This window comes from Pleurodeles waltl, chromosome 12 (assembly GCF_031143425.1).
Source record: "Pleurodeles waltl isolate 20211129_DDA chromosome 12, aPleWal1.hap1.20221129, whole genome shotgun sequence".
NCBI classification, from domain to species: Eukaryota; Metazoa; Chordata; class Amphibia; order Caudata; family Salamandridae; genus Pleurodeles; species Pleurodeles waltl.
This window is the reverse complement of record NC_090451.1, coordinates 26,373,383-26,504,548: the sequence shown is the minus strand read 5'-3', so window position 1 is coordinate 26,504,548 and position 131,166 is coordinate 26,373,383. Positions and strand designations below refer to the sequence as shown.

Genomic DNA, 131,166 nt, shown 5'->3' with positions numbered 1-131,166 from the left:
GATATGGCAAGGGGAAAGGACCCCCCAACTTCCTCGTAGGCAGGAAGACCTTCCCCGGTCTCCCCGCGTAGAACACAGGTCTTGTGCAGCTGCCCACGGACCTACGGTGCGGCTGCGTCCTGGGGGGCGGCTTGGCTTCCTCCGAGCTACCGGCCTCCAGAGGTGGCGCTGCTTGACTCGATGCAGCGTGGGTCAGGCGAGAGCCTACAGCTGGCTCCTTCTTCTTCTGTGGGGAAATGAACACAAGCAGCCACCCAGGTCCACATGGCGCGGCTGCAGCCTTTACCCAAGGGCCACCTCCTGTCCCTGGGGGCAGTCCGGGCCTGGGAAAACCTCCCCGTGTCGTTGGCCGCGCAATCAGCTACTCGGCTGGCTTGGTCCGGGTCGCAGCAGTGTATTATAACCAGTAAGTGCCTGCCTGTATCCTGTGGGCATACAGGGAGAGCGTTTTGCCACGCAAGGAAAACGGGCTCTTCTCGAAGGGGGTGGGGGTCCACAGCCACGGGGACTGCAGGGGCGGTGACTATGCGCTCCCTGCGGGCAGACACAGAGCTTCCACAGAACAGTGCGATACAGCGCTCTAGCAGGAATGGGGTGGTGGAGTCCCGGAGCACTGCCGGAGGACGATCCATCACCTACAATCTACCCCTGTACCTCAGACAAAGCCTATCACTCACCATCTTCAGGAAGACCTCAAGATGTGGCTTTTCGGATGAGGCTCCACTCTTTCGCCCTCTCCTCCCTACTCAGCCCAACCTCCCTCTCCCCTCCACCAGCGCCTTGAGACCCTCACAGGCGAGTAGCCACACTTCACAAAAACTGATTGATTTTTTGAGTGCTTCAAAACTCAGATCCTCGCCACAATCCTTCTAGCGCAGGAGGCCTGAGTGAGCAGGGGTATTCAGGAAGCCCCTGGGGAACACTCACAGTTGGGACAAAACAGGCAGGATTAAAGGCCACAGGGAAGCTCATGAGGGTCCTTGAGGCAAGCGCAAGGCAGCAGGCCACAAGTCATCCCAGCAGCATGTTAGTCCTGATGGTGGTTCCTAGCCAGTCCTTTCACTAATATCTGGCACCAAATCCATTCAGTGTCTAAAATTGTGGGGGACAACCCCCTGTATTCATACTCCTTTTGCACAGCTTCTACAAAGAAAGAGAGGGGGTCCCAACCAGTACTGACCGGTTCCAGGAATGTTTTCATTCTCCTCCAGCACTGTCTCCAGACACCAGTAGGGAGTAAAAGAGCCCTTTGTGTGAGGCCAGGGCACAGCCTTTACAGATGCAGGTGTACCATGCCTCTACCTCTCTCAGCCCAGGAAGACCATTCAGTATGCAGATGTACTCTTGTTACACCTCCACCCTCTCTGTACAGGGTGTCTGAAGGATATGCACAAAGCCCAGCTGTCACTCTACCCCAGATGTGGATTAGAGTCAAGCTGCAAAACTCAAGAGTCATAGCACAGAGAAAAGTCCACTTTCTAGAAGTGGCATTTCTACAATGGTAATAAAAAAATCCACTTACACCAGTAAGCAGCATTTCTCACTACCATTCCAACCATACCAAACATGCCTGTGCCACTGCTCATATATTAGACAATGCCACTTAGACATATGTCAGGGCATTTCCAATGCAATCCCATGAGAGGAGCAGCATTCACAGTAGTGAGAAACCAAATAGGCTGTTTATCACTACTAGGACCCCAGCGGGAGGCGATAATGTGGCGGTAGTACCGCCAACAGGCTGGGGGTACTTACTGCCACATTATGACAGTGGTGGACCTGTGACGGTAATAAGGCCAATACCGCCCGGCTCCTGCCAGCCTGCAGCCTGGCAGTTGTAATCCGCCAGGGCAGCGATGCCCAACCGCCAGCCTCTCCATGGCGGTAAACACCGTAAAACAGTCTGGCGGTATGGGAGACTCAGGGGGGCCCCCTCCAGTGCCCATGCATTTGGCATGGGCACTGCAGGGAGCCCCATGCCAGCACTGGCGGTATGTTGGCGTCCGCAGCTTTGGCGGTCTTCCGACGAAGTCGTAATGAGGGCCACAGTACATAAAGACATATGTCCTACCTTTTACATACACAGCACCCTACCCGTAGGGCTAGCTAGGGCCTACCTTAAGGGTAGCATATGTAGTAAAAGGGGAGTTCCAGGCCTGGCAAGTACATTTAGATGCCAGGTCCCTGTGGCAGTAAACTGCGCATGCAGGCTCTGCAGTGGTAGGCCTGAGACAGGTTTGAAAGGCTACTTCAGTGGGTGGTGCAAGCTGTGCTGCAGGTCGACTAGTAGCATTTATTTTACAGGCCCTGGGTATAGAGATACCACTGTACAAGGGACTTACAGGTAGATTAAATGTGCAAATTAGGTGTAAGCCAATCATACCAAGTTTAGAAGGGATGGCACATGCACTTTAGCACTGATCAGCAGTGGTAAAGTGGTCAGAGTCCTAACGTCAACAAAAAGGGGTCCGAAAAAATAGGAGGAGGCACGCAAACAGTTTGGGGATGACCCTGTAAAAAGGGCCAGGTCCAACACAACCTGTGATTTTATAGTTTTCAACAAGTTTGCTGGCTTCTTTTTCTTTCAGGAAGGTCCTTGTGGGAATCACAATTGTTCCTTGGAAGTTTATCCCTTCAAGGGATGTACTTGTAGGATGGAGGTTTCAGGTTCCGACTGGCAACTTGGAAAAGTGGCAGGGTGGTGGGGGGGGGGGGGGAACGGCCGGCCAAACATACGTGCACACAGAGGGGAGTGCTCTGTGCACTCCCCTCACTGCACGTCACCCCCATGGCCCACTCCCTTTAAAAATAAAACAATAATAAACATAGTTTATTTATCATTTTATATTGAAAGGTTTGCAGCTGCTGGCTGGGAGGCGACGCGCCTCCACTCCCGGTAGAGCCGCCCCTGGAGGTTTCTATTGTTGGATGGGATGGGAGGACGCTTTTCACCTGGCTAGTGAGAGGGGTGAGTACCTAACCGCAGGAGGTAGATTCTCAATGTTCTCCGTTTAGCACTGGAACAGAGTACATCTGGGGTGGGGGAGTAGGACTCAGGGAGAGTAGCTTGTGATGGCCTTTCGTGTTTTGCGTTGTGTCTACAGCTATAGATTTTAATGATATCTGTGGGGACCCCGAGGGTTGTGTCAGGGTAGAGAGATATCAGGAGTCTGGTGAAAGAGGGTGAATGGGGGTGAGGATGGGAGCTTTGGTAAAGGAGGTGGTGAGGGGATGAGGCAGTTTAAGTGGGGAGCAGTAGGGACAGAGCGGAGGACTGGTGGGTGGGTAGTTAACGGGGAGTGGTGGTGAGTTTGAGGTGGGCTGGAGCAAGGGATCATTGTCCCATTCCACTGCAGTCTTTGATAAACACAGTCAGTGTTGTGCTTCACTAAACTGCAATTAGGAACATGACTACCGATGTTCGTCTGCGCAACACTAATTGCATCTAACAACGCCCCATGTAATTGTTTTTAATAGAAGCCCTATATAGATACCTTGGATATTATTTAGAGGGCATTGGGAGTTGGTCTGTCAGGTTAGGGGAGAGGGAGGCCACATTCTTGGCCAGTGCTGTGAGCCAGTCCTGTGGCATGCAGCCCAGCAGCAACAGGTTCACTGCTGCATGAGCAGATCATGTGTCATCTCACCCAACCCTTCCCACACACAACCTACCACACTCACCAGGATGCAAAGAGGCTTTGGGGATACAACTACTAAAGGTTAGGGGTAGAACATCCACTCCCTTGGAAGTAGTTTGTTCTAAAAGAAGTAGCCACTGGATGGAGACAAGCACCAGCAAGAATCTCTGCTGTGGAATTTTAGACCATTGAGGCCAGTAGAGCTGGGTGGAGGCTAGAAGGGCTGGGTCAAGAGCGACACCTTGGGACTGCTGATCCTCTGGCGAAAAGGCTCATTTTCCAAGAGGGTTTCTTAGAGTTTCAGCCCATTGAGCAAGAGACATTAATGGTTTTTGCTGGTTCATTCATGGAACTAGTGCACAAAGATGACCCACTAACCCTTCACAAAAAAGATGTCCTTGCTTTTTAAACAGCCCCTGAATTAGGGAGCAGGCAGGACCCAGGTAATAATTCTTTATTCCAGTATTTCACCTTCGCACTTTGCCATACCTTTCTCCCAAGTGTCATTTTGCTTCCCCCCCATCAACGCGTTTCTCTCTGCTATTTCCATCCTCACTTCCTCACACTGCACTACACTCTTCTCTCCTCCACTGCCCTTACTGCCTCATCGTCTTCCTCTGGGTCTGCTTTCTTCATCACTGTCCCCTTCTCCCTTTATTCAGATCTTTTCAGGTGCACTCCTGGGGTCTGACACCAGACCTCCTCTCTCTGCGTCCATCGCCTTCTCCCATCATCTCCACACTCCTAGGGTCTGACACCAGACCTCCTCCCTCCACGTCCATCGCCTTCTCCCCTCACCTCCACACTCGTACGGTCTGACACCAGACCTCCTCCCTCCACGTCCATCGCCTTCTCCCCTCATCTCCACACTCGTACGGTCCGACACCAGACCACCTCCCTCCGTGTCCATCGCCTTCTCCCCTCATCTCCACACTAATACGGTCTGACACCGGAACTCCTCTCTCCGCGTCCATCGCCTTCTCCCATCATCTCCACACTCCTAGGGTCTGACACCAGACCACCTCTCTCCGTGTCCATCGCCTTCTCCCATCATCTTCACACTCCTAGGGTCTGACACCAGACCTCCTCTCTCCGCGTCCATCGCCTTCTCCCATCATCTCCACACTCCTAGGGTCTGACACCAGACCTCCTCTCTCCGTGCCCATCGCTATCTACCCTCATCTCATGCTGCTCTGTGTAACCTCTGTCTTGCTTTACTACTGTGCCTCAAATGGATACAAGTGGCCTCCCCAGCCCTTTGTGCACTGCCCTTCTGCTGTAAGCTGAGACCTCCACCCAGCGATCTCTGGCTCTGATTAACCATGGAGCTCTCCCTGCTGTTAGAGCTGAATCACTCCACCTCTACAACTCAGTTTAATATAAAGTGCAACAACATCTCTTGGCAAAGTGTGCTATAGAAATGTAAAGCACCACACACCGAGCAGCAATACAGGCTTTTGTGGGGAATCTGGGGGGAGACCAGGGCCGGACTATTTACTGGGCCTTTCTGCAACAAGCAAAAATATATGGCTTTAAAGCAAATCTTGAAACCAGCTGTTTGCATAGTTTACAAGCACCGCCAGGTCCTTAGCAATATACGTGCCCCCCCCACCCTGTCAGCCCACTGAAACGCCAGGTAGCCAGCACAGGCCCGAGGGAGACCTGCCTCAAGTGGAACAAATTTCCAAGGCACATGAGCAGCAATCCCAACTCCCTGATACACACCGGATTAGTAACCCCTTGTTAGGTTTCCCAGCCTTGGTTTCCAATGGTAGTTACCTCATCAACGGAGGAGGCCTTTTGGTGCTAACGATGGAAGGTGAGAAGGAAGGGCAGGATCACCCGTTGGGTTCGACAAGGGTTCTCAAGCTTCTTGTCTGGAAGATATCAAGCAATCACACAGATAAAGTTGAGGCTGCAGAACCCTTTGGGGAGTCTTGGGCACTGGAAAGAAACTGTAGATATAGGGTGCACAGAAGAGATGTTTTTTTTGATGTGCGGAAAAGTATTTGGATCCCACACAGGCACCTGTTACAGAAGGAGCAAACATTCTGCTGGAGCTACCTGAGAAGGTATGAGTTTGTAGTGTTCACTATGTTCTCATTAATTATAAAATGTTGATTTTATTCAATAGCCTGTTTACTCTGTAAATTCTCGTGGGTGTGTTGTAAAAGCTCTTGGATGGAACAGGGAAGCGCAATGAGAGCGAGCGGAACCGAGAGGGTTGTGGAGCCTAAGTGCGCGGGGGTGATTGGATTACAACAAACTTAATTCTAAACGTTTGGCTCACTTTATGTGGGAATGAGATGAATCACCCCAGGTGCGAACCCATTTGGAAGGAACAATCGTTTCTACAGAGAGAAAAATCTCAAGACGGATGGACCAGATGGAGGGAACGGTCATGTTGCACGAAACAAGTGAAGCGTGTCAGGTAGTTGTGCTTGCTGATTCAACCAGCAGATATTGTATTGTCTACCTGTTTTCTGCCAGTATATTCGGTGGATGTACATAGTTTTGTTGAAAAAAGAAAAGAAAAAAAAAAACTTTCAGGCCATAACGATGACGATGCCAAAAGAAGATCGTTAGCACGTTTTGTGGTTGCCATCTTCAAAGATCGAAGAAGTCAGGTTTTTTTAACAGCCTATTCTTAGTAACAATCTGACTGAAAATAATTGGAAATTAAGCATGGATAGTCTATTTTTAAAATAACTATGTTCGAAACATTCAATTGCTATATCTTTTTATTACATAAAGTCATCTAATCTATACGGTTTCTACGGGTGGCACTGTGGGATAGTTATTTATTCTAAGTATATTTATCATAGGAAATTGTTGTATATCAAAAATGATTATACAGAAATGCAATAGGTCAATCCCCCATCACCGTTCTTACAAGCACCAGGAGAGCCAGCTATACCTTGGAAGCAATCGCTTCATGCATTTGTGACGTATGCTGGACCTATTGGAGAATCAAGATTCAGACCTGAAAGGAATTTTTTTTTATTGTTGCATTCGTTGGGATTTGAAGGAAGATCAACTTTTAAGCACTTACCGGAGGTTCATCTGGAGTATGGGGAAGAGTTGGATGAATATGAAGAAGCATTAAAAAAATGTGATCACCAGATTTGATACTTCACCAAGTCTGGTAGTAGCAAGACATACATTTTTTAGAAGAGAACAGAAAACTGGCGAAGATGTGAATACATACATATCAGTTTAAGGAAAAGGATCAGAATGTAATTTTGAAACATTTGGAGACCAGTTAATACGTGATCAGTTTATTTGTCACTGTTCTGATAAATCAATTAAACAGAAGTTATAATTCATTGGAGATCTATCATTAAGTGACACCATTCAAGTTGTTAGGAGTATTGAAACAGCAATTAAATCAGCAAAAGAAGAGGAAGACAAACATGATGAATAAGTCAATGTTGTTATGCAGAGGGAAGATAAACATAAAATGACTAAAACTACACCTAGTAACTTGGAACAAAACAAACAAAGTCATTTTTCAGACAAACAAATATGTGTTTCAGATGCAGTTACTTCCCACATCAGAAAGGAGGTAAAACATGGCGTGCAAAGAGTGTCCAATGTAGATTCTGTGGCAAAGTACGTCATTTTGCCAAAGTAGTAAGCGTAAAAACACTAATGTGACAGCAGTGCTGGATGAGCGTGAAGATAAGTTTGATGATTTGTTGTGTGAGATGCAAGAAATGGTGTTGGTTGTTGAGGGTGTAGGTATAAAAAGTCTAAGGGGGTCATTCCGACTCTGGCGGTCATGGACCGCCAGGGCCGGGGACGGAGGAAGCACCGCCAACAGGCTGGCGGTGCTTCAGGGGCAATTCTGACCGCGGCGGTAAAGCCGCGGTCAGAAAAGGTAAACCGGCGGTTTCCCGCCGGTTTTCCCCTGCCCCAGGGAATCCTCCACGGCGGCGCTGCAAGCAGCGCCACCATGGGGATTCCGACCCCCTTCCCGCCAGCCTGTTCCTGGCGGTGTAAGCTGGTGGGAACGGGTGTCGTGGGACCCCTGGGGGCCCCTGCAGTGCCCATGCCACTGGCATGGGCACTGCAGGGGCCCCCTAACAGGGCCCCATTATGATTTTCAGTGTCTGCAAAGCAGACACTGAAAATCGCGACGGGTGCCACTGCACCCGTCGCACACCAGCAACTCCGCCGGCTCCATTCGGAGCCGGCTTCATCGTTGCTGGGGCTTTCCCGCTGGGCGGGCGGGCGGCCTTTTGGCGGTCGCCCGCCTGCTCAGCGGGAAAGTCAAAATGACCGCCGCGGTCATTTGACCGCGGTACGGTCTTTTGGCGGTCTCCGGCCGGCGGGCGGCGCCCGCCGCCCGCCGGGGTCGGAATGACCCCCTAAGTCTTGAACAATGTGTGGATCCATATGTATGTGTACAAACTGGGGAAAAAACAAATAAGGTTGTTAGTTGATTCTGGGGCCAGAATCACCATGATAACTCTGGAGGTGTTCCAACAAAATTGGGTGCACGTAAACTAACTCCTCCCGATAGATCACCTGTTTCCTATGAGGGAAGGAGGATTGATCTCCAAGGTTTTTGTGAGGATATTCTGGTGTTCAAAGGGCAAAGAATGTATGGGAAAATGTATGTGTAGGAGGCTGGCCTGGCTTGTAGTGGGTACCAGAGGTACTTACACCTTGTGCCAGGTCCAGTTATCCCTTATTAGTGTAGAAGAGGTGTTTCTAGCAGCTTAGGCTGATAGAAGGTAGCTATGGCAAAGCAGCTTAGGCTGAACTAGGAGACATGTAAAGCTCCTACTATACCACTTATATCATATGCACAATGTCATAAGAAAACACAATACACAGAATTACTAAAAATAAAGATACTTTGGCGGTGATTCTAACCGCGGCGGGCGGCGGTCGCCGCCCGCCATGCGGTTACCGCCAAATGACCGCCCATTCTGGCTTTCCCGCTGTGCTGGCGGGTGACCGCCAAAAGGCCGCCCGCCAGCACAGCGGGAAAGACCCAGCAACGATGAAGCCGGCTCCGAATGGAGCCGGCGGAGTTGCTGGAGTGCGACGGGTGCAGTAGCACCCGTCGTGAATTTCAGTGTCTGCTTGGCAGACACTGAAATTCTTTTTGGGGCCCTCTTACGGGGGCCCCTGCAGTGCCCATGCAGTGCCCACCCCCGGTAGGGGGTGCCCCAGGGGCCCCGCGGCACCCCCTACCGCCATCCTGTTCCTGGCGGGAGACCCACCAGGAACAGGATGGCGGTAGGGGGTGTCAGAATCCCCATGGCGGCGGAGGATTCTGTAGGGCAGCGGAAAACCGGCGGGAGACTGCCGGTTTTCCTAGTCTGACCGCGGCCGAACCGCCGCGGTCAGAATGCCCTGCGGGGCACCGCTGGTCTGTCGGCGGTGCTCCCGCCGACCCTGGCCCCGGCGGTCTGAGACCGCCGGGGTCAGAATGACCCCCTTTATTTTTATGACAATAAGAAGGTAATATATATACACAAGTTATATGTACATAAACCAAAATTAGGTAAGTAATAGCAGGAAACGTAATGCAAACAGTGTAGAATCACAATAGGTTGCAATAGGAGCACATAGGTATAGGGGCAACACAAACCATATACTCCAAAAGTGGAATGCAAACCACAAATGGACCCCAGACCTATGTGAGTTTGTAGAGGGTCGCTGGGACTGTAAGAAAACAGTGAGGGTTGGAAAAATACCCTACCCCAAGACAATGAGAAGTAGGAGTAAAGTGCACCTACTACCCCCGAGAGCACAGAAGTCGTGATAGGGGGATTCTGCAGGAAGAACACACACCAGCAGTGCACTGACAACGGATTTCCAGACCTGAGTACCTGTAAGACAAGGGGACCAAGTCCAATAGTCGCGACAGTGTCGAGAGGGGGCAGGAGCCCAGGAAATGCCAGCTGAAGGTGCAAGGAAGCTGCCACCGGCTGGAAGAAGCTTGGAGTTCTGCAAGAAAGAAGAGGACAAGGAACTTCTCCTTTGGAAGACGGGTGTCCCACGTCGCAATGAAGCTTGCAGAGGTGTTCCCACGCAGAAAGACCGCAAACAAGCCTTGCTAGCTGCAAGGGTCGTGGTAGAGGTTTTTGGGTGCTGCAGGGGCCCAGGATGGACCAGGATGTCGCCTTTTGGCAACTCGGAGAGCCCTCACAGAAGCAGGCAGCACCCGCAGAAGTACCCCAACAGGCACTTGGAAGTAAAGTGAACCGGAGTCCATGCAAAGTCACAAAAGGGAGTCCCACGACGCCGGAGGACAACTCAGAAGGTTGTGAACTGCAGGACAGAGTGCTGGGGACACAGGCTTGGATGTGCACAAAGGAAATCCTGGAAGAGTGCACAGGAGCCGGAGCAGCTGCAAATCACGAAGTACACAGCTTTGCAGTCTAGCGTGGGGAGGCAAGGACTTACCTCCAACAAACTTGGACTGAAGAGTCACTGGACTGTGGGAGTCACTTGGACAGAGCTGCTGTGTTCCAGGGACCATGCTCGTCAGGATGAGAGGGGGCCCAGAGGACCAGTGTTGCAGTCTTTAGGTGCCTGCGTTAGCAGGGGGAAGATTCTGTCGACCCTCAGGAGATTTCTTCGGAACTTCTGGTGCAGGGTGAAGGGAGGCTACCCCCAGAGCATGCACCACCTGGAAATAGTCGAGAAAGCCGGCAGGATTAGGCACTACAATGTTGCTGGTAGTCGTCTTGCTACTTTGTTGCGGTTTTGCAGGCGTCCTAGAGCAGTCAGCGGTCGATCCTTTGGTAGCAGGTGAAGAGGGAGATGCAGAGGAACTCTGGTGAGCTCTTGCATTCATTATCTAAAGAATTCCCCAAAGCAGAGACCCTAAATAGCCAGAAAAGGAGGTTTGGCTACCAAGGAAGGAGGATTGGCTACCAAGAGAGGTAAGAGCCTATCAGAAGGAGCCTCTGACGTCACCTGCTGGCACTGGCCACTCAGAACAGTCCAGTGTGCCCTGAACTCCTCTGTTTCCAAGATGGCAGAGGTCTGGGACACACTGGAGGAGCTCTGGGCACCTCCCCTGGGAGGTACTGGTCAGGGGAGTGGTCACTCCCCTTTCCTTTGTCCAGTTTCGCGCCAGAGCAGGGCTGGGGGATCCCTGAACCGGTGTAGACTGGCTTATGCAGAGATGGGCACCATCTGTGCCCATCAAAGCATTTCCAGAGGCTGGGGGAGGCTACTCATCACCAGCCCTTCACACCTATTTCCAAAGGGAGAGGGTGTAACACCCTCTCTCAGAGGAAATCCTTTGTTCTGCCATCCTGGGCCAGGGCTGCCTGGACCCCAGGAGGGCAGAAACCTGTCTGAGGGTTTGGCAGCAGCAGCAGCTACAGTGGAGACCCCGGAAAGGCAGTTTGGCAGAACCCGGGTTATGTGCTAGAGACCCGGGGGATCATGGAATTGTCCCCCCAATACCAGAATGGTATTGGGTTGACAATTCCATGATCTTAGACATGTTACATGGCCATGTTCGGAGTTACCATTGTGACGCTATACATAGGTAGTGACAGATGTATAGTGCATGCGTGTAATGGTGTCCCCGCACTGACAAAGTCCCGGGAATTTGCCCTGAACGATGTGGGGGCACCTTGGCTAGTGCCAGGGTGCCCACACAGTAACCTTGCACCCAACCTTCACCAGGTGAAGGTTAGACATATAGGTGACTTATAAGTTACTTAAGTGCAGTGGTAAATGGCTGTGAAATAACGTGGACGTTATTTCACGCAGGCTGCAGTGGCAGGCCTGTGTAAGAATTGTCAGAGCTCCCTATGGGTGGCAAAAGAAATGCTGCAGCCCATAGGGATCTCCTGGAACCCCAATACCCTGGGTAACTTAGTACTATATACAAGGGAATTATATGGGTGTACCAGTATGCCAATGTGAATTGGTAAATTTAGTCACTAGCCTGTCAGTGACAAATTTGGAAAGCAGGGAGAGCATAACCACTGAGGTTCTGGTTAGCAGAGCCTCAGTGAGACAGTTAGTCATCACACAGGGAACACATACAGGGCACATACTTATGAGGACTGGGGCCCTGCCTGGCAGGGTCCCAGTGACACATAGACTAAAACAACATATAAACAGTGAAATATGGGGGTAACATCCCAGGCAAGATGGTACTTTCCTACAGTATGTAGCAGACAAGGGATTGAATATATTAGGATGGTTACACCAAGGTTTGTTTGGGATGGTCCTTCGTCCGGGGACAAGTGAGCAAGTGTCAGTAATAAGAGATGCTGCAAACACTGAGAATTTGATTAATGATTTCCTGAAGGTTTTTTCAGGTACATTGGGAAAAGTAAAGGGTTTCAAACATAAAATAAAAATTAAAGACAATGCGACTCCTATCAAACACAAATTGAAAGGGGTACCTTTCAGTGTCAGGGATGAGTTCGAAAAAGAGCTGGAGAGCCTGCGCATGAAAGGCATAATTGAACCTGTTAAATCCTCGCTCTGGGTTTCTCCATTAGTCGTAGCAACAAAAAAAAAAATGTGAACTAAGGGTGTGTGTGGATTATTATAAAATAAGTTTGTGTTTTTCAGGATGATGTGTTGATTCATGAGGGTGACCGTCACGAACATGAAGTGAATCTACGTCAAGTACTGAAAATCTTTGATGATGCTGGTGTTGTACTAAAAAGGGAGAAATGTCAGTTTTTAGAGCAATCTGTTGAGTATCTCGGTCACATTATTTCAGCAGAGGGTGTACACTCTAAGCAAGAGTTAGTGGAGACAATTCAGAGTGCACCTTCTCGTCAGGATAAAATAGGGGTCAAATCTTTTCTCGGACTATGTGAGATCTACTCAAGGTTTATTCAAAATTTTGCAACTCTGGCTAGACCAATCTCCAATTTATTGAAAAACATAAATTAATTCTTGTGGAGTTCTGAATGCGAGAATCTTATGACCCTAATCTTAAATGTTGTTTGCCTGTTGTGCTAGCAAATTTCGGGTGGGACCAGTAATAACGCAAGTTAGTAGTGACTATGAACACACTATGGGTTTTTCTTCAAGAGTGCTTAGAATAATGAGTTACATTTTTCTGTGATAGAAAAAGAACTTTTGGCATGCTGGCGGGCCATTGAAAAATTCAAATGCTATCTCTGGGGCAGACACTTTATTTTGCCAACTGACAATAAACCACTTGTGTCTATTCTCAGTGGTACCAATGTTAGGAGTTGCACTCCAAGAATTGCAAGGTTTGTGGCCAGACTGTTACAGTTCGATTTTACAGTGCTTCACATATCAGGTGGGAAGAATGTGAGGGCTGATTACCTATCCAGATATCCTGCAATAAAGAAAGACGAGGAAGATGACAATCTCGAAGATGAGAATTGGTTGATTGCAGCTGTTGAGTTTGGGCAGATTAGTTCGTTCTCAGAAACAGAATGGAAGGAGGCTTCACAGGATGATGCCCTGTTGTGTGATGTCATGACTCATGTTAAGGAGGGGTGGCCTCACGAAAAAGTTTTAGACTTACATTTTCAACCATTTTTTAAGGTTTCTGATGAATTAACAACTCAAGATGGAGTACTAATAAGTGATACATTTGTACCCCGCTGGTCATTAGGTACGCTAATTGCAAAAGTCCACATGAAGGACATTTGGGTTCCACTCTCACCAAAAGGAATGGTAAGGGAATACTATTGGTGGCCACAAATGGATACGAATATTGATTCGGTAGTCAGGGTTTGCCCAATCTGTACCACGAGTGAAAACATGCACGCCTCCACTTACACCAATAGAATGTCTCTTGCATCCATGGGAAATGGTTGGTATTGATCTTATTGGTCTGTTTCAATTGATGCCGCAAAAGTTAAGATACGCTTATGTTCTAATGCAGTGGTTCCCAACCTGTGGTCCGGGGACCCCTGGGGGTCAGCGAAGCCTTCTCAGGGGGTCCGCGAGAGCCTAGAAAATTAAGAAATATTAACAAATACTGACAAATTAGGTCCCCAGCTTCCAGTAATGACTCAGGCGGGGGTCCCCGGATTCCCATGATGATTCCGTGGGGGTCCCTGGGTTCCATTAATGTTAAAGTGGGGGTCCACAGAAACCAAAAGGTTGGGAACCACTGTTCTAATGGACTATTAATCCAAATGCCACTTGTGAAGTTTAGCAGTGAACCTCCTTCAAAAACTGTAGTGTCTTTTCTCAAAGATGTTTTCTTGTACGAAGGTTTGCCAAAGGATCAGATTTCACACAATGGGGTACAATTTGTTTTCACTGAAGTAGAAATCTTCTGAGGATAAATGCAATTAGACATTTGAGGAGTTCTCTATACCGACCACAAACAAATAGACTAGTTGAACGCTTCAATCTTGTTTTAGGAGAATGTATACAGTGGGCTTTAGCTAAAGAGTCTGTAATTGAGATGGCAGTACCAAGCATGCTGTGGTTCTACAGAACAACACCCCATTCAAGCATGGATATATCTCAGTTAGAAGCTCTAGAAGGAAGGAAACCGGCCACTGTATATAGGCCCACGTGGATGTCCAAATATTTGAAAAACCCAGCACTTAGGAAATATATTGATTTGTGTGTTTGATCTAATATCAAGAAAGTTCAATACAGACAAAAGACATATGATGTGAACTGAAAGGTTAAGGATATTCAGTTTGCAGTGGGTGACTGAGTGCGCATAAAAAAGGCCAAAAAGGTCAAGAAAGGCGATTGAAATATGCTGATCCAGTAAAGGTTGATAAGGTGTATGGCAATATTTTACGGATGAATGGAAGAAACTGGTGGAATGTAGGGAAAGTAGCCAAGATCTCAGCAGAAAATAATGATGTACATGTTGGCGATCAACACGCAGCCAAGAAACAGTACGTACTTGTGCCAGATCCCAGTAATATTCAAATGCCCATTGAGCTTCAGGGAGAAATAAATGAGGGTGCTGGTTCTGCTCCGTATGAAACTGCAGTTACAACAAGTGTCAGACCCTATAAGCTACCGTTGAGATACTGGTAGTGTGTATTCAAGTGCGAGATATATATACTTAAGGTGAAACTAGTCTCAGTACCTATCTCTGTTTATTTTGGATATTTTTATTTGCAAATTTTATTTGGTTTCTTGTTTTAAAAATAAAAAAAGGAAAACTAAATGTAATTTTCCCTATGTTCTCATTAATTGTAAAATGTTGATTTTATTTGATAGTCTGTTTACCCTGTAAATTCTCGTGGGTATGTTGTAAAAGTTCTTGGATGGAACAGGGAAGTGCAATGAGGTCGAGCGGAACTGTAACGGTTATAGACCCCGAGTGCACTGGGGTGATTGGATTACAACTAACTTAATTATAAATAAAGACCATTTACCTGAGCGTGTGCCTATGTTTAGTTCACTTTGGAGTTACAGAACAGTGAAAGTCCAGGGCAGGACACTCTGTGCTTCTCAGGGAAAGATACTGTGATACATGAGGTCACAAAGCAGTTTATATTGGGAGGTCGTTTAAACCCAGATAAAGAATTTCGTAAAGGTTTGGTGTCTCATCTTATTTTAGGACTGGCCAATGAAAAGATTTCAAGGATTCACTAACCTGAGCAGGACAATGGCTATGTTGTTACATTTAATATCTTTAAGAAGAATTTTAGATGATAAGGGTCTGGAGTTTCGTAATAGATTCTGTTATCCGGCAGTTCTTCATTTTGAGGTTTGGATGAGAACCCAGATTGAGGGCCTGATTCAGAACACAACGGGCGGGTTACTCCGTCCCAACGGTGGCGGATATCCTGTCCACCAGAATCTAATTCCAATAGAATATAATGGTACTTAGATTTCAGCGGACAGGAAATCCATCACGGAGTAACCCATTGCAGGACGTTGGCTCTATATATACTATCTTAAAGTGAGAGATAGTGTGCACAGAGTCCAAGGGTTCCCCTTAGAGGTTGATAATGGCAAAAGTAGATAATTCTAATGCTCTATTTTGTGGTAGTGTGGTCGAGCAGTAGGCTTATCAGAGGGTAGTGTTAAGCATTTGTTGTACACACACAGGCAATAAATGAGGAACACAAGCTCAAAGACTTAACTCCAGGCCAATAGTTTTTATATATCTTAATTTATTTTAGAACCACAAGATTCAAGATTTGAAGTAAATACATAAAATGCAAGGTACTCTACACAGGTAAGTAAGGAACTTTGAATTAGAGCAGTAACATATACAGTTTTAGTTAAAATGGCAATAAGCTATTTTGAAAGTGGACACAGTGCAAAAATCAACAGTTCCTGGGGGAGGTAAGTAAGGTTAAGTTTCTGAGGTAAGTAAAGCACTTACAAGTTCAGTTTCCTGGGCATAAGCAGCCTACCGTTGGGGGTTCAAGGCAACCCCAAAGTCACTGCACCAGCATCACAGGGCCGGTCAGGTGCAGAGGTCAAAGGAGGGCCCAAAACACAAAGGTGCCTATGGAGAACAGGGGTGCTCCGGTTCCAGTCTGCCAACAGGTAAGTACCTGTGTCTTCGGAGGGCAGACCAGGGGGGTTTTGTAGAGCACTGGGGGGGGGGGGGGGGGCACAAGTAGGCACACAAAACACACCTTCGGCGGCAAAGGGGCGGCCGGGTGCAGTTTGCTTAGCAGGCGGCAGGTTTTCAATAGGAATCAATGGAGGGACCTGAGGGTCACTCTAGCGGTGCAGGCAGGGCACAGGGGGACTTCTCAGGCCAGCCACCGACTGGGCTAGGCAGAGGGCCGCCTGATGGTCACTCCTGCACTGGAGTTCGGTTCCTTCTGGTCCTGGGTGCAGTGCTTGGTCCGGGCGCCGGGTTCTTTGTTCCAGGCAGTCATGGTCAGGGGGAGCCTCTGGATCCTCTCTGCATGCATCGCTGTGGGGGTGCAGGGGGGTCGTCTCGGGTTACTCACGAGGTCACAGATGCCTGGGAGTCCTCTCTGCAGTTTTGGTTCTCTAGAGCTCCAGCCGGGGGCATCGGGTGCAGAGTGAGAAGTCTCACGCTTCCGGCGGGAAGAGAGAGTTCTTTCAAAGTTGTAAGAAAGTTGCAAAGTTGTTGCTGTTTTTGAACAGTGCCGCTGTTCTCTGGAGTTTCTTGGTCCTTCGGTTCAAGGCAGTCCTCTGAGGCTTCAGAGGTCGCTGGTCCCTGTCAGATGCGTTGCTGTGCAGGTTCTATGAGTCTGGAGACAGGCCGGTAGGGCTGGGGCCAAGTCAGCTGTCGTCTCAGTCGTCTCTGCAGGGCTTTCAGGTCAGCAGTCCTTCTTCTTTGTGTAGGTTGCAGGAATCTGATTTCCTGGGTTCTGGGTTGCCCCTAAATACTGAATTTAGGGGTTTGTTTAGGTCAGGAGGGCAGCAGCCAATGGCTACTGTCCTGCAGGGTGGCTACACCCTCTTTGTGCCTCCTCCCTGAGGGAAGGGGGGCACATTCCTAATCCTATTGTGGGAATCCTCCAAAACCAAGATGGAGGATTTCTAAAGGCAGGGGTCACCTCAGCTCAGGGCACCTTAGGGGCTGTCCTGACTGGTGGGTGACTCCTCCTTGTTTTTCTCGTTATCCTATCCTGCCTAGCCGCCAAAAGTGGGGGCAGTGGCCGGCGGAGGGGCGGGCATCTCCACCCCTGGGGTGCTGTAACAAAAGGCATGAGCCTTTGAGGCTCACTGCCAGGTGTTAACAGTTCCTGCAGGGGAGGTGAGAAGCACCTCCACCCAGTGCAGGCTTTGTTTCTGTCCTCAGAGAGCACAAAGGCACTCTCCCCAAGGGGGCAGAAACTCGTCTCAGTGGCAGGCGGGCACAGACCAGTCAGTCCTGCACTGAAGGATTGGGTAAAATACAGGGGGCATCTTCTAAAATGCCCTCTGTGTGCATTTTGTAATAAATCTAACACTGGCATCAGTGTGGGTTTATTATTCCGAGAAGTTTGATACCAAACCTTCCAGTATTCAGTGTAGCCATTATGGAGCTGTGGAGTTCGTTTTGACAAACTCCCAGACCATATATTCAATATGGCCACACTGTACTTACAATGTCTAAGAATAGACTCAGACACTGTAGGGGCATATTGCTCATGCAGCTATTCCCTCACCTGTGGTGCAGTGCACCATGCCTTAGGGCTGTAAGACCTGCTAGGGGGGTGACTTACCTATGCCACAGGCAGTATTTTGTGAGCATGGCATCCTGAGAGGTATGCCATGTCGACTTTGCCTTTTTTTCTCCACCAAAACACACAATCTGCAATGGCAGTGTGCATGTGTTAGGTGAGGGGTCATTTAGGGTGGCACAACACATGCTGCAGCCCTTAGGGACCTTCCCTGGTCACCGGGCCCTTGGTACCACTGGTACCGTTTACAAGGGACTTATCTGTGCACCAGAGGTGTGCCAATTGTGGAAACAATGGTACATTTTTAGTGAAAGAACACTGGTGCTGGGGCCTGGTTAGCAGGTTCCCAGCACACTTCTCTGTCAAGTCAGCATCAATATCAGGCAAAAAGTGTGGGGTAACTGCAACAGGGAACCCTTTTCCTACACCCATCTGCTGAGTTCTAAATCAGACACTCAGTCTGATTCTGTTTATCCCTGAGATTTGAGAACTATTCACACGTTTGTGTAATGGCCTGGGGCTCAGATGATGGAGCGGAGGAGTTTTTGATTTCTCATGTGTAGGAAAGTAGCCTCTTTCTAGCTTTGTTACCCCTACTTGTGGCCTGTTTGTCAGTGTGTTTGACTGTGTCTACAGGATCCTGCTAATCAGGACCCCAGTAGTTATGCTCTCTCCATTAAACTATGGTTATTGCATACTGGTAATCCGGTATGTCACCCACAATTGGCATATTGGACCCCCCCTTATAAGTCCCTAGTATATGGTACCTAGGTACCAAGAGCATTGGGGCTCTAGGGCATCCCTATGGGCTGCAGCATTTCTTTTGCCACCCATAGGGAGCCCATGCCAAGGCTTCTGCAGGGCTGCCATTGCAGCCTACGTGAAAGGGTGCATGCACCATTTCACTCCCATTTACACTGCAGCAGGTCACTAATAAGTCACCCCTATATCAGGCACTCCAGCCCTGAGGGCAGGGTGCAGAATACCTGTATGTGAGGGCACCCCTGCACTAGCAGAGGTGCCCCCACGACCTCCAGGACCATTTTCCCGGTCTTCATAAATTCCGGGGACACCATTTTACGTGTGTACTGGACATAGGTCACTAGCTATGTCCAGCTATATAATGGTAACTCCGAACATAGGCAGGTTTGGTATCAAACATGTTGGAATCATACCTGAATGCTTTTGCGAGCATTGGTTGCATGATTTCATGCACTCTGGGGGCTCCTTAGAGGACCCCCAGTATTGAAATTACAGCCTTCTGAGGTTTTCCAGACAGTTCCAGCTGCTGCAACCTCTGACAGGTTTCTGCCCTCCTGTTGATTGAGCAGCTCAAGCCCAGGAAGGCAGAACAAAGATTTTCCTTTGAAAGAGGGGTGTTACACTCTCTCCCTTTAGAAATAGGTGTTACAGGCTTGGTAGGGTTAGCCTCCCCAAGCCACTGGACATGCTTTGAAGGGCAAATTTGGTGCCCTCCTTGCATATTCCAGTCTACACCGGTTCAGGGACCCCCAGTCCCTGCTCTGGCGCAAAACTGAACAAAGGAAAGGGGAGTGACCACTCCCATGTCCATCACCACCCCAGGTGTGGTGCTCAGAGCTCCTCCAGAGGGTCCCTGGCGTTAGCCATCGTGGATTCCAAGTTGGCAGGGAACTCTGGGAGCATCTGAGTGGCCAGTGCCAGCAGGTGATGTCAGAGCCCTCCCCTGATAGGTGCTTACCTGTGTAGCTGACAATCCTCTGCATCCTTTACTTCACCTTCTTACTGAAAAAACTGCATGTGGACCCGCCAGGACCTCTACAAACTGCAACAAAGAAGCAAAGACGACTTCTGCAACATTGTATCTTCAGCTCCTGCCAGCAACTGCAACTTTTTCCCGGTCCTGCATCCTCAGAGGACTGCCTGTCTTCAGCCAGCACCAGAAGAATGAAGGAATCTCCCTTGGAGTGAAGAAGTCACTCCCCTGCTTCAGCAGGCACCTCTCTGCAACGACGACCGGTGACGTGGGTCCCCTCTCCTGATGAGTTGTGTGTATCCAGCAACACGGGGGGTGGACTGAAGTGGTCCTGTTGCTCCTGACGTCCTATTGTCCAACGCTGGTGGAGGTGAGAGCTTGCCTCCCCGCGCAAGACAGTACCCCGTGCATTGCGTGTTTTGTAGTTGCCAAGGCTTGTTGACATCCTTCCGTGAAGATCTTCGTGCACCATGCAGCTCCGGCCATCAGCACTATATTCTGAGACACAGAGTCTTCTGCGTGGTTCTCTGGTGGTGTGGGACCCTTTGTTGTAGAGCTGCGTGGGCCTCCTTTCGCACCTTCTTTGTCCCCGTGCTGTGGGACTCCTGTGTGCGCCGCCTGGTCTGCTGTGGGTTCTCTAAGTTGCTGAGAGCCCCCTCTGCCTCCCTCTCCTGGGTAGAGTCCACCAGGTCCCTCCTGGTCCCAGGCAGCACAATTTTCAGCTAACCGCGAGCTTTGTGTGTGCCAAGGCTTGTTGGCGGAATTCAGCGACGCAAACTAGACTGCAATCATCTATCCGGCGTGGGACATCTGCACCAACCAGGAACCCGCATCCGTCTTCTTGGGTGCAGTACTGACTGTTCTTCACCGGTGGTTCTTCTTTTGCACCTTCATCCAGGTTAGCAGAGGCTCCTGTTCTTCCTGGACTCTTCATTGCTTCCTGGGCTTGGTCCCCTTCTTCCACAGGTCTTCAGGTCCAGGAATCCATCGTTGGTGTCTTGCAGTCTCTTCTAGTTCTTTCAATATCTTATTTCTCGTGTTCTTGTGAGTTCTAGGAAAGTTACTGTGATTTAGTCCTGCTTTCCTGGGTTCAGGGGTGGTTTTTTTTTTTTTTTTTTTACTTACCTTTGGTGTTTTCTAATACTCCCAGCTCCCCTCTACACACTACACTTGCCTAGGTGGGAAACCAACTTTCGCATTCCACTTTCTTAGTATATGGATTGTGTTCCCCCCCTAGGCCCATTTCTAACTATTGTGATTTTCACTATTTACACTGTTTTCTAACTGTTGTGTGACTACAGTGGTATAGCATGGGCTTTGCATGCCTCCTAGATAAGCCTTGGCTGCTCATCCACAGCTCCCTCTAGAGAGCCTGGCTTCTAGACACTGTCTACATTTCACTGAGAGGAGATACCTGGACCTGGTATAAGGTGATAACACCCATAGGTATTCACCACACACCAGGCCAGCTTTCTACATTATGCGAAACCATACCAAAGGATTTCTTTGTCCAGCAATTCTAGATGGGTGACGACTCCTACGTCTGATGCACACGAGGACCTCTCTAGGTTCAAGGCTGGTTCGATAAGAGGTGCAATGGCAAGCAAGACAGTTCAATCTGGAGGAAGGCTGTAGAGGGTCTGAAAGCTGCAAGGATCAGGTGGAGGGCTGAAAGAGATTGTGAAAGTCACAGGGATCTCATGGAAGGGAGACAGAGATTCTTATAACTGCAGGGATCTGGTAGAAGGACGGAAGAGAGTCTGAAAGCTGCAGGGATCTGGTAGAAGGCTGAAAGAGATTCTGGAAGTCACAGGGATCTCATGGAAGGGTGAAAGAGATTCTCATAACTGCAGGGATCTGGTAGGACGGAAGAGAGTCTGAAAGCTGCCAGGATCTGGTAGAAGGGTGGAGGAGAGTCTGAAAGCTGCGGGGATCTGGTGGAAGATTGGAATAGATTCCGAAAGCTGCAGGGATCTGGAAGAAAGATGGAAAAGATTCTGTAAGGCACAAGGATCTGGAGGACGACTCATGTTCTCAAAGTTGCAGGGATCTGGTGGAAGGAAGAAAGAGTCTGAAAGCTGCAGAGATCTGGTGGAAGGGTGGGGGTGATTCTGAAAGCTGCATGGATCTGGTGAAGGATGGAAGTGATTCTGAAAGCTGCAGGTATCTGGTGAAGGATGGAAGAGTCTGAAAGCTTCAGGGATCTGGTGAAAGGATGGGAGTGATTCTGAAAGCTGCAGGGATATGGTGAAGGATGGAGGAGTCTGAAAGCTGCAGGGATATGGTGGAAGGATGGGAGTGATTCTGAAAGCTGCATGGATCTGGTGAAGGATGGAAGTGATTCTGAAAGCTGCAGGGATCTGGTGAAGGATGGAAGTGATTCTGAAAGGTGCAGGGATCTGGTAGAAGAACGGAAGAGAGTCTGAAAGCTGTAGGGATCTGGTAGAAGGGTGGAAGACTCTGAAAGATGCAACGATCTGGAGGAAGGTTGGAAGGGATTCTGAAAGCTGCAGAGATCTGGTGGAAGGATGAAGTGATTTTAAAACTGCAGGGATCTGGTGGAAGATTGGAAGTGATTCTGAAAGCTGCAGGGATCTGGTGGAAGGCTGGAGGAGTCTGAAAGCTGCAGGGATCTGACGGGAGGGTTGAGGAGTCTAAAAGCTGCAGGGATCTGGTGAAGGATGGGAGTGATTCTGAAAGGTGCAGGGATCTGGTGGAAGGATGGAAGTGATTCTAAAAGCTGCAGAGATCTGGTGGAAGGATGGAAGTGATTTTGAAAACTGCAGGGATCTGGTGGAAGATTGGAAGTGATTCTGAAAGCTGCAGGGATCTGGTGGAAGGCTGGAGGAGTCTGAAATGTGCAGGGATCTGACAGGAGGGTTGAGGAGTCTGAAAGCTGCAGGGATCTGGCGAAGGATGGGAGTGATTCTGAAAGCTACAGGGATATGGTAGAAGGACAGAAGAGAGTCTGAAAGCCGCAGGGATCTGGTGAAGGATGGGAGTGATTTTGAAAGCTGCAGGGATGTGGTGAAGGATGGGAGTGATTCTGAAAGCTGCAGGGATCTGGTGGAAGGATGGGAGTGATTCTGAAAGCTGCATGGATCTGGTGAAGGATGGAAGTGATTCTGAAAGCTGCAGGGATCTGGTGAAGGATGGAAGTGATTCTGAAAGCTGCAGGGATCTGGTGAAGGATGGAGGAGTCTGAAAGCTACTGGTATCTGGTGGAAGGGTGGGAGTGATTCTGAAAGCTGCAGGGATCTGGTGGAAGGATGGAGGAGTCTGAAAGCTGCAGGGATCTGGTGGAAGGACAGCTGTGATTCTGAAAGCTGCAGGGATCTGTTAAAAGTACAGAAGAGAGTCTAAAAGCTGCAGGTATCTGGTGGAAGGGTGGAAGTGATTCTGAAATCTGCAGGGATCTGGTGAAGGATGGGAGTGATTCTGAAAGGTGCAGGGATCTGGTGGGAGGGTGGAGGAGTCTGAAACCTGCAGGGATCTGGTGAAGGTTGGAAGTGATTCCGAAAGCTGCATGGATCTGGTGAAGGATAGGAGTGATTCTCAAAGCTGCAGGGATCTGGTACAAAGATGGAAGTGATTCTGAAAACTGTAGGGATCTGGTGGAAGGCTGGAAGAGAGTCTCAAAGCTGCGGGGATCTGGTGGAAGGATGGGAGTGGTCCTGAAAGCTGCAGGGATCTGGTGGAAGGATGGGAGTGATTCTGAAAGCTGCAGGGGTCTGGTGAAGGATAGGAGTGATTCTGAAAGTTGCAGGGATCTGATGGGAGTGATTCTGGAAGTTACAGGGATCTGGTGAAGGATGGGAGTGATTCTGAAAGCTGCAGGGATCTTCTAGAAGGACAGAAGAGAGTCTGAAAGCTGCAGGGATCTTTTAGAAGGGTGGAAGAGAGTCTGAAAGATGCAGCGATCTGGAGGAAGGTTGGAAGGGATTCTGAAAGCTGCAAAGATCTGGTGGAAGGATGGAAGTGATTCTAAAAGCTGCAGGGATTTGGTGGAAGGATGGAATGGATTCTGGAAACTGTAGGGATCTGGTGGAAGGCTGGAAGAGAGTCTCAAAGCTGCAGGGATCTGGTGGAAGGATGGGAGCGGTCCTGAAAGCTGCAGGGATCTGGTGGAAGGATGAGAGTGATTCTGAAAGCTGCAGGGATCTGGTGAAGGATAGGGGTGATTTTGAGAGTTACAGGGATCTGGTGAAGGATGGGAGTGATTCTGAAAGCTGCAGGGATCTTGTAGAAGGACGGAAGAGAGTCTGATACTGCAGGGATCTGGTAGAAGGGTGGAAGAGAGTCTGAAAGATGCAGCGATCTGGAGGAAGGTTGGAAGGGATTCTGAAAGCTGCAAAGATCTGGTGGAAGGATGGAAGTGATTCTAAAAGCTGCAGGGATCTGGTGGAAGGATGGAAGTGATTTTGAAAACTGCAGGGATCTGGTGGAAGATTGGAAGTGATTCTGAAAGCTGCAGGGATCTGGTGGAAGGCTGGAGGAGTCTGAAAGCTGCAGGGATCTGACAGAAGGGTTGAGGAGTCTGAAAGCTGCAGGGATCTGGTGAAGGATGGGAGTGATTCTGAAAGCTGCAGGGATCTGGTAGGAGGACAGAAGAGAGTCTGAAAGCTGCAGGGATGTGGTGAAGGATGGGAGTAATTCTGAAAGCTGCGTGGTTCTGGTGAAGGATGGAAGTGATTCTGAAAGCTGCAGGGATCTGGTGAAGAATGGGGGATCTGGTGAAGAATGGGGGAGTCTGAAAGCTGCAGGGATCTGGTGGAAGGATGGGAGTGATTCTGAAAGCTGCAGGGATCTGGTGGAAGGATGGAGGAGTCTGAAAGCTGCAGGGATCTGGCAGAGGGACAGGAGTGATTCTGAAAGCTGCAGGGATCTGGTAGAAGGATGGAAAGAGTCTGAAAGCTGCAGGGATCTGGTGAAAGGGTGGAAGTGACTGAAAGCTGCAGGGATCTGGTGAAGGATGGGAGTGATTCTGAAAGGTGCAGGGATCTGGTGGGAGGGTGGATGAGTCTGAAAGATGCAGGGATCTGGTGGGAGGGTGGAGGAGTCTGAAAGCTACAGGGATCTTGTAGAAGGGCGGTGGAGTCTGAAAGCTGCAGGGATCTGGTAGAAGGGTGGTGGAGTCTGAAAGCTGCAGGGATCTGGTGAAGGATGGAAGAGTCTGAAAGCTGCAGGGATCTGGTGGACGGATGGGAGTGATTCTGAAAGCTGCAGGGATCTGGTAGAAGGACGGAAGAGAGTGAAAGCTGCAGGGATCTTGTGGAAGGGTGGAAGTGATTCTGAAAGCTGCAGGGATCTGGTGAAGGATGGGAGTGATTCTGAAAGGTGCAGGGATCTGGCAGAAGGGTGGAGGAGTCTGAAAGCTGCAGGGATCTGGTAGAAAGGTGGAGGTGTCTGAAAGCTGCAGGGATCTGGTGAAGGATGGAAGAGTCTGAAAGCTGCAGGGATCTGGTGGACCGATGGGAGTGATTCTGAAAGCTGCAGGGATTTGGTGAAGGATGGGAGTGATTCTGAAAGCTGCAGGGATTTGGTGAAGGATGGGAGTGATTCTGAAAGCTGCAGGGATCTGGTAGGAGGGTGAAAGTGATTCTGAAAGCTGCGGGGATCTGGTGGAAGGCTGGCGGAGTCTGAAAGCTGCAGGGATCTGGTAGAAGGATGGAGGAGTCTGAAAGCTGCAGGGATCTGGTGGGAGGGTGGAGGAGTCTGAAAGCTGCAGGGATCTGGTAGAAGGGTGGTGGAGTCTGAAAGCTGCAGGGATATGGTGAAGGATGGAAGAGTCTGAAAGCTGCAGGGATCTGGTGGACGGATGGGAGTGATTCTGAAACCTGCAGGGATCTGGTAGAAGGACGGAAGAGAGTGAAAGCTGCAGGGATCTTGTGGAAGGGTGGAAGTGATTCTGAAAGCTGCAGGGATCTGGTGAAGGATGGGAGTGATTCTGAAAGGTGCAGGGATCTGGTAGAAGGGTGGAGGAGTCTGAAAGCTGCAGGGATCTGGTAGAAAGGTGGAGGAGTCTGAAAGCTGCAGGGATCTGATGAAGGGTTGAGGAGTCTGAAAGCTGCAGGGATTTGGTGAAGGATGGGAGTGATTCTGAAAGCTGCAGGGATCTGGTGGGAGGGTGGAAGTGATTCTGAAAGCTGCGGGGATCTGGTGGGAGGGTGGAAGTGATTCTGAAAGCTGCAAGGATCCGGTGATGTGTAGTTGCTGTGTTATTCCGATCCTGGGTGAGAGGGATTGGTTATACACATGCTTTAAGGTGCGCAGAAAGGACGCATTGAGAGCTGGGTGTGTGTAATATCAGTCTCTGTGTGTGTAATAAAACCTACCTTCCCTGGACGTGCCCTTTCGAGAAGCTCGCTCTGTCCTGGTGTTGCACTTTTCCTACCCGGTGGACTCGGCCACGGCCCCTCGCACCGACGCCCTGCTCCACCCCCTCCACCAGCCACCTGCCCACAGCCCCTCCCCCGGCCCCAGGGGGCTGATCGATCGGCAGCTTCGATTCCGATGGGGGGTGGGGGGGTCGGATGGTCGGATGTGAGTCCAGGCTGCAGTGAGAGCGGAGGACGGTCCGGGGAGGACGGTGGATGGAGCAGGGCGCACTGACCCCCGCGACCTCGGCGTCTGGACTCCAACCAGCCACCGACACCTGGGCTAACACCAGCCACCGACACCTGGGCTAACACCAGCCACCGACAACCGCACCAGAGACATCGGAATTCACGCCGGTCCCAGGCACCAGGGTTAACACCAGCCACCGACGCCTGGGCTAACACCAGCCACCCACAGCCAGAGACCTCTGGACAGGAGCCCGGAACCGATGCCACCTCTGCGCCACAAGGCGACCAGTGAGATCTGAAAACCGGAGACATCCTGAGGCTAACACAGGCACCGACAGCTGCTCCTGAGGATGACCGGCTGCACGTTAGGAAAGTGCTGAGGGCGAAACCCTTCAGAAGCCACCACTACCTCCAGAGCCAGGAAGCGCCTAGAGGAGTCGAGTTTTCATTCATTCACGGCTTAAGCCCTGCTCGAGGGTGACAGGTCGAACTCAGGAACAAAAGGCTTTTTCTAAAGTAGCAGTGGCCGCTGAGTATCTTCATTCATTCATTCATTCCAGAAGGCCAGCTCGAGGGTGACAGATCGGACTCTAGGAAGAAGAGGCTTCTATCTGCCACATCTATCTTCATCCATCCATCCATCGAGCAGTGCTAGCCTCATCACAGCGGTACCCAGGGAGGATGGCACCCCGGCCCGGCCCCCACGATGCGGGCAGGAGGCAGTAGGGCCCCCTTGGCCCCAGGAAGGAGCGGCATGGAGCTGGCGCAGAAGGTGCCGGCCCCGGTGGTGTCCAGTGACTGCAAGCGGCGCTAGGCTCGTGGATCATCTCTCTAGCGTCTAGGCGCTAGCCCGGCCATGGGCAGGCGCGGCGGCTCAGGACCCCACGGATGGGTCTCCTCATACCTGCTCCTCGCCTTGGCCCTGGGAGCGGCGGCCAGCTACCCCCACCTGGAGGGGGACGTGCGCTGGCGGTGGCTTTACTCCTCCACTCACTACTTCCTGCACCTCGACGGCGACGGAGGAGTGCGGGGGCGCCGGTGGGGCCACGCTGGTCAGAGTGAGTACCTGGGAGCACGGGGGGCAGTACTCAGTGAGTAACACCACTGAGTACCTGGGAACACCGGCAGTAGTACTCAATGAGTACCTCGGAACACAGGGAGTAGTACTCAGCAACTAACACGAGTAGTACTCAGTGAGTATCTGGGAACACGGGGAGTAGAACTCAGTGAGTACCTAGGAACACGGGGAGAAGTACTCAGTGAGTATCTGGGAACACAGGCAGTAGTACTCAGTGAGTACCTAGGAACACAGGGAGTAGTACTCAGTGATATCTGGGTATACGGGCAGTAGTACTCAGTGAGTACCTCAGAACAGAGGGAGCAGTACTCAGTAAATAAAATGAGTAGTACTCAGTGAGTAACACGGAACCTGGGGAGTAGTAATAAGTATCTCAGAACACAGGGAGTAGTAATCAGTGAGCATCTGGGAACACAGGCAGTAGTACTCAGTGAGTTCCTCGGAACACAGGGAGAAGTATTCAGTAACTAACACGAGTAGTACTCGGTGAGTAACAGGGAACCGGGGAGTAGTACTCAATGAGTATCTGGGAACACAGGGAGTAGTACTCAGTGAGTACCTAGGAACATGGGGAGTAGTACTCAGTGAGTATCTGGGAACACGGGGAGTAGTACTCAGTGAGTACCTGGGAACGCAGGGAGTAGTACTCAGTAAATAACACGAGTAGTACTCAATGAGTAACACAGAACCTGGGGAGTAGTAATCAGTGAGTACCTCGGAACACAGAGAGTAATACTCAGTAACTAACACGAGTAGTTCTTGTGAGTAACACAGAACCTGGGGAGTGGTACTCAGTGAGTATCTGGGAACACGGGGAGTAGTACTCAGTGAGTATTTGGGAACACTGGGAGTAGTACTCCGTGAGTACCTAGGAACATGGGGAATAGTACTCAGTGATTACTACTGAAAGTACTCAGTGAATACCTCAGAACACAGGGAGTAGTACTCAGTAACTAACACAAGTAGTACTCGGTGAGTAGCAGGGAACCCGGGGAGTAGTACTCAGTGAGTACCAAGGAACACAGGGAGTAGTACTTATTGATTAACACAGGAAGTACTCAGTGAGTACCTGGGAACACGGGGAGGAGTAGTCAGTGATTAATATGGGAAGTACTCAGTGAGCACCTCAGAACACAGGGAGTAGTAGCCAGTAAGTAACACGAGTAGTACGCAGTAACACAGACCTTGGGTAGTAGTACTCAGTGAGTATCTGGGAACACGGGCAGTAGTACTCAGTGAGTGAGTAAAGTGCTATTTTCCTTGTATCTATCAGATTTACCCGCACATTTAACTCAATGTGAGGGCTTTGCCCCTAAATTAGGAGGTGGATCACTATGCTGCCTACTTTATGCAGATGACAATCATTTGAGATCGCACCCCAAAGGGCCTTAATAACCGATTACAAGCCCTCGAACGATACACGGAAGCTCACTTTAAAAAAAAAAAATCCCAAAAAGCAAAATTCTGTGCTTTCACTGGAATAAAAGACTCAAGTACAGCAACTTTTGCTGGTCCTTGGGAGCTCAACCCCTTGAAAGAGTTACCGCTTACACATTTTGGGGTAAAATTGTATGTGGGAATCTTAAAGATACAGAACATATTGAGCATAGCCAAAGGAAGGCCCAGTCTCAAGCTAACGGTCTGAATGCCTTATATAGGGCAACAGGCAGAAGGCATTTTAAACATCTCTTAGAGGTTTATCGGGCGAAGATACCTCCATCTCTATTGTATGGTATAGAGCATATTGCGGTATCAAAGTGGATCTTTCTCGATAAACTCGAGGGACGTGTCTTAAGGAACATTTTAACTGTAAATTCTGCCTTTTCAGCACCATTATTAAGACTTGAGTTGGGACTGCGCAGCTCTTTTATTCAAGGCCTGGCCGCAGTAATTCGCTGGATGTTTAATCTGATGACGTGTAGCAGCGACTCTTTGTGGTCACTGCCTAAAAAATAAATGTTAGCCGGTCATAAAGTAAAATATACCGTCTGCAGGACTTTTTTATATGCCATGGATCATCCACAATTAGATCCTTCTGAAATTTGTATTCTCTCTCCAGCACAGCTTAAATCCACACTTGGGAAAGCAACCTGGGCGGTGAGTTTCTGCCAGGACAGCCTGGCCTGCGCACATAGACAGAGTTTTCATATAATACCTGATTCCTTAAGGCCAAGGGTCACACAGCCCTACCTTATTTGGAACCTGCCTCGTGGGGTGAGAAGATTCTGGCTCCTGCAGCAACAGGGGCAGCTCCCCCTAAACACTTGGCTCCTCCGCCATTTGTAATCTGTGCCGTAACGGCGTTCAAGACTTGAAACATGTTGTTTTAATCTGCCGGGCCCTGTTGCCCTATCGCCTTGGTGGCTGCGCACTATTTGTCTTTCCTTTTATTTTGGTACTGCTTCTAACCTATTACAAGCCTTACTCATTCCGCCTAATGAAATGTTCTGTGCTAGAGATTTTAACTATTTTAAGTGTTTTTTTAACTTTGTATTACCTTAATCAACTTGTTTTTCAAAGTTTAATTAATTTACTATCTTTGTTTCTTCTTTTAATACAATTATGTACTATTTTATGTGGACCTCCGTCAGAGCTCCGTAACATAATAAACTTGACTTGACTACTCAGTGAGTAACGCAGAACCTGGGGAGTAGTAATCAGTGAGTACCTCGGAACACAGGGAGTAGTACTCAGTAACTAACATGAGTAGTACTCGGTGAGTAACATGGAACACGGGGAGTAGTACTGTGATTAACACGGGAAATACTCAGTGAGTATCTGGGAACACGGGGAGTAGTACTCAGTGAGCAGCACCACAAAGCGCCACAATGGCGTAAAAATGTTGAAACTAACGACAGCCACAGTGCGCGGTATTGTACATACAGCACAACCGTGGTGTGGTGCGGGGCTGAGGCTCCACTGTCTTGTAAATGTGCCCCCTAATGCGCGCGGCTACACAGGGAGTAACACCAGTACTACACACTGAGTAGGGCCACTGAGTAGCTGTGCAAGGGATAGTGCTTAAACATAAGGTGCACAGGCACGAGGTGTAGTATACAGAGAGTAACACCAGTACTACAATGTGAGTAGTGCCACTGAGTACCTGCGCGCCAGATGCGCGCCTACACAAGAGGTAGTGCTTAAATATAAGGCGCAAAAGTAGCATACAGAGAGTAACACCAGTACTACACACTGAGTACTGCCACTGAGCACCTGCGTGCCAGATGCGCACCTACGCAAGGGTTAGTGCTTAAACATAAGGTGCGCAAGGAGTATTATACAGAGAGTACCACCAGTACTACGCACTTAGTGCCACTGAGTACCTGCGCTCCAGATGCGTGCCTGCGCACGGGAGTAGCGCTTAGACATAAGGTGCGCGAGCACTAGGAGTAGTATACAGAGAGTAACACCAGTACTACACACTGAGTACTGCCACTGAGTACCTGCGCGGCCAGCTGCGCGCCTGCACAAGTAACACTGCAGTTTGTTTGCGCCCGTTCACAACTGAGTACCATCACAGAATGCTGTGAACATGTGTGCACAGGGAGTGAGTTATGTGCACACTCGCCCACGCGCCTGGAGCGAGTCCTCTCAGCGCGTGCCTTGCAAGAGCATAAGTGACAGCAGACAGGCTAGCGCTGTGGGGTAATGCACGTGTACCCCCCAGATAATAATGTACCCCCCCCCCCCTCCCCCCCCCCCCACCGAGAGCGGGGCTGGCCCCACCACCTCCGTCTGCTGCCGGACACTGGCCACACCCCCTGCGCCCCCCAACACTCTGTAAGGGGGCAGCGTGCACCCCCCTTACACTGCACTCCGTGCAGCTCCGCACCCGAAACTCTTAGTATCTCTTCTAATGAACCCTGTCTCACTTCAAAGCGCCCCAACACCATTGGGGAACGTGGGCGCTAGATACGAATAAATACATCCATGTTGGGAAAGGAAGGGGCGGGCTTGAAACGCCCCAGCGCTATTTCACGCGTTCATCCTCTCAGCTTGATAAGATCTGCTCCATTTGATATTAAAATTAAAATAATGACTACGCAGGCTAGTGTTTCAAAAGCGCAAATACTAGGGCGACATTCAGCAATTATCGCTGTGGTTAGACGGGCTGGGCAGGACTCACATTCCTCTGGCAGTGCTCACAGCGCTTCAGGGGTGCAGCGCTATACTCATCATGCGTGTAAAGAACACGCACGGGTGCAGGTAGTTTAGTGTGTTATAGGAGCTTACCATACAATTGCATTTATATAGCGCTTACTACCCCTAACTAGGCTTTGAAGCGCTTTTCAGCAGTTAGCACGCTCCTCCGGAACCCAGAGGGTTAGTGGTGGATTAGTGGAGGGAAATCTAAGTTGTTACCTCGAGCAGTGGACACGGGAATCTGTTACTTGGCTTGAAAGGGAATCAGGAGGGAAGAGTCTAGAAAGGGTTATTTGGGAGATCAGAGTAGTAGAGCGAGGGTTGTAGCGACTCATAGCAAGGACTGAGGAGAGGAGAGTCTAGAACAGGATATTTCGGAGATCAGAGTAGCAGAACGAGCCGTGGAATGACTCAATGAGGCTTGGAATGACTCAAAGGAAGGACGGAGGAGGGAAGAGGCTAGAAAGGGTTATTTCGGAGATTAGATAATCAGAACGAGGCCTGGAATGACTCAAAGGAGGGACAGAGGAGCAAAGAGTCTAGAAAGGGTTATTTTAGAGATCAGAGTAGCAGAACGAGGCTTGGAGTGACTCAATGAGGCTTGGAATGATTCAGAGGAAGGACAGAGGGAAGAGTCTAGAAAGGGTTATTTCAGAGATCAGAGTAGCAGAACGAGGCTTGGAGTGACTCAGAGGCTTGGAATGATTCAGAGGAAGGACAGAGGAGGGAAGAGTCTAGAAAGGGTGTTTTTAGAGATCAGAGTAGCAGAACGAGGCTTGGAGTGACTCAGAGGCTTGGAATGACTTCAAGGAAGGACGGAGGATGAAAGAGTCTAGAAAGGGTTATTTCAGAGATCAGAGTAGTAGAGCAAGGGTTGTAGTGACTCATAGCAAGGACGGAGGAGAGAAGAGTCTAGAAAGGGTTATTTCGGAGATCAGCTTATCAGAACGAGGCCTGGAGTGACTCAGCGAATCTTGGAATGACTCGAAGGAAGGACAGAGGAGGGACGAGTCTAGAAAGGGTGTTTTTAGAGATCAGAGTAGTAGAACGAGGCTTGGAGTGACTTCAAGGAAGGACGGAGGATGAAAGAGTCTAGAAAGGGTTATTTCGGAGATCAGCTTATCAGAACAAGGCCTGGAGTGACTCAGCGAATCTTGGAATGACTCGAAAGAAGGACAGAGGAGGGACGAGTCTAGAAAGTGTTATTTCGGAGATCAGAATAATAGACGAGGCTTGGAGTGACTCAATGAGGCTTGGAGTGACTCACAGCAAGGACAGAGGAGGGAAGAGTCTAGAAAGGGTTATTTCGGAGATAAGAGTAATAGACGAGGCTTGGAGTGACTCAATGAGGCTTGGAGTGACTCAAAGAGGCTTAGAGTGACTCACAGCAAGGACAGAGGAGGGAAGAGTCTAGAAAGGGTTATTTCGGAGATCAGAGTAATAGACGAGGCTTGGAGTGACTCAATGAGGCTTGGAGTGACTCACAGCAAGGCCAGAGGAGGGGAGCGTCTAGAAAGGGTTATTTCGGAGATCAGAGTAATAGACGAGGCTTGGAGTGACTCAATGAGGCTTGGAGTGACTCAATGAGGCTTGGAGTGACTCACAGCAAGGACAGAGGAGGGGAGCGTCTAGAAAGGGTTATTTCGGAGATCAGAGTAATAGACGAGGCTTGGAGTGACTCAATGAGGCTTGGAGTGACTCACAGCAAGGACAGAGGAGGGAAGAGTCTAGAAAGGGTTATATCGGAGATCAGAGTAATAGACGAGGCTTGGAGTGACTCAATGAGGCTTGGAGTGACTCACAGCAAGGACAGAGGAGGGAAGAGTCTAGAAAGGGTTATTTCGGAGATCAGAGTAATAGACGAGGCTTGGAGTGACTCAATGAGGCTTGGAGTGACTCAATGAGGCTTGGAGTAACTCACAGCAAGGACAGAGGAGGGGAGCGTCTAGAAAGTGTTATTTCGGAGATCAGAATAATAGACGAGGCTTGGAGTGACTCAATGAGGCTTGGAGTGACTCACAGCAAGGACAGAGGAGGGAAGAGTCTAGAAAGGGTTATTTCGGAGATCAGAGTAATAGACGAGGCTTGGAGTGACTCAATGAGGCTTGGAGTGACTCACAGCAAGGACAGAGGAGGGGAGCGTCTAGAAAGGGTTATTTCGGAGATCAGAGTAGCAGTACAAGGTTTGGAGTGACTCAAGGGAGGGACAGCGGAGGGAAGAGTCTAGAAAGAGTTATTTCGGAGATCAGAGTAGCAGTACAAGGTTTGGAGTGACTCAAGGGAGGGACAGAGGAGGGAAGAGTCTAGAAAGAGTTATTTCGGAGGTCACAGACACTGCGAGTGCTGTGTATGGGGCGGGGAATCCTACAATGATACCACCTGTGTTTCATGTGAGGAGAGTGTGCACTGCCAATGCTTGACACATCCCCCGTACTGGCTAAAAGTGTGTGCCTGTTCTCTGCAGGACACTAGCTTGTGCTTCAGTTCCACTGGTTTGAGGGACTCCGTCACTACTCCTGTTTGAGGGAAGCTTGCAAACCCAGAGACAGACTAGACATCCAGGAGAGAGAGCTATTTTCCACGAGTGAGCTTGTGCTCGGAGGTTTAAAGCTCACTCCCAATGAGTGAGACTGTCCTCCAAGGTGTAAAACCAACTCCCAATGAGTGAGACTGTCCTCCAAGATGTGAATCTCACTCTCAATGAGTGAGACTGCCCTCCAAGGTGTGAAACCCACTCCCAATGAGTGAGACTGTCCTCCAAGATGTGAATCTCACTCTCAATGAGTGAGACTGCCCTCCAAGGTGTGAAACCCACTCCCAATGAGTGAGACTGTCCTCCAAGATGTGAATCTCACTCTCAATGAGTGAGACTGCCCTCCAAGGTGTGAAACCCACTCCCAATGAGTGAGACTGTCCTCCAAGATGTGAATCTCACTCTCAATGAGTGAGACTGCCCTCCAAGGTGTGAAACCCACTCCCAATGAGTGAGACTGTCCTCCAAGATGTGAATCTCACTCTCAATGAGTGAGACTGCCCTCCAAGGTGTGAAACCCACTCCCAATGAGTGAGACTGTCCTCCAAGATGTGAATCTCACTCTCAATGAGTGAGACTGCCCTCCAAGGTGTGAAACCCACTCCCAATGAGTGAGACTGTCCTCCAAGATGTGAATCTCACTCTCAATGAGTGAGACTGTCCTCCAAGGTGTAAAACCCACTCCCAATGAGTGAGACTGCCCTCCAAGATGTGAATCTCACTCTCAATGAGTGAGACTGCCCTCCAAGGTGTGAATCTCACTCTAAATGAGTGAGACTGTCCTCCAAGGTGTGAATCTCACTCTCAATGAGTGAGACTGTCCTCAAAGTGTAAACCCACTCCCAATGAGTGAGACTGTCCTCCAAGGTGTGAATCTCACTCCCAGTGAGTGAGAATGTCCTCCGAAGTGTAAAAGTCCCTCCCAATGAGGGTGGCTGTGCTTGAGGGTGTGAGACCCAAACCCTGGTTTACTTTCACCCAATATGTGAGGGTAGAGAGGGAGAATGATGTTGCTCCAAGATGTGAGGCTCACCCTGTGGGTGAGACTATAGTCTCAGCAGTTTCAACACTTATGGTAGAAAGAGGCACCAGGTAAGGAGTGTTTTATCGCCTGTGTTTCACGTTTAGTACAAAGCGGTTTGATGGAGGATTAAAAAGTAAATCTCATTCCTGAGTGGATCATTTTCAACTGTGGCAAATCTAATTTTAAGGCCCAGGGGCTCTTTTGGTGTATGCCTTACCCTCCTTTCACCTATGTATTCATGTAAATGGAAGGATCCAAACCCTTCCTCAGGGCAGCAGAGCTGACGTGTGTCGCACACTGATGACATCACTGAGCCGGAGACCGCAGCACAGAAGTGCTGGGGGAGGCCTGGACAGACTCCAGGAGGTCCAGTACTCCCGGGTCTCTCCTGTTAGGAGTTTTTTCTTCGGATAGGCAGAAAATACACCAATATTCCACCTACTGCATAACTGACAAGTAACCTGGTGTAATTGCATTCTGGGACATGTAGTTCCATGCCTCCCATTATAACTATGGGCACAAGGGTGGTTTAAAATCCAGGACTGACTAAAATGGATACTAGAACATGGGTCCTTTCGACAGCTTCGACCCATCTGAAAGGGCCTTTGAAGTTTTAACCCCACGTGTGCCTCTCTCCGCAGGTGTCCTGGAGATCCGCTCGGTGAACGTGGGAGTTGTGGTCATCAAGTCCGTGCACAATGGACACTACTTGGCAATGAACAAGAAGGGGAGGCTATATGGGACGGTAAGTCACCTTCCACCCATCCTCCCACCGTCCTGTGGTTGTCCTGCAAAATGCTCTTACTGTGCGATTACTGTATTTTCACCAGGAGTATTAGTACCAAACTGTACCACTGCACACAGAGTGATGTATCAGTTTCCATTTCTGTTGTTACCACCCACTGCCCTGTGTCGAGTTTGTTTGTACTCCAGTAGCAGTGAAGGTCCCACACTGATGAAGTCTCACTTCACCTCTAAAGTGGCAGGTGAAGGACTGACCGACAAGTTGTTAGATCAGCTCACACTTTGTTGATGGACCAGTTCTCAGGTCTCTCAGTTGACAGGTCTGTCAGTTGGCAGGTGTATCTCTCAATTGTAAGGTCTCTCAGTCAGGTGTGTCTCTCAGTCGTCAGGTGTGTCTCTCAGTCAGCAGTGTGTCTCTCAGTTGGCAGGTGTGTCTCAGTCAGCAGGTGTGTCTCTCAGTCAGCAGGTGTGTCTCTCAGTCAGCAGGTGTGTCTCTCAGTCAGAAGGTGTGTCTCTCAGTCATCAGGTGTGTCTCTCAGTCAGCAGGTGTGTCTCTCAGTCAGCAGGTGCGTCTCTCAGTCAGCAGGTGTGTCTCTGTGTCTCTCAGTTAGCAGGTGTGTCTCAGTTGGCAGGTGTGTCTCTCAGTCAGCAGGTGTGTCTCAGTTAGCAGGTGTGTCTCTCAGTTGGCAGGTGTGTCTCAGTCAGCAGGTGTGTCTCAGTCAGCAGGTGTGTCTCAGTCAGCAGGTGTGCTCTCAGTTAGCAGGTGTGTCTCAGTCAGCAGGTGTGTCTCAGTCAGCAGGTGTGTCGCAGGTGTGTCTCTCAGTCGGCAGGTGTGTCTCTCAGTCAGCTGGTGTGTCTCTCAGTCAGCAGGTGTGTCTCTCAGTCGGCTGGTGTGTCTCTCAGTCGGCAGGTGTGTCTCAGTCGGCAGGTGTGTCTCTCAGTCGGCAGGTGTGTCTCAGTCGGCAGGTGTGTCTCTCAGTCGGCAGGTGTGTCTCTCAGTCGGCAGGTGTGTCTCTCAGTCGGCAGGTGTGTCTCTCAGTCGGCAGGTGTGTCTCAGTCGGCAGGTGTGTCTCAGTCGGCAGGTGTGTCTCAGTCAGCAGGTGTATCTCAGTCAGCAGGTGTGTCTCAGTCAGCAGGTGTGTCTCTCAGTTAGCAGGTGTCTCTCAGTCTGCAGGTGTGTCTCAGTCGGCAGGTGTGTCTCTCAGTCGGCAGGTGTGTCTCTCAGTCGGCAGGTGTGTCTCTCAGTCGGCAGGTGTGACGCTCAGTCGGCAGGTGTGTCTCAGTCGGCAGGTGTGTCTCAGTCGGCAGGTGTGTCTCTCAGTTGGCAGGTGTGTCTCTCAGTTGGCAGGTGTCTCACAGTCGGCAGGTGTGTCTCAGTCGGTAGGTGTGTCTCTCAGTCGGCAGGTGTGTCTCTCAGTCAGCAGGTGTGTCTCAGTCGGCAGGTGTGTCTCTCAGTCGGCAGGTGTGTCTCTCAGTCGGCAGGTGTGTCTCTCAGTTGGCAGGTGTGTCTCTCAGCAGGTGTGTCTCAGTCGGCAGGTGTGTCTCTCAGTTGGCAGGTGTGTCTCAGTTGGCAGGTGTCTCTCTCAGCTGGCAGGTGTGTCTCAGTCAGCAGGTGTGTCTCAGTTAGGAGGTGTGTCTCTCAGTTGGCAGGTGTGTCTCAGTCAGCAGGTGTGTCTCAGTCAGCAGGTGTGTCTCAGTCAGCAGGTGTGCTCTCAGTTAGCAGGTGTGCTCTCAGTTAGCAGGTGTGTCTCAGTCAGCAGGTGTGTCTCTCAGTCGGCAGGTGTGTCTCTTAGTCGGCAGGTGTGTCTCTGTCGGCAGGTGTGTCTCTCAGTCAGCTGGTGTTTCTCTCAGTCAGCTGGTGTGTCTCTCAGTCAGCAGGTGTGTCTCTCAGTCAGCTGGTGTGTCTCTCAGTCAGCAGGTGTGTCTCTCAGTCGGCAGGTGTGTCTCTCAGTCGGCAGGTGTGTCTCAGTCGGCAGGTGTGTCTCTCAGTCGGCAGGTGTGTCTCTCAGTCGGCAGGTGTGTCTCTCAGTCGGCAGGTGTGTCTCTCAGTCGGCAGGTGTGTCTCAGTCGGCAGGTGTGTCTCAGTCAGCAGGTGTGTCTCAGTCGGCAGGTGTGTCTCAGTCGGCAGGTGTGTCTTAGTCGGCAGGTGTGTCTCTCAGTCGGCAGGTGTGTCTCTCAGTCGGCAGGTGTGTCTCTCAGTCGGCAGGTGTGTCTCTCAGTCGGCAGGTGTGTCTCTCAGTTGGCAGGTGTGTCTCAGTCGGCAGGTGTGTCTCTCAGTTGGCAGGTGTGTCTCTCAGTTGGCAGGTGTGTCTCAGTTGGCAGGTGTGTCTCTCAGCTGGCAGGTGTGTCTCTCAGCTGGCAGGTGTGTCTCAGTTAGCAGGTGTGTCTCAGTTAGCAGGTGTGTCTCAGTTAGCAGGTGTCTCTCTCAGTTGGCAGGTGTGTCTCACAGTTGACAGATCTCTCAGTTGACAGGTCTCTCCTCTCAGTCGATGCATTGAGACATCAGCTGAAGGATTGATGGGTCAGTTGAAAGTTTGTGACCTTAGTTTTTGGAGTGATTGGCAGGCCTAATATGGTGGATGACAACTCATTTGACTGGTGGATTCACAGATCCCTTGTGGGTGGAATGACAGCTTTCTGACAGGTGGATTCCCTACTCAGTGATTGGCTGGACTGATAAATTAATTGTTGGATGTAAGGTCAGGCCCCCTAATGAATGGATTGATGAGTGATTAGTAAATTGGAATGACAGGTCTCGTGATGTCCCGGCTGATGGACTGACATATTGGATGATTGACAGGTCTAGTTTTTAAGAATCAGCAGTGTCGTACGTAGGTATATAAATGAGTAAGATGACATATGGTGTGAGACACCAGTTGATAGATGGATTCACAGCTCAGCTAATGGATGGACTGACATCAGCTGATGGATGGATTCACAGCTCAGCTGATGCATGGACTGACATCAGCTGATGGATGGATTCACAGCTCAGCTGATGCATGGACTGACATCAGCTGATGGATGGATTCACAGCAGATGGATTCACAGCTCAGCTGATCCATGGACTGACATCAGTTGATGGATGCTGATGCATGGACTGACATCAGTTGATGGATGGATTCACAGCTCAGCTGACTCATGGACTGACATCAGTTGATGGATGGATTCACAGTTCAGCTGACGTATGGACTGACGCATCAGTTGATGGATAGATGGATGGATGGATGGATGGATTCACAGCTCAGCTGATGCATGGATTGACACATCAGCTCATGGATGGATTCAGAGCTCAGCTGATGCATGGAGTAACACATCATTTGATGGATGGATTCAGAGCTCAGTTGATGCATGGATGTACACATCAGTGGATGGATAGATTCACAATTCAGCTGATGCATGGACTGACATGAGTTGATAGATGGATTCACAGCTCAGCTGATGCATGGATTGACACATTAGTTGATGGATAGATTCACAGTTCTGCCGATGCATGGACTGACATCAATTGATGGATGGATTCACAGCTCAGCTGATGCATGGACTGACATCAATTGATGGATGGATTCACAGCTCAGCTGATGCATGGACTGACATCAGCTGATGGATGGATTCTCTGTTCACCTGATGCATGGACTGACATCAGTTGGTGGATGGATTCACAGCTCAGCTGATGCATGGACTGACATCAGTTGATGGATGGATTCACAGCTCAGCTGACTCATGGACTGACATCAGTTGATGGATGGATTCACAGTTCAGCTGACGTATGGACTGACGCATCAGTTGATGGATGGATGGATGGATGGATTCACAGCTCAGCTGATGCATGGATTGACACATCAGCTCATGGATGGATTCAGAGCTCAGCTGATGCATGGAGTAACACATCATTTGATGGATGGATTCGGAGCTCAGCTGATGCATGGATGTACACATCAGTTGATGGATAGATTCACAATTCAGCTGATGCATGGACTGACATGAGTTGATAGATGGATTCACAGCTCAGCTGATGCATGGATTGACACATTAGTTGATGGATAGATTCACAGCTCTGCTGATGCATGGACTGACATCAATTGATGGATGGATTCACAGTTCAGCTGATGCATGGACTGACATCAGCTGATAGATGGATTCACAGCTCAGCTGGTGCATGGACTGACATCAGTTGATGGATGGATTCACAGCTCAGCTGACGCATGGACTGACATCAGTTGATGGATGGATTCACAGTTCAGCTGACGCATGGACTGACACATTAGTTGATGGATAGATTCACAGCTCAGCTGATGAATGGATTGACACATCATCTGATGGATGGATTCAGAGCTCAGCTGATGCATGGAGTGATACATCAGTTGATGGATGGATTCACAGCTCAGCTGAAGCATGGACTGACACCAGTTGATGGATGGATTCACAGCTCAGCTGATGCATGAGTGACACATCAGTTGATGGATAGATTCACAGCTCAGCTGATGAATGGATTGACCCATCATCTGATGGATGGATTCAGAGCTCAGCTGATGCATGGAGTGATACATCAGTTGATGGATGGATTCACAGCTCAGCTGAAGCATGGACTGACACCAGTTGATGGATGGATTCACAGCTCAGCTGATGCATGGAGTGACACATCAGTTGATGGATGGATTCACAGCTCTGCTGATGCATGGACTGACATCAGTTGATGGATGGATTCACAGCTCAGCTGATGCATGGAGTGACATCAGTTGATGGATGGATTCACAGTTCAGCTGATGCATGGACTGACATCAGTTGATGGATGGATTCACAGCTCAGCCGATGCATGGACTGACATCAGTTGATGGATGGATTCACAGCTCAGCTGATGCATGGATTGACACCAGTTGATGGATGGATTCACAGCTCAGCTGATGCATGGAGTGACACATCAGTTGATGGATAGATTCACAGCTCAGCTGATGAATGGATTGACCCATCATCTGATGGATGGATTCAGAGCTCAGCTGATGCATGGAGTGATACATCAGTTGATGGATGGATTCACAGCTCAGCTGAAGCATGGACTGACACCAGTTGATGGATGGATTCACAGCTCAGCTGATGCATGGAGTGACACATCAGTTGATGGATGGATTCACAGCTCTGCTGATGCATGGACTGACATCAGTTGATGGATGGATTCACAGCTCAGCTGATGCATGGAGTGACATCAGTTGATGGATGGATTCACAGTTCAGCTGATGCATGGACTGACATCAGTTGATGGATGGATTCACAGCTCAGCCGATGCATGGACTGACATCAGTTGATGGATGGATTCACAGCTCAGCTGATGCATGGATTGACACATTAGTTGATGGATAGATTCACAGCTCTGCTGACGCATGGACTGACACCAGTTGATGGATAGATTCACAGCTCAGCTGATGCATGGATTGACACATTAGTTGATGGATAGATTCACAGCTCAGCTGATGCATGGACTGACATCAATTGATGGATTGAATCACAGCGCAGCTGATGCATGGACTGACATCAGCTGATGGATGGATTCACAGCTCAGCTGATGCATGGACTGACATCAGTTGATGGATGGATTCACAGCTCAGCTGAGCCATGGACTGAGATGAGTTGATGGATGGATTCACAGCTCAGCTGATGCATGGATTGACGCATTAGTTGATGGATAGATTCACACCTCTGCTGATGCATGGACTGACATCAGTTGATGGATGGATTCACAGCTCAGCTGATGCATGGACTGACATCAGACGATGGATGGATTCACAGCTCAGCTGATGCATGGATTGACACATTAGTTGATGGATAGATTCACAGCTCTGCTGACGCATGGACTGACACCAGTTGATGGATAGATTCACAGCTCAGCTGATGCATGGATTGACACATTAGTTGATGGATAGATTCACAGCTCAGCTGATGCATGGACTGACATCAATTGATGGATAGATTCACAGCTCAGCTGATGCATGGATTGACACATTAGTTGATGGATAGATTCACAGCTCAGCTGATGCATGGACTGACATCAATTGATGGATGGAATCACAGCTCAGCTGATGCATGGACTGACATCAGCTGATGGATGGATTCACAGCTCAGCTGATGCATGGACTGACATCAGTTGATGGATGGATTCACAGCTCAGCTGACTCATGGACTGACATCAGTTGATGGATGGATTCACAGTTCAGCTGAAGTATGGACTGACACATCCGTTGATGGATGGATGGATGGATTCACAGCTCAGCTGATGCATGGATGGACACATCAGCTCATGGATGGATTCACAGCTCAGCTGATGCATGGAGTAACACATCATTTGATGGATGGATTCAGAGGTCAGCTGATGCATTGATGTACACATCAGTTGATGGATAGATTCACAATTCAGCTGATGCATGGACTGACACCAGTTGATGGATGGATTCACAGCTCAGCTGATGCATGGAGTGACACATCAGTTGATGGATGGATTCACAGCTCAGCCGATGCATGGACTGACATCAGTTGATGGATGGATTCACAGCTCAGCCGATGCATGGACTGACATCAGTTGATGGATGGATTCACAGCTCAGCTGATGCATGGATTGACACCAGTTGATGGATGGATTCACAGCTCAGCTGATGCATGGAGTGACACATCAGTTGATGGATAGATTCACAGCTCAGCTGATGAATGGATTGACCCATCATCTGATGGATGGATTCAGAGCTCAGCTGATGCATGGAGTGATACATCAGTTGATGGATGGATTCACAGCTCAGCTGAAGCATGGACTGACACCAGTTGATGGATGGATTCACAGCTCAGCTGATGCATGGAGTGACACATCAGTTGATGGATGGATTCACAGCTCTGCTGATGCATGGACTGACATCAGTTGATGGATGGATTCACAGCTCAGCTGATGCATGGAGTGACATCAGTTGATGGATGGATTCACAGTTCAGCTGATGCATGGACTGACATCAGTTGATGGATGGATTCACAGCTCAGCCGATGCATGGACTGACATCAGTTGATGGATGGATTCACAGCTCAGCTGATGCATGGATTGACACATTAGTTGATGGATAGATTCACAGCTCTGCTGACGCATGGACTGACACCAGTTGATGGATAGATTCACAGCTCAGCTGATGCATGGATTGACACATTAGTTGATGGATAGATTCACAGCTCAGCTGATGCATGGACTGACATCAATTGATGGATTGAATCACAGCTCAGCTGATGCATGGACTGACATCAGCTGATGGATGGATTCACAGCTCAGCTGATGCATGGACTGACATCAGTTGATGGATGGATTCACAGCTCAGCTGAGCCATGGACTGAGATGAGTTGATGGATGGATTCACAGCTCAGCTGATGCATGGATTGACGCATTAGTTGATGGATAGATTCACACCTCTGCTGATGCATGGACTGACATCAGTTGATGGATGGATTCACAGCTCAGCTGATGCATGGACTGACATCAGACGATGGATGGATTCACAGCTCAGCTGATGCATGGATTGACACATTAGTTGATGGATAGATTCACAGCTCTGCTGACGCATGGACTGACACCAGTTGATGGATAGATTCACAGCTCAGCTGATGCATGGATTGACACATTAGTTGATGGATAGATTCACAGCTCAGCTGATGCATGGACTGACATCAATTGATGGATGGAATCACAGCTCAGCTGATGCATGGACTGACATCAGCTGATGGATGGATTCACAGCTCAGCTGATGCATGGACTGACATCAGTTGATGGATGGATTCACAGCTCAGCTGACTCATGGACTGACATCAGTTGATGGATGGATTCACAGTTCAGCTGAAGTATGGACTGACACATCCGTTGATGGATGGATGGATGGATGGATTGATTCACAGCTCAGCTGATGCATGGATGGACACATCAGCTCATGGATGGATTCACAGCTCAGCTGATGCATGGAGTAACACATCATTTGATGGATGGATTCAGAGGTCAGCTGATGCATTGATGTACACATCAGTTGATGGATAGATTCACAATTCAGCTGATGCATGGACTGACACCAGTTGATGGATGGATTCACAGCTCAGCTGATGCATGGAGTGACACATCAGTTGATGGATGGATTCACAGCTCTGCTGATGCATGGACTTACATGAGTTGATGGATGGATTCACAGCTCAGCTGATGCATGGATTGACACATTAGTTGATGGATAGATTCACAGCTCTGCTGATGCATGGACTGACATCAATTGATGGATGGATTCACAGCTCAGCTGATGCATGGACTGACATCAGCTGATGGATGGATTCACAGCTCAGCTGGTGCATGGACTGACATCAATTGATGGATGGATTCACAGCTCAGCTGATGCATGGACTGACATCAGTTGATGGATGGATTCACAGTTCAGCTGACGCATGGACTGACACATTAGTTGATGGATAGATTCACAGCTCAGCTGATGCATGGATTGACACATCATCTGATGGATGGATTCAGAGCTCAGCTGATGCATGGAGTGATACATCAGTTGATGGATGGATTCACAGCTCAGCTGAAGCATGGACTGACACCAGTTGATGGATGGATTCACAGCTCAGCTGATGCATGGAGTGACACATCAGTTGATGGATGGATTCACAGCTCTGCTGATGCATGGACTTACATGAGTTGATGGATGGATTCACAGCTCAGCTGATGCATGGATTGACACATTAGTTGATGGATAGATTCACAGCTCTGCTGACGCATGGACTGACACCAGTTGATGGATAGATTCATAGCTCAGCTGATGCATGGATTGACACATTAGTTGATGGATAGATTCACAGCTCTGCTGATGCATGGACTGACATCAATTGATGGATGGATTCATAGCTCAGCTGATGGATGGATTCACAGCTCAGCTGATGCATGGATTCACAGCTCAGCTGACGCATGGACTGACACATCAGTTGATGGATGGATGGATGGATTCACACCTCAGCTGATGAATGGATTGACACATCATTTGATGGATGGATTCACAGCTCAGCTGATGCATGGATTGACACATCAGTTGATGGATAGATTCACAGTTCAGCTGATGCATGGACTGACATCAGTTGATGGTTGGATTCACAGCTCAGCTGATGCATGGATTGGCACATCACTTGATGGATGGATGGATTCACAGCTCAGCTGATGCATGGATTGACATCACTTGATGGATTGATTCACAGCGCAGCTGATGCATGGAGTGATACATCAGTTGATGGATGGATTCACAGCTCAGCTGATGCATGGACTGACACCAGTTGATGGATGGATTCACAGCTCAGCTGATGCATGGAGTGACACGTCAGTTGATGGATGGATTCACAGCTCTGCTGATGCATGGACTGACATCAGTTGATGGATGGATTCACAGCTCAGCTGATGCATGGACTGACACGTCAGTTGATGGATGGATTCACAGCTCTGCTGATGCATGGACTGACATGAGTTGATGGATAGATTCACAGCTCAGCTGATGCATGGACTGACATGAGTTGATGGATGGATTCACAGCTCAGCTGATGCATGGATTGACATTAGTTGATGGATAGATTCACAGCTCTGCTGACGCGTGGACTGACACCAGTTGATGGATGGATTCACAGCTCAGCTGAAGCATGGACTGACATCAGTTGATGGATGGATTCACAGCTCTGCTGGTGCATGGACTAACATCAGTTGATGGATGGATTCACAGCTCAGCTGATGCAAGGACTGACATCAGTTGATGGATGGATTCACAGCTCTGCTGATGCATGGACTAACATCAGTTGATGGATGGATTCACAGCTCAGCTGACGCATGGAGTGACACGTCAGTTGATGGATGGATTCACAGCTCTGCTGATGCATGGACTAACATCAGTTGATGGATGGATTCACAGGTCAGCTGATGCATGGAGTGACAAATCAGTTGATGGATGGATTCACAGGTCAGCTGATGCATGGATTGACATTAGTTGATGGATAGATTCACAGCTCTGCTGACGCATGGAGTGACACGTCAGTTGATGGATGGATTCACAGCTCAGCTGAAGCATGGACTGACATCAGTTGATGGATGGATTCACAGCTCTGCTGATGCATGGACTAACATCAGTTGATGGATGGATTCACAGCTCAGCTGATGCATGGACTGACATCAGCTGATGGATGGATTCAGAGCTCAACTGGAGCATGGACTGACATCAGTTGATGGATGGATTCACAGCTCTGCTGATGCATGGACTAACATCAGTTGATGGATGGATTCACAGCTCAGCTGATGCATGGACTGACACCAGTGGATGGATGGATTCACAGCTCAGCTGATGCATGGAGTGACACGTCAGTTGATGGATGGATTCACAGCTCAGCTGAGGCATGGACTGACACCAGTTGATGGATGGATTCTCAGCTCAGCTGATGCATGGAGTGACACGTCAGTTGATGGATGGATTTACAGCTCAGCTGAAGCATGGACTGACATCAGTTGATGGATGGATTCACAGCTCTGCTGATGCGTGGAGTGACACGTCAGTTGATGGATGGATTTACAGCTCAGCTGAAGCATGGACTGACATCAGTTGATGGATGGATTCACAGCTCAGCTGACGCATGGAGTGACACGTCAGTTGATGGATAGATTCACAGCTCAGCTGATACATGGACTGACATGAGTTGATGGATGGATTCACAGCTCAGCTGATGCATGGATTGACATTAGTTGATAGATAGATTCACAGCTCTGCTGACGCATGGACTGACACCAGTTGATGGATGGATTCACAGCTCTGCTGACGCATGGAGTGACACGTCAGTTGATGGATGGATTCACGGTTCAGCTGAAGCATGGAGTGACAAATCAGTTGATGGATGGATTCACAGCTCTGCTGATGCATGGACTAACATCAGTTGATGGATGGATTCACAGCTCAGCTGGTGCATGGACTGACATCAATTGATGGATGGATTCACAGCTCAGCTGACGCATGGACTGACATCAGTTGATGGATGGATTCACAGTTCAGCTGACGCATGGACTGACACATTAGTTGATGGATAGATTCACAGCTCAGCTGATGCATGAATTGACACATCATCTGATGGATGGATTCAGAGCTCAGCTGATGCATGGAGTGATACATCAGTTGATGGATGGATTCACAGCTCAGCTGAAGCATGGACTGACACCAGTTGATGGATGGATTCACAGCTCAGCTGATGCATGGAGTGACACATCAGTTGATGGATGGATTCACAGCTCTGCTGATGCATGGACTTACATGAGTTGATGGATGGATTCACAGCTCAGCTGATGCATGGACTGACATCAATTGATGGATGGATTCACAGCTCAGCTGATGCATGGACTGACATCAGCTGATGGATGGATTCTCTGTTCACCTGATGCATGGACTGACATCAGTTGGTGGATGGATTCACAGCTCAGCTGATGCATGGACTGACATCAGTTGATGGATGGATTCACAGCTCAGCTGACTCATGGACTGACATCAGTTGATGGATGGATTCACAGTTCAGCTGACGTATGGACTGACGCATCAGTTGATGGATGGATGGATGGATTCACAGCTCAGCTGATGCATGGATTGACACATCAGCTCATGGATGGATTCAGAGCTCAGCTGATGCATGGAGTAACACATCATTTGATGGATGGATTCGGAGCTCAGCTGATGCATGGATGTACACATCAGTTGATGGATAGATTCACAATTCAGCTGATGCATGGACTGACATGAGTTGATAGATGGATTCACAGCTCAGCTGATGCATGGATTGACACATTAGTTGATGGATAGATTCACAGCTCTGCTGATGCATGGACTGACATCAATTGATGGATGGATTCACAGCTCAGCTGATGCATGGACTGACATCAGCTGATAGATGGATTCACAGCTCAGCTGGTGCATGGACTGACATCAGTTGATGGATGGATTCACAGCTCAGCTGACGCATGGACTGACATCAGTTGATGGATGGATTCACAGTTCAGCTGACGCATGGACTGACACATTAGTTGATGGATAGATTCACAGCTCAGCTGATGAATGGATTGACACATCTGATGGATGGATTCAGAGCTCAGCTGATGCATGGAGTGATACATCAGTTGATGGATGGATTCACAGCTCAGCTGAAGCATGGACTGACACCAGTTGATGGATGGATTCACAGCTCAGCTGATGCATGGAGTGACACATCAGTTGATGGATAGATTCACAGCTCAGCTGATGAATGGATTGACCCATCATCTGATGGATGGATTCAGAGCTCAGCTGATGCATGGAGTGATACATCAGTTGATGGATGGATTCACAGCTCAGCTGAAGCATGGACTGACACCAGTTGATGGATGGATTCACAGCTCAGCTGATGCATGGAGTGACACATCAGTTGATGGATGGATTCACAGCTCTGCTGATGCATGGACTGACATCAGTTGATGGATGGATTCACAGCTCAGCTGATGCATGGAGTGACATCAGTTGATGGATGGATTCACAGTTCAGCTGATGCATGGACTGACATCAGTTGATGGATGGATTCACAGCTCAGCCGATGCATGGACTGACATCAGTTGATGGATGGATTCACAGCTCAGCTGATGCATGGATTGACACCAGTTGATGGATGGATTCACAGCTCAGCTGATGCATGGAGTGACACATCAGTTGATGGATAGATTCACAGCTCAGCTGATGAATGGATTGACCCATCATCTGATGGATGGATTCAGAGCTCAGCTGATGCATGGAGTGATACATCAGTTGATGGATGGATTCACAGCTCAGCTGAAGCATGGACTGACACCAGTTGATGGATGGATTCACAGCTCAGCTGATGCATGGAGTGACACATCAGTTGATGGATGGATTCACAGCTCTGCTGATGCATGGACTGACATCAGTTGATGGATGGATTCACAGCTCAGCTGATGCATGGAGTGACATCAGTTGATGGATGGATTCACAGTTCAGCTGATGCATGGACTGACATCAGTTGATGGATGGATTCACAGCTCAGCCGATGCATGGACTGACATCAGTTGATGGATGGATTCACAGCTCAGCTGATGCATGGATTGACACATTAGTTGATGGATAGATTCACAGCTCTGCTGACGCATGGACTGACACCAGTTGATGGATAGATTCACAGCTCAGCTGATGCATGGATTGACACATTAGTTGATGGATAGATTCACAGCTCAGCTGATGCATGGACTGACATCAATTGATGGATTGAATCACAGCTCAGCTGATGCATGGACTGACATCAGCTGATGGATGGATTCACAGCTCAGCTGATGCATGGACTGACATCAGTTGATGGATGGATTCACAGCTCAGCTGAGCCATGGACTGAGATGAGTTGATGGATGGATTCACAGCTCAGCTGATGCATGGATTGACGCATTACTTGATGGATAGATTCACACCTCTGCTGATGCATGGACTGACATCAGTTGATGGATGGATTCACAGCTCAGCTGATGCATGGACTGACATCAGACGATGGATGGATTCACAGCTCAGCTGATGCATGGATTGACACATTAGTTGATGGATAGATTCACAGCTCTGCTGACGCATGGACTGACACCAGTTGATGGATAGATTCACAGCTCAGCTGATGCATGGATTGACACATTAGTTGATGGATAGATTCACAGCTCAGCTGATGCATGGACTGACATCAATTGATGGATGGAATCACAGCTCAGCTGATGCATGGACTGACATCAGCTGATGGATGGATTCACAGCTCAGCTGATGCATGGACTGACATCAGTTGATGGATGGATTCACAGCTCAGCTGACTCATGGACTGACATCAGTTGATGGATGGATTCACAGTTCAGCTGAAGTATGGACTGACACATCCGTTGATGGATGGATGGATGGATGGATTCACAGCTCAGCTGATGCATGGATGGACACATCAGCTCATGGATGGATTCACAGCTCAGCTGATGCATGGAGTAACACATCATTTGATGGATGGATTCAGAGGTCAGCTGATGCATTGATGTACACATCAGTTGATGGATAGATTCACAATTCAGCTGATGCATGGACTGACACCAGTTGATGGATGGATTCACAGCTCAGCTGATGCATGGAGTGACACATCAGTTGATGGATGGATTCACAGCTCTGCTGATGCATGGACTTACATGAGTTGATGGATGGATTCACAGCTCAGCTGGTGCATGGATTGACACATTAGTTGATGGATAGATTCACAGCTCTGCTGATGCATGGACTGACATCAATTGATGGATGGATTCACAGCTCAGCTGATGCATGGACTGACATCAGCTGATGGATGGATTCACAGCTCAGCTGGTGCATGGACTGACATCAATTGATGGATGGATTCACAGCTCAGCTGATGCATGGACTGACATCAGTTGATGGATGGATTCACAGTTCAGCTGACGCATGGACTGACACATTAGTTGATGGATAGATTCACAGCTCAGCTGATGCATGGATTGACACATCATCTGATGGATGGATTCAGAGCTCAGCTGATGCATGGAGTGATACATCAGTTGATGGATGGATTCACAGCTCAGCTGAAGCATGGACTGACACCAGTTGATGGATGGATTCACAGCTCAGCTGATGCATGGAGTGACACATCAGTTGATGGATGGATTCACAGCTCTGCTGATGCATGGACTTACATGAGTTGATGGATGGATTCACAGCTCAGCTGATATATGGATTGACACATTAGTTGATGGATAGATTCACAGCTCTGCTGACGCATGGACTGACACCAGTTGATGGATAGATTCATAGCTCAGCTGATGCATGGATTGACACATTAGTTGATGGATAGATTCACAGCTCTGTTGATGCATGGACTGACATCAATTGATGGATGGATTCATAGCTCAGCTGATGGATGGATTCACAGCTCAGCTGATGCATGGATTCACAGCTCAGCTGATGCATGGACTGACATCAGTTGATGGATGGATTCACAGCTCAGCTGACGCATGGACTGACACATCAGTTGATGGATGGATGGATGGATTCACAGCTCAGCTGATGAATGGATTGACACATCATTTGATGGATGGATTCACAGCTCAGCTGATGCATGGATTGACACATCAGTTGATGGATAGATTCACAGTTCAGCTGATGCATGGACTGACATCAGTTGATGGTAGGATTCACAGCTCAGCTGATGCATGGATTGACACATCACTTGATGGATGGATGGATTCACAGCTCAGCTGATGCATGGATTGACATCACTTGATGGATTGATTCACAGCGCAGCTGATGCATGGAGTGATACATCAGTTGATGGATGGATTCACAGCTCAGCTGATGCATGGACTGACACCAGTTGATGGATGGATTCACAGCTCAGCTGATGCATGGAGTGACACGTCAGTTGATGGATGGATTCACAGCTCTGCTGATGCATGGACTGACATCAGTTGATGGATGGATTCACAGCTCAGCTGATGCATGGACTGACACGTCAGTTGATGGATGGATTCACAGCTCTGCTGATGCATGGACTGACATGAGTTGATGGATAGATTCACAGCTCAGCTGATGCATGGACTGACATGAGTTGATGGATGGATTCACAGCTCAGCTGATGCATGGATTGACATTAGTTGATGGATAGATTCACAGCTCTGCTGACGCGTGGACTGACACCAGTTGATGGATGGATTCACAGCTCAGCTGAAGCATGGACTGACATCAGTTGATGGATGGATTCACAGCTCTGCTGGTGCATGGACTAACATCAGTTGATGGATGGATTCACAGCTCAGCTGATGCAAGGACTGACATCAGTTGATGGATGGATTCACAGCTCTGCTGATGCATGGACTAACATCAGTTGATGGATGGATTCACAGCTCAGCTGACGCATGGAGTGACACGTCAGTTGATGGATGGATTCACAGCTCTGCTGATGCATGGACTAACATCAGTTGATGGATGGATTCACAGGTCAGCTGATGCATGGAGTGACAAATCAGTTGATGGATGGATTCACAGGTCAGCTGATGCATGGATTGACATTAGTTGATGGATAGATTCACAGCTCTGCTGACGCATGGAGTGACCCGTCAGTTGATGGATGGATTCACAGCTCAGCTGAAGCATGGACTGACATCAGTTGATGGATGGATTCACAGCTCTGCTGATGCATGGACTAACATCAGTTGATGGATGGATTCACAGCTCAGCTGATGCATGGACTGACATCAGCTGATGGATGGATTCAGAGCTCAGCTGGAGCATGGACTGACATCAGTTGATGGATGGATTCACAGCTCTGCTGATGCATGGACTAACATCAGTTGATGGATGGATTCACAGCTCAGCTGATGCATGGACTGACACCAGTTGATGGATGGATTCACAGCTCAGCTGATGCATGGAGTGACACGTCAGTTGATGGATGGATTCACAGCTCAGCTGAGGCATGGACTGACACCAGTTGATGGATGGATTCTCAGCTCAGCTGATACATGGAGTGACACGTCAGTTGATGGATGGATTTACAGCTCAGCTGAAGCATGGACTGACATCAGTTGATGGATGGATTCACAGCTCTGCTGATGCGTGGAGTGACACGTCAGTTGATGGATGGATTTACAGCTCAGCTGAAGCATGGACTGACATCAGTTGATGGATGGATTCACAGCTCAGCTGACGCATGGAGTGACACGTCAGTTGATGGATAGATTCACAGCTCAGCTGATACATGGACTGACATGAGTTGATGGATGGATTCACAGCTCAGCTGATGCATGGATTGACATTAGTTGATAGATAGATTCACAGCTCTGCTGACGCATGGACTGACACCAGTTGATGGATGGATTCACAGCTCTGCTGACGCATGGAGTGACACGTCAGTTGATGGATGGATTCACGGCTCAGCTGAAGCATGGAGTGACAAATCAGTTGATGGATGGATTCACAGCTCTGCTGATGCATGGACTAACATCAGTTGATGGATGGATTCACAGCTCAGCTGGTGCATGGACTGACATCAATTGATGGATGGATTCACAGCTCAGCTGACGCATGGACTGACATCAGTTGATGGATGGATTCACAGTTCAGCTGACGCATGGACTGACACATTAGTTGATGGATAGATTCACAGCTCAGCTGATGCATGGATTGACACATCATCTGATGGATGGATTCAGAGCTCAGCTGATGCATGGAGTGATACATCAGTTGATGGATGGATTCACAGCTCAGCTGAAGCATGGACTGACACCAGTTGATGGATGGATTCACAGCTCAGCTGATGCATGGAGTGACACATCAGTTGATGGATGGATTCACAGCTCTGCTGATGCATGGACTTACATGAGTTGATGGATGGATTCACAGCTCAGCTGATGCATGGATTGACACATTAGTTGATGGATAGATTCGCAGCTCTGCTGACGCATGGACTGACATTAGTTGATGGATAGATTCACAGCTCAGCTGATGCATGGATTGACACATCATCTGATGGATGGATTCAGAGCTCAGCTGATGCATGGAGTGATACATCAGTTGATGGATGGATTCACAGCTCAGCTGAAGCATGGACTGACACCAGTTGATGGATGGATTCACAGCTCAGCTGATGCATGGAGTGACACATCAGTTGATGGATGGATTCACAGCTCTGCTGATGCATGGACTTACATGAGTTGATGGATGGATTCACAGCTCAGCTGATGCATGGATTGACACATTAGTTGATGGATAGATTCACAGCTCTGCTGACGCATGGACTGACACCAGTTGATGGATAGATTCATAGCTCAGCTGATGTATGGATTGACACATTAGTTGATGGATAGATTCACAGCTCTGCTGACGCATGGACTGACATTAGTTGATGGATAGATTCACAGCTCAGCTGATGCATGGATTGACACATCATCTGATGGATGGATTCAGAGCTCAGCTGATGCATGGAGTGATACATCAGTTGATGGATGGATTAACAGCTCAGCTGAAGCATGGACTGACACCAGTTGATGGATGTATTCACAGCTCAGCTGATGCATGGAGTGACACATCAGTTGATGGATGGATTCACAGCTCTGCTGATGCATGGACTTACATGAGTTGATGGATGGATTCACAGCTCAGCTGATGCATGGATTGACACATTAGTTGATGGATAGATTCACAGCTCTGCTGACGCATGGACTGACACCAGTTGATGGATAGATTCATAGCTCAGCTGATGCATGGATTGACGCATTAGTTGATGGATAGATTCACAGCTCTGCTGATGCATGGACTGACATCAATTGATGGATGGATTCAGAGCTCAGCTGATGGATGGATTCACAGCTCAGCTGATGCATGGACTGACATCAGTTGATGGATGGATTCACAGCTCAGCTGACGCATGGACTGACACATCAGTTGATGGATGGATGGATGGATTCACAGCTCAGCTGATGAATGGATTGACAAATCATTTGATGGATGGATTCACAGCTCAGCTGATGCATGGATTGACACATCAGTTGATGGATAGATTCACAGTTCAGCTGATGCATGGACTGACATCAGTTGATGGTTGGATTCACAGCTCAGCTGATGCATGGATTGACACATCACTTGATGGATGGATGGATTCACAGCTCAGCTGATGCATGGATTGACACATCAGTTGATGGATTGATTCACAGCGCAGCTGATGCATGGAGTGATACATCAGTTGATGGATGGATTCACAGCTCAGCTGATGCATGGACTGACACCAGTTGATGGATGGATTCACAGCTCAGCTGATGCATGGAGTGACACGTCAGTTGATGGATGGATTCACAGCTCTGCTGATGCATGGACTGACATCAGTTGATGGATGGATTCACAGCTCAGCTGATGCATGGACTGACACGTCAGTTGATGGATGGATTCACAGCTCAGCTGAAGCATGGACTGACATGAGTTGATGGATGGATTCACAGCTCTGCTGATGCATGGACTGACATGAGTTGATGGATGGATTCACAGCTCAGCTGATGCATGGATTGACATTAGTTGATGGATAGATTCACAGCTCTGCTGACGCATGGACTGACACCAGTTGATGGATGGATTCACAGCTCTGCTGACGCATGGAGTGACACGTCAGTTGATGGATAGATTCACAGCTCAGCTGAAGCATGGACTGACATCAGTTGATGGATGGATTCACAGCTCTGCTGATGCATGGACTAACTTCAGTTGATGGATGGATTCACAGCTCAGCTGATGCATGGACTGACATCAGCTGAAGCATGGACTGACATCAGTTGATGGATGGATTCACAGCTCTGCTGATGCATGGACTAACATCAGTTGATGGATGTATTCACAGCTCAGCTGACGCATGGAGTGACACGTCAGTTGATGGATGGATTCACAGCTCTGCTGATGCATGGACTAACATCAGTTGATGGATGGATTCACAGCTCAGCTGATGCATGGAGTGACAAATCAGTTGATGGATGGATTCACAGGTCAGCTGATGCATGGATTGACATTAGTTGATGGATAGATTCACAGCTCTGCTGACGCATGGAGTGACACGTCAGTTGATGGATGGATTCACAGCTCAGCTGAAGCATGGACTGACATCAGTTGATGGATGGATTCACAGCTCAGCTGATGCATGGACTGACATCAGCTGATGGATGGATTCACAGCTCAGCTGAAGCATGGACTGACATCAGTTGATGGATGGATTCACAGCTCTGCTGATGCATGGACTAACATCAGTTGATGGATGGATTCACAGCTCAGCTGACGCATGGAGTGACACGTCAGTTGATGGATGGATTCACAGCTCTGCTGATGCATGGACTAACATCAGTTGATGGATGGATTCACAGCTCAGCTGATGCATGGACTGACACCAGTTGATGGATGGATTCACAGCTCAGCTGATGCATGGAGTGACACGTCAGTTGATGGATGGATTCACAGCTCAGCTGAGGCATGGACTGACATCAGTTGATGGATGGATTCTCAGCTCAGCTGATGCATGGAGTGACACGTCAGTTGATGGATGGATTTACAGCTCAGCTGAAGCATGGACTGACATCAGTTGATGGATGGATTCACAGCTCTGCTGATGCGTGGAGTGACACGTCAGTTGATGGATGGATTTACAGCTCAGCTGAAGCATGGACTGACATCAGTTGATGGATGGATTCACAGCTCAGCTGACGCATGGAGTGACACGTCAGTTGATGGATAGATTCACAGCTCAGCTGATGCATGGACTGACATGAGTTGATGGATGGATTCACAGCTCAGCTGATGCATGGAGTGACACATCAGTTGATGGATGGATTCACAGCTCTGCTGATGCATGGACTTACATGAGTTGATGGATGGATTCACAGCTCAGCTGATGCATGGATTGACACATTAGTTGATGGATAGATTCACAGCTCTGCTGACGCATGGACTGACACCAGTTGATGGATAGATTCATAGCTCAGCTGATGTATGGATTGACACATTAGTTGATGGATAGATTCACAGCTCTGCTGACGCATGGACTGACATTAGTTGATGGATAGATTCACAGCTCAGCTGATGCATGGATTGACACATCATCTGATGGATGGATTCAGAGCTCAGCTGATGCATGGAGTGATACATCAGTTGATGGATGGATTAACAGCTCAGCTGAAGCATGGACTGACACCAGTTGATGGATGTATTCACAGCTCAGCTGATGCATGGAGTGACACATCAGTTGATGGATGGATTCACAGCTCTGCTGATGCATGGACTTACATGAGTTGATGGATGGATTCACAGCTCAGCTGATGCATGGATTGACACATTAGTTGATGGATAGATTCACAGCTCTGCTGACGCATGGACTGACACCAGTTGATGGATAGATTCATAGCTCAGCTGATGCATGGATTGACGCATTAGTTGATGGATAGATTCACAGCTCTGCTGATGCATGGACTGACATCAATTGATGGATGGATTCAGAGCTCAGCTGATGGATGGATTCACAGCTCAGCTGATGCATGGACTGACATCAGTTGATGGATGGATTCACAGCTCAGCTGACGCATGGACTGACACATCAGTTGATGGATGGATGGATGGATGGATTCACAGCTCAGCTGATGAATGGATTGACAAATCATTTGATGGATGGATTCACAGCTCAGCTGATGCATGGATTGACACATCAGTTGATGGATAGATTCACAGTTCAGCTGATGCATGGACTGACATCAGTTGATGGTTGGATTCACAGCTCAGCTGATGCATGGATTGACACATCACTTGATGGATGGATGGATTCACAGCTCAGCTGATGCATGGATTGACACATCAGTTGATGGATTGATTCACAGCGCAGCTGATGCATGGAGTGATACATCAGTTGATGGATGGATTCACAGCTCAGCTGATGCATGGACTGACACCAGTTGATGGATGGATTCACAGCTCAGCTGATGCATGGAGTGACACGTCAGTTGATGGATGGATTCACAGCTCTGCTGATGCATGGACTGACATCAGTTGATGGATGGATTCACAGCTCAGCTGATGCATGGACTGACACGTCAGTTGATGGATGGATTCACAGCTCAGCTGAAGCATGGACTGACATGAGTTGATGGATGGATTCACAGCTCTGCTGATGCATGGACTGACATGAGTTGATGGATGGATTCACAGCTCAGCTGATGCATGGATTGACATTAGTTGATGGATAGATTCACAGCTCTGCTGACGCATGGACTGACACCAGTTGATGGATGGATTCACAGCTCTGCTGACGCATGGAGTGACACGTCAGTTGATGGATAGATTCACAGCTCAGCTGAAGCATGGACTGACATCAGTTGATGGATGGATTCACAGCTCTGCTGATGCATGGACTAACTTCAGTTGATGGATGGATTCACAGCTCAGCTGATGCATGGACTGACATCAGCTGAAGCATGGACTGACATCAGTTGATGGATGGATTCACAGCTCTGCTGATGCATGGACTAACATCAGTTGATGGATGTATTCACAGCTCAGCTGACGCATGGAGTGACACGTCAGTTGATGGATGGATTCACAGCTCTGCTGATGCATGGACTAACATCAGTTGATGGATGGATTCACAGCTCAGCTGATGCATGGAGTGACAAATCAGTTGATGGATGGATTCACAGGTCAGCTGATGCATGGATTGACATTAGTTGATGGATAGATTCACAGCTCTGCTGACGCATGGAGTGACACGTCAGTTGATGGATGGATTCACAGCTCAGCTGAAGCATGGACTGACATCAGTTGATGGATGGATTCACAGCTCAGCTGATGCATGGACTGACATCAGCTGATGGATGGATTCACAGCTCAGCTGAAGCATGGACTGACATCAGTTGATGGATGGATTCACAGCTCTGCTGATGCATGGACTAACATCAGTTGATGGATGGATTCACAGCTCAGCTGACGCATGGAGTGACACGTCAGTTGATGGATGGATTCACAGCTCTGCTGATGCATGGACTAACATCAGTTGATGGATGGATTCACAGCTCAGCTGATGCATGGACTGACACCAGTTGATGGATGGATTCACAGCTCAGCTGATGCATGGAGTGACACGTCAGTTGATGGATGGATTCACAGCTCAGCTGAGGCATGGACTGACATCAGTTGATGGATGGATTCTCAGCTCAGCTGATGCATGGAGTGACACGTCAGTTGATGGATGGATTTACAGCTCAGCTGAAGCATGGACTGACATCAGTTGATGGATGGATTCACAGCTCTGCTGATGCGTGGAGTGACACGTCAGTTGATGGATGGATTTACAGCTCAGCTGAAGCATGGACTGACATCAGTTGATGGATGGATTCACAGCTCAGCTGACGCATGGAGTGACACGTCAGTTGATGGATAGATTCACAGCTCAGCTGATGCATGGACTGACATGAGTTGGTGGATGGATTCACAGCTCAGCTGATGCACGGATTGACATTAGTTGATGGATAGATTCACAGCTCTGCTGATGCATGGACTGACATGAGTTGATGGATGGATTCACAGCTCAGCTGATGCATGGATTGACATTAGTTGATGGATAGATTCACAGCTCTGCTGACGCATGGACTGACACCAGTTGATGGATGGATTCACAGCTCTGCTGACGCATGGAGTGACACGTCAGTTGATGGATGGATTCACAGCTCAGCTGAAGCATGGAGTGACAAATCAGTTGATGGATGGATTCACAGCTCTGCTGATGCATGGACTAAGATCAGTTGATGGATGGATTCACAGCTCAGCTGATGGATGGACTGACATCAGTTGATGGATGGATTCACAGCTCAGCTGAAGCATGGAGTGACAAATCAGTTGATGAGTATGCGGACAGGACTCAAAACGCTGATTGACAGGATGGTTAACGGATGGGCAGCTCATATGACTGACAAGTTTGTTGATAGGGATAGGCTGGTGAGCTGGGAGCTCTTTTGACAGACAAGGTCCCAAGCGGAATGACAGGCTGCTTGTGTCTGTATTCGTTTGTCACGCGGATGGATTAACAGAGCACATAACAGGGGGGCTGACGTGTTAGCTGATAACAGATTTGATGGGAGTCAGGATGGATGAATTGACAGAAGGGCTGATGGACCTTCCCACAAAAATACTGCAAAATATTATGGGACAAAAAGTATTGAGGCCTGAATGGTGTGCAGTTAAGTGTATATAGGTAAGGATGCGTTTACTACCCTTAGCTCCACATCGACATAGTATTTATAGCCTTGGAGGTATCACAGGACTGTGAGTGAGGACGCAGTGATGCTGAGAGGAGAGGCCGCTGGGAATGGAGTGTGGGAGCAGGGCTGCTGGGCTGCTGGGGAGCCGCTGGGAAGCTGCCGGGAAGACAGGGAGCAGCAGAGGCCGCTGGGCCTGGAGCATGGTTCTGGGCCGCGGGGGCTGTAGAGGCCGCCACAGAGAAGATCACTGGGAACCGTCCCGGCTGAGTTCTGACTGAGCTGCCCTGACTGGGCTGCGCTCGCAACATTCTGCCTCCCTCTCTGACTGCCAACCCGTATGCCATCCTGCCTGAACCAGCCCGGCCCATTACCTCATCTTGCCCCACTGCTGGAAGCAAGGTCAGCCTCTGCCGTCGGCCTGACGGCTGAACACTGTCGAACTACCCTGCACGCTTGGCTTACCATCCTGCTGCCTAAAGTAGGGTGTAGAAGGGGCGAATCTCCTACTTCCCCGGCTCTCTGAGGTTCTGCTCTTGGGCTTCTTCTATCATAGCCGACCTTTCAGATTATAAGACTAAAGCCAGCTTTGCCATCAGAACCTGGTTAACTCACTCATTCATTCATTCATTCCCTACCTTTCATTTTTGATAAGGTCTCTCCTTGCCTGATTTGGACTTAGATCTTTGCAGGAGATATCTGTATCAGGCTAAAGACTATTCTTCACCTACTGGGCATTCCGTGCCTACGCTCCCATCAACAGGGCTCCATCTGTTTAGCAGTACTCTGTCCTTACTGTACTCTCACCTATCTATGACCCCACCATCTTTAAGTGAGCAGTAACTTGCCTGGTCAACCTTCATATCAAGAAGTTAGGCTCTCTGCTTCCATGAACAGCTTGGAAAATGTGCTTTCTACAATTTTAAAACTTTTGGAGAATTTCGTAGGAGGGTTTGGCTGTATTCTCAATTCCGTAACAGCCATCTTAAAGGAATTGTCTAAAGATAACAAAAACAGGAGTCTGAACTAAGGCCCAACAGGGACACGGGCCGCCCCTGCTGCTATTAAATGATCAGGTGATTTCCCTGGTGTGCTCTAGAGTGGAGGTGAGAACGCAAGCTGGTAAACCCCAGTGTAATGAGACCTTTGATAAAAGGGCACTGTTGGATGGCCGAGTGGATTTAATTTGATTTGTTTTCGACACCTCCCCGGCTAAGAGTAAATGATCGGCAAGGCCTATTCAGCCTGCACAGGAGTTATTCCCAAACTTTAAAATCTCATCTAACCAAAATAATCTCCCTAAGGAATCGCCTGCTTCCCGCCAAGAGTAGGAAAGAAAAAAAAAGAGGGAAAAATCTAAAGGTTTCAAAAGACAAATTCGAAGGATCCTCAAGAAAGGCAGAAGGAAAGTACATTCCCCTGAGATGACAGATTCCTCTCAAAAGAGTCTGGAGCCACGGAACCTGACCTCCCCCTTCACTCTGGTGCCACAGTCTGCATCTGGGACTCTTGGCGCAATCTCCAGGGAGCTCGAAGGGAGCACAAGAGTGAGTCTCTCCTCATCCAACCCCCTGGGCCGCCTACAGCACTGAACCCAACAGATCCGATTTTCTCGCCCCCCCAGGCCGTTGGAGACTCTAATGGCCTCCTATCTTTGGATGCTTTCCCTGCAATGGGACACACTGTGGACACACTTACAGCAGACTTTATTCCGATGTTTGATGCAGATTTAAATTTGAATAGGCCTACTTTGTTAAACTGTTTCTCAGAGTCCGGCCCATTGAGGTCAATTCACAGCCATGATATTGCCCTTGTTTCTTGATTGCACTCAGATGCAGGCCTTGAGTCAAGGATCACCTTTCGTTTTAAGAGCTTGGCAAATTTGTTCCTTCAAAATGCTGATTTTCTGCAACACCGGGGGATTGATGCAGTCCCCATCTTGGGTTTGAACCAGGTTGGCGTTAGTGGGGAGGGGGTAGTGGAAAAGAGCAAAGATTGCTATTCGTTTCCAGAGTCCCCCAGCAATATTGACCACTATGACCTTAGGCCCAGGACAGATTTGCAGGCCCTGAAAGTGTCCATAGTAGGGAATGGTAGGCAGGTCTTACTGCAGGAAACACCATCTGCCCGAGCAAAAAACCATTAATGATCTGGATGGGTGGGGTTGGCTCCCAAGTGTCCTAAATCAGGCAGGGGGGTCTTGGTTCCCGTCTCAACCCCTTAACTAGCACTGGCATAAAACAATATTTAATGGAATGTAGCAGGGGTAAAACATAGTAGGGAGAAGCTATCCTGTCTTATTTATTTAAATCCTGATTTGATCTGCCTCCAGCAGACTTGGTCTGATAGGGATTTACTGTGGGATGACTATTATATTGCTGTCTGTAAGGCCACCCCCTCTAGAGGGGGGCATGCTAAAGGAGGAGTCGCTTGCTTGCTGTCAGTTAAACTTAAGAGGAATTATGAGTGCTATAAAGATCCCAGCAACCTCTACGGCCTTAACCCTTCAGGTGCATAATCCATCTCGACACTCTAACCCCCGTTACTGGACAATGCTTATATTCCCCCCCGTAGCGGCCTACGACTCCTTGTTACAGAAGGTTTTTACTTATATAAAAAATGCAGTAGATGTCGAGTTTCCTCATTTTATAATATTAGTAGGAGATCTAAATTGCAACATATCTAACCGTGCTTTGCGCCAAGTCCGCGAGGTTGAGAGAGGTAGCCTTGCCAATTCCATCTTGTGTCCCCCCCCCCAACCCTGATAAGAACAAACAAGAGAGGGAAAATTCTACTTAATCTTCTTAGGAGAAATGATTGTATTATTGCTAACGGAAGGTTTCTCTCTGATTCCCCCACTGCCTTTACGCATGTTTCCTCGGGGGGGAGGCAGTATTAGATTACTTGGTGTTAGGTTACTTCGCTTTCTCCCTGTTAGATGATTTAAAGATTATAAATACTTCTGTTAGTGACCATAACCTGCTTTTCTTCTCATTAGAAATGACAATGACAGGGACCCGGGAGTTGGGTGGGTCAATCCTGATCTTCGGTAAAAAGACAGGGGGGACTCAGTGGGGCCTCAGAAGGATTTCAGGCGGGTTAGAGACCCTAGAGATCGCGGTCCCAGAGCTGGAAAACTGGGAGGGGAATGAATTGCAAAACAATGCGAAACATATGAAGCTGCTGTTAATTCTTCTTGCAGACCTCCTAAAAGTAGGCACAGGGTGATTCCTCACCCACTACTTGACCTGAATAGGGAAATAAATCGTGTAGTTAGGATCCAGTATTTAGATTATTCATCTGAAAGGAACTCCAGTGTGGTCCTGCTAAAAAGGAGGAGGCGCTTGAAGGCCCGCCTCGCAGGAGGCTCCTGGGATAGGCTCTGGATCAACCTCAGGGAAGCAGTGGTAAAGGGTCAGGCCAGGCGTGTTTGGGCACTGGTTGGCGAAGGCTGCGAGTGTAGAGTTCGATCGTCCCCCGTAGCCATAGCTGAAGCTCGTTGGTCCGAATTCATCGCCTCCCTGGGGTTGAACTGTTTCGGCTCCCCGGAAGAAACAGGTTACATCCCATCACCCCCCCCTTCAGATAGAACTGGCCATTCATTCTATGCGCCTCTTTGCCGCAACGGGTCCTGACAAACTACCCATTTCAGTAATAAAACTGGATATTTGTTCCTAAAGTAAGATTTTATTTGTGGTTTTTAGAAGGTGCTTCCTCTCCAGAAGTCTTCCACTCTCCCGGGTCGCTAGTATTATTGTGCTTCTATTTAAAAAGGGCGATCGTAACTGTCCTACGAACTAATCGGCAGATCGCCCTTCTATATACAGTAGAGAAAATCTTTACTAAATGTTTGCTTTCCAGACCTACTGCTTGGGCAGAGTAGAACAATATTATCCCACTGGTGCAAACAGGCTTAGGCGTAATCATAGCACTATGGATAATATTGCAGCATTACAAGTCATTACTGAAAAGTATGTGAAACGAAGAGGTGGAGTGGTCTATGCCGCATTTATTGACTACTCAACCGCTTTTGACAAAGTGGATAGAGATTTGTTATGGAGAAAGCAGGCTAACTTGGGCATGCCTATTATTCTTCTTGAGCCAGTGATAGCGCTTCACTCAGCCACTAGGGGGAGACAACGCCTTATCCCAAGAGCTACCCACTCTGAATGGACTAAAGCAAGCATGTCTCTTGGTGCCTTTGCTCTTCTCCCTGTGTATATCAGATCTTCATTCTTACCTTTCCCAGATCAAGGGCTCTCCCCCACAAATAGGCGGGGACTCTGTTTACTATATGCCGACAACATTATAATCTTTGGCTTAAACCCCAAAGGCTTACAGAACCGTCTCCAGTCTTTGTCACAGTACTCTGAAACCCACTTTTTAAAGGTTAACGCCTCAAAAAGCAAGAGTTTATCCTTCCATGGAAACAAAAAAAATGAAGTTCCCTAATTTCCACTGGTCCCTAAGTAACCAAAAGCTGGAAATCGTGAACTCTTACACCTTCTTGGGGAAAACAGTTTGGGGGAATCTTAGCAATAAAGGTCACATAACAAGCAACAAATCTAAAGCCGGTTGGCAAGCAAGAGGCTTAGGGGCCTTGTGTATGGCAACAAGAAGAAGGCATTTTTCACACCTGTTAGCGGTCTATAGAGCTAAAATTCCTGCATCCCTCCTTTAAGGATTGGAATTCATTGATTTCTCTAAATGGGGGTTTCTGAATCAGTTGGAAGGCAAAATCCTTAGAAACCTTCGGTCTGTTAATACAGCTATTTCTGTGGTGGCCTTAAGGCTGGAACTGGGTTTAAGAAATGTGTTAGTCCAGGGATTAGCCGGGGTTATACGCTAAGCCGCTGGCCTCATAGGGAGTAAGGATAATACTCTAAGGGCCTTGCTAAGGAAAGAAATCTTGGCGAACAACAATAGCGTCAGGTACTCCTTCTGCAAGAACTTTTCTTATGCTTTAGAAAGGCTGGAATTAGATTGCAATCAGGTCCTGGCTATTTCCCCCTCTCAACTGAAACTGGCCTGAAACAGGCAACATGGTCCTATAGCTTTCAACTGGACCTTGAGAGTTGTGCAAATAAGAGATCCTTTTCAAACTTAGCAAGTTTCTTAATAATAAAAAAAAAAGCACAACCTTACATTACCTGGAATATACTACATGGGGTTACGTGCTTTTGGATGCTGCTTTCACAGGGACTGCTACCTTTGAATGCGATTCTGGTGAAATGGCATGGCTCGGCCACGGAGCGTAACTTCTGCCTCGCTGAAACCCAAGACTTCAATCACGTTTTATTGCCTGTCCATCCCTTGTCCTATTTCAGTGTAAATGGATAAAACCCATTTGTCTCCAGCTCTCTTTGTTGTCTGCACCTCTTCGAGCCTTGAATGATCCTTCCAATGAATTGTTTTGTTTTAGAATTTTTTATTGAAAAAATATATATATGTTTATTCTAAGCATAGAAAGATGGTGTCTTTCTGGTGCGCTGTATTTTTAAAGGAAGTAGGGCAGGGGACGACTTGAAATTTCTTTTAATGTTAGTGGGTGGGACTTTTATTAAGATGCACTATATGGGCAAATGGGTAAGGTATTTAATTTTTATGTCTTTACTGGAGGATGGTTAAGGTATTTGACTGTTTATGTATATATTACATTTTTTATGTCTTTCACATGTGGACCTCGTTTTGAGTTCCTAATCTTAAAAAAATATAAACTTGAACTATATAGCCTTACATATAGTATTAATATATAATATATATAGGTAAGGATGGGTTTACTATTCTCAACTCCACATCTTCATACCTTCTTCGTAAGAAGTATATGTGGAGTTAAGAATAGTATATACAGCCTTACCTATATTATTAATAATATATAACAATATACATGTATACCTTGCAGGTACTTAGATGTGGAGTTAAGAATAGTATATGTGGCCTTACGTGTATTATTAATAATATATAATATACATGTACACCTTGCAGGTACTTAGATGTGGCGTTAAGAATAGAATATGTGGCCTTACCTGTAGTATTTTTTTTTTTTTTGTAACATCTCTCCACTATTTCAAAGTGACATGCATTGTGGAGCACTTCTAAATCGGCAGTTCAGGTACATGGAAAAGAAAACATACCATATATCATAGAAATATAGATACAAATACAACTTTAAACTATAAACTATGCCACTTGACAATTAACCCACCTCCTCACCAGTAAGACTGGGGAGGCATATGCAATAAGATCCAAGAGAGGGGTGGGGGGGAGCGAGGCGTCCGAGTGCATTATAGGTATATGTTATGCTAGTGTGCTGGCGCAATGGAGTAGAGCATAAATAATACGATCTAAAGAGTGGGATGAGCCATGTCATGGTAGATAGAGCCACAGGGGTGTCAAGGGTTTCTTCACGCCGACACATTGTTAGCGTCATCTCCCGCGTGGGAGCAACAACATCCACAACAATCATTCACAGAGAGGGAATAAATCCAAGGGAGTGCAAGTCGTCAGCCTGCCTCAATGTCTGCGTGAGATCTAAGGTGGGCGAGTGCCGTCCCTGACCTCCATCTTAACAATAAAGGCGTCCCATATGTCTGAGCCGCCCTGCACTAGTCCTCTATACTGTAAACTGCGCAGTGTCTGAGCCTCAGCTTGGGGCTGCTGTAGCAAGACCCGTAACCACCCATCCTGATTAGGGGCATGTGGTGCCTTCCAATTAATGGCTATTTGTTGTTTGAAAACAATGTATGCCAAGTCAATACACCTATGTAATTGCTTATCCTTACTGGAGCGACGCCTCAGTCCCAGCAGACAAAATTCAGGTGTCGGCTGCAGAGTGTGGGCGGTGATGTCGGACACCACGGCAGCGACGCGCTGCCAAGCCATGGCCAGTGCGGGACAATTCTACACCATGTGGTAAAAATCTGCCAGGGGGTCCTCGCAGCGAGGGCAAACTGGGTCTGACGCAGGGAACATGCGTTTTATGTGGAGAGGGGACAGGTAAGAATGATGTATGTAGTTAAATTGGGTGTAGCTGAGTCTAGCATTTCGAGAAACAGTTTTAACAGAGGAGAGCGCAGATGACCATACCGCCGAGGACAGGGGGGTGGGCAACGCCTCGTCCCAGCGAGACTTTGCGTGATATAGGTCCTGGAGTGCATCCAGTAGCAACACGGAGTACAGTTGTGACACCGCTCTCCCAGTTCCACCCATTGAAAGGAGCAAAGGGAAGATCTGCAACGTAGGAGGTTCAACGTCTCCCATGCCCCATGAGATATGAAGGAGGTGCCGTATAGTGCAGTATGCTAAGAAGTTACCGGGCGGTATCTTCGTGTGGGTCGATAATTCGTCGAATGTTAGTAGCGTATCCTCAGAGTAAAAGTCTCCAGCCGTGACAAGGCCAGCGGGCCTCCACGGGGATATATTGTGATGCGCCAGTAAGGTCCATGCCTCAGGTAGAGGTGTCAGATGGGAGTATGGGGTGCAAGGTCCTCCGCCATGGACATAGCGTAGCCAGCACTCCTTCGCAGTAGCTAATACAACATTGCCGCGTAAAGGGGGGGAAAATCTGTCTGTCAGCCAAGTCAACAATGGCGCTGGTGCCAAGGCATTGAGTAGGACCATTTTTTCCCCTGAAGAATGTTCGCCCAGCCAATCTACTGGCCGCTGTAGCTGGGCTGCTGCATAATACATTTCGAAGTTGGGGGACACCCAGTTCACCCCCAATCTGCACGTGCTGAATCGTCGACGAGGCCGCGCGGCGTCTGTCTTTACCCCATATGAAGTCCGTCACCATGCCTTGTAGTGTCTTAAAGAATGTATGTGGTAAAACAATCGGGAGCGCTGTAAAGTAGTAGAGTAGACGAGGTAGGATGATCATCTTAGTGACAGAAACCCTGCCCATAAGGGATAAGGGGAGTGCTTCCCAGAAAGGCAGAGAGCCCCTAATGGAGCAAAGAGCTCTGCCTAGATCGCCCTCCCTGAGGTCCTCAAGAGAACGGTATATCTGTACGCCCAAATATTTAAAGATGGTATGACACCAAGGCAGATAGTATTCCGGCAGTGCCGACTGGAGTTCCGAGGGCACTGGAGATAGGGGGAAAATACAGGCTTTAGACCTATTTACCCGCAGGCCGGAGATGTCCGCGTAGGGGTCCAAGGTCTCCATAACCTGACACATAGACGTTGTGTGATCACGCAGATAGATCAGAGTTTCGTCCGCATACAAGGAGATTATGTGAAATGTGTGCAGCTCTGGGATACCCCAACATTGTGCCTGTTGTCTAAGGCGGGCGGCTAAGGGCTCCATAGTTATGGCAAACAACAAAGGAGATAATGGGCATCCTTGTCTGGTGCCCGTGGAGATGGGGAATGAGTCTGAGATAATTTGCCCAGTCTTGACGCCGGCCGACGGGCTAGAGTAAAGTATCTTGATCCATGTTATGAATCCTGCACCAAGCCCCATCGCAGCAAGTGATTGAAAAAGAAAGTCCCAACTCAGCGTATCAAGCGCTTTTTCTATGCCTAGTGACACGGCAACTTCATTGCGGGTGGGAGTAGAATCAGTGTGATGTAGTATACGGATCAATCTCCTGATATTCGGGAAAGTATTCCTGCCAGGTATAAAACCTGATTGATCCTCGTGAATCAAATGAGGGATATACGGGAGAAGCCGGTTGGCCAATATTTTCCCGAGTATTTTGCAGTCTGTATTTAGCAATGAAAGAGGGCGATACGAGCGAACATCTAGGGGGTCGTGGCCAGGTTTTGGGAGTACCGGTATGAGGGCAATTCCACATTGAGGCAGGCAGCAGACCGCTGGACTGCGCCTCAAATACCTGAAGCAGGGGTTGCAGGAGGTGGGGTGCTAACGATGCGAAATACTCAATTGGGAGACCATCTGAGCCAGGAGCCTTGCCACGGGACATTTGGGATAACGCAAGGCGCATCTCTTCCACCTCAATAGGTCCATTCAATGTGTTCGCTTGTTCCGGGAGCAGGCGGTTAAGCTGTAGGGAGTCCAGGAAGCCAGTCACACGTTCCCTTGGAGGGGGACCTGCGTATAATTAGCGATAGTAGGTATGAAAAGTTTAATTCATCGCCCTTTGAGTAGTCACTATTTCACTGGTATCCAATCGGATCGCTCCAATGGGCGAAGATTGGGGGTTATCACGTGCCAGCCGGCAAGCGGCCTGCTCTGTCACCTTCCGCGTACTGACGTGTAGTGTAATGTCGGTAATCATGTTTGCAGAGTCTATCATCAGCTTCTCTGCGGTCTGCGCGTAAGGATATAAGCATACTCGCCACTCTCATCTCTAGCCACCGCGACCTCTACCGTATGTAGCTTAGTTTCCAGCTCTGACAACTCCCTGACCAAGACCTGACAGACCCCGAAGGAAGCGTTATGCAATGGCCTCGTATCACCACTTTGTGAGCGTCCCACTCCGTTGCCCCATGCAAAGTCGTGTTATGATTTTGGGAGAAATAAGTGGCCAGGCACTGAGCTAGCTCCGCCCGAAAAGGAGGGTCCATCAGGGCTTCTGGTTGCAAACAACGTAGGTATCTGAATCCTCGGACACCCCCAATCTAGGACCACCTGTGAGGGGCAGTGATCCGACTCAGTTTGTGCCAGGTAAGCGGTGGCGTTAACCTTGGGTACCACTGAAGGAGGGACAAAGAACAGGTCTATCCTTGTATGCAAGTCGTGCACCAGAGAGTAAAATGAGTATTCACGGTCTGTCGGCGTCGCAGGCGCCAGACATCATTCAGGCCATTTTTCACGCTCCACTCACGAAACTCATGTAATATCTGCCTGCTCGGAGCAGAGGGCGGGGGGGGGGAAGAAAGAGTGATCGAGATGAATATCCAGAACACAATTGAAATCTCCACCCCCAAATACTCGCCGCTGAAGGGTCTCTGAGTAGACCAGCGGACATTGCAGGTAAAAGCTTTTCTGGGAAGAATTTGGTGCATAGAGTGCCACAAGGGTCAAAGGCACGCCATCCAGGCAACCCTCTATCAGCACATAACGACCATCGGGATCCAATCGTGTATGGGAAATCATGTAAGGAACACTTGGTGCAATCCAAATTGCTACGCCTCGAGCAAAGGACGAGGAGGTAGTGCCCACTAATTGCCCCCTCCAGCTAGCGTGCGTCCTCTCTATCGTGGTTGAAGATAAGTGCATTTCCTGCAGCATTGCAATATGGACTAGGTGTCGCCTCAAGAAATTGTATATACGTTGTCGCCTGCGTGGAGTGGACATGCCCCTAACGTTCCATGTGACTACGCTATAGCAAGGGATGTGTGTTTGAGGTTGTACAACCATTGCTAAACTATAAGGTGTGACAGCGGGGGGAGCTCCCCGGCACCAACCCCCCATTGTTCGTAGGATCACAATAGGCTCATTCCCCCAGACAAGAGTTTCGGTTCAAGAATGCCAGTAAAACCTCGATCCCATCCTGTGGCTAGGAGCTGTGGCATTAATGGACCAAACCGATGGAAACATGCAAAAAAAAATCCCCAACGGAGTGGGGGTGGAAACCACACATGACACATAAAAACAACACGCAAACATAGAACAAGGCCTGCAAGCAGGCATAATAGAAAACTGGTCCATATGGAGCGGGGCACGGTATGTGAGTTCAGATTGCGGAAGTCTTTTCGCCCCCGGCCACCCAAGCAGCAGCACAGGCCACTACCACCTCAGATCCCATACTGGTCATGCCAGTTGCGTGGCCCAGGACCGTGATCACCAGCACAACATGTTGCACATCGAATAGATAGGCCCAAAGGGGTGAAAGAGTATCTTAGGGCTTTTCCCCATGGAGATAGTAGCACGGATCATGTAGTTCAGATGTCGTCCGCCGATCGCGGGGTGAGTAACAAGCCTTGATGGGAGTCCCCAGTATCCAAGGAGTCAGCCAGGTCGGCTTCGGCATCAGCCAGTGCATTCAAGGCCAAGTAAGGATTAGAAACAAATTGCGTGCCTCCGCCTGGGAGGTCGAATCCAGTCCCCCAGATGGCGTCCCCACCATCTCCACGGTCATCGCAGGCGTCCTGGTGGATCGCGTCTTACCCATCCGGATGCCCAGGTTCCAGGCAAGTTCCAGGCGAAAGCACTCAACCAGGTTCACACACCCCCTGTTAGTTCCAGTGAGGTGTGTCCAGAAAATTAAGGGGGGGAAGGTGGATGCTATACCAGGTAGTTAAAAGGATACTGGCTCGGTATGAACGGTATAATGTCACCTCGGAGTAGTGGAAGGAAAGGTTGAGCAAAGAGCGGGTGAAGCCCACCACGGTATAGTGTAGAGACAAAGCAGGGCGGCACCAGAAGGAGAGAGTGGCCCACAGATTGAAGTGTTGATATGAGAGGACCAAGTGGCTGGACGGTGTTTTCACACAAACAGAGGGGCTCAGGGCCGGGGTGTCCATGGATTCAGCAGACTCCAGTGATATCAGAGGGATGGCCCAGGTGAGATGTAATGCAGTGTGACTGGCGAGCTGGGGTCCCAAGGCAAAAGATTCAGGGCGGGGGTCAAGAGACCCGATACCTGGCAAACACCGTAAGCAGCTGAAGCAGCAGGAGAGAAGAGCGGTAGCAGCATTCACGCCGGTAGGAGCCCATGCGCGATCGCAGTAGGGATTTCCCTGGATGCATGTAGAATGAGCCGTGGTACGAGGAGTGCCACCGAATCACCTCATCACCCACACATATTCCCTGATCTCCGATCCGCGAGATCATGCATCGGTCCCGGTGCTCCCTGCCGCGGGGGTCGAGGTAGATATGCCTCACGGTATGCAAAGGAGGAGGGGGGTGCTTGGGACCTGGCACCGCACTCACCCTCAGCGTTGCTCAGACCTCGGGGCCCCCGCTAGACAAAGAAAGAAATGGCCTCAACTCTCCGTGTTGGGCAGCGTAGATAGAAGCGAGGACCGTAGGGGCCTCCCAGATGGTGCGCAACGGCAGCCAAGTCACGCAGAGGCTCCACCACGGCGGCATCCATGCTCCCCCGTCCGCACGGTCTAGTGTCAGACCCCGGATCTTCCGATCGCGGAGGTCTCCGCAGGCGAGCCTCCGAAGTGCGCGCGGGGGCGTCCAGAGTCTGGGATCGCCCACACCCCCCGCACAGAGCAGGCGCGAGGCCGCAGTCAGGCCATACAGGCCAGGCCACTCCCTCCACACGGCGAAGGTGTCGCATGTATAAGGCGGCTCCCTCGTCTCCAACAGTCGAGCAAACGCTCCCCGGTGGCCCCTCAAAGTGGTAGGGCATGCGGCAACCCGCCGGGAAGGCGGGGGAGCCTAGATGCAGGATATTCGGGTGGCCGGGAGCAGAGCTGCAGTTTATTCTGCAGCTTCAGTCGCCATCTTGGACATGCCCCCTACCTGTATTATTAATAATATATAATATACATGAACACCTTGCAGGTACTTAGATGTGGAGTTAAGAATAGTATATGTGGCCTTACCTGTATTATTAATAATATATAATATACATGTACCCCTTGCAGGTACTTAGATGTGGAGTTAATTATAGTATATATGGCCTTACCTATATTATTAAAAATATATAATATACATGTTCACCTTGCAGGTACTTAGATGTGGCGTTAAGAGTAGTATATATGGCCTTACCTATATTATTAATATATATTATACATGTACACCTTGCAGGTACATAGATGTGGAGTTAAGAATGTATATATGGCTTTACCTGTATCATTAATAACATATCATATACATGTACCCCTTGCAGGTACTTACATGTGGAGTTAAGAATAGTATATATGGCCTTACCTATACTATTAATAATATGTATTATACTTGTACATCTTCCAGGTACTTATATGTGGAGTTAAGAATAGTATATATGTCCTTAACTATATTATTATTAATATACATGTACACCTTGCAGGTACATAGATGTGCAGTTAAGAATAGTATATATAGCTTTACCTGTATCATTAATCATATATAATATACATGTACCCCTTGCAGGTACTTAGATGTGGCGTTAAGAATAGTATATATGGCCTTACCTATCTTATTAATAATATATAATATACATGTACCCCTTGCAGGTACTTACATGTGGAGTTAAGAATAGTATATATGGCCTTACCTATCTTATTAATAATATACATGTACAACTTGCAGGTACTTAGATGTGGAGTTAAGAATTGAATTTATGGCCTTACCTGTATTATTAATAATATATAATAATATACATGTACCCCTTGCAGGTACTTAGATGTGGCGTTAAGAACAGTACATATATTCTTACCTATATCCACATACGCTCCCAGTGTTTTGGTTCTCGAGATTTAGGCCTCATTATCTTTGCCCTCCATATTCTGACACGCCACGACTGATTGGACTAGGACAGGTCAGCTCATGGATGGACTGAGAGGTCAGTGGAGGAAAGGACTGACAGGTCAGTGGGCGGATAGACTGACAGGTCAGTGGAGGGATGGACTGACAGGTCAGTGGAGGAAAGGACTGACAGGTCAGTGGAGGAAAGGACTGACAGGTCAGGGGACGGATGGACTGACAGGTCAGGGGACGGATGGACTGACAGGTCAGGGGACGGATGGACTGACAGGTCAGGGGACGGGTGGACTGACAGGTCAGGGGACGGGTGGACTGACAGGTCAGGGGACGGGTGGACTGACAGGTCAGTGGATAGATACACTGACAGGCCAGTGGATGGATAGACTGACAGGTCAGGGGACGGGTGGACTGATAGGTCAGTGGATAGATACACTGACAGGCCAGTGGATGGATAGACTGACAGGCCAGGGGACGGGTGGACTGACAGGTCAGGGGACGTGTGGACTGACAGGTCAGGGGACGGGTGGACTGACAGGTCAGGGGACGGGTGGACTGACAGGTCAGGGGACGGGTGGACTGACAGGTCAGGGGACGGGTGGACTGATAGGTCAGGGGACGGGTGGACTAATAGGTCAGTGGATAGATACACTGACAGGCCAGTGGATGGATAGACTGACAGGTCAGGGGACGGATGGACTGACAGGTCAGTGGATAGATACACTGACAGGCCAGTGGATGGATAGACTGACAGGTCAGGGGACGGATGGACTGACAGGTCAGTGGATAGATACACTGACAGGCCAGTGGATGGATAGACTGACAGGCCAGGGGACGGGTGGACTGACAGGTCAGGGGACGGGTGGACTGACAGGTCAGGGGACGTGTGGACTGACAGGTCAGGGGACGGGTGGACTGACAGGTCAGGGGACGGGTGGACTGACAGGTCAGGGGACGGGTGGACTGACAGGTCAGTGGATAGATACACTGACAGGCCAGTGGATGGATAGACTGACAGGCCAGGGGACGGGTGGACTGACATGTCAGGGGACGTGTGGACTGACAGGTCAGGGGACGTGTGGACTGACAGGTCAGGGGACGGGTGGACTGACAGGTCAGGGGACGGGTGGACTGACAGGTCAGGGGACGGGTGGACTGACAGGTCAGGGGACGGGTGGACTGACAGGTCAGGGGACGGGTGGACTGATAGGTCAGGGGACGGGTGGACTAATAGGTCAGTGGATAGATACACTGACAGGCCAGTGGATGGATAGACTGACAGGTCAGGGGACGGATGGACTGACAAGTCAGGGGACGGCTGGGCTGACAAGTCAGGGGACGGCTGGGCTGACAAGTCAGATGATAAGAGTTTTGGTGTGACTCAAGGTGGATGGATTGAAAGATCAGTTAATGAATGGACAGGTGGGCCAGTTAAGGGGTGTATCACATGTCAGTTGATAAGAGCTTTGGCGGGACTTGGGGTGAATGGATTGACTGGTCGGTTGATGGATGGATTGACAGACTAATGGATGAATTGACAGGTCAGGTGATGGATGCATTGAAAGTTTAGTTAAAGGATGGATTGACAGATCAGTTGATGGACCGGCTGGGAGCTCACTCAGCAAATGAATAGGTGGCCCAGTCATTAAGTGTATTGATATGTCAGTTGATAATCGCTTTGGCGGTACTTGGGGTAGATGGATTGACTGGTCAGTTGATGGATGGATTGACAGACTAATGGATGAATTGACAGGCCTGGTGATGGATAAACTGAAAGTTCAGTTAAAGGATGGATTGACAGGTCAGTGGATGGGTGGATAGATTGACAGGTCAGTGAATGAATGGATTGACAAGTCATTTGATGGATTGATGGACCGGTTAGTTAATTGATGAAGTTACAAATTGATTGATGGATTGACAAGCCAGTTGATGGACCGGTTGGGAGCTCAGTCTGTGAATGCATGGGCGGGCCAGTCAATAGGTGTATTGATATGTCAATTGATAAGCGCTTTGGCGGGACTTGGGGTGGATGGATTGACTGGTCAGTTGATGGATGGATAGATTGACAGGTCAGTGAATGAATGGATTGACAAGTCATGATGGATTGATGGACCGGTCAGTTAATTGCTGAAGTTACAAATTGATTGATGGGTTGACAAGCAAGTTGATGGATGGGTTGAGAGCTCAGTCTGTTAATGCATTGGCGGGCCAGTCAATAGGTGTATTGATATGTCAATTGATAGGTACTTTGGTGGGAGATGAGATGGGTGGACTGACAGACGTGTACATAAATCACTCACCCTTTCTCTTCTGTCCACCTCAGAGGGAGTACAACCCAAACTGCCGGTTCAAGGAGCGCATCGAGGAGAATGGCTACAACACCTATGCTTCGTGGCGCTGGAAGCACCGCGGCCGCCAGATGTTCGTGTCCCTGAACGGCCGAGGCGCTCCAAGGCGCGGACACCGGACTCGGCGCAAGCACTTCTCGGCGCACTTCCTGCCCATGCTGGTGTCTGCCAGGCCTTTCCCCTACTGACTTCAAACTCATTTTTTACAGAAACTATATATTTTTTTATATCTCTTGATATTATTTAAATATTTTATTTATGTTACCTGGTCAGCTCCGGTTCCATTTAAAGGACGGCGCCCGCGCTGAGAAGAGAAGTGTCGGCAGGGCGCCTCTGCGCCTTCAGCAGCGCCTCAGTGAGCTAGCCTCTGGTCCCAGGGATGGACGGGGCTCGCAGACACGGCTTCCGCTGCCGGGAGCCTGGAGCAGAGGGACCCTGAACACTGATATGATATACACACATCAGACATATGTATCATATGTGCAGACAAAGCAAAGCAGCAAATAAAGTAGAGTCCCCTATACACCTGCTGTAGCGTGACCTTTGCTCTGTGACGTCAGTGCTGACCGGGGGAGGGTCGTCCACCCCTCACTCTGCCCTCCCTCGAGCACCCGCTTTTCCTACATTTATTTCTATAAATTTTAAGTTGTACATTAGGACGCACAAGGTCCTAGAGAGCATCGGAACACATCACAGTTCAACAGGAATTATGACACCATGATACCAAGAAGTTTGGAGGCAAAGTGGTCATTGGGGCAAAATGAACAAGAGAAAGGCTTGTACATTCATGGATTTACATTTCCAGAGATGATCATGCAGCAGAACAGTGGTCTTCGTAATACTGTGCTGCACCTCATGTAAAAAAAAAAATAATAATAATAATAATAATAATTGGGGCCCCAGAATCAATAAAATAAAAAAAAAATGTTCACAATTACTTTATAAAATTGTCTACACTAAACATATTAAAATGTAAACATTGTGGTTATGTCCAGTTATCCCTCTTAAAAATCCACTTCCAGATCACAATTTCTCATCCAGCTGACTGTTCTACTTCCACCTCAGAGTTCCACTTCCAGGTCAGTGGCCTAGAGCCAGGAGTTCCACTTCCAGGTCACTGGCCTAGAGCCAGGTCACTGGCCTAGAGCCAGGTCGCAGTTCTCCTTCCACCTCAGAGTTCCACTTCCAGGTCACTGGCCCATCAAAGGTTCTTGTAAATGCTTCCATGGTCTGAATCAGAGGCCTGTTAAGGGCGCCATGCGCCCCAGTATAAGAAAATAAAAGGTGTTCCGTCTCCAATAGAAAGGTAGCAAATTAATGCCATAACTGGGGTCACTGACCACGCCCCCCCTCCCCCCGACACCGCTGGGCCACGGTGCCACTGTACCTGATAGCCAGGACCCTGGTCTCAATTCCTCTGCAGCCTACAGTGTCTGCGTGCACACTTCTGAGTCTCTCTGCTCAGAGGAATTCTAGATTAAACCTTTCCGCGTTCTTGGTTACAAATCTTTAACCTTCTCCCAGTCTGTCTCTAACCTCTGGAGACTGGGCTCTAGAACAGGACACCAGAGCCCAGGAAGAATGAGACGTCTAGGATGAGACACACAACTCCAGATCCAGTCGGTCACTAACCTCTGGAGACTGGGCTCTAGAACAGGACACCAGAGCCCAGGAAGAATGAGACGTCTAGGATGTGACACACAGCTCCAGATCCAGTCGGTCACTAACCTCTGGAGACTGGGCCTCTAGAACAGCTAACCAGAGCCCAGGAAGAATGAGACATCTAGGATGTGACACACAGCTCCTGGTCCAGTCTGTCTCTAACCCCTGGAGACACGGCCTCCAGAACAGGACACCAGAGCCCAGGAAGAATGAGACGTCTAGGATGTGACACACAACTCCAGATCCAGTCGGTCACTAACCTCTGGAGACTGGGCTCTAGAACAGGACACCAGAGCCCAGGAAGAATGAGACGTCTAGGATGTGACACACAGCTCCAGATCCAGTCTGTCTCTAACCTCTGGAGACACGGCCTCTAAAACAGGTAACCAGAGCCCAGGAAGCATGAGACATCTAGGATGTGACACACAGCTCCAGATCCAGTCTGTCTCTAACCTCTGGAGACACGGCCTCTAGAACAGGACACCAGGGCCCAGGAAGAATGAGACATCTAGGATGTGACACACAGCTCCAGATCCAGTCTGTCTCTAACCTCTGGAGACACGGCCTCTAGAACAGGACACCAGAGCCCAGGAAGAATGAGACATCTAGGATGAGACACACACAGCTCCTGGTCCAGTCTGTCTCTAACCTCTGGAGACACGGCCTCTAGAACAGGTAACCAGAGCCCAGGAAGAATGAGACATCTAGGCTGTGACACACAGCTCATGGTCCAGTCTGTCTCTAACCCCTGGAGACACGGCCTCCAGAACAGGACACCAGAGCCCAGGAAGAATGAGACGTCTAGGATGTGACACACAACTCCAGATCCAGTCGGTCACTAACCTCTGGAGACTGGGCTCTAGAACAGGACACCAGAGCGCAGGAAGAATGAGACGTCTAGGATGTGACACACAGCTCCAGATCCAGTCTGTCTCTAACCTCTGGAGACTGGGCCTCTAGAACAGGTAACCAGAGCCCAGGAAGAATGAGACATCTAGGATGTGACACACAGCTCCAGATGCAGTCTGTCTCTAACCTCTGGAGACACGCGGGTTCTAGAACAGGACACCAGGGCCCAGGAAGAATGAGACATCTAGGATATGACACACAGCTCCAGATCCAGTCTGTCTCTAACCTCTGGAGACACGGCCTCTAGAACTGGACACCAGACCCCACGAAGAATGAGACTCCAGATCCAGTCTGTCTCTAACCCCTGGAGACACGGCCTCTAGAACAGTACACCAGAGCCCAGGAAGAATGAGACATCTAGGATGTGACACACAGCTCCAGATCCAGTCTGTCTCTAACCTCTGGAGACACGGCCTCTAGAACAGGACACCAGGGCCCAGGAAGAATGAGACATCTAGGATGTGACACACAGCTCCAGATCCAGTCTGTCTCTAACCTCTGGAGACACGGCCTCTAGAACAGGACACCAGAGCCCAGGAAGAATGAGACATCTAGGATGACACACACAGCTCCAGACACGTCCTCTAGAACAGGACACCAGAGCCCAGGAAGAATGAGACATCTAGGATGTGACACACAGCTCCAGATCCAGTCTGTCTCTAACCTCTGGAGACACGGCCTCTAAAACAGGTAACCAGAGCCCAGGAAGAATGAGACATCTAGGATGTGACACACAGCTCCAGATCCAGTCTGTCTCTAACCTCTGGAGACACGGCCTCTAGAACAGGACACCAGGGCCCAGGAAGAATGAGACATCTAGGATGTGACACACAGCTCCAGATCCAGTCTGTCTCTAACCTCTGGAGACACGGCCTCTAGAACAGGACACCAGAGCCCAGGAAGAATGAGACATCTAGGATGAGACACACACAGCTCCTGGTCCAGTCTGTCTCTAACCTCTGGAGACAAGGCCTCTAGAACAGGTAACCAGAGCCCAGGAAGAATGAGACATCTAGGCTGTGACACACAGCTCCTGGTCCAGTCTGTCTCTAACCCCTGGAGACACGGCCTCCAGAACAGGACACCAGAGCCCAGGAAGAATGAGACGTCTAGGATGTGACACACAACTCCAGATCCAGTCGGTCACTAACCTCTGGGGACTGGGCTCTAGAACAGGACACCAGAGCGCAGGAAGAATGAGACGTCTAGGATGTGACACACAGCTCCAGATCCAGTCTGTCTCTAACCTCTGGAGACTGGGCCTCTAGAACAGGTAACCAGAGCCCAGGAAGAATGAGACATCTAGGATGTGACACACAGCTCCAGATGCAGTCTGTCTCTAACCTCTGGAGACACGCGGGTTCTAGAACAGGACACCAGGGCCCAGGAAGAATGAGACATCTAGGATATGACACACAGCTCCAGATCCAGTCTGTCTCTAACCTCTGGAGACACGGCCTCTAGAACTGGACACCAGACCCCACGAAGAATGAGACTCCAGATCCAGTCTGTCTCTAACCCCTGGAGACACGGCCTCTAGAACAGTACACCAGAGCCCAGGAAGAATGAGACATCTAGGATGTGACACACAGCTCCAGATCCAGTCTGTCTCTAACCTCTGGAGACACGGCCTCTAGAACAGGACACCAGGGCCCAGGAAGAATGAGACATCTAGGATGTGACACACAGCTCCAGATCCAGTCTGTCTCTAACCTCTGGAGACACGGCCTCTAGAACAGGACACCAGAGCCCAGGAAGAATGAGACATCTAGGATGACACACACAGCTCCAGACACGTCCTCTAGAACAGGACACCAGAGCCCAGGAAGAATGAGACATCTAGGATGTGACACACAGCTCCAGATCCAGTCTGTCTCTAACCTCTGGAGACACGGCCTCTAGAACAGGACACCAGGGCCCAGGAAGAATGAGACATCTAGGATGTGACACACAGCTCCAGATCCAGTCTGTCTCTAACCTCTGGAGACACGGCCTCCAGATCAGGACACCAGAGCCCAGAGTTCTGAAGCATTGAGACGTCCAGACTGTGACATACTATCTCAGATTTACCACAAGAACTGGAAACAGATCTTGACATGCCACCCTTAATGAACACAATACCTCAGAGCTGGTTTTCTCACTACCCCCACCCCTCCCCCACAGTCCTGAACAGGACCCTCTCCTCAATGTACAACAGTCACACAAGCCCTCTGAGTGCAGCCGGCCTTCTCCTTGCCCTGATGAGAATGTGTCACACACTTTCCATACGTGTAGGTCACTGGCTGTTACAACTCGAGGCCAGAGTCCTCTCTGGTGTCCAGAAACATGTGACCACCAACCAGTCCTTTCTGGGGGGGTCTGCACCGCCCCTACGTGAATGACTTTCCGCACTTCCTCGAATACTAAGTCATCCAGGATAAACCTGATGAACCCTCCCAAGAAGGCTGTCCCTGTAAATACCTCGCACTTTGTCCAACCCAGCACCTGCCTGTTCTCTGGGCACTTCGAGGCTCATCTGCGAATGGTCTTTAAATAATGCAGTCTGAGGCCCAGAGCTCGCCGCAGCCAGCACTCGTCCACCAGCAGGAAGCGCTTCCTCGAAACCAAAGAGGTTGATATCATTCACCCCCTGGGGTCGTCTGATTCACAAGCAGTGGGAGTTGAAGATTTCCACCCCAGGTTTGCCTTCTGGGAGCTTCAGGTGGCCACTGGGATCAAGGTTTTCTGGTCAAGGAGGCCACGCAAGAAGAGTGGTGTGTCCCCTGTGGTGTTGGGCCCCGGGCACAAAGGAGGGTGTGCGATACAGATTTACACCCACTTTGTGCCTAGAAGGTGGCCCAGTAGGCACTCACTACAAACCAGCACTCGCACTTAACTGACCAATGATCCTCCAAGTGACAGTAAGATTGGAAACAGAAGTTACTGGAATCCACCAACCCAGACTGAGCAGTGTCCTGAACCCAGGCCTGCGGGCAGGACCCCCATCGCACGTGCTTCTGGGGGGCTGAGACCGGAGCAGGTGAGGCTGGCCCTGAGCCGGACCCCATGAAGGACCAGGGTGAGCCTGGAGGGCTTCAGGGAGGAGACCCCCCCCGGCTCTAACTTGTACTAACCATGACTGTGCATCAACTTCCTCTAATTGTGCAGCTCTGAAGTGCCTGCTGACTCTAGCCGGAAGTGCACCAGTGGGGTGCACAGCACACATTGGTGGAGCTTCACATGTTAAAAGCTCCCAGCCTGAACAGCCCTGGCTTCAGCTGCTCTATGAGTATTTGGTGATGATGCCCTTGGCATCTATATCAGATATGGCGCGTGATCCACAGGCCTGGGCCCAGGGGAGGGGGGTGCACTCAGCTCGTCTGGGGTGGGGCACCCGAGGCGGCTGCCGGAAGGCTGCAGGCGGGGGTTTCCAGCTAAGGCCAGAGCCCGGCCTGGGACGTACAGAATAATGTATTGATCCAGGTGCCAGGAATAGCCCCCGCCAGACCCTCTTCGACAGAGCCTTCCGCTGGGGGTCCCCTAGGGCCTCTCATTTCAGGAGGGGGGTGAACTAGCAATTCATCTCTGAGTGCCCGATCGAAGCCGGAAATGACCCTGCAGGGAGGATGGATGAGGGGGCGCCCCCTCCCCCCAAGCATGCAGCTAAAATCTATTTACAAGAACAGAAGAAGCTGGGATGACATGGGATGGGCCGTCCTTGGAGGGCAATGTGGGGGCGCCATTACAGGGGAGCCCCGCGCCCCGTCCATAGAGACACGCAGACAGCATCACTGGAGGATGGTACATACATCCCTGACCCACTTGTACAGACACAGAGCCCTCGTGCCCGCTCCTCTCGCGGCTTTTAAAGGGGGGTGGGGCGAGTTTATTCACACACAGAGGGAAAAGACCGACTTTACCCCCACACCCCCCACACCCCACCCCAAAGTAAACGCAGCCGCGTGCAGTAGCTACCCCATGGCTGAGGTCTGGTGGGGACGGGGGTGTCCTGAGCTGGCCGATGCCAGGTAATAGGAGCGCTTTAGGCCTGGCGCTAGCCAAGTTTTTGTTGATTTTACTAAAATATAATGGCCCTCATTATGACCCAGGTGGTTTTCTGACCGCGAGGGGTAATGTGGCGGTAATACTGCCAACAGGCTGGCGGTACATTATGAGATTGGCAGGTTGCCTGCAGCCAACCCGCCACTTCTCCACTCATACCGCCATAGCGGTATGAGCCACCGAGCCGGAGATGTCTATTTCCAGCCCGGTGGTCAACATAGTACCCCCCATGGCATTATGAGCCGCTCTACCACCATGGTTTCGTGTCGTTAGCAACGCGGTAGGCCCTTCCCTGTCACAGTAGGCGGCTCCCCCACCCCGCCAACACTAATTTGATGCCCCCACCTTCCATCCAAACTCACCCCCCACCCACCCCCGATACACAAACTAACCCCCACCCCCTCCGATCCACTCACTCACCCCCTGCCCCATCCGATACATTCAAACACACCCCATACACGTACACACCCGCAGACATGCACACACCACACAACTGACTCCATCCCCCACAACCACACATGCACACATCCCCCCCACCCCCTCCATAGTCACAGCTCCCCTCACCCCACAGCCCCCCTTCCTGTATACACGCACCATTCACACACACACTGGCATACACACATACACCACGCAAACAACACAACACACACATTCATGCACACACTCAGACACATACAACCAACACCCCCCACCCTCTCACCCCCTTCCCCTGTCGGACACCAGACTTACCTTGTCCTGTGAGGAGGTTGTCAGGCAGGGAAGGGGCGCTGATACCGCCAACAGCTCCCGCCAGCAGGACACCGCCAGGCCGTATTACTGGTCATAATACAGCTGGCGGAGTCCTTCTGGCGGGCGGTGCTGGTGTTAGCAGCACCAGCTTACCACCGTCCACCACCATGAGCACTGCCGGATTTCCACCCTTATTGTGGCGGAAGTCAGTCAGTGCTCATAATATGGCAGACGGTTGGAAGCCGCCGTGGCGGTATGTTAGCGGCCGTCACTGCGGCGGTATTTACCACCAATGTCATAATGAGCCCCTATGTATTGTAACCTTACTTAAAGGGGCTTTCAGTCAACTCTCTTGGTTCATTGGTCCGCTGTTGTCTCATTCTCATTTTGCTCCCTCCCACTACAGCAAAAAGCACGAGGCAATGGGTCAACCAACTTCAGCCACTAGCTGACCTCACTCACAGCGATGTCTGCATGTTTATAGTCTTTGGGAAAGGTGGCCAAGGCAGGTGAGGAATTGAAGAGGGTGATGAGCTCGCTGTAGATCCTGCACCTTCTGAGGTTGAAAATGTGCACCCGAGTGAACGGAGTTCATGATGGTGGTGAACGGGTTGGGTGGAGTTGATCCCATGAGGATAAGCCCTTTCTTAAGGAGTGCATCCACACACAAGGTAGCTCCCTTCTGCACCAGTGTTTTAGTCTTAAGCGTTGCGTTCGTTTGGGCCTGTTGTGATATCAGGACACATTCAACGGATGTAAGCACAGTCCATCTTTATGAGTTCCTGTTTTCTCCCAATGTTGTTATACATTTATTTAAATGTGGCCTTTGTTTATCTGACTGGTGCTTTATTAGTGTACGCCTGAAGGGCCCTCGGATCAATGTCTTGCAGCCCTCCATTGTTGGACACCTAAAGAACCCCCTAGTGTCCGTGTATTCAAGCTCATCACTGATGTATTCTTGAAGAGCCCCTGCACCCATGTGCTCAGTCTGAGGAGGATGAGCCTGGCGGCAGAGTTCTATATGGTCTGGAGTCTCTGTAGGTATGTAGTGATCCCAGCATATAGTGCATTGCCACAAGCTAGTCGGAGAGTGATTGAGGCCTGAGTGACGGTACGTCTAATTTTCAGGGGAAGCCTTTTGAAGACTTTCTATACCATTCAAAGTGTGAGGAGACTCCATTGACCTGGGACTTCCTAGTCAGTTTGTTGTCCAGAATTATGCTGAGGTTTTTGCCACGGTTTGGGTGATAGTCCTAGTTACGAGCGCCACCAGGAGTTATTCCAAGTGGGTGGTATTGTTGCAGAAAATCAGCACTTATGTTTGTCTGTGTTGAACATCAGGCAGTTGTCCATCACCCAAGCTGGCGGCGCACGTCATGCACCTGTGGAAGTTGGTTCTCGTGTTGGCAGGATCCTCTGAGAGCGAGAGGATGAGCTGGGTGTAGTCTGTATAAAATATGATGTTTAGTCTGTGGGATCTGACAACGTTGGCCAAGGGGGTCATGTAGGTGTTGAAAAGGGTGGGGCTGAGGAAGGAACCTTCTGGGACTCTGCAGATGATGTCCTTGCATTCAGGGGCATAAAGTGGTAGGAGTGCCTTGTTTTTTTCTGGTAAGGAAGGTGGCGGTTCACTTGAGGGTGTTTCCTTGGATACCGATGTGATGCAGTCTTTTGATCAGGGTGTGATGAGATACAATGTCGAAGGCTGCTGAGAGGTCGAGGAGGATCAGAGCTACTGTTTCTCCCCAGAGTAGGACGGCTCTGATATCATCAGTGACTGCAATTAAGGCAGTCTCTGTGCTGCTGTGGTTGGTGTGGAATCTAGACAGGGAGGTGTCTAGGAGAAGGTTTTGCTCCAGATATTTGAGTTGCCAGTTGATGGCTCTTTCCAGGACTTTGGTGGGAACAGGGAGATGAGGCGGTAGTTTTTGAGTCTGCCCGGGTCAGCAGATGGTTCCTTCAGGAGTGGTTTGATGTCTGCATGTTTCCAGTCTTTGGGAAAGGTGGTCATGGCAAGTGAGGAATTGAAGAGGGTGGGGAGCTCGCTGTAGATCCTGCGCCTTCTGAGGTTGAAAATGCAGTGCTCCTGAGTGAACCGAGTTCATGATGGTGGTGAACGGATGGGGGAGGGAGGGGGGGGGCAGGAGGGGTGGGGTTGAGCTGATCCCATGAGGTAAGTCGGTGGTCCGTGTTCATTTCAGTGAGTGCATGAAGGTGTAGGAAGTCTGAAGGCTTGGGCTGCGGTTCAAAGTTCTGGTAGATGGTGGTGATATTGCCGTGGAAAAAGTCGGCAAGTCTGTCACATAGTTGTTAGGAAGGGGTGATGTTGTGTTATGTGGATTTGAGGTTGGCGAACTCTGACGATGTTGAAGAGCTCTTTGCTTTGGTTGGAGCTGAACTTGATGTGGTCGGCTAGGGGATTCCTCTGTCTTTTGCAGCAGCCAGTGGTAGGTTGAAAGAGGTCTTGAAGGTATTCCTGTCTGAGGTGTCCTTGCTTGTGTGCGATCTTTCCAGTTGCTTAGTGTGGCGTTTTGCTGTTCTCAGTTTCTTGGTGTACCATCTTGTCTGTTTCATGGATCTCCTGTGTGTGCTGGTTTTGATTTTGTATTTTTTTGTATTTTTTCGTATTTATAAAGCGCATTCCGGCATAAGCATCGAAGCGGTAGGAACAAAGGTGAGCAGGCCACAAGGACACAGCACAAGGAGGGACGAGTCCAAGCTACTGTGGAAAGAGCCACGTTTTTAACTTCTTTCTGAAAGTCAAGAGATCATGTTCTTTCCTCAACATAGGAGGAAGCATTTTCCAATATTTAGCTGCAGCCACTGAAAATGCCTTATCACCCCATCTGGCCCTTCGAGTCTGTGGTACAAAGGCCAAATTGACATCAGCAGATCTGAGCTGGCGGCTAGGAATATACCAGCGAAGCCCATAGTTCACAAGATCCGGGCTGCTGGTATAGAGAGCTTTATGTGTTAAACACATTGTCTTAAAGGCAATACGTTTCTTCACAGTCAACCAATGTAGTTGCCTCAAAGTAGCGCTGGCCGATGTGGAGAAGGGGAGCTTGAGTGTTAAACGAGCTGCAGTGTTCTGGATCATTTGAAGTTTGCTAAGTGACAGCTTGTCAATATTAAACAATAGGGCATTGCGGTAATCCATTTTTTAGATAACTAGAGCAAGAGAGACCATAATTCGGAGCTTCTCTTGTAAATGGGGAAATATTTTTCTCAAAGTTTTCAGTATCCAAAAACAGGCTTTAGTGATGGAGTTAACCTGCGGTTTAAAGGATAAGGCAGTGTTGAAGATGACCCCCAGATTCTTAGTAGAATCAATCAGAACCTGTAGATCTCCACTCACTGATGGCCACCAGCGGGCGCTCCATAGATTTCTACTAGGCCCAAAAAGAAGAATTTCCGTTTTGTCGCCGTTCATTTTGAGCCAGTTCATGCCCATCCATCTATTAATCTCACACATACATTGCTGTAAGCGGTCAGCGACTTCTTCCCATTTCCCATGAATAGGGATGATCAATTGGGTATCATCCGCGTAAGAAGAGGCCAGAAAGCCAAATGAGCGAATCAATCTGGCCAATAGAGCCATGTACAAATTAAACAAGGTGTGACTGAGTGAAGAACCCTGAGGTACCCCGCATGGTAACTGGTATGCAGGAGCTTTAAAGACCCCGCATGTTACTATAGTAGATCTGTTTTCAAGAAAAGTCTTCAGAATGTCTAGAGCTGTGCCTCTAATGCCTGCCTGATGTGGGCGATGCGTCATAATTTGAGGAGAGATGGTATCAAATGCTGCTGATAGATCTTAAAGTACAAAAAATAGTGCCAACTCCCTCATCGACTAGCTTCCAAATCGTATCTGAAGTGGAAATGAGAGCAGATTCAGTGCTATGGTTCTTTCTAAAGCCATGTTGAGTGGGCTCTAGACTACCAGAGTCTAGAAGAAACTTTGCTAATTCTTCATTGATATGTTTTTCGAAGATGTTAGATTGGAAAGGCAGTAAGGCAATGGGCCTTAGATTCTTGAGGTCGTTAGACTTACCATCTGTTTTCTTTTTCGAGGGAATCACCGTTGCCTCCTTCCAAGAGGAAGGGAACACCCCGAGGTCAAAACCTCCTGAAAAATGGGGGCAAGAGCAGTGGAAATTAGATCCGGGACCAGCTGTAAAATGTGAGGTGGACAGGGCTCACAAGGGGACCCAGATTTAATGGTTGTCTTAAGTTTTGTAATTTTCTCTGAGCCAAGAGGCTGAAAGTTTGTCAGTGTAAGATTGTCATCTCTTATAAAATTATTTGGGGTTTCATGTAACTCACATATGTTCCCAGAGTGTGGAAAATCCGCCTGGATGTGTGAAATCTTGTTTTCAAAATACGCTGCCACCTTACTGCAGAAATCTTGAGAATACTCCAAATCTGTGGGCATATCAGAAGTGGTGAGAGAGCGTACTGTTTTAAAGAGTTCTCTAAGAGTATTAATGGCTTTCTCTATTCTACTTGAGTAGTAATCCGTTTTAGCAGTATTAATGGTGTTTTTGTACAGGCTAAGGGTAGTTCTAAGATTATCTTTTCCATGGGAGTAGGATCTAACCTCCATTTCCGTTCTTGTAGACGGTATTTCCTTCGCCAATTTTTAAGGTCGTTCGTAAACCACGGGCAGTTGGCCTTTTTCCTCCCCAAGTGTTGTGGTGGTTTACAGGAGGCCAGCTGGTCCAGGGCTATTCAAATTCCCTGATTAAATCTCTCTGGGGCCGGTAGAGGAAGATCCTCAGCAGCTTTCCAGCCTGAGGCCAATGCCGGCCTTAGTTGGGACACTTTAATGCCGTTCCAGTGCCTAACTGCCTTCGGGGGAAGGGATTAAATGACTGACAGACCAATTTGTTAGTCGGTCTAAAGCTGAGAAGATGGTGATCAGTCCAATCTAAAGCCCTATTGTCTGTAATAACAAAATCGTTGTTACAGACAAATATTCCATCAAGTATATGACCAGCCCTATGAGTGGCTGACATAACTATCAAATTCCAGAGAAAATCTGTAAAGTGGGGATCCTGCCTATCATCAAAATGAATATTAAAATCCCCCAGAATTATAATTGATGGGGACGATGTTGTCAGAGCAGATGGTGATCCAGGATTTGAAGATTTTGACTGCCTGGTCCAAGACTAATGAAGTGTTAGGGTGGGATGTGTTGTAAACTTAACAAGACCCTGGGTCCATGCCCTTTATTGTTGTAAACCTGAAGAGCCCACACTGCCATGTCCTCCAGCCCTCCACTGGTGTCCATAACCTTCGCTAACATACATCACCAGCTCACACTAACCTTGCCTCTTCATCACACCGTTAGCTGCCCCCTCCAATACTCCTGGTGTTCATGCCTCCTCCTTCAAACCAGACTCAGTAAAGTCACTACTCTGCCGTGTAGGGCAGCCCAATGACCCTGTCACTACACCCTGCTGACACTCCCTTCTGTTGATGCAGCGAGAGGAACCACCAGACCATTCACTGGGACCCTCAATAACCAAGGGACAGGAAATGGACCCTTCTGGACCAGCCGCTCAGGGTTGCTTCTCTCTCCGGCAGACGAGTCATCAGCATGGTCCTGGCTGCCGCAGCATCCAAACATACCCCTTGCCCTGATCTGCCAATCAGTGTGCAAGATCCAACAGTCCCCTCGTTACAGCCATGACACCGAGTGAACCACATGCACAGAACAGCGGGTGGTCCACAGACAGGACCAGGACACCCTTACGGCCCAAGAAGAAACACAAAGAACCAGGTCCCCTTACAGTCCAAGAAGAAACCCCAGGTCAGGATCGGCTCCACTGCAGATAAACACCCACCTGGGTGTGGAAGAGGCGCGAGGAACTAGAACTCACAAAATAAATAACTAGCTTATGCTCCATTCACATGTCAACCCCTCTAACACGTGGGGACAGCCTACCATGTCTCCCTCGCACGAGTCCATGTGTAAAACATACTGGTTTTGCCTCACACATACTAGTCCACAAGTAACACCTGGCTACAGGCTACCGCAGCCAGCTCGCACATACCAATCCACACGCAACACGTGGCTACAAGCTAGTTCACACATCGAACACACGGTTACAGACTACTGTGTCTGGCTCACACATATCAGTCTATGTGTAACACGTGCCTGCAACCTAGCACAGCTAGCTTGCACACATGACAATAGACTACCTCATCTAGCTTACACTTGTCAATCCACATCTAACACATGGCTGCAGGCTATCATAGCTAGCTCACACACGTCAATCCACATGTGACACATGGCTGTAGGCTACTACAGCTAGCTCACAAATATGGCTGCAGGCTACTTCATCCACCCAGAATGTCAATCTACACGTAACACATAGCTGAAGGCTACCACAACAAGCTAACACATCAATCCACATGTATCATGTGGCTGCAGGCTACCGCAGATAGCTGGCTCATATCAATCCACGTGCAACACGATGGTACAGGCTACAGCAGCTAGCTGGAACATATCAATCTATGAGCAACACATGGCTACAGGCTACTGCAGCTAGCTGTTTCATATAAATACACGTGTAACACGAGGCCACAGGCTACCGCAGTTAACTGGCACGTATCAATCCACTTGTAATATGAGGTTACCACAACTAGCTGGCACATATCAATCCACGTGCAACACAAGGGTACAGGCTACTGCAGCTAGCTGGTACACATCAATCTATGTGTAACACATGGCTGAAGGCTACTGCAGCTAGCTGGTACACACCAATCCATATGTAACACATGGCTGAAGGCTACCACAGCTAGCTGTTACATATCAATACACATATAACATGATGCTACCGCCGCTAGTTGGCACATATCAATCCACATTTAACACGTGGTTTCAGCAGCTAGCTGGCACATATCAAGCCACGTGTAACACGAGGCTGCAGACTATCACAGCTAGCTGGCACACGTCAATCCATACATGGCTGCAGGTTACCTCATCCACCTCGAATGGTCATCTACATGTGGCATGTCTGAAGGCTACTGCAGCTAGCTCACACATCAATCCACATGTAACATGTGGCTGCAGGTTACCACAGCTAGCTGACTGTTAGAAACGGGGTCTCTTGTTGGCAATCGGTTTGCACCCTGTCCAAGTAGGGACCCTCACTCTAGTCAGGATAAGGGAGATACCCGCTCAGATAACCCCTGCTCTCCCCTTGGTAGCCTGGCACAAGCAGTCAGGCTTATCTCAGAAGCAATGTGTAAAGCATTTGAACACACAGTAATACAGACAAAACACAACAAAAGGACACCACACCAGTTTTAGAAAAATAGCAAATATTTATCTCTGTAAAACAAGACCAAAACGAGAAAGTTCCAACATAAAATGCTATGATAAATGATATGAATTTTGTAAGATTTATCATAAAAATACAGTTCTTTGAAATCGATAGCTCCACCTTGGGCTATGACAGCATCGTAATCAACAAAACCAACAGTTCAGGCCGGCCGCGATGTTATAGGCCAGCTACGGTGTCCGGAAGACACGCAAACAGTACCTTGGATTTGTAGGGCGTTGTGATCCTTGCAGTGAGCTCCGGAGAGCGGAGTCACCGACGTCACGGTGTCGGTGTCGGTTCCAGAGTCGGTGCTGGAGTCGTCAGGCCCTTGAAGTCACAAGCGTTGCAGATCGAACTCCAGGCTGATGAAGTCGGGAGCGCTGGCGTGGATGACGTTGGGGCTGCGGTGCGAAGTGGGACGATGTGACGTGCAGTGCCCACAGGTCACAGTGCAGGCAGCGGCTCGTGACGGTGTCCAGGGGCTTCTGTGAGACCAGGACAGCAGTGTGAAGTGGGGCAGGCAACGTGCAGTGTCCACAGGTCACGGTACAGGCAGCGGCGGCGGTAGGACCAAGCCAGTAGTGCGAGATGGGACAGTGCTTTGTGACCCTCACAAGCAGTGTCCACAGGCCACATTGTAGGCAGGGATGCCTGGTGATGACACTGGAGTCGATGGAGTTGGTGTCGGTGGACCGCGGCTGCGGTGCGGGGCGGTCCTTTGTGTTCCTCACAAGCGGTTTCCACAGGCCACGGAGCAGGCAGCGGCGCCGGTGTCAGGAGGAGCATCGTCATCGGAGATGCCCAGGCTGCAGTGTGAGCAGCGGCTCAGTGAAGTCCTCCGATTAGGGCATCTGTGAGACCAGGGTCGCGGTGCGAAGCGGGGCAATGCGACTCCGTGCGGCATCAGCAGGTGACGGTGCAGACCAGTGTTGTCGTCGCAGTGGTTTCTCCTCTTGAACAGCACAAAACACAGTTTCCAGTGCTGCAGGTCAAGGAAACTGAAGTCTTTGCTGTTCCTGAGACTCCCAACAGGAGGCAAGCTCTACTCCAAACCCTTGGAGAACTTTCTAAAGCAGGACACACAGCAAAGATCACCGTTTGCACTCTTTTCAGGCAGAAGCAGCAACTGCAGGCCAGTCCAGCAAAGCAGCAAAGCAGCACAGCAAAGGGACAGCACTTCTCCTCCAGCTCTCCTCCTTGACAGAGGTTCCTCTTGATTCCAGAAAGATTCTAAAAGTCTGGGGTTTTGGGTCTTCTTCTTATACCCCTTTCTAGTATAAAGCAAAGTCTCAAGTATTTGACAGATCCTTCCTTGTCCAGGCCAGGCCCCAGACTCACACCAGGGGGTCGTAGACTGCATTGTGTGAGGGCAGGCAGAGTCCTTTCAGGTGTGAGTGACCACTCCTCCCTCCTCTCTAGCTCAGCTGGCTCGTCAGGATATGCAAGCTACACCCCAGCCCCCTTTGTGTCACTATCTAGAGAGGTGCAAAACAGCCCAACTGTCAAACTGACCCAGACAGACAATCCACAAACAGGCAGAGTCACAGAATGGTTTAAGCAAGAAAATGCCTACTTTCTAAAAGTGGCATTTTCAAACAGACAACTTAAAAAGCAACTTCACTGAATGATTTATTTTTAAATTGTGAGTTCAGAGACCCTAAACTCCTAATTTTTATCTGCTCTCAAAGGGAATCTGCGCTTTAAGGATATTTAAAGGCAGCCCCCATGTTAACCTATGAGAGAGATAGGCCTTGCACAGTGAAAACAGAGTTTGGCAGTATTTCACTGTTAGGGCATATAAAACACAGGAGTATATATCCTAGCTTAAACATACACTGCACTCTGCCCATGGGGCTACCTAAGGCCTACCTTAGGGGTGCCTTACGTGTAGTGTTAGGAAATGCCTCCTTGGCATGGTTACCCCCTGACTTTTTGCCTTTGCTGATGCCAAGTTATGATTTGAAAGTGTGCTGAGGCCTGCTAACCAGGCCCCAGCACCAGTGTTCTTTCCCTAACCTGTACCTTTGTTTCCACAATTGGAACACTCTGGCATCCAGGTAAGTCCCTTGTAACTGGTACCCCTAGTACCAAGGGCCCTGATGCCAGGGAAGGTCTCTAAGGGCTGCAGCATGTCTTATGCCACCCTGGAGACCCCTCACTCAGCACAGACACACTGCTTGCCAGCTTGTGTGTGCTGGTGGGGATACAATGACTAAGTCGACATGGCACTCCCCTCAGGGTGCCATGCCAACCTCACACTGCCTATAGGCATAGATAAGTCACCCCTCTAGCAGGCCTTACAGCCCTAAGGCAGTGTGCACTATACCATAAGTGAGGGCATAAGTGCATGAGCACTATGCCCCTACAGTGTCTAAGCAAAACCATAGGCATTGTAAGTGCAGGGTAGCCATAAGAGTATATGGTCTGGGAGTCTGTCATACACAAACTCCACAGCACCATAGTGGCTACACTGAAAACTGGGAAGTTTGGTATCAAACTTCTCTGCACAATAAATGCACACTGATGCCAGTGTACATTTTATTGTAAAATACACCCCCGAGGGCATCTTAGAGATGCCCCCTGAAACCATACCCGATTTCCAGTGTGGGCTGACTAGGTTTAGCAGCCTGTCACACACCAGACATGTTGCTGGACACATGGGGAGAGTGCCTTTGTCACTCTGTGGATAGTAACAAAGCCTGTACTGGGTGGAGGTGCTTCTCACCCCCTTTGTTCCAGCACCCCAGGGCACTCCAGCTAGTGGAGTTGCCCGCCCCCTCCGGCCACGGCCACAATTTTGGCGACAAGGCCGGAGGAGATAATGAAAAAAACAAGGAGGAGTTACTGGCCAGTCAGGACAGCCCCTAAGGTGTCCTGAGCGGAGGTGACTCTGACTTTTAGAAATCCTCCCTCTTGCAGATGGAGGATTCCCCCAATAGGATTAGGGATGTGCCCCCCTCCCCTCAGGGAGGAGGCACAAAGAGGGTGTAGCCACCCTCAGGGCTAGTAGCCACTGGCTACTAACCCCCCAGACCTAAACACACACCTAAATCAAGTATTTAGGGGCTCCCAGAACCTAGGTAACTAGATTCCTGCAACCTAAGACGAAGGACTGCTGACCTGAAAGCCCTGCAGAGAATACGGAGACACCAACTGCTTTGGCCCCAGCTCTACAGGCCTGTCTCCCCACTTCAAGAAAAACTGCAACAGCGACGCGTTCCACAGGGTACAGCGACCTCTGAAGCCTCAGAGGACTACCCTGCATCTAAAAGGACCAAGAACTTCCAAGGACAGCGGCTCTTCTCCAAAGAAGAAACATCTTTGCAACAAAGAAGCAACTTTTAAAGACAATACGTTTCCCGCCGGAAGCGAGAGACTTTGCACTCTACACCCGACGCCCCCGGCTCAACTTGTGGAGAAACAACACTACAGGGAGGACTCCCCGGCGACTGCGAGCCCGTGAGTAGCCAGAGTTGACCCCCCTGAGCCCGCACAGCGACGCCTGCAGAGGGAATCCAGAGGCTCCCCCTGACGGCGACTGCCTGCTTTTAAGAACCCGATGCCTAGTAAGGACACTGCACCCGCAGCACCCAGGACCTGAAGGATCCGACCTCCAGTGCAGGAGCGACCCCCAGGTGGCCCTCTCCCTTGCCCAGGTGGTGGCTACCCCGAGGAGCCCCCCCCCCTTGCCTGCCTGCTTCGCTGAAGAGACCCCTGGGTCTCCCATTGAACTCCATTGCAAACCCGACACCTGTTTGCACTCTGCACCCGGCCGCCCCCGTGCCGCTGAGGGTGTACTTTTTGTGCTGACTTGTGTCCCCCCCCCGGTGCCCTACAAAACCCCCCTGGTCTGCCCTCCGAAGAAGCAGGTACTTACCTGCTGGCAGACTGGAACCGGGGCACCCCCTTCTCTATTGAAACCTATGTGTTTTGGGCACCACTTTGACCTCTGCACCTGACCGGCCCTGAGCTGCTGGTGTGGTAACTTTGGGGTTGCTCTTAACCCCCAACGGTGGGCTACCTTGGACCCAACATTGAACCCTGTAGGTGGTTTACTTACCTGCAAAACTAACAAACACTTACCTCCCCCAGGAACTGTTGAAAATTGCACTGTGTCCAGTTTTAAAATAGCTTATTGCCATTTGTGTGAAAACTGTATGCTAATTTGCTAATTCAAAGTTCCTAAGGTTCCTAAGTGAAATACCTTTCATTTGAAGTATTGTTTGTAAATCTTGAACCTGTGGTTCTTAAAATAAACTAGGAAAAGGTATTTTTCTATATAAAAACCTATTGGCCTGGAATTGCCTTTGAGTGCGTGTTCCTCATTTATTGCCTGTGTGTGTACAAGAAATGCTTAACACTACCCTCTGATAAGCCTACTGCTCGACCACACTACCACAAAATAGAGCATTAGAATTATCTCTTTTTGTCACAATCCTACCTCTAAGGGGAACCCTTGGACTCTGTGCATGCTATTTCTTACTTTGAAATAGTAAATACAGAGCCAACTTCCTACATTGGTGGATCAGCGCTGGGGTACAAGACTTTGCATTTGCTGGACTACTCAGCCAATACCTGATCACACGACTAAATTCAAAAAATTTTCATTAGAAACTGATTTTTTAAATTTGAGCTACTTTTCTAAATGTTTTAAAAGTCCTGCTAGGGCCTTGTGTTAGTCCCTGTTAGCATTTCCTTTAGAGTTTAAAAGTTTTGTAAAAGTTTGAATTAAGTTCTAGAGATAGTTTTAGATTCTTAAAAAGTATTCCAACTTTTAGAAACATAATGGTGGTCATTCTGACCCTGGCGGTCTTTGACCGCCAGGGCGGAGGACCGCGGGAGCACCGCCGACAGACCGGCGGTGCTCCAATGGGGATTCCGACCGCGGCAGTAAAGCCGCGGTCGGACCGGCACCACTGGCGGGGTCCCGCCAGTGTACCGCCGCCCCATTGAATCCTCCGCTTGCTGCACCGCCGCGGGGATTCCGACCCCCCCTACCGCCATCCAGATCCCGGCGGTCGGACCGCCGGGATCCGGATGGCGGTAGGGGGGGTCGCGGGGCCCCTGGGGGCCCCTGCAGTGCCCATGCCACTGGCATGGGCATTGCAGGGGCCCCCGTAAGAGGGCCCCTACATGTATTTCACTGTCTGCTGCGCAGACAGTGAAATGCGCGACGGGTGCAACTGCACCCGTCGCACAGCTTCCACTCCGCCGGCTCGATTCCGAGCCGGCTTCATCGTGGAAGCCTCTTTCCCGCTGGGCTGGCTGGCGGTCTGAAGGCGACCGCCCGCCAGCCCAGCGGGAAAGTCAGAATTACCGCCGCGGTCTTTCGACCGCGGAACGGTAACCTGACGGCGGGACTTTGGCGGGCGGCCTCCGCCGCCCGCCAAGGTCAGAATGAGGGCCAATGTCTGTTGCAGAAGAGATTGTGATGGAACTCAACCTCAGCCCTTACCTGCATCTTAGGATGTCAGAGTTAAGGTCTCTCTGCAAAATAAAAAATATTAAAACTGGTTCAAACCCTACCAAAGTAGAGCTCCAGGAGCTTTTGGCAGAGTTTGCTAAGCACAGCCCCTCTGAGGATACCTTCCCAGAGGGGGAAGCTACTGGTGTGGAGGATTTCCCACCCCCACTCCTAGTTAGGGAGAACAGGGTCCCTCAAACCCTGTCTCCACAAGTGATAGTCAGAGATGCTGCTTCTCTCACAGGAGAGTCCAGCAACTCTGGAAGCATTGAGGGCAGCCTCAATGAAGATGACCTCCAGTTAGCCAGGATGTTCAAAAGATTGGCTTTGGAAAGACAGATCCTAGCCATAGAAAGAGAAAGACAAGAGACGGGCCTAGGTCCCATCAATGGTGGCAGCAACATAAATAGGGTCAGAGATTCTCCTGACATGTTGAAAACCCCAAAAGGGATTGTAACTAAATATGAAGATGGTGATGACATCACCAAATGGTTCACAGCTTTTGAGAGGGCTTGTGCAACCAGAAAAGTAAACAAATCTCACTGGGGTGCTCTCCTTTGGGAAATGTTCACTGGAAAGTGTAGGGATAGACTCCTCACACTCTCTGGAAAAGATGCAGAATCCTATGACCTCATGATGGCTACCCTGATTGAGTGCTTTCGATTCTCCACTGAGGAGTATAGAATTAGGTTCAGGGGGGCTCAAAAATCCTTGAGCCAGACCTGGGTTGATTTTGTAGACTACTCAGTGAAAACACTGGATGGTTGGATTCAAGGCAGTGGTGTAAATGATTATGATGGGCTGTACAATTTATTTGTGAAAGAACACCTGTTAAGTAATTGTTTCAATGACAAACTGCATCAGCATCTGGTAGACCTAGGACCAATTTCTCCCCAAGAATTGGGAAAGAAGGCGGACCATTGGGTCAAGACTAGGGTGACCAAGACTTCCACAGGGGGTGACCAAAAGAAAGGGGTCACAAAGCCTCCCCAGGGGAAGAGTGTTGAGACATCCAAGGGAAAAAGTAAAGAGTCTTCTACAGGGCCCCAAAAACCTGCTCAGGAGGGAGGGACCAGAGCCTCTTCACAATCCAATTTTGGGTACAAGGGTAAAAACTTTGATCCCAAAAAGGCCTGGTGTCGTAGCTGTAATCAGCAAGGACACCAAACTGGAGACAAGGCCTGTCCCAAGAAAGGTTCCACTTCTAACTCTACTCCAGCTAACACTGGAATGGCCAGTCTCCAAGTGGGATCAACAGTGTGCCCAGAGTAAATCAGGGTTCACACTGAAGCTACATTAGTCTCTGAGGGTGGGGTGGATTTAGCCACACTGGCTGCTTGGCCCCCTAATATGCAAAAATACAGGCAGCAACTCGTAATTAATGGGACAAGTGCAGAAGGCCTGAGGGATACAGGTGCCAGTGTCACCATGGTGACAGAAAAACTGGTTTCCCCTGGTCAATACCTGGCTGGACAAACTTATCCAGTCACCAACACTGACAATCAGACTAAAGTACATCCCATTGCTATGGTAACTTTAGAGTGGGGAGGGGTCAATGGCCTGAAACAGGTGGTGGTCTCCTCAAATATCCCTGTAGACTGTTTGCTTGGAAATGACCTGGAGTCCTCAGCATGGGCTGAGGTAGAACTCAAAACCCATGCAGCCATGCTAGGTATCCCTGAACTGGTGTGTGTCAAGACAAGGGCACAATGCAAGGCTCAGGGTGAAAAAGTGGTGTTGGAGCCTGGAAAAAGGGCCCAACCCTCCAAAAGAAAAGGAAAGAAGACTGCGGAACCAGCTTCCACACAACAAGAGAAAGAGAACCTCTCTTCTAAAGGAAGAAGTTATGCCCTCTGAGGGAACTGAGCCCATGGAGTTAGAACCTTATCAGGTTGAGCTCCTAGGCCCAGGGGGACCCTCAAGGGAACAGTTGTGTAAGGGGCAAGAAACATGTCCCTCTCTTGAAGGCCTTAGGCAGCAAGCTGCCGAAGAGTCCAAAGGAAAAATAACAGGAACACAGAGTCTATTGGGAAGATGGACTCCTTTACACTGAGGCAAGAGATCCCAAACCTGGTGCCACTAGGAGAGTGGTAGTGCCTCAGGAGTTTAGGGAGTTCATTCTGACCTTAGCTCATGATATTCCTCTTGCTAGGCATTTGGGACAGACCAAGGCGTGGGAGAGACTAGTCAACCACTTCTATTGGCCCAACATGTGCCAGAAGGTCAAGGAGTTTTGTGTCTCCTGTGCCACCTGTCAAGCTAGTGATAAGACAGGTGGACACCCAAAGGCCCCCCTCATTCAACTTCCAGTGGTGGGGGTCCCCTTTGTAAGAGTGGGTGTGGACATAGTGGGTCCACTTGAAACTCCCACAGCCTCAGGGAACCAATACATACTAGTAGTAGTGGATCATGCTACTAGATACCCTGAAGCAATTCCCCTTAGGTTGACTACTGCCCCTGCTGTAGCCAAAGCACTCATTGGTATTTTTACCCAAGTGGGATTTCTTAAGGAGGTGGTGTCTGACAGAGGTACCAACTTCATGACAGCATACCTGAAGCATATGTGGAATGAGTGTGGGGTGACTTACAAATTCACCACACCATACTACCCACAAACCAATGGTCTTATAGAAAGATTTAACAAGACATTGAAAGGCATGATCATGGGGCTCCCTGAAAAACTCAAAAGGAGATGGGATGTCCTCTTGCCATGCCTGCTTTTCGCCTACAGAGAGGTGCCTCAGAAGGGAGTAGGGTTTTCCCCCTTTGAACTTCTGTTTGGCAATCCTGTAAGGGGACCACTAGCTCTTGTAAAAGAAGGCTGGGAGAGACCTCTTCATGAGCCTAAACAAGATATAGTGGACTATGTACTAGGCATACGTTCAAGGATGGCAGAGTACATGGAAAAGGCAAGTAAAAACCTTGAGGCCAGCCAACAACTCCAGAAGATGTGGTATGACCAAAAGGCTGCTATGGTTGAGTTTCAGCCAGGGCAGAAAGTCTGGGTTCTGGAGTCTGTGGCTCCCAGGGCACTTCAGGACAGATGGAGTGGTCCTTACCCAGTGCTAGAGAGAAAGAGTCAGGTCACCTACCTGGTAGACCTAGGCACTAGCAGGACCCCCAAAAGGGTGATATATGTGAACCGCCTCAAACTCTTCCATGACAGGGCAGATGTGAATCTGTTGATGGTAACAGATGAGGACCAGGAAGCTGAGAGTGAACCTCTCCCTGATCTCCTCTCCACAGACCCTAAAGATGGCTCAGTAGATGGAGTGATCTACTCAGACACCCTCTCTGGCCAACAGCAATCTGACTGTAGGAAGGTCGTGCAACAGTTTGCTGAGCTCTTTTCCCTAACCCCTAGTCAGACACACCTGTGTACCCATGATGTGGACACAGGAGACAGCATGCCTGTCAAAAACAAGATTTTCAGACAGTCTGACCAAGTTAAGGAAAGAATCAAAGTTGAAGTCCACAAGATGCTGGAATTGGGAGTCATTGAGAACTCTGACAGCCCCTGGGCTAGCCCAGTGGTCTTAGTCCCCAAACCTCACACCAAAGATAGAAAGAGAGAGATGAGGTTTTGTGTGGACTACAGAGGACTTAATTCTGTCACCAAGACAGATAACCATTCCATTCCAAGAGCAGGTGAATTGATTGATAAGCTAGGTGCTACCAGATACTTAAGTACCTTTGACTTGACAGCAGGGGACTGGCAAATCAAAATGGCACCAGGAGCAAAAGAAAAGACAGCATTCTCCACACCTGATGGGCACTATCAGTTCACTGTGATGCCCTTTGGTTTAAAGAATGCCCCTGCCACCTTCCAAAGGTTGGTGAATCAAGTCCTTGCTGGCTTGGAGTCCTTTAGTGCAGCTTATCTTGACGATATTGCTGTCTTTAGCTCCAGCTCGCAGGATCACCTGGTCCAACTGAAGAAGGTTTTGAAGGCCCTGCAAGCAGCAGGCCTCTCTATCAAGGCCTCCAAATGCCAGATAGGGCAGGGAACTGTGGTTTACTTGGGACACCTTGTAGGTGGAGGCCAAGTTCAGCCACTCCAGCCTAAGATCCAGACTATTCTGGACAGGGCAGCTCCAAAAACCCATACTCAAGTAAGGGCATTCCTTGGCTTGACTGAGTACTACAGGAGGTTTGTGAAGGAATATGGATCCATAGTGACACCCCTCACAGAACTTACCTCCAAGAAAATGCCCAAGAAGGTAAACTGGACTGTAGAATGCCAACAGGCCTTTGACACCCTGAAACAAGCAATGCGCACAGCACCAGTTCTCAAAGCTCCAGATTACTCCAAGCAGTTCATTGTGCAGACTGATGCCTCTGAACATGGGATAGGGGCAGTTTTGTCCCAAACAAATGATGATGGCCTTGACCAGCCTATTGCTTTCATTAGCAGGAGGTTACTCCCCAGGGAGCAACGTTGGAGTGCCATTGAGAGGGAGGCCTTTGCTGTGGTTTGGTCCCTGAAGAAGCTGAGACCATACCTCTTTGGTACTCACTTTGTAGTTCAGACTGACCACAGACCACTCAGATGGCTAATGCAAATGAAAGGTGAAAATCCAAAACTGTTGAGGTGGTCCATCTCCCTACAGGGAATGGACTTTATAGTGGAACACAGACCTGGAACTACCCATGCCAATGCAGATGGCCTTTCCAGGTTCTTCCACTTAGAAAATGAAGACTCTCTTGGGAAAGGTTAGTCTCCTCCTCTTTCGTTTGGGGGGGGGGGGAGGGGTTGTGTAAGGAAATGCCTCCTTGGCATGGTTACCCCCTGACTTTGCCTTTGCTGATGCCAAGTTATGATTTGAAAGTGTGCTGAGGCCTGCTAACCAGGCCCCAGCACCAGTGTTCTTTCCCTAACCTGTACCTTTGTTTCCACAACTGGCACACTCTGGCATCCAGGTAAGTCCCTTGTAACTGGTACCCCTGGTACCAAGGGCCCTGATGCCAGGGAAGGTCTCTAAGGGATGCAGCATGTCTTATGCCACCCTGCAGACCCCTCACTCAGCACACACACACTGCTTGCCAGAAATGACTAAGTCGACATGGCACTCCCCTCAGGGTGCCATGCCAACCTCACACTGCCTATAGGCATAGATAAGTCACCCCTCTAGCAGGCCTTACAGCCCTAAGGCAGGGTGCACTATACCATAGGTGAGGGCATAAGTGCATGAGCACTATGCCCCTACAGTGTCTAAGCAAAACCTTAGGCATTGTAAGTGCAGGGTAGCCATAAGAGTATATGGTCTGGGAGTCTGTCATGCACGCACTCCACAGCACCATAATGGCTACACTGAAAACTGGGAAGTTTGGTATCAAACTTCTCAGCACAATAAAAGCACACTGATGCCAGTGTACATTTTATTGTAAAATACACCCCACAGGGCATCTTAGAGATGCCCCCTGAAACCATACCCGACTTCCAGTGTGGGCTGACTAGTTTTAGCAGCCTGCCACACACCAGACATGTTGCTGGCCACATGGGGAGAGTGCCTTTGTCACTCTGTGACTAGTAACAAAGCCTGTACTGGGTGGAGGTGCTTCTCACCCCCTTTGTTACAGCACCCCAGGGCACTCCAGCTAGTGGAGTTGCCCGCCCCCTCCGGCCACAGCCACACTTTTGGCGGCAAGGCCGGAGGAGATAATGAAAAAAACAAGGAGGAGTCACTGGCCAGTCAGGACAGCCCCTAAGGTGTCCTGAGCTGAGGTGACTCTGACTTTTAGAAATCCTCCATCTTGCAGATTCCCCCAATAGGATTAGGGATGTGCCCCCCTCTCCTCAGGGAGGAGGCACAAAGAGGGTGTTGCCACCCTCAGGGCTACTAGCCATTGGCTACTAACCCCCCAGACCTAAACACACCCTTAAATCGAGTATTTCGGGGCTCCCAGAACCTAGGTAACTAGATTCCTGCAACCTAAGACGAAGAAGGACTGCTGACCTGAAAGCCCTGCAGAGAAGACGGAGACACCAACTGCTTTGGCCCCAGCTCTACCGGCCTGTCTCCCCACTTCAAGAAAAACTGCAACAGCGACATGTTCCACAGGGTCCAGCGACCTCTGAAGCCTCAGAGGACTACCCTGCATCTAAAAGGACCAAGAACTCCCGAGGACAGCGGCTCTGCTCCAAAGAAGAAACATCTTTGCAAAAAAGAAGCAACTTTTAAGGACAACACGTTTCCCGCCGGAAGCGTGAGACTTTGCACTCTGCACCAGGCGCCCCCGGCTCGACTTGTGGAGAAACAACACTACAGGGAGGACTCCCCAGCGACTGCGAGCCCGTGAGTAGCCAGAGTTGACCCCCCTGAACTCCCACAGCGACGCCTGCAGAGGGAATCCAGAGGCTCCCCCTGACCGCGACTGCCTGCTTCTAAGAACCCGACGCCTGGTAAGGACACTGCACCCGAAGCCCCCAGGACCTGAAGGATCCGACCTCCAGTGCAGGAGCGACCCCCAGGTGGCCCTCTCCCTTGCCCAGGTGGTGGCTACCCGGAGGAGCCCCCCCCCCCCCTTGCCTGCCTGCTTCGCTGAAGAGACCCCTGGGTCTCCCATTGAACTCCATTGCAAACCCGACGCCTGTTTGCACTCTGCACCCGGCTGCCCCGTGCCGCTGAGGGTGTACTTTTTGTGCTGACTTGTGTGTCCCCCGGTGCCCTACAAAACCCCCCTGGTCTGCCCTCTGAAGACGCGGGTACTTACCTGCTGGCAGACTGGAACCGGGGCACCCCCTTCTCCATTGAAGCCTATGTGTTTTGGGCACCACTTTGACCTCTGCACCTGACCGGCCCTGAGCTGCTGGTGTGGTAACTTTGGGGTTGCTCTGAACCCCCAACGGTGGGCTACCTTGGACCCAACTTTGAACCCTGTAGGTGGTTTACTTACCTGCAAAACTAACAAACACTTACCTCCCCCAGGAACTGTTGAAAATTGCAGTGTCCAGTTTTAAAATAGCTTATTGCCATTTGTGTGAAAACTGTATATGCTATTTTGCTAATTCAAAGTTCCTAAGGTTCCTAAGTGAAATACCTTTCATTTGAAGTATTGTTTGTTAATCTTGAACCTGTGGTTCTTAAAATAAACTAGGAAAATATATTTTTCTATATAAAAACCTATTGGCCTAGAATTGTCTTTGAGTGCGTGTTCCTCATTTATTGCCTGTGTGTGTACAACAAATGCTTAACACTACCCTCTGATAAGCCTACTGCTCGACCACACTACCACAAAATAGAGCATTAGAATTTTCTCTTTTTGCCACTATCTTACCTCTAAAGGGAACCCTTGGACTCTGTGCATGCTATTTCTTACTTTGAAATAGTACATACAGAGCCAACTTCCTACATGTAGTAAAAGGGAAGGTTTAGGCCTAGCAAGTGGGTACACTAGCCAAGTCGAATTTGCAGTTTAAAACTGCACACACACAGACACTGCAGTGGCAGAACTGAGGCGTGTTTACAGGGCTACTAATGTGGGTGGCACAACCAGTGCTGCAGGGCCACTAGAAGCATTTGATTTACAGGCCCTGGGCACCTCTAGTGCACTTTACTAAGGACTTTCAATTAAATCAAATATGCCAATCAAGGATAAACCAACCAACAGTACAATTTACACAGAAAGCATATGCACTTTAGCATTGTTTTAGCAGTGGTAAAGTGCCCAGATTCCTAAATCCAAGAAAAACTGGTCAGGAAAATTAGGAGGAAGGAGGCAAAAAGACTGGGGATGACCCTGCAAAAAGGGCAAGGTGCAACCCTGGCACATATCAATCCACATATAACACGAGGCTTCAGGCTATCACTGCTATCAGGCACACGTCAATCCACATGTAACACATGGCCACAGGCTACAGGCTACAGCAGCTAGCTGGCACACATCAATCCACACATTTCTGCAAGCCACCTCATTTAGCATGCATTTCGATCTACATGTGACATGTCTGAGGGCTACCACAGCTAGCTGACACAATCTGACTAACGCCAGGCTACCGCCGGTAGGTGGCACACATCAATCCATGTGTAACAATTGGCAACTGCAGTTAGCTGGCACATATCAATCCAAGTGTAACACAAGGCTACATACTACTGCAGCTAATTGGCACATGTCAGTTTGCACATGGTTGCAGGCTACCTCATCTACCACGCATTTTTTTTTTTTAAATGTATTTTTTTTAACAGTGCAATTTATGACATAAGCTGGCTCTCATCCGATTCTTGATGTTCACCGAGTCTCATTATATTACATGAACTAGTGATTACATCATTTTGTGTTATATTTTTACTTCAATTTCGCAGTTTCTCGCTACTAGGTTTGTTTGAGTCTCATTTAAGTACCTGCAGTCCATGTGGGAGCCATGCTGTCATTCTGGGTTTTGTGGCCCCCATAACAGACTTTAGCTAAAACTGATCAACATAGTTACATGATGGTGCCAATGTGAGCAGGTAATTTCACTTGCTGGGGTAGACCTCTTTACTTCCTCAACAGAGCGGGGTTCGGGTTCTCTGCACAGTCCCTGTCTGCTCGCTGTTGGGTTGATGGCCCCTTAATTCAGTATCTGTTTCGCCCCGCCCCACCTCAACTTGTCCTGCCTCCTTAATAGTTGAAGCCAATGCCTACAACCATTTCCCGTCCACTCCTCAGGTGGGATCCCGGTCCTTCTGCTCAGCTTCCCTCTTCAAACCTGTTGTGTCCCCTTTCCCCAATTCCAGTTCCTCGTTCTGCTTTTCATGTCAGTCCCTCTGTGGGGGTTTCCCCCCCAACCACCCCCTCCCACTTTGTCAGCAACTCCTCCCACTTCGGGCAATAGGGGTCTGGCGGCGGCCCCGCGCTTCCTCCCTCTTCAGGACCTGTAGCTCTGCCCTGGCCCATTTCGCCACATCCCGTCTCCATTCATTAAGTGGGGAACATCTAGGGGATCTCCAACCCAGTGTGATCAGCCTCCTGTACAGCACTAGAGCCAGGTCCAGGAGGTGCCCCCTTGCCTTCCCATGTGGGAGTCCCATTCTAAGACCCAGCAGACATACAGTCGGGCCAAAGTCAGTCCCATATAGAAAAGTCCTGCCAGGTCTGCTACTACCGTGCCCCAGCCCTGCTGGAGATCGGGACAGCTCCACACCATCTGGTCAAAATCTGCGTTTATGTCATTACATCTGGGGCATGTCTTGGGATCCCCACCGTACATTAAGAATAAGCGGTGTGGGGTAAGGTACATCCTGTGGATGTAATTGTACTGGCTATATCTTAGTCTTGTATTTCTCGATACCTCCCGTCGGTATGCTAACACCCTACTCTACTCCACTCCACTCCACTCCACTCCACTCCACTCCACTCCACTCCACGCCCGCTAAATCCCCGCCCAGAGACCTCTCCCATCTCTCCCTCAGTGACTGCAGTGGGTCGAGAGCCTCCTCATTCTGGGCCAGGTACAGTTTAGTAATTAGGTGGGCATCATCCCCCAATGTTAATAGAAAGGTGTTATATCCGGTGGGTGGCGGGTTCCGCATTTATAGTCTCCGAATGTTCTTGTAAGGTGTGTGTTAACTTATGGTATAGGAGAAACTGCCCTTGCGGGACTCCACCATTATCCACTAGGTCAGCAAAGGATCGCAGCACCCCTTCCCGGAATAGACCTCCGATTGGCTCCACCCCACCTACTTCCAGGTTCCTAGTCCGGTACCCACCAAGCTCTCCTTCCCCAGATCTAATATTAGTGTGGTCCATGGCAGAGGCGGAGAGTAGGGTGCCCCCACCAGTCTTGTGCATCTCTTCCAGCACGACGCAGCTACCCTCATCATCAGGCTGTCCGCTTGGCGGGCCACCCTTCGGTTTATCATGTGAGCTATAATCCGATCTATGCCCTTCTCGCCACCAGTAATACATCTGTCGAGATGACCCTTCCCGGCGAACCATCTGGAGGCCCATTGAACTTGACATGCTAAATAATAGTATTCAAAATCTGGGCCTCCCAAGAGAGTCGGCCTACAAAGGGTCAGGAGTGCTGTGCGCCTACGACCATCATCCCAAATAAGTTCCCTAAGTAGGGTGTTCAATTCCCGGAACCATGCCGAGTGGATTAGAAACAGTAAATTAGCAAAGTAATAAAGGAGGCGGGGTAACAATCATTTTAGATAATGATATTCTGACCATTATGGATAACTGTAAGGAACGCCAGAACCCAACAGATGCCCTCAAGGAGCGAAGTGCCTTACCAATGTTTCCGTCGCGGAGGTCCCCCATTTCATGGTACACCTGTAAACCCAAGTACTTAAAGGTGTGTGGAGCCCAGACCACGTCCTCCGGGAACGAGGAGGGGCGCTCACAGTTCGGTATCATGGGGAAGACAAATGTTTTGCTCCTATTGAGGTGTAGTCCCGACAGTGTTCCAAATTGGTCCAGGTTCAGCAGGGCCCAAGGGAGGCCCGACCTCCCGTCCCTAAGGTAGATGAGAATATCGTCGGCGTACAATGATAGAACATGTTCTGACTGACCCCACTCCACTCCCCTACCCACACCACTGCTCCGCATCTGTGCCACCAGCGGTTCAATGGCCAGGGCGAATAACAGTGGCGATAACGGGCATCCTTGCCTGTTTCCCCTGTATATTGGGTAAGCATCAGATACCGTCCTGCCCGCCCTCACCCTTGCCAGCGGGGCCGCATGCAGTAAGTCTACCCATTTTACCCTTCCTTCTCCCATGCCCATCCGCAGCATCACTGTTCTCAGGTAGTCCCACCTGACTGAGTCAAAGGCTTTCTCAAAGTCCACTGCGAGTAACACTCCCGACGTGGGACTCTCCTCCCCAGGCACAAGTAGGATAGCGAAGAGGCGCCCCAGATTCAGGGAGGTACTGCGATCTACCACGCATGTTAATCTACATGTGATATTGTCTTAAGGCTACCACAGCTAGCTCACACATCAATTCATGTGTAACAAGAAGCTCCAGGATACCGCAGTTAGCTCACACATCAATCCACATGTAACATGTGCCGGCAGGCTACTGCAGCTAGCTGGCACACATCAATCCTTTTGTAGCACATGGCTGTAGGTTACCGCAGCTAGCTGGCACAGATCAATCCATGTGTAGCACATGGCTATAGGGTACCATAGCTAGCTGGCACACATCAATCCATGTGAGGCACATGGCTGTAGGGTACCGTAGCAAGCTGGCACACATCAATCCACGTGTAGCACGTGGCTGTAGGGTACCGCAGCTAGCTGGCACACATCAACCCATGTGTATCACATGGCTGCACACATCAATCCATCTGTAGTACATGGCTGTAGGGTACGGCAGCTAGTTGACAGATCAATCCATGTGTAGCAGATGGCTGCACACATTACCCCATGTGTAGCACATGGTTGTAGGGTACTGCAGGTAGTGACAGATCAATCCATGTCTAGCACATGGCTGTAGGGTACCACAGCTAGCTGGCACACATCAATCCATGTGTAACACGAGGCTACATACTACTGCAGCTAATTGACACACGTCAATTTACACATGGTTGCAGGCTACCTCATCAACCACTAATGTTAATCTACATGTGACATGTCTGAATGCTACCACAGCAAGCTCACACATCAATCCACATGTAACATGTGGCTGCAGGCTACAGCAGCAAGCTGGCACGTATCAATCCATTTGTAGCACATGGCTACAGGGTACCACAGCTAACTGGCACACATCAATCCATGTGTACCACATGGTTGTAGGGTACCACAACCAGCTGACACATCAATTCAAGTGTAGCACATGGCTGTAGGGTTCCACAGCTAGCTGCCATACATCAATCCATGTGCAGCACATGGCTGTAGGGTACAGCACCTAGCTGGCACAGATCAATCCATGTGTAGCACATGGCTGTAGGGTACCACAGCTAGCTGACACGTCAATTCAAGTGTAGCACATGGCTGTAGGGTTCCGCAGCTAGCTGCTATACATCAATCCATGTGCAGCACATGGCTGTAGGGTACCGCACCTAGCTGGCACAGATCAATCCATGTGTAGCACATGGCTGTAGGGTACCACAGCTAGCTGACACATCAATTCAAGTGTAGCACATGGCTGTAGGGTTCCGCAGCTAGCTGCTATACATCAATCCATGTGCAGCACATGGCTGTAGGGTACCGCACCTAGCTGGCACACATCAATCCATGTGTAGCACATGGCTGTAGGGTACAGCAGCTAGCTGGCACACATAAATCCATGTGTAGCACATGGCTGCACACATCAATGCATGTGTAGCACATAGCTATAGGGTACCACAGCTAGCTGGCAAACATAAATCCATGTGAGGCACATGGCTGTAGGGTACAGTAGCAAGCTGCCACACATCAATCCATGTGTAGCACGTGGCTGAAGGGTACCGTAGCTAGCTGGCACACATCAATCCATGTGTAGCACATGGCTGCACACATCAATCCATCTGTAGAACATGGCTGTAGGGTACGGCAGCTCGCTGACAGATCAATCCATGTGTAGCACATGACTATAGGGTACCACAGCTAGCTGGCACACATCAATCCACGTGAGGCACATGGCTGTAGGGTACCGTAGCAAGTTGGCACACATCAATCTATGATTAGCACATGGCTGTAGAGTACCGCACCTAGCTGGCCCACATCAATCCATGTGTAGCACATGGCTGTAGGGTACGGCAGCTAGCTGGCACACATCAATCCATGTGTAGCACATGGCTGTAGGGTACGACAGCTAGCTGACAGATCAATCCATGTGTAGCACATGGCTATAGGGTACGGCAGCTGACAGATCAATCCATGTGTAGCACATGGCTGTAGGGTACAGCAGCTAGCTGGCACACATCAATCCGTCCATAGCACATGGCTGCACACATCAATCCATGTGTACCACATGGCTGTAGGGTACCACAACTAGCTGACAGATAATTCATGTGTAGTACACGGCTGTAGGGTACCGCACCTAGCTACCACAGATAAATCCATGTGTAGAACCTGGCTGTTGGGTACCGCAGCTAACTGGCACACAATAATCCATGTATAGCATGTGGCTGCACACATCAATCCATGTGTAGCACATGGCTGTAGGGTACTGCAGCAAGCCGGCACACATCAATCCATGTGAATTGCATGGCTGCACACATCAATCCATGTGTAGCACAAGGCTGTAGGGTACAACAGATAGCTCACACAGATCAATCCATATGCAGGACTTGGTTGTAGGGTACCGCAGTTAGCTGACACCGATCAATCCATGTGTAGCAGATGGCTGCACACATCACTCCATGTGAGGCACATGGCTGTAGGGTACCACAGCTAGCTGGCACACATCAATCCATGTGTAGCACATGGCTGCAGAGTACCGCAGCTAGCTGGCACAGATCACTGCATCTGTAGCACATGGCTGTAGGTACGGCAGCTAGCTGACACACATCAATCCATGTCTAGCACATGGCTGTAGGATACCGCAGCTAGCAGGCACACCAATCCATGTATAGCACATGGCTGTAGGGTACAGCAGCTAGTTGGCACACATCAATCAATGTGTAGCACATGGCTGTAGGATACAGCAGCTAGCTGGCACAGATCAATCCATGTGTAGCACATGGCTGTAGGGTACAGCAGCTAGCTGGCACACATCAATCCGTCCATAGCACATGGCTGCACACATCAATCCATGTGTACCACATGGCTGTAGGGTACCACAACTAGCTGACAGATAATTCATGTGAAGCACACGGCTGTAGGGTACCGCACCTAGCTACCACAGATAAATCCATGTGTAGAACCTGGCTGTTGGGTACTGCAGCTAACTGGCACACAATAATCCATGTATAGCATGTGGCTGCACACATCAATCCATGTGTAGCACATGGCTGTAGGGTACTGCAGCAAGCCGGCACACATCAATCCATGTGAATTGCATGGCTGCACACATTAATCCATGTGTAGCACAAGGCTGTAGGGTACAACAGATAGCTCACACAGATCAATCCATATGCAGGACTTGGTTGTAGGGTACCGCAGTTAGCTGACACCGATCAATCCATGTGTAGCAGATGGCTGCACACATCACTCCATGTGAGGCACATGGCTGTAGGGTACCACAGCTAGCTGGCACACAAATCCATGTGAGGCACATGGCTGTAGGGTACAGTAGCAAGCTGCCACACATCAATCCATGTGTAGCACGTGGCTGTAGGGTACCGCAGCTAGCTGGCACACATCAATCCATGTGTAGCACATGGCTGCACACATCAATCCATTTGTAGAACATGGCTGTAGGGTACAGCAGCTCGCTGACAGATCAATCCATGTGTAGCACATGACTATAGGGTACCACAGCTAGCTGGCACACATCAATCCACATGAGGCACATGGCTGTAGGGTACCGTAGCAAGTTGGCACACATCAATCCATGTTTAGCACATGGCTGTAGAGTACCGCAGCTAGCTGGCCCACATCAATCCATGTGTAGCACATGGCTGTAGGGTACGATAGCTAGCTGACAGATTAATCCATGTGTAGCACATGGCTATAGGGTACGGCAGCTGACAGATCAATCCATGTGTAGCACATGGCTGTAGGGTACAGCAGCTAGCTGGCACACATCAATCCGTCCATAGCACATGGCTGCACACATCAATCCATGTGTACCACATGGCTGTAGGGTACCACAACTAGCTGACAGATAATTCATGTGTAGTACACGGCTGTAGGGTACCGCACCTAGCTACCACAGATAAATCCATGTGTAGAACCTGGCTGTTGGGTACCGCAGCTAACTGGCACACAATAATCCATGTATAGCATGTGGCTGCACACATCAATCCATGTGTAGCACATGGCTGTAGGGTACTGCAGCAAGCCGGCACACATCAATCCATGTGAATTGCATGGCTGCACACATCAATCCATGTGTAGCACAAGGCTGTAGGGTACAACAGATAGCTCACACAGATCAATCCATATGCAGGACTTGGTTGTAGGGTACCGCAGTTAGCTGACACCGATCAATCCATGTGTAGCAGATGGCTGCACACATCACTCCATGTGAGGCACATGGCTGTAGGGTACCACAGCTAGCTGGCACAGATCAATCCATGTGTAGCACATGGCTGCAGAGTACCGCAGCTAGCTGGCACAGATCACTGCATCTGTAGCACATGGCTGTAGGTACGGCAGCTAGCTGACACACATCAATCCATGTCTAGCACATGGCTGTAGGATACCACAGCTAGCAGGCACACCAATCCATGTATAGCACATGGCTGTAGGGTACAGCAGCTAGTTGGCACACATCAATCAATGTGTAGCACATGGCTGTAGGATACAGCAGCTAGCTGGCACAGATCAATCCATGTGTAGCACATGGCTGTAGGGTACCGCAGCTAGCTGGCACAGATCACTGCATCTGTAGCACATGGCTGTAGGTACAGCAGCTAGCTGACACATCAATCCAAGTCTAGCACATGGCTGTAGGGTACCACAGCTAGCTGGCACATATCAATGCATGAGTAGCACACGGCTGTAGGGTACCGCAGCAAGCTGGCACACATCAACCCATGTGTAGCACATGGCCGCACACATTAATCCATCTGTAGCACATGGCTGCACACATCAATCCATCTGTAGCACATGGCTGCACACATCAATCCATCTGTAGCACATGGCTCTAGGGTACCGCAGCTAGTTGGCACACACCAATCCCTGTGTAGCACATGGCTGCACACATCAATCCATGTGTAGCACATGGCGATAGGGTACCACAGATTGCTGGCACACATCAATCCATGTGAGGCACATGGCTGTAGGTGTAGGAAAGTACCATTTTGCCTGGCATGTTACCCCCATTTTTCACTGTATATATGTTGTTTTAGTTGTATGTGTCACTGGGACCCTGCCAGCCAGGGTCCCAGTGCTCATAAGTGTGCCTGAATGTGTTACCTGTGTTATCACTAACTGTCTCACTGAGGCTCTGCTAATCAGAACCTCAGTGGTTATGCTCTCTCATTTCTTTCAAATTGTCACTAACAGGCTAGTGACCAATTTCACCAATTCATATTGGCATACTGGAACACCCCTATAATTCCCTAGTATATGGTACTGAGGTACCCAGGGTACTGGGGTTCCAGGAGATCCCTATGGGCTGCAGCATTTCTTTTGCCACCCATAGGGAGCTCTGACAATTCTTACACAGGCCTGCCACTGCAGCCTGAGTGAAATAACGTCCACGTTATTTCACAGCCATTTTACACTGCACTTAAGTAACTTATAAGTCACCTATATGTCTAACCTTTACCTGGTAAAGGTTGGGTGCTAAGTTACTTAGTGTGTGGGCACCCTGGCACTAGCCAAGGTGCCCCCACATTGTTCAGGGCCAATTCCCCGGACTTTGTGAGTGCGGGGACACCATTACACATGTGCACTACATATAGGTCACTACCTATGTGTAGCTTCACAATGGTAACTCCGAATATGGCCATGTAACATGTATAAGATCATGGAATTGCCCCCCCTATGCCATAATGGCATTGTTGGTGCAATCCCATGATCCCACGGGTCTCTAGCACAGACCCTGGCACTGCCAAACTGCCGTTCCCGGGGTTTCACTGCAGCTGCTGCTGCTGCCAACCCCTCAGACAGGCTTCTGCCCTCCTGGGGTCCAGCCAGGCCTGGCCCAGGATGGCAGAACAAAGGACTTCCTCTGAGAGAGGGTGTTACACCCTCTCCTTTTGGAAAATGGTGTGAAGGCAGGGGAGGAGTAGCCTCCCCCAGCCTCTGGAAATGCTTTCATGGGCACACATGGTGCCCATTTCTGCATAAGCCAGTCTATACCGGTTCAGGGACCCCTCAGCCCTGCTCTGGCGCGAAACTGGACAAAGGGAAGGAGAGTGACCACTCCCCTGACCTGCACCTCCCCTGGGAGGTGCCCAGAGCTCCTCCAGTGTGCTCCAGACCTCTGCCATCTTGGAAACAGAGGTGCTGCTGGCACACTAGACTGCTCTGAGTGGCCAGGGCCAGCAGGTGACGTCAGAGACTCCTTCTGATAGGCTCCTTCAGGTGTTGCTAGCCTATCTTCTCTCCTAAGTAGCCAAACCCTCTTTTCTGGCTATTTAGGGTCTCTGCTTTGGGGATTTCCTTAGATAACGAATGCAAGAGCTCATCCGAGTTCCTCTGCATCTCTCTCTTCACCTTCTGCCAAGGATTCGACTGCTGACCGCGCTGGAAGCCTGCAAAACTGCAACAAAGTAGTGAAGACGACTACTGCAACTCTGTAACGCTGATCCTGCCGCCTTCTCGACTGCTTTCCTGGTGGTGCATTCTGTGGGGGTAGTCTGCCTCCCCTCTGCACTAGAAGCCCCGAAGAAATCTCCCGTGGGTCGACGGAATCATCCCCCTGCAACCGCAGGCACCAAAGAACTGCATCACCGGTACCCTGGGTCTCCTCTCAGCACGACGAGCAAGGTCCCTTGAATCCAGCAACTCTGTCCAAGTGACTCCCACAGTCCAGTGACTCTTCAGTCCAAGTTTGGTGGAGGTAAGTCCTTGCCTCCCCACGCCAGACTGCATTGCTGGGAACCGCGACTTTTGCAGCTACTCCGGCCTCCGTGCACTTCCGGCGGAAATCCTTTGTGCAGAGTCCAGCCAGGGTCCACGGCACTCTAACCTGCATTGCACGACTTCCTAAGTTGTCCTCCGGCGACGTGGGACTCCTTTGTGCGACTTCGGGTGAGCACCGTTTCACTCCACTTCGTAGTGCCTGTTCCGGCACTTCTGCGGGTGCTGCCTGCTTCTGAGAGGGCTCCTTGTCTTGCTCGACGCCCCCTCTGTCCCCAGACGCAATTGGCGACATCCTGGTCCCTCCTGGGCCACAGCAGCATCCAAAAACGCTAACCGCACGACTTGCAGCTAGCAAGGCTTGTTTGCGGTCTTTCTTCAGGAAAACACTTCTGCACGACTCTCCACGGCGTGAGGGATCCGTCCTCCAAAGGGGAAGTTACTAGCCCTTGTTGTTCCTGCAGAAACCTCAGCTTCTACTGTCCAGTAGCAGCTTCTTTGCACCCACAGCGGGCATTTCCTGGGCATCTGCCCATCTCCGACTTGCTTGTGACTTTTGGACTTGGTCCCCTTGTTCCACAGGTACCCTCGACTAGAAATCCATCGTTGTTGCATTGCTGGTTTGTGTCTTTCCTGCAGAATTCCCCTATCACGACTTCTATGTCCTTTGGAGAACTTTAGTGCACTTTGCACTCACTTTTCAGGATCTTGGGGTGCGCTATTTTTCTAACCCTTACTATTTTCTAATAGTCCCAGCGACCCTCTACAAGGTCACATAGGTTTGGGGTCCATTCATGGTTCGCATTCCACTTTTGGAGTATATGGTTTGTGTTGCCCCTATCCCTATGTGTCCCCATTGCATCCTATTGTAACTATACATTGTTTGCACTGTTTTCTAATACTATTACTGCATATTTTGGTATTGTGTACATATATCTTGTGTATATTTGCTATCCTCATACTGAGGGTACTCACTGAGATACTTTTGGCATATTGTCATAAAAATAAAGTACCTTTATTTTTAGTATATCTGTGTATTGTGTTTTCTTATGATATTGTGCATATGACACTAGTGGTACTGTAGGAGCTTCACTCGTCTCCTAGTTCAGCCTAAGCTGCTCTGCTAAGCTACCATTATCTATCAGCCAAAGCTGCTAGACACCCTATACACTAATAAGGGATAAGTGGGCCTGGTGCAAGGTGCAAGTACCCCTAGGTACTCACTACAAGCCAGTCCAGCCTCCTACATTGGTTGTGCAGTGGTGGGATAAGTGCTCTGTAACTACTTACCACTTTTGTCATTGTACTTTTCATAAGAGAAAAATATACAAAACAAGTTCAGTGTATGTACACCTAACCAAAAAGTTTTGCATTTCTTTTCTCACTTCTTTTCTAAAGTGCTGAAAAGTACTTCTAAACTTTCTAAAAAGTCTTTAAAAGTTTTTAAAGTTTTTTTTTTCTGTCTTTCTAAAAGTTCTGACAAACTTTTTGTTCCTTTTTCTATCACTTTAACTCTTTCTAAAATGTCGGGCACAGGCCAAACTGTTGATCTGTCCAAACTTGCTTATGATCACCTTAGCTGGAAAGGAGCAAGGAGTCTCTGCATAGAAAGAGGTATAAGTGTAAGTAAGAATCCCCCCAGAGAACTGTTGGTTAACATGCTTATAGAACAGGATAAGGGCAGAGGTGCCCCTTCTGTTGAAAATGTAGCTAATGGTTCCCAATCTGATCCAGGGACACCCTTAGAAAAAGAGTCAGGAAAGAAACTTCCTAGCCTGCCCATTACAAGACAGCCTAGCATAGTTGGTACTGAGGTAGAGTCACACCATACTGATAGTGTTGTCTCACATCAGGGCAAGAGTGTTGCTTCACATCATAGTAGAAGTGATGTTTCTGTTAACCAAGCTGTTAGGATGCCCTCTGTAAGGGATGGTTCTCCTTCTGTACATTCTCACCATACTTCTGTTTCAAGGAATGTTCTACCCACCCACCCTGATGACAGATTGTTAGAAAGGGAGCTCAATAGATTGAGAGTGGAACAAACCAGACTGAAGCTCAAGAAGCAACAGCTGGATTTGGATAGACAGTCCTTAGAAGTGGAAAGGGAAAGACAGAAGTTGGGTTTAGAAACCCATGGTGGCAGCAGCAGTATTCCCAATAGTCATCCTGCAAAAGAGCATGATTTTAGGAATCTGCACAAGACAGTTCCCCCTTATAAGGAGGGGGATGACATTAACAAGTGGTTTGCTGCACTTGAGAGGGCCTGTGTTGTACAGGATGTCCCTCAAAGGCAGTGGGCTGCTATCCTATGGCTATCATTTAGTGGAAAGGGTAGGGATAGGCTCCTTACTGTGAAAGAAAGTGATGCCAATAATTTCAAAGTTCTTAAGAATGCACTCCTAAGATGGTTATGGCTTAACCACTGAACAGTACAGGATGAAGTTCAGAGAGACCAAAAAGGAGTCTTCACAAGACTGGGTTGATTTCATTGACCATTCAGTGAAGGCCTTGGAGGGGTGGTTACATGGCAGTACAGTTACTGATTATGAAAGCCTGTATAACTTGATCCTGAGAGAGCATATTCTTAATAATTGTGTGTCTGATTTGTTGCACCAGTACTTGGTGGACTCTGATCTGACCTCTCCCCAAGAATTGGGAAAGAAGGGAGACAAATGGGTCAGAACAAGGGTGAACAGAAAAGTTCATACAGGGGTGACAAAGATGGCAACAAGAAGGATGGTAAGTCTTCTGACAAGGGTGGGGACAAATCTAAAAATGAGTCTTCATCAGGCCCACAAAAACACTCTGGTGGGGGTGGTGGGCCCAAATCCTCTTCTAATCAAAACAAAGAAAAGAAACCATGGTGCTATTTATGTAAAATAAAAGGCCATTGGACAACAGATCCCAGTTGTCCAAAGAAAAGCACCAAGCCTCCTACCACTACAACCCCTACTGCTACACCTAGTGTCCCTACTAATAGCAGTGGTGGTGGGAGCAAACCTACTAATAGCCAATCCAAGGGAGTAGCTGGGCTCACTTTTGGTAACTTAGTTGGGGTTGGTCTGATTAGGGAGACCACAGAGGCTGTGTTAGTCTCTGAGGGGGCTATTGATTTAGCCACCTTGGTTGCTGGTCCCCTTAACATGGATAAGTACAAGCAACTACACCTAATAAATGGTGTTGAGGTTCAGGCCTACAAGGACACTGGTGCCAGTGTTACTATGGTAATAGAAAAACTGGTCCACCCTGAACAACACCTACTTGGTCACCAGTACCAAGTAACCGATGCTCACAACAACACACTTAGCCACCCCATGGCTGTTGTAAATCTCAACTGGGGGGGGGGGGGGGGTTACTGGTCCAAAGAAAGTTGTGGTTGCCTCAGATTTACCTGTAGACTGTCTACTAGGGAATGATTTAGAGACATCAGCTTGGTCAGATGTGGAGTTGGAGGCCCATGCAGCAATGCTGGGCATCCCAGGGCATATTTTTGCTTTAACCAGGGCTCAGGCCAAAAAGCAAAAAGGACAGGGTGACTTGGATCCTGGAACAATGGACCAAGTGCTCCCTAAAGCTAGGGCTAGTAGAAGTAAAGCACTACCTACTATCCCTCCCTCTACAGTGGATTCTACTTCTGAGGAAGAAGAATTTTCACCCTGTGCAGAACCTACACCAGAGGAGCTGGAAGCAGACACTGCTGAGCTTTTGGGTGAAGGGGGGCCTGCCAGGGAGGAGCTGAGTGTGGCACAGCATACCTGTCCCACACTAGAGGGTCTAAGACAGCAAGCTATCAAACAAGCACATGGGGATGTCAGTGACTCTCACAGAGTTTACTGGGAGGACAACCTCTTGTACACTGAAGGAAGGGATCCTAAACCTGGAACTGCCAGGAGGTTAGTGATTCCTCAGGAGTGCAGGAAGTTCCTCCTAACTCTTGCTCACGACATTCCCTTAGCTGGACATTTGGGGCAAATGAAAACTTGGGACAGGCTTGTTCCCCTGTTTCATTGGCCTAGAATGTCAGAGGACACAAAGGAATTTTGTAAGTCCTGTGAAACCTGTCAAGCCAGTGGCAAAACAGGTGGCACTCCAAAGGCACCCCTTATTCCACTGCCTGTGGTTGGGGTTCCCTTTGAAAGGGTAGGGGTTGACATAGTTGGCCCCCTTGACCCTCCTACTGCTTCAGGCAATAGGTTTATCTTGGTGGTAGTGGACCATGCCACAAGATATCCTGAAGCAATTCCTCTAAGGACCACTACAGCACCTGCAGTGGCAAAGGCCCTCCTGGGAATATTTTCCAGGGTGGGCTTCCCAAAGGAGGTAGTATCAGACAGGGGAAGCAATTTCATGTCTGCTTACTTAAAGGCCATGTGGAAGGAGTGTGGTGTGACATACAAGTTCACTACACCCTATAATCCACAAACAAATGGACTGGTAGAGAGATTTAACAAAACTCTCAAAGGCATGATTATGGGACTCCCTGAAAAACTCCGCAGGAGATGGGATATCCTTTTACCATGCCTCCTTTTTGCTTACAGGGAGGTACCCCAGAAAGGAGTGGGCTTCAGCCCCTTAGAACTCCTCTTTGGACACCCAGTAAGAGGTCCTCTAACACTTGTTAAGGAGGGTTGGGAACAACCTTTAAAAGCTCCAAAGCAAGATATAGTGGACTATGTACTTGACCTCAGATCAAGGATGGCTGAGTACATGAAAAAGGCCAGTAAAAACCTTCAGGCCAGCCAAGAGCTCCAAAAGCAATGGCATGACCAGAAGGCTGTTTTGGTTCAGTACCAACCAGGGCAGAAAGTGTGGGTCTTGGAACCTGTGGCCCCAAGAGCACTCCAAGATAAATGGAGTAGACCCCACACAATTGTTGAGAAAAAGGGTGAAGTCACCTACTTAGTTGACTTAGGCACTGCCAGGAGTCCCCTTAGGGTGCTCCATGTCAATCGCCTGAAACCCTACTATGACAGGGCTGATCTCACCCTGCTCATGGCAACCGATGAGGGACAGGAAGAAGAGAGTGACCCTCTCCCTGATCTCTTCTCTTCCACAGAACAAGATGCTCTAGTGGAAGGTGTAGTTTTGGCTGATTGTCTAACTGCTGAGCAGAGAGACCATTGCATAAATCTCCTGGGTCAGTTTTCTGAACTCTTCTCTACTGTGCCAGGTACCACTTCTTGGTGTGAGCACATTATACATACTGGAGACAGCTTGCCTGTCAAAAGTAAAATCTATAGGCAGCCTGACCATGTCAGAGACTCCATAAAGCAAGAGGTGCAGAAAATTTTAGAACTAGGAGTGGTTGAGCACTCTGAAAGTCCATGGGCTTCTCCTGTGGTACTTGTACCAAAACCTCATTCCAAGGATGGAAAGAAGGAAATGCGGTTTTGTGTAGACTACAGAGGTCTCAACCAGGTAACCAAAACTGATGCTCACCCTATACCCAGGGCAGATGAGCTCATAGATACACTGGCATCTGCCAAGTATCTAAGCACTTTTGACTTGACTGCAGGGTATTGGCAGATCAAATTATCAGAAGATGCAAAAGCAAAAACTGCATTTTCAACCATTGGAGGCCAATACCAATTCACAGTAATGCCTTTTGGATTGAAAAATGCACCTGCCACTTTTCAGAGGTTGGTGAATACAGTCCTGCAAGGGCTGGAAGCTTTTAGTGCAGCATATCTGGACGATATAGCTGTCTTTAGCTCCAGTTGGGATGATCACCTGGTCCACCTATGGAAAGTTTTGGAGGCCCTGCAAAAGGCAGGCCTCACTATCAAGGCTTCAAAGTGCCAGATAGGGCAGGGGAAGGTGGTTTATCTGGGACACCTGGTTGGTGGAGACCAGATTGCACCACTTCAGGGGAAAATCCAAACTATTATAGATTGGGTTCCCCCTACCACTCAGACCCAGGTGAGAGCCTTTTTAGGCCTCACTGGGTATTACAGGAGGTTCATTAAGAACTATGGCTCCATTGCAGCCCCTCTTAATGACCTCACATCCAAGAAAATGCCTAAGAAGGTATTGTGGACAGCTAGCTGTCAGAAAGCTTTTGAGGAGCTGAAGCAGGCCATGTGCTCTGCACCTGTCCTGAAAAGCCCTTGTTACTCTAAAAAATTCTATGTCCAAACTGATGCATCTGAATTAGGAGTAGGGGCAGTCCTATCACAACTTAATTCTGAGGGCCAGGATCAACCGGTTGCTTTTATTAGTAGAAGGTTGACCCCTAGAGAAAAGCGTTGGTCTGCCATTGAGAGGGAGGCCTTTGCTGTGGTCTGGGCACTGAAGAAGTTGAGGCCATACCTGTTTGGCACTCACTTCATTGTTCAGACAGACCACAAACCTCTACTTTGGCTAAAACAAATGAAAGGTGAAAATCCTAAATTATTGAGGTGGTCCATATCCCTAAAAGGAATGGACTAGACAGTGGAACATAGACCTGGGAGTACCCACTCCAATGCAGATGGACTCTCCAGATATTTCCACTTAGACAATGAAGACTCATCAGGTCATGGCTAGTCTTATTGTCCTTCGTTTGGGGGGGGGGGGGGGGGGGTGTAGGAAAGTACCATTTTGCCTGGCATGTTACCCCCAATTTTCTCTGTATATATGTTGCTTTAGTTGTATGTGTGACTGGGCCCCTGCCAGTCAGGGCCCCAGTGCTCATAAGTGTGCCTGAATGTGTTACCTGTGTTATGACTAACTGTCTCACTGAGGCTCTGCTAATCAGAACCTCAGTGGTTATGCTCTCTCATTTCTTTCAAATTGTCACTAACAGGCTAGTGACCAATTTTACAAATTTACATTGGCTTACTGGAACACCCTTATAATTCCCTAGTATATGGTACTGAGGTACCCAGGGTATTGGGGTTCCAGGAGATCCCTATGGGCTGCAGCATTTCTTTGCCACCCATAGGGAGCTCTGACAATTCTTACACAGGCCTGCCACTGCAGCCTGAGTGAAATAACGTCCACGTTATTTCACAGCCATTTTACACTGCACTTAAGTAACTTATAAGTCACCTATATGTCTAACCTTTACCTGGTAAAGGTTGGGTGCTAAGTTACTTAGTGTGTGGGCACCCTGGCACTAGCCAAGGTGCCCCCACATTGTTCAGGGCCAATTCCCCGGACTTTGTGAGTGTGGGGAAACCATTACACGCGTGCACTACATATAGGTCACTACCTATGTGTAGCTTCACAATGGTAACTCCGAATATGGCCATGTAACATGTCTAAGATCATGGAATTGCCCCCTCTATGCCATCCTGGCATTGTTGGTGCAATCCCATGATCCCACGAGTCTCTAGCACAGACCCTGGCACTGCCAAACTGCCTTTCCCGGGGTTTCACTGCAGCTGCTGCTGCCAACCCCTCAGACAGGCTTCTGCCCTCCTGGGGTCCAGCCAGGCCTGGCCCAGGATGGCAGAACAAAGGACTTCCTCTGAGAGAGGGTGTTACACCCTCTCCCTTTGGAAAATGGTGTGAAGGCAGGGGAGGAGTAGCCTCCCCCAGCCTCTGGAAATGCTTTCATGGGCACACATGGTGCCCATTTCTGCATAAGCCAGTCTACACCGGTTCAGGGACCCATCAGCCCTGCTCTGGCGCAAAACTGGACAAAGGGAAGGGGAGTGACCACTCCCCTGACCTGCACCTCCCCTGGGAGGTGCCCAGAGCTCCTCCAGTGTGCTCCAGACCTCTGCCATCTTGGAAACAGAGGTGCTGCTGGCACACTGGACTGCTCTGAGTGGCCAGGGCCAGCAGGTGATGTCAGAGACTCCTTCTGACAGGCTCCTTCAGGTGTTGCTAGCCTATCTTCTCTCCTAAGTAGCCAAACCCTCTTTTCTGGCTATTTAGGGTCTCTGCTTTGGGGATTTCCTTAGATAACGAATGCAAGAGCTCATCCGAGTTCCTCTGCATCTCTCTCTTCACCTTCTGCCAAGGAATCGACTGCTGACCGCGCTGGAAGCCTGCAAAACTGCAACAAAGTAGCGAAGACGACTACTGCAACTCTGTAACTCTGATCCTGCCGCCTTCTCGACTGCTTTCCTGGTGGTGCATGCTGTGGGGGTAGTCTGCCTCCCCTCTGCACTAGAAGCCCCGAAGAAATCTCCCGTGGGTCGACGGAATCGTCCCCCTGCAACCGCAGGCACCAAAGAACTGCATCACCGGTACCCTGGGTCTCCTCTCAGCACGACGAGCAAGGTCCCTTGAATCCAGCAACTCTGTCCAAGTGACTCCCACAGTCCAGTGACTCTTCAGTCCAAGTTTGGTGGAGGTAAGTCCTTGCCTCCCCACGCCAGACTGCATTGCTGGGAACTGCGACTTTTGCAGCTACTCCGGCCTCCGTGCACTTCCGGCAGAAATCCTTTGTGCACAGTCCAGCCTGGGTCCACGGCACTCTAACCTGCATTGCACGACTTCCTAAGTTGTCCTCCGGCGACGTGGGACTCCTTTGTGCGACTTCAGGTGAGCACCGTTTCACTCCACTTCTTAGTGCCTGTTCTGGCACTTCTGCGGGTGCTGCCTGCTTCTGAGAGGGCTCCTTGTCTTGCTTGACGCCCCCTCTGTCCCCAGACGCAATTGGCGACATCCTGGTCCCTCCTGGGCCACAGCAGCATCCAAAAACGCTAACCGCACGACTTGCATCTAGCAAGGCTTGTTTGCGGTCTTTCTTCAGGAAAACACTTCTGCACGACTCTCCACGGCGTGAGGGATCCGTCCTCCAAAGGGGAAGTTCCTAGCCCTTGTCGTTCCTGCAGAAACCTCAGCTTCTACTGTCCAGTAGCAGCTTCTTTGCACCCACAGCGGGCATTTCCTGGGCATCTGCCCATCTCCGACTTGCTTGTGACGTTTGGACTTGGTCCCCTTGTTCCACAGGTACCCTCGACTGGAAATCCATTGTTGTTGCATTGCTGGTTTGTGTCTTTCCTGCAGAATTCCCCTATCACGACTTCTATGTCCTTTGGGGAACTTTAGTGCACTTTGCACTCACTTTTCAGGGTCTTGGGGTGGGCTATTTTTCTAACCCTTACTATTTTCTAATAGTCCCAGCGACCCTCTACAAGGTCACATAGGTTTGGGGTCCATTTGTGGTTCGCATTCCACTTTTGGAGTATATGGTTTGTGTTGCCCCTATCCCTATGTGTCCCCATTGCATCCTATTGTAACTATACATTGTTTGCACTGTTTTCTAATACTATTACTGCATATTTTGGTATTGTGTACATATATCTTGTGTATATTTGCTATCCTCATACTGAGGGTACTCACTGAGATACTTTTGGCATATTGTCATAAAAATAAAGTACCTTTATTTTTAGTATATCTGTGTATTGTGTTTTCATATGATATTGTGCATATGACACTAGTGGTACTGTAGGAGCTTCACTCGTCTCCTAGTTCAGCCTAAGCTGCTCTGCTAAGCTATCATTATCTATCAGCCTAAGCTACTAGACACCCTATACACTAATAAGGGATAACTGGGCCTGGTGCAAGGTGCAAGTACCCCTAGGTACTCACTACAAGCCAGTCCAGCCTCCTACAGTAGGGTACCATACCAATCTGGCACACATCAGTCCATGTGTAGTACATGGCTGTAGGGTACCGTAGCTAGCTGGAACACATCAGTCCATGTGTAGCACATGGCTGTAGGGTACCGCAGCTAGCTGGCACACATCAGTCCATGGGTAGCACATGGCTGTAGGGTACCGCAGCTAGATGACAGATACACATGGATTTAGCACACAGCTGTAGGATACAGCACCTACCTACCACAGTTCAATCCATGTGTAGCACATGGCTGTAGGGTACAGCAGCTAGCTGGCACACATCAATCCATCTGTAGCACATGGCTGCACACATCAATCCATGTGCAGCACATGGCTGTAGGGTACCGAGCTAGCTCACAGTTCAATCCATGTGTAGCACATGGCTGTAGGGTACCACAGCTAACTGGCACACATCAATGCATGAGTAGCAGATGGCTGTAGGGTACCGCTGGAAGCTGGCACACATCAATCCACGTGTAGTACATGGCTGCACACATCAATCCATGTGTAGCACATGGCTGTAGGGTACCACAGCTAGCTGGCACACATCAATCCATGTGCAGTACATGGCTGTAGGGTACCGCAGCTAGCTGGCTCATACCAATCCATGTGTAGCAGTTGTCTGTAGGGTACAACAGCTAACTGGCACACATTAATCCATGTGTAACACGTCTACACACATCAATCCATCTGTGGAACATGGCTGTAGGGTACCGCAGCTAGCTGACAGATCAATCCATGTGTAGCACATGGCTGCACACATCAATCCATGTGTAGCACATGGCTGTAGGGTACAGTAGCTAGCTGGCACACATCAATCCATGTGTAGTACATGGCTGTAGGGTACCGCAGCTAGCTGGCACACATCAATCCATGTGTAGTACATAGCTGTAGGGTACCGTAGCTAGCTGGCACACAATCCATGTCTAGCACATGGCTATAGGTTACCACAGCTAGCTGTCACATACCAATCCATGTGTAGCACATGACTGTAGGGTACCGTAGCTAGCTGGCACACATCAATCCATGTGTAGCACATTGCTGTACGGTACCGAAGCTAGCTGGCAGACATCAATCCATGTGTAGCACATGGGTGTAGGGTACTGCACCTAGCTGGCACAGATCAATCCATGTGTAGTACATGGCTGTAGGGTACCGTAGCTAGCTGGCACACATCAATCCATGTGTAGCACATGGCACTAGGGTACCACAGCTAGCTGGCACAAATCAATCCATGTCTAGCACATGGCTATAGGTTACCACAGCTAGCTGTCACATACCAATCCATGTGTAGCACATGACTGTAGGGTACCGTAGCTAGCTGGCACAAATCAATCCATGTCTAGCACATGGCTATAGGTTACCACAGCTAGCTGTCACATACCAATCCATGTGTAGCACATGACTGTAGGGTACCGTAGCTAGCTGGCACACATCAATCCATGTGTAGCACATGACTGTAGGGTACCGAAGCTAGCTGGCAGACATCAATCCATGTCTAGCACATGGCTGTAGGGTACAGCAGCTAGCTGGCACACATCAATCCATGTGTAGCACATGGCTGTAGGGTACTGCACCTAGCTGGCACAGATCAATCCATGTGTAGTACATGGCTGTAGGGTACCGTGGCTAGCTGGCACACATCAATTCATGTGTAGCACATGGCTGCACACATCAATCCATGTGTAGCACATGGCACTAGGGCACCACAGCTAGCTGGCACACATCAATCCAAGTCTAGCACATGGCTATAGGTTACCACAGCTAGCTGGCACACATCAATCCATGTGTAGCACATGGCTGTACGGTACTGTAGCTAGTTGGGACACATCAATCCATGTGTAGCACATGGCTGTAGGGTACCGTAGCTAGCTGGGACACATCAATCCATGTGTAGCACATGGCTGTAGGGTACCGAAGCTAGCTGGCAGACATCAATCCATGTGTAACACATGACTGTAGGGTACCACAGCTAGCTGGCACACATCAATCCATGTGTAGCACATGACTGTAGGGTACCGCAGCAAGCTGACACACATCAATCCATGTGCAGCACATGGCTGTAGGGTACCGCAGCTAGCTGACAGATCAGTCCATGTGAAGCATATGGCTGTACACATCAATCCATGTGTAGCACATGGTTGTAGGGTACGGCAGCTAGCTGGCACACACTAATCCATGTGTAGCACATGGCTGTTGGTACCGCAGCTAGCTGACAGATAAACCCATGTGAAGCACATGGCTGCAAACATCAATCAATGTCTAGCACATGGCTGTAGGGTACCACACAGCTGGCACACATCAATCCATGGGTAGCACATGCCTGTAGGGTACCACAGATAGCTGGCACAGATCAATCCATGTGTAGCAGATGGCTGTAGGGTACCGCAGCTAGCTGGCACAAATCAATCCATGTGTAGCACATGGCTGTAGGGTACCGCAGCTAGCTGGCACACATCAATCCATGTCAAGCACATGACTATAGGGTACCGCAGCTAGCTAGCACACATCAATCCATGTGTAGCACATGGCTGTAGGGTACCGCAGCTCACGGACAGATCAATCCATGTGTAACACATGGCTGCACACATCAATCCATGTCTAGCACATGGCTGTAGGGTACCACAGGTAGCAGACATCAATCCATGTGTAGCACATGGCTGTAGGGTCCCGCAGCTAGCTGGCACACATCAATCCATGTGTAGGACATGGCTGTAGGGTACCAAAGCTAGCTGGCACACATCAATCCACTTGTAACATGAGGCTATCCCAGTTAGCCGGCCCATATAAATCCACGTGTAACACAAGGCTACTGCAGTTGGCCGGCACATATCAATCCATGTGTAACACGAGGCTATATGCTACTGCAGCTAACTGGCACACATCAGTTTACACATGGCTGCAGACTGCCTCATCTACCACACATTTTAATCTACATCTGACATGTCTGAAGTCTACTGCAGCTAGCTCACACATCAGTTCACGTGTAACAAGAGGCTACAGCCTACCGCAGCTATTTCACACATCAATCCACATGTAGCATGTGGCTGAAGGCTACAGCAGGTAGCTTACAGATAAATCTATTTGTAGCACATGGCTGTAGGATACCACAGCTAGCTGACACACATCAATCCATGTATAGCACATGGCTGCCCACATCAATCCATGTGTAGCACATGGCTGTAAGGTACAGCAGCTAGCTGGCACACATCAATCCATGTGCAGTACATGGCTGTAGGGTACCACAGCTAGCTGGCACAGATCAATCCATGTGTAGCACATGGCAGTACGGTACCGCAGCTAGCTGGCAGACATCAATCCATGTGTAGCACATGGCTGTAGGGTACCACAGCTAGCTGACAGATCAATCCATGTGTAGCACATGGCTGCACACATCAATCCATGTGTAGCACATGCCTGTAGGGTACCACAGCTAGCTGGCACTGAAACCTCAGTGTATCAACAGAGTGGCTGCTCTCTGCTGGCACAACACCATGGCAGGAGGCCACAGTATTCATCCCGCTACCGACGGGCCCATTTGACCTCCAACACCAATAGAGCAGCTATTGTCCGCTCGCACGGCCCCATGGTGGGAGGCCACGGTATTCATCCCGCGACCTCCAGCGCCAATAGAGTAGCTGCTCTCCAATGGCACGACACCATGGTGGGAGGCCACGGTATTCGTCCTCTAACCTCCAGGATCATATGACCTCGACACCATGGGCTGGTTTTTCACAGTTGCGAGGCAGAGATCTCAACTTTTTGTGAGATTCACCGAAGATCTGGTCAAGCTAGCAAACTTCCGAAATTAAGGTAACCTTTTCAAACTGCCCACTAACATTTGTAAATCCCACAGTGGTTCTTGTAATTTTAAACAAAGTTTGCCATGAGCATTAAAATCTTCTGAAATTCTATTTTTTTGTCTGAAAACAAGCACAACATTTTAAAGTACTCCAGCACTTAAACTGTAGCAAGCTGGTCTGGTGTGTGGTGGGTACCTAAAGTACTTACACCTTATTCCAGGTCCAGGTATCCCTTATCAGTGTAGTGTAGTCAGTGTCTAGAAGCCAGGGTTCTCTAGAGGTAGCTGTGGATGAGCAGTCAAGGCTTATCTATGAGACATGCAAAGCTCATGCAATACCACTGTAGTCACACAACACTTACACACATGAAAGAACCACACAGTGTTACAAAAATAAAGGTACTTTTAGTGACACAATACCAAAAGGTACTAGAGAGGCAGACCTCCAGTAGGAGGTAAGTAACTAAATATATACACTAGATATCAGCAATAGGCATAGAAAGTGATAGAAAACAGTGCAAACGCAATTAGACAATAGTGACCCTAGGGGGAGCCCAAACAATATACTAAAAAAATTTAATGCGAACACAGGATCCCCACCTAGGTAAGTGGAGTGTAGAGTGGAGCTGGAGGAACTGGGGAACCCTAAAGGTAATTACCACAGTGCCCTCTAGCGACAAGGAGAAAAGGAGTAAATTGCTAGATTTTCCCCAAACCACCCAAAAGGAAGGAAAAGAAGAAAATGCAACACCCAGAAACCAGCTGTAGATTCCTTAAGAGTAAGATCTGTGGAAGAAGGGACCCAAGTCCAGAAGTCACGGAAGAGTCCAGGAGAAGTAGGAGCTACTACCCACCCAGCTGTGGATGCAGGGGTTGGTCGACGGTGATGTGAAGAAGGCCAGCACTGCAGCCCTGGAGCTGGTGACGAGTTCCTGAGGGGTGCAGATAACGTCCCACGCTGGAATAAGAATTGCAGTCAGGTGTTGGTGCAGGAATTTCACCAACAAGCCTTGGCAAAGGCAAATATCACGGTTAGCGGAAAGTGGAGCTACCAAGGACCAGCAAGGCCCAGGAGGACTCAACACAGGAGGGAGAGCCAGAGGGGACCCTCAGCGACACAGAGCCCACAGGAGCAATGGCAGCACCCACATGATGGGGACACAGGAGTCGCAGAAGAGCCAACACAGCAGAACTGGAGAAGAGTCCCATGCCACAGGAGAAGCACGCAGAGGGCTGTGCGTCGCAGGAAGGAGTGCTGGAGCTACACATAGCCTGAATATCCCTTGATGGAGATGCGTACAAGTCTTGGCAGCTCAATAGACGCGGTGCACAGGAGTACTGTCCTGCAAGGGAAGGCAGGGTGCTTACCTCCATCAAAGTTGGACAGCTGGTAGGGGACCAAGAGGACTACTCCGAACCACCACCTGTGATGCAGGATCCCTGCAGCTCAGGATGAGAGGAGATCCATGCAGCCGTTCGTCGTTGCAGCAGGTGCCTGCGGATGCAGGGGAGTGACTCCTTCACTCCAAGGGAGATTCCTTCTTTCTTCTTGTGCAGACTGAAGACTTGCCACCCTCAGAAGATGCACAGCTGGGGAAATGTTGCAGAAGCTGGAAGAAGCCGTGGAAACAATGTTGCAAGAAGAGTGTTCCCCGCGGATGCAAATTGTCAGTTCCTGAAGGGTCCGATGGCGGTTTCAGTGGCTAGAAGTCAAAGTAAGGTTGCAGAGGAGTCCTGCTAGAATCTTGCAAGCCGAATCAGAGGACCCACAGAAGAGACTCTAAATACCCCAGAAAGGGTGATTGGTCACCTAGCCAGGAGACCACCCATCAGGAGGGGGCCTTGACATCACCTTCCTGACCTGGCCACTCAGATGCTCCCAGAGGTCCCTACTAACCTTGGAATCAAGATGGCAGAACCCAGGGACCCTCTGGAGGAGCTCTGGGCACCACCCATGGGGTGGTGATGGAGAGGAGAGTGGTCACTCCCCTTTCCATTGTCCAGTTTTGCGCCAGAGCAGGAACTGGAAGTATCTGAACTGGTGCAGACTGGTTTATGCACGGAGGGCACCAAATTTGCCCTTCAAAGCGCACCAGTGGCTTGGGGAGGCTACCCCCCCTAAGCCATGTAACACCTGTTTCCAAAGGGAGAGGGAATTACCCCCTCTCCCAGAGGAAATCTGCCTTCCTGGGCTTGAGCTGTTCAAGCTGGAGGAGGACAGAAACCTTGTTTGAGGGATGGCAGCAGCTTGGCCTCCCCCGGAAAACTCCAGAAGGCTGGTAGGAGCAATGCTGGGGGCCCTCTAAGGAGCACCAAGAGTGCATGGAATCATATTTCCAATATGGGCCACAGTATTGGGGTATGATTCCAACATGTTTGATATGAAAATGGCACTGGAGTTCATGAGGGCACCTCTGCTATTGCAGGGGTGGCCTCACACACAGGTACTTGCACCCTGCCCTCTGGGCTAGAAGGGCCTGCCATAGGGTGATTCATAGTGACCTGGTGCGGTGACCGGGTGCATGCACCTGTTCATGCAGGCTGCAATGGCAGACCTGCGGACACATTACATGGGCTCCCCATCGGTGGCGTTCTACATGCTGCAGCCCATGGGGATCCCCTACGCAGGTATGCCAAATGTGGGTGAAAACGGTACAAGTTAGAAGGGAGAGAACATAATCACTGGGGTCCTGGTTAGCAGGATCCCAGTGAACACAGTCAAACACACTGACAACAGGCAAAATGTGGGAGTAACCATGCTAGGAAAGGCTACTTTCCTACAGAAACGTTTGCTTTTGTAGAAAAATGCTTCATATTCCTGTTTTTGTGCAGTTGCCCACATTCAAACATACACCTATTACCTGCAAGCCAGAGACATAAAACCAAGATGCACTTCCACCGCTGAAATTGGGTTGCTATGCCTTGGCGCTTGACAAAAATTCATTTACCTGCCGACTTTTATTCGCCACATTGAGATATTGGCACATAACTAAGATTATGCATTATGATAAACTCCAACATGACTTTGGTGCAATAGGTTGACTACTGTCCATCACCGGAAGTTGTTGAAAAGGATCATCCAGTTCCTCTCCTGGGGTTTTTATCCGTACTAGCTCATGTTATCATTGGCACACGTCTGGAGTACGTTAAAGTGCTCAATGCAATTCTGAGCTTAGAGGCAAAAAATAAATAAATCACCCATTGCAGTTGGTAAAGAATTGAGCAGTATGGGATAGTCCGATATTCTTTGATGCGGACTCGTGTGATACTGACGTCGCCAATGTTATTTACTATTTGTCTATGGCTGTACCGATAATGTACCCCGGCCCATAGGCTAGTAATTTGTTCTATTTGCGCTATTCTGCATGAAAAAAAATTAGGCCTTTGAAGGTCAGACATGTTTCAAGGTATTGCACAAGTCCAAATATATTTAATCATAGCCCTTTGGCAGATTTTCAATTTACTGAAGACAATATTTGTCGGTCTCTTCTCCGGACATAGTGCAGTTTGGAATTCACGAGTGCGCCATTTACGCGCTGATAAATATATCCATTTCTCTGAGTGAATCTGCATTTGTACATTGTCCTGCAAAGCTGCCAAGTAAGTAGCTTTGCTAAAATAGTCTCTGGAGTGTTTATTAACTGGTAGCATTTTACATTAATTAAATAGCGATCTTCTAACCTTCCATGGTCAGTGTTCTATGGGATGCAGAGTTGCTTTCCGTTGTCCGTGTTCTACATTAGGCGGGGATGCTTTCCATGGTCAGGTTTGTACGAGAGGCTGAGATGCTTTCCATGGTCAGGTTTGTACGAGAGGCTGAGATGCTTTCCATGGTCAGTGTTCTATGGGAGGCTGAGATGCTTTCCGTGGTCAGTGTTGTACAGGAGGCTGAGATGCTTTCCATGGTCAGGTTTGTACGAGAGGCTGAGATGCTTTCCATGGTCAGGTTTGTACGAGAGGCTGAGATGCTTTCCATGGTCAGGTTTGTACGAGAGGCTGAGATGCTTTCCATGGTCAGGTTTGTACGAGAGGCTGAGATGCTTTCCATGGTCAGGTTTGTACGAGAGGCTGGGATGCTTTCCATGGTCAGGTTTGTACGAGAGGCTGAGATGCTTTCCGTGGTCAGTGTTCTATGGGAGGCTGAGATGCTTTCCGTGGTCAGTGTTCTATGGGAGGCTGAGATGCTTTCCATGGTCAGGTTTGTACGAGAGGCTGGGATGCTTTCCATGTTCAGGTTTGTACGAGAGGCTGGGATGCTTTCCGTGGTCAGGTTTGTACGAGAGGCTGAGATGCTTTCCGTGGTCAGTGTTCTATGGGAGGCTGAGATGCTTTCCGTGGGCAGTGATGTACGAGAGGCTGAGATGCTTTCCATGGTCAGGTTTGTACGAGAGGCTGAGATGCTTTCCATGGTCAGGTTTGTACGAGAGGCTGAGATGCTTTCCATGGTCAGGTTTGTACGAGAGGCTGAGATGCTTTCCATGGTCAGGTTTGTACGAGAGGCTGAGATGCTTTCCGTGGTCAGTGTTCTATGGGAGGCTGGGATGCTTTCCATGGTCAGGTTTGTACGAGAGGCTGGGATGCTTTCCATGGTCAGGTTTGTACGAGAGGCTGGGATGCTTTCCATGGTCAGGTTTGTACGAGAGGCTGGGATGCTTTCCATGGTCAGGTTTGTACGAGAGGCTGAGATGCTTTCCGTGGTCAGTGTTCTATGGGAGGCTGAGATGCTTTCCGTGGGCAGTGTTGTACGGGAGGCTGAGATGCTTTCCATGGTCAGGTTTGTACGAGAGGCTGAGATGCTTTCCATGGTCAGGTTTGTACGAGAGGCTGAGATGCTTTCCATGGTCAGGTTTGTACGAGAGGCTGGGATGCTTTCCATGGTCAGGTTTGTACGAGAGGCTGAGATGCTTTCCATGCTCTGTGTTGTACAGGAGGCTGAGATGCTTTCCGTGGGCAGTGTTCTATGGGAGGCTGAGATGCTTTCCATGGGCAGTGTTGTACGAGAGGCTGAGATGCTTTCCATGGTCAGGTTTGTACGAGAGGCTGAGATGCTTTCCGTGGTCAGTGTTCTATGGGAGGCTGAGATGCTTTCCGTGGT

The 131,166-nt window shown here is 49.3% G+C and overlaps 1 protein-coding gene across 1 annotated transcript; it reads left to right on the top strand.

Annotated features, from left to right (window-relative positions):
• Positions 1 to 26,736: 26,736 nt before the first annotated feature.
• On the top strand, positions 26,737 to 75,218 carry FGF22 (fibroblast growth factor 22). The gene is made up of 3 exons (XM_069217812.1): positions 26,737 to 27,060; positions 35,422 to 35,525; positions 75,002 to 75,218. The coding sequence occupies exons 1-3, from the start codon at positions 26,859 to 26,861 to the stop codon at positions 75,212 to 75,214; spliced, it is 519 nt and encodes a 172-aa protein (XP_069073913.1). The 5' UTR covers positions 26,737 to 26,858; the 3' UTR covers positions 75,215 to 75,218.
• Positions 75,219 to 131,166: the final 55,948 nt, after the last annotated feature.

Excerpts from the sequence above, each read along its gene's own strand:
- FGF22 (XM_069217812.1), top strand. The coding sequence starts at position 26,859 with ATGGGCAGGCGCGGCGGCTCAGGACCCCACGGATGGGTCTCCTCATAC. Across the intron at positions 27,061-35,421 it reads GTGGGGCCACGCTGGTCAGA|GTGTCCTGGAGATCCGCTCG; the intron begins GTGAGTACCTGG and ends CTCTCTCCGCAG. Across the intron at positions 35,526-75,001 it reads AGGGGAGGCTATATGGGACG|AGGGAGTACAACCCAAACTG; the intron begins GTAAGTCACCTT and ends TGTCCACCTCAG.